The 128767-nt window shown below is 43.3% G+C and overlaps 15 protein-coding genes and 1 non-coding gene across 19 annotated transcripts in view; 8 read left to right on the top strand and 8 right to left on the bottom strand.

Annotated features, from left to right (window-relative positions):
• Nucleotides 1-10298: 10298 nt before the first annotated feature.
• Nucleotides 10299-33913, bottom strand: fmnl1b (formin-like 1b). The gene is made up of 26 exons (XM_070926578.1): nt 33124-33913; nt 25599-25682; nt 24945-25028; nt 24208-24281; nt 23709-23792; nt 23470-23613; nt 22677-22764; nt 22196-22272; nt 21997-22090; nt 18950-19024; nt 17823-17933; nt 17595-17744; nt 17400-17501; nt 16837-17080; nt 15927-16181; nt 15714-15838; nt 15369-15571; nt 15052-15286; nt 14755-14823; nt 14188-14268; nt 13921-14050; nt 13117-13280; nt 12924-13025; nt 12689-12784; nt 12309-12423; nt 10299-10927 (listed from the first exon to the last, which is right to left on the bottom strand). The coding sequence occupies exons 1-26, from the start codon at nt 33268-33270 to the stop codon at nt 10827-10829; spliced, it is 3234 nt and encodes a 1077-aa protein (XP_070782679.1). The 5' UTR covers nt 33271-33913; the 3' UTR covers nt 10299-10826.
• A 4863-nt stretch (nt 33914-38776) lies between these two features.
• Nucleotides 38777-44781, bottom strand: ccr10 (chemokine (C-C motif) receptor 10). The gene is given in 4 exon segments (XM_070927440.1): nt 38777-39924; nt 43227-43273; nt 43275-43378; nt 44746-44781. Coding segments are annotated over 4 exon segments (1335 nt in total).
• A 6735-nt stretch (nt 44782-51516) lies between these two features.
• Nucleotides 51517-59177, top strand: LOC139303205 (receptor activity-modifying protein 1). Of its 2 annotated transcripts, none has more exons than XM_070926941.1 (5): nt 51517-51663; nt 51924-52016; nt 52637-52747; nt 53045-53189; nt 56730-59177. In XM_070926941.1, exons 1-5 carry the CDS (start codon nt 51564-51566, stop codon nt 56974-56976), a joined length of 696 nt encoding a protein of 231 aa, XP_070783042.1. In that variant the 5' UTR covers nt 51517-51563; the 3' UTR covers nt 56977-59177. The 2 variants fall into 2 exon arrangements, with proteins under 2 accessions (XP_070783042.1, XP_070783040.1); XM_070926939.1 differs by having other exon boundaries at nt 51521-51702.
• Nucleotides 59178-61169: 1992 nt separating this feature from the next.
• On the top strand, nt 61170-65334 carry LOC139303759 (CD209 antigen-like protein B). The gene is made up of 6 exons (XM_070927594.1): nt 61170-61257; nt 61963-62079; nt 62572-63336; nt 63516-63667; nt 63757-63884; nt 65113-65334. The coding sequence occupies exons 1-6, from the start codon at nt 61170-61172 to the stop codon at nt 65279-65281; spliced, it is 1419 nt and encodes a 472-aa protein (XP_070783695.1). The 3' UTR covers nt 65282-65334.
• On the bottom strand, nt 64661-64732 carry trnap-cgg (transfer RNA proline (anticodon CGG)). The gene has a single exon. It is a non-coding gene; the product is annotated as a tRNA-Pro (tRNA).
• A 466-nt stretch (nt 65335-65800) lies between the features above and the next one.
• Nucleotides 65801-69733, bottom strand: LOC139303813 (UDP-glucuronosyltransferase 2C1-like). The gene is made up of 2 exons (XM_070927666.1): nt 69615-69733; nt 65801-67629 (listed from the first exon to the last, which is right to left on the bottom strand). Exon 2 carries the CDS (start codon nt 67618-67620, stop codon nt 66016-66018), a length of 1605 nt encoding a protein of 534 aa, XP_070783767.1. The 5' UTR covers nt 67621-67629; nt 69615-69733; the 3' UTR covers nt 65801-66015.
• Nucleotides 69734-70570: 837 nt separating this feature from the next.
• LOC139303589 (endonuclease domain-containing 1 protein-like) lies at nt 70571-72753 on the top strand. The gene is made up of 2 exons (XM_070927439.1): nt 70571-70849; nt 72133-72753. Exons 1-2 carry the CDS (start codon nt 70571-70573, stop codon nt 72751-72753), a joined length of 900 nt encoding a protein of 299 aa, XP_070783540.1.
• A 682-nt stretch (nt 72754-73435) lies between these two features.
• LOC139303126 (DELTA-actitoxin-Afr1a-like) lies at nt 73436-74573 on the bottom strand. Its single transcript, XM_070926848.1, has 3 exons — nt 74416-74573; nt 74136-74256; nt 73436-74006 (listed from the first exon to the last, which is right to left on the bottom strand). Exons 2-3 carry the CDS (start codon nt 74237-74239, stop codon nt 73574-73576), a joined length of 537 nt encoding a protein of 178 aa, XP_070782949.1. The 5' UTR covers nt 74240-74256; nt 74416-74573; the 3' UTR covers nt 73436-73573.
• A 354-nt stretch (nt 74574-74927) lies between these two features.
• Nucleotides 74928-76367, bottom strand: LOC139303125 (uncharacterized). Of its 2 annotated transcripts, none has more exons than XM_070926846.1 (3): nt 76217-76367; nt 75801-75938; nt 74928-75525 (listed from the first exon to the last, which is right to left on the bottom strand). In XM_070926846.1, exons 2-3 carry the CDS (start codon nt 75902-75904, stop codon nt 75096-75098), a joined length of 534 nt encoding a protein of 177 aa, XP_070782947.1. In that variant the 5' UTR covers nt 75905-75938; nt 76217-76367; the 3' UTR covers nt 74928-75095. The 2 variants fall into 2 exon arrangements, with proteins under 2 accessions (XP_070782947.1, XP_070782948.1); XM_070926847.1 differs by having other exon boundaries at nt 75801-75926; nt 76217-76306.
• A 1249-nt stretch (nt 76368-77616) lies between these two features.
• plaub (plasminogen activator, urokinase b) lies at nt 77617-82804 on the bottom strand. 2 transcript variants are annotated; one of them, XM_070927293.1, is made up of 11 exons: nt 82708-82804; nt 82522-82627; nt 82328-82432; nt 82096-82249; nt 81500-81597; nt 81372-81413; nt 81086-81284; nt 80845-80996; nt 80624-80764; nt 79775-79923; nt 77617-79684 (listed from the first exon to the last, which is right to left on the bottom strand). In XM_070927293.1, exons 1-11 carry the CDS (start codon nt 82798-82800, stop codon nt 79490-79492), a joined length of 1434 nt encoding a protein of 477 aa, XP_070783394.1. In that variant the 5' UTR covers nt 82801-82804; the 3' UTR covers nt 77617-79489. The 2 variants fall into 2 exon arrangements, with proteins under 2 accessions (XP_070783394.1, XP_070783395.1); XM_070927294.1 differs by having other exon boundaries at nt 81086-81278.
• A 1657-nt stretch (nt 82805-84461) lies between these two features.
• Nucleotides 84462-96541, top strand: hid1b (HID1 domain containing b). Its single transcript, XM_070926956.1, has 19 exons — nt 84462-84552; nt 85828-85977; nt 86598-86775; nt 88778-88887; nt 90894-91000; nt 91290-91406; nt 92098-92314; nt 92432-92488; nt 92572-92712; nt 93204-93294; nt 93427-93578; nt 93910-93988; nt 94108-94272; nt 94356-94577; nt 94826-94971; nt 95049-95132; nt 95217-95308; nt 95674-95832; nt 96011-96541. Exons 1-19 carry the CDS (start codon nt 84487-84489, stop codon nt 96072-96074), a joined length of 2397 nt encoding a protein of 798 aa, XP_070783057.1. The 5' UTR covers nt 84462-84486; the 3' UTR covers nt 96075-96541.
• A 357-nt stretch (nt 96542-96898) lies between these two features.
• LOC139303505 (proton channel OTOP3-like) lies at nt 96899-100466 on the bottom strand. Its single transcript, XM_070927346.1, has 7 exons — nt 100075-100466; nt 99850-99986; nt 98976-99034; nt 98717-98871; nt 97943-98628; nt 97689-97853; nt 96899-97598 (listed from the first exon to the last, which is right to left on the bottom strand). The coding sequence occupies exons 1-7, from the start codon at nt 100421-100423 to the stop codon at nt 97428-97430; spliced, it is 1722 nt and encodes a 573-aa protein (XP_070783447.1). The 5' UTR covers nt 100424-100466; the 3' UTR covers nt 96899-97427.
• Nucleotides 100467-103404: 2938 nt separating this feature from the next.
• On the top strand, nt 103405-110191 carry ush1gb (Usher syndrome 1Gb (autosomal recessive)). The gene is made up of 4 exons (XM_070927250.1): nt 103405-103568; nt 107653-108100; nt 108605-109428; nt 109926-110191. The coding sequence occupies exons 1-3, from the start codon at nt 103405-103407 to the stop codon at nt 109424-109426; spliced, it is 1434 nt and encodes a 477-aa protein (XP_070783351.1). The 3' UTR covers nt 109427-109428; nt 109926-110191.
• Nucleotides 110192-111615: 1424 nt separating this feature from the next.
• fads6 (fatty acid desaturase 6) lies at nt 111616-117941 on the top strand. The gene is made up of 6 exons (XM_070927574.1): nt 111616-111877; nt 113731-113897; nt 114850-115030; nt 115229-115416; nt 116945-117124; nt 117667-117941. Exons 1-6 carry the CDS (start codon nt 111616-111618, stop codon nt 117814-117816), a joined length of 1128 nt encoding a protein of 375 aa, XP_070783675.1. The 3' UTR covers nt 117817-117941.
• A 2542-nt stretch (nt 117942-120483) lies between these two features.
• trim16 (tripartite motif containing 16) lies at nt 120484-126983 on the top strand. The gene is made up of 6 exons (XM_070926918.1): nt 120484-121214; nt 124046-124141; nt 124525-124758; nt 124871-125042; nt 125344-125439; nt 126072-126983. Exons 1-6 carry the CDS (start codon nt 120513-120515, stop codon nt 126680-126682), a joined length of 1911 nt encoding a protein of 636 aa, XP_070783019.1. The 5' UTR covers nt 120484-120512; the 3' UTR covers nt 126683-126983.
• Nucleotides 126984-128659: 1676 nt separating this feature from the next.
• tvp23b (trans-golgi network vesicle protein 23 homolog B (S. cerevisiae)) overlaps nt 128660-128767 on the top strand; it is a 2394-nt gene continuing 2286 nt past the window's right edge. Inside the window, exon 1 of the mRNA XM_070926977.1 lies at nt 128660-128730. The gene's annotated coding sequence lies outside the window, so the exon portion shown is untranslated. The remainder of the gene's footprint in view (nt 128731-128767) is intronic.

Raw genomic sequence — 128767 nt, 5'->3', positions numbered from 1 at the left:
CTGACCAGCCAACTGATTGTAAACATCCATCTCATTTACAGGCGGTTGTCGTGACAACGAGCTAAAAGGCCCTGAAACACTCCATGTGGCTGTGAGTTTATTTCTAAAAGTGAGCCCTTTCACATCTCACCTCGTCATTTGATCCATTGTTAATATAGAACTGTTGATTAGAAAGCAGACGAATCTGCGAGCTCCGTCTGGCCAATCACCAAGATGGTAAACAACCAAGATGGCTGCCGCTGATGTGGAACGTTCTGAATCTAGCTAGTTAGCGTAGCAGCCTACCGCTACGTCACACGTTTCGTTGCTCTGATTGGTTGCAGCGTTCAGAGGCAGGGTTAGGGTTAGATGTCAGGCTAACTGATTAATGAATCTGGGTACCTGGAACCGGATCCAAAGTTGAATCTGCTATCGGATCCCAACATCTGATAGAAACTATGACCAAAGCTACAAAACTAGGACTCAAGTTATGTTTATCCTCAACTTTTCTTGAGGCTTTTCTCTGTATTTATGTTTCAAGGACTCGTTCAAGCTCCGTCCGTCATGTGAAGACGCACTCGGCTCTCTTTAGACTCACATTCCCTCTGTGGCGCTCTACAGGCTACATGCCCAGCGCTGTAAAGTCATTAATCTTCCTGAACGTAACTCGTTTGTCCTCTCAACCCTTCTGCCTCGCTGAACGTTTGGATGGACAAACCGTCTCCGGCCGTGTGCGGCCCCCAGACGAGTCGGCGGTGGGAAAGTCTTTCATTAGCACAGGCGAGGGGGGGGGCCGAGGGGTGGACCGGGTGGGGGGGGCCAGGGGGGTGGACCAGGGGGACGGCCATGTTTGGGTAGTTTCTCTAGTTGGTTTGTTTATTCGTCCTCAGAGACTCGAGCTGTTTAAAGATCAGATCAGACAGAAGAAATGTTTTCTTACCAACACAGAGAGCCGGGGCTAATAAAGAGCTGCGGTCAGAGACGCTCCTCCTCCTCCTCCTCCTCCTCCTCCTCATTCTCCTCTCCTTGTCCTCTTCTTCCTCTTCCTCCTCCTCCTTCTCCTCCTCCTCCTCATTCTCCTCTCCTTGTCCTCTCTTCCTCACCTCCTCTCCTCCTCCTCATTATTCTCCTCTCCTTGTCCTCCTCCTCCTCCTCCTCTTCCTCTCATTCTCCTCTCCTCCTCATTCTCCTCTCCTTCTCCTCTCCCCTTCTCATTTATCCTTGTCTCGTATCCTCTCCTTCTTTCCTTGCTCATCTCTTCTTCCCTCCTTCTATCCTCATCTTCCCTCTCCTTGTCTCCTCTCCCTCCTCTCTTCTTCTCTCCTCTTTCCTTGTCTCCTCCTCTCAGACTCATTGTTTCCTCTCCTTGTCTCCTCCCTCCTCTCCCCTCTTCACTCTGCTGTCTCCTCCCTCCTCTCCTCCCGTATACTTCCTCCCCCCTCCCTGCGTCACACGGAGGAGACGAAGAGGAGCTGAATGAGGACACATTTTCTGACAGCAGAGCAGCATTTCTGCCTGTTTGCAGCTCAGCGACAGCGTCTTCCTCTCGTCTCCCCACGAGCACGAGGACCGTCACGCCGCTGCACCAAAACCCGACGTCCCCGGTGGCCAATCAGGAGGCAGAGTGGGGTGGGGTGGGGGGGCGTAAACCTTAAACCTCGTAGTATTTCAGACACACAGATGAAACATTGAACAAAGACTTGAATACATTTGTCTGTTTGTAAATTTAGATTTTTGTCTTTTTTTCTTTTCCCCCTCCCTTTCACTGCTTCTTGTTTTTGACTTTTCTTCTTCTTTTGTTTTTTTGCTCTTCACTCGTCCCTCTCTGCTTTCTTTTTTTGGGGCAGTGCTGAGATTTCTGTCACTGACTGCTTCTTCTTCTTCTTCTTGTGCTCCAGCAGAAACACTGCTCATCCCTCTGGCCAATCATCATCAGTTTCCCTTCACTGCTTTCACTCATCCTTTTGGTCTGTGAGACAGTCTGTCTGTCTGTCTGTCGGTCTGTCTTCCCTTCCTGTCTCTCGCTCTTGCTTTGCTTTCTTCATTCTCTGTCTGCTTCTCAGGTCTCAGCTGGACTAAATACGTGAGGAGCGAGTACTCGGATCATTCTGGTTTTGGACTCGATCCTAGTTCAGACCTTGAAGGCGTGAGATTTGAACAATGTTTGTGACTATCAGCTAGACGTCACCCAATGATCCCGTCACAACACGCCGATAATCTACTTTACATTAGGTACAGATTTATACATGCACCCCTCTGGACCTGCAGTATGAAGCGGTGTCTTATCCATCGTCTACCACATCTAACCATCCAGCACAATATCTGTGTCCCAGTTTCATACCACAGTTCTGAGTCTGAAGAGAGACAAAATACCAGTACGGAAGAATTAAAGGTACTACTAAAGATTTACTACTGCACTTCCTTGAAGTTGGGGGACTTCAAGAGACAGATTAAATAAGACAAAACTGGAGCGTCTTGAGACATCCTGACTCCAAACATGCTGCATCCTACATTTCCCATAATGCAACTTGACAGCATATTTTTATTATATAAAAATATGGGGGGGGGGGGGGCGAGAAAGCTCAGGAAGCTCTTGACAAACAAAAAAAGGACCAAATCTTTTGAATTCAGTTGTCAGCGGCACGACGTCACAGTTTGATGAAGGCAAACATGTTACACGTCATGTACACAGTTAGTTAGTATACTTCATACTGACTGTGTACACGTCATGTACACAGTCAGTATGAAGTATACTAACAGTGTACATGACGTGTACACCGTCAGTATGAAGTATGAAATTGGGACACAGCCGGTATTTTGCTTTCAGTTCTTGTGCAGCGTGTTTTCAGAGTTGAACCCCTCCAAGATTTCTTTGTTATGAACATTAAATTAAAGCCTGGATGTAACACAGTTGGAAGGTTTAAACCGTCAAGTGTGAAGAGTTGAGATGAAATGTTTCAGGGGTGAAATATTAAACTGCGTCTGAAATGACAAGTTAAATAATCCTGCACACAGAATCTGTGCTGTTTGACATTCTGCTGGAGGGAATTATTAATCTCATACTGTGAGCGTGTGTTCACGCCACCGGCAGAAATTAAATTACAAACAGATGTTTCAGTATTTAGTTAATACATTTATGGAATGTATTAGTAGACTCAGAAATAGCATTAAAAGCTCGCACGAGAATAGAAAAAAACGCGATTAAAGTATAACCTAAATCACTACACAGATATATTGTATGTATATTAAATGACCATTTAGTTTTTGTTTTGAAGAAATCGCTTTATTAACATGTAAAAAAGAAAAGTATCATCTATGTTTTATATAATCAAGCTTTTTTTGTATTTTTATACTTGAAGAGGATTCATAAGCATGACACATTTATTCTGTACATTATTATTTTTCTGTGTTAGAGATTTTTTATTCCCCCCCCCCCCCCCCTGCTAACCATGATCACACTTCGTTGTGGGAGAGTGGGAGGTACTCCAGGTGGTTGTGATGGAGCAAACAGTATATAGTACCACCACATTTATAAAAAGCACACATCCTCCTTCCTCTGAAACGATCACCTCACTAATAGGACGCCCCATTTTGTAGCTGTTCTCCTCTATTATAACCAACAAACTACAGTTTAAACTCTATTGATGGTTTCTTGATGAATGTGTGAGTGTTCAAAACCATTTGTGGATGTTCAGAAATGTATATAAACCCCGATGATATATTACAAAATTGATTTTATGTGGAATTTTTTTTAGACGGGAAGAAAAAAAAAAATCCAAAATGGCATGCATACTGTAAACATTCCTGCAAACCTGCACGCTGGGTCAACAGAGGTCTCATTTTCTTGTCAATAATTCTGTGTATACTTGTGAGTGTATGATAGAGTAAACAAATTGTACAGTAACATAGATTTTTGTATTATGTTCAAAATGGGTCGGTAAAGCCCCTTTTACTGTCGGAATAAAGAAAAAAAGGATTATTATAACTACCGAGAAAGGTATTTGAATGATATCGTATATCAGCTAAATCCTGTCCCTCCAGTCTGAGAGTGATGCTTGCTGTGTCGGGTAAGTGTTGTTTGTGAATCGTGAAGAAGAATGATAATCTACTACAGAGTCAGTATAACTAAAGACCACCTTAACAGTGCAAAAACAACACGCAACTTTTTGTGTATGGAAAGTAAAAGTTGCTGCTTCGTGTGAGAAAAATCAACCAAACAACAAAAAAAAAAAAAAGGTTGCTGCTTTTGTACGTTCCTGTTGTGTTTTTGTGACAATAAAGGTGACCCTCTTATACACGACGGCTGTAAGTGTGAATCTGTGAACGGTCTGAAGTGACTCATCGAACAAATGTCTTTGTTGTGAATCCATAGCTTTGTCGGTTCGTCTATAAAACGTCAAAAAAGTGGTGAAATCACAGTATTGTTGAGTGTTTCATTTGGGCTTCATGCAGAAACATTCCTGATCCTAAACCTCCACATTAAAACGCTGTTGACGGTATTGAATTGACTCGAACGGATCAGTGGAATTCAACATGGTGACCAACAGCAAACAGTCTTGACAGCGCTGACGTTTGAGGGAATGGAAATGTTGGAAGCTAACGTAGCTAATTAGCCGTGTTTTACCAAACCAGCTCTGTCGGAGCAGAAACTGCTCCACTAAAGAGGTTTGGAGGCAGTTATGAGACAAACCGCAGACGAGAGAATATATTTCACTGTAACTGCTGAATTTTGTAAGACGTCTCGCCAAAATATTCATGCCAATAAAACCTAAACAAGACTGAGAGTCTTCAGCCTTGCTAGCGGTTCTGTAGGCGCAGCGACGCTTTGAGCTAAATGAGCTACATTATGTCATGCTAACACACAAACATGCTCACAATGATGATGCTAACACGCTGATGTTCAGCAGGTGTAATGTTTATCATGTTCACCATCTTAGTTTAGTGCATCGCTTTTAATCATGTTGACTTTGAAGACGTCCCCCTCGGACGAATAAATGTCACAGATCAGTTTAAACCGACCAAATATGTGCTCAATTAGACGTGAGCGCTGGTGTGACGAGGTCGGGCAGCGCTCATTTAGATTAGATGGAAGTTTAATGAGTCCTGAGGAGAAGCCGAGTTGTCGCATTAGCAGAGAGGAACAGGAGAAAGATAATAATCAAGAGTGAGGCGCGAGATAGAGTAGTTATTAGAAATGAGCCGACGTAGGTTTCGGTTTACAGGTTATGTCAACGTGTTCTTCGCTACAGACGGAGACGGATTAAAAGAAAAATAGGAATAAATGAGTGAAGGAAACGCAGAAGTATGAAAGTGATGTGAGTGATTTGCTGTGACCTTCAGTCTGGAAATGATCTGCCGAGAAGCTCAAGCACCGTTGAAAGGAATAATTCGACATCTTGGGAAACACTGTTGTTGGCTCGCTGTGTGAAAGTTAGATGAGAAGATTTGTAGTCATGTCAGGTCTCATGTTTCTGGCCACTTGATGGATTCAAATCCAATGTTCACTCTCACTGTTTATTTTTTCACTTCATCATATTTTAAATTTCTCCGCCGACTCCTGAGAAAAGTGTCTGTCTCTTTCTTCACCAGCTGGACGGGTTTAGAAACAGTTCTGCAGTGTGTCCATGTTATCTGTGCTGCAGTATTTGTACTCTGCGTGCTACAGAGAAGTCTTCTAATAATAATGTACACCTTTTAATATATTGATGTAGTTATTCTTTTAATATCTGGGTGGTTCCCAACCTGTGGGTCGGGGCCTCCACGAGGGGTCACAAGTTAAACCTGATTAACAGGAAAGTTTCAGCTTCACAAAATAATCAGAATTTCCTCTGAACTTTTGACTAAATGTCCGAATATGATTAATAAGCAGATGGAACAACTTTTACTGAGTCTTCATGTGCTGATAATTCAGACGGAGCAGCTTTAAAGTTGTTTGGTGCTTCCTGTTTTCCCCTCGAGGCCTGGAAGTGAGACTGTAACAGCTCCGCCCTCGTGCTCTCGCTCCTCCACCTCCTGCTCTTTTTTTCCCCTCCCAACATTCAGACTGTACACATGTTACTTCTCCTTCGTCACCTATTCAGAGAAAATGAGACCGAGGCGTCACTACGGCAACAGCAGCCGGAGTCTCGTTCAAACAAGACGACGGACTGTAAGTACAGATTAAACACTCTGACCTGAATCTGCTGCTTCACTCGCTGTCGGCAGCAAAACTCATTTAGTCTTTTAACATATTTTACGTTTTAAAAAGTTGCATTTTGTCCTCTGTGTTATTTTTATTGACCAGAACGTTTTCGTCTCTTGAATTTTAATGTTTTTCCTGGAATGTGAAAACGTGTCCAGGCGGCAGTCGGATGCTCTTTAGTTCAGTTCACAAACTTCCTAAACCGGAAAAGCAACACGACATGAAGATGTAACGTGTGACGGCCACACCCGTTTGTATGGAGCCTCGAGTGTGCCGCCGGAATAAATACAGACTGACAGTAACCAATTAAAATATATGAATAAATTGATAAAATCTCTCTAGGTTAATTATTTAAATTAACATTAAAAAACATAATATAATAATATAAATACAAATATAGAATTTACATGTTCATTTTTTTCTAATTCTCCAAATTAAAGGTTTTTTTCGATTTGACTTGTGTATTTATCTAATTTAATACACTCAACATGTAACAAGGAAGAACTTCTGTTGAACCAAGTTTTAAATGTTTACTGCGCACACGTTTAAATGAAATGGAAACTATATACAATATTAAAGCTGGACACATTAATATGAGACATGAGGTAATGCAACAACTAAAAGTTAAATTTAAAAGCCTTTTTTAAATTCCTTTTGCGACTTCTTTACTTTTTTTCTTTTTAATTTTAAAATGGAATCATACAGCAAATTAAATTACATTTTATTTGTATTAAAGCGCCTAAAGTCAATGTTTTTTATATGAACAATGGATCACATGTCTACTTGACGAATCCATGGGGACAAATCACTCGACTCTACAGAGCGTTTTAGTGTCTTTCAGCTCAATTTTTTTGATTTACAACAACATTACTGTTTTGGTTCACTCTCTCAGCTCTCATCCGCACTGTGGCCAGCTGGTTTTTTTTTTGGAAAAAGCTTTAAAAACTCACTAGCTAGCACACATGTTGCTCCGTAACTGTTAGATGTGTTAATAAGCAACTGTTTGTCCACCATATCAACTTAAAAAGTGATGATATGTTCATGTTGTGGTCAAAAAAATCAGTTATTGCAAGTTTATTAATCTCTTAAATGTGAATTAAAGTAATACACGAAACTATTTTTTAAATTGTTGAAGCCTGTGAATATTTCAGTGGCTCTCTTCAGCCTCCGTAGCTTTGATGCTGTTGGGTTAAACGTTTTTTTTCTGTGTACATTTCTTTGTGTGTTGCATTTATTTTAGATATCAGATGAATCTTATTATTTTCTGTTTTTCTTACGCAGGCAGGAAAGTGAGAACGTCAGCTCTTCTGGTTTTGGTTTTGTTGGATTTATGGATCTGAAACTACGTCCTGAACATCCAGTAGACGACTTCGCCTCAGTATCAGGTGGATTACTGTGACAGAAAACCACAAAAATGGAGAACTTGTTTGACTTTGAAGGAGGCTCCGCGGACTACAGAGTATTTACGCCTTCAACTGACCTGAAAGAGGAACTCATCACGAGTTTGACGTCTTTCATTGAGCTCTACGGTGAACGCAGAGACCGTCTTCAGAGGAGTTCAGAGAGCTTCGTGCTGACGGCTGCTCGACTTCATGAAATGCACGAGGACGTTTCTGAGAGTAAGACGGTCCGAGGTCTGTCCTCTATGTTCGGAGGACTTCTTGGTGCAGCTTGTGGGGGCGTTACCGGTGGAGTAGGTGGGGCGTTTGGGGCAGTTAGTGCTGCAACTTGCGCCAGGCTTTGCGGTGAAATCAACGCAGTCGGTGCAACTGTCGGCTTTGTTGGCAGCGTGTTGGGTGGTGTGGTTGGGGGGGTGTTCGGTGGTGCTGTTGGAGGTACAGTCGGCGCCGAAGGAACTGGTAGTCCAGTTTACGCTGCAGTCAGAGACGCGACGTGGTTCACCATCGGCTTTGCAACCGGCGGTGCAATCGGTGGTATTTTTGGGGGGGCAGTCGGTGCAGCAGGCGGCACAGTTGGTGGTGCTTTCGGTGCGTTGTACGGGACGAGGTTTGCAGTTTGTTTGGTTGGACGCAAAGATTCAAAAGAACAGAAAACAAAATCAAAGAAGGTGAACGTGATGCAGAAGACCGGAGATTTCAGAGAAACCATCAAACTGCTGGTGGAGAAGCTGAAAACCATCAAAGCCATCAGTGACAAAATGGCCTCCAGTGCGTTTGTGCGCCGCGTAGCTGGACAAACCGCCAAGACGCTGGCCTCCGTGACCGCGATGGAGAGAACGATCAGTGACTCTCAGAGGGCCACAGATCTGAAACAGCTCGTTTCCAGCGTTGAAGAAGCAGCGAGACAAAGCAAGACGATCACTGAGGAGCTGGAGACCACGAGAGCAGACGTGGAACAACTTCTGGTTTCACTGAGGAAACCAAACGTTTGAGCTTTACTGAAACTATGAAGACCTTCTGAACTGATAATAACTCAGAACTAAGTTCAATAATGGCTTCCAAAGGTAACAAAATCCACCTGCCAAACACCTGAACCAGAACCAGGCTAGCTGTTTCCCTTTGTTTCCACTCTTTATGCTAAGCTAAGCTAAGCGGCTGCTGCCTGTAGCTTCATATTGAGCGTACAGACATGAGAGCGGTGTTGATCCTCTCGTCTAACTCTCAGAAAGAAAGCGAATAACTGTTTTCCCCGAAATTCTTCTAATGAAATGCTGTAAAACATAAAGTCATAAATCCGCAGTAATCGTTTAACTACGTGGACGTTAATGAGGATATTTGACTGGCAGTAACTTTATTAATCCAGTAGATTTATTAACTACTTTCAGCGTTAAATGGATAATTTGAACCCACGCTGTGAATTCTTTATTCACACAGAAACTCTGACGGTCTTTAATGTTTTATCATTTCCTTCATGATGTGAAATGAAAGTCATTTTAGTGTCTTCGACTTCCTGAAATTCACTGGAAATGTCCTCCTTCACATTCGTTGTTCTGATTAACTGGGAGTTTTATAGTTTGTCTTGTTTAATTTAATATTCTGCTGTTTTGTGTTCTTACTTCTCATTATGATATATTTAACATAAAATATATAAATATAAAATGGCCTTATTTAATTGGGTTGATTATTGTATTGTATGACTTTTTCTCGTGTTTTATTGAGGTGTGTTGCTACGGAAGCCTGAAGTGGCCAAGATATTCTGTCGCCTCAAGATCACAAGTATCTTATTATCTCGGGATGATTACGAATAATGGCGGGATGAATATCTTGACGAAACAAAAGTCCAATTTAACTCATCGTGAATTCATCTGCAGATTATTTGTTTTGGAAATAGTGAAAAAATTCTCATTATAATACGGATTTAAATGTCTTTGTTTTGTCCAAAACCCCAAAAAATGATCAGTCAACTATAATTAAATCACTGAAACAATCAGATTATTGAAACATTATTGAAGATTAATTTCTGAAATAAATGTAGAGTGTTAATGTTAATCCATTTAATGTTCAGATTATTAGTAATAACTTCAGTTTTCTACATTAGCTGAGAAAGTATTGAGTCAGAGTAAAGGGCCTCATGAGAGCAGCAGCTTTCTGTCTTTTCTTGTTTTTAATTTTAATGATCTTGATGGATTAAAGATCTGCAGAGGTCAAAGGTCAAAACACACTCCTGCCTGAAGTTACTCTAAACTCCCTGAAAGAGGAGAAGATTTAATTTGTTTGGTAATTAAATGTTTTAATCACCAAACAAAATCTACATTGTACAGATATTATATATATTATTTTAGACACTTCTCAAGTAGGGGGGCCACTTTTAGAAAGAAAAATCGGACTTTAAGAAGTCTGAGAAACATTTTAAGGTTGTAAGAAAAGTCGAATTATTATGGAATAAAGTTTGTGAGAGAAAAACGTTTCTATATTATAAAAATAAAGCGTGTAAACCCAAATCTGAATATTAATATAATTATAATACAGTACAATATTAATGACACGTCCGGAAGAAATTTGGTGTTGACCTCTGACCTTCAGAATAAAAGGAGTGTGTTATTCATACACATTTATACGTTTATGAAAAGCACAGTATATATAAATACATGTACATGCTAACATGCTAAACTACGATGGTGAGCATGTTAGCATGCTGATGTTAGCGTTTAGCTGTTCACACAGGACAGTAAATCCAGAACGGTATAAAACGCTTTATTTGTTGAAATGCAGAAGCAAAGTAGAAGTTCCTCATTCTTACACTTCAGTATTAAAAATAATTTAAATATATTACAAATCTTCAGCCTGGATTTTCGAGAGCTACTAGAAGGCAGAGAGACGGACGGCGGCCATTAATATTCCATTCAAACTAAAACCAATTAAAAAATCATGTCTGGAGCATTTTTTAAGAAAACTATCAAAATGATTCATGAGCCGTCCGTCCGTCCCAGATCAGATCAGCTGAAGGGCTCATTCTTCCATGTAACTGTATTAACATCAAGTGCAGCTAATATTCTCTTTGACGTTTGATTATTCAAATCACAGAACGGTTACGCTTCATTCAGAGAGGTGCCTCGCTGTCACAGAAAGACTTTGTGTTGAATATTCTTCATCTTGGAAACATGCGTTGTTCACCTCGTCATCCTGAGACAGTGAGGTCGTCGTCACGGCGAGTTCAGGGTCTGATCTTTTGTGCTTTTATTGCGTTAGGTCTGGTCTGTAGCGTTTCAGAGGGAGATGTCTGAGGACACGTGGAGCTGTTGTCCCGGTTTCCACTTGGCGCTGCGTCGGCCGCCGTCTGTCCGTCTGTACGGCTGATTCCTTAAATCTGAGGCGGAGGACAAACGACAAACACACTGAGACGAGACTGGTGGATAAGATTCAGATCACAACATCTAAACGGCACATCAACGCGCTTCTGTTGTCATGTGAACCCCATCCAACGCCTTTGGGATGAAGTGGATCGCAGCCTCAGAGACAGACCCGATCACCCAACATCAGTGTCGGACCTCACTGACAAACGGCTGTCCACATACTTTTGGTAGCGACGGAGACGGTTTAACCTCCTGAAACTGGAACCGGCTAATGTTGTCTGTCAGCCGGGCGGAGTTAAAGTTTACAGTGCATGTTATTAAGTAAAAAGTAAAAAAAGGCCTAAAGCTCAGCTAATAAAATAAATTATGACACACTACATGAGAGTAAATTAGCTTCTTTTGATCATAAAAAGCATCAGTGTTGGTGGCGATAACGTCTCTTCCCAAAACTAATAAACAAATCCAAACCTGAACTGTGTCCAATCAGAAAAAAGCTCAGAGTACTTTGCTGTTTAGTTTGAAGGACTTGTTGTTGTTGTTGTTGTTGTTTCAAAATTAGTGAATCACATCAGCTCCTTTAAAAGAAGCAGACGGTTTCAAATGAGCCGGAAAAACGCAGACGTCTCTGGAGGAAACTCACAAACACAGAAAACAGCATCTAAAATAATCTTTCAGGGACAGACAGAGGCTTCGCGTTCACATCGGCAGACTGATCTCAGAGCAGTCTGTTGCCTGCATGCATGTAGCCGTCCTGTGGAGTCTCTGACCCGAGCAGCTGGCGTTTTTGCTTACAGAACATTTAAATCAGAATATTGTGTTTATGGATCATGTTTCAGCCTGTAATGTGACATCGACACGAATGTTAAATGTGCTTTTGAACACGTTAGAGGAGCGCTGCAGAGGAACAGCTGTTCGTGGAAGAGAAACAGACCCAGAGAGCAGCGAGGGATGTTAAGAAGTCGCCTCGTCGCTGAAGACGGAGTCGCAGAAGAGACGAGAGGAGCGTCTGGCAGAACGAGCCGTGAAGGGCACGGACTTTAGAGCTGAAGAGAGGGGGGGGGGGGGAGGAGGGACAAACAAGAGACAGACAGAGACAGACAGAGAGAGAGAAGGACACATGAACAAAGAACAGGAAGAAGAGGAAATCAGAGATGAAGGCGAATCTTTTTCATATGGAGATGGTAGTCTGGATGTGGTTAGCCTAGCTTAGCATAAGCCCGGCTCTGTCCAAAGTGAAACAGTACAGCTCACCGATTAACGTGTTGTGTCTTGTTTGTTTGAAATGTGAGCGTTTGTGTGTTAATTCCTTCTGTTCCTTTAAGTCAACTGACGGAGACGATACCGTGTCTCGCAGCTTACGGTCTAACAGTGTCTCCGTCTCTGGCTGTGGTGTACCTGTGATGATGTCCTCGATGGCTCCGTCCTTCCCCTCCCTCACCAGAGGAGACACCTGCCTCTTCTTCAGCTCTGCTATCAGATCCATCTGTGGCAGTTTGGACGTCATAGAGACCTGAAACATCAGAACGTGTCTGAATCTGGACACCCTCCATCCTCCGACAGGCTGTAAACAAACCGAGCTCAGCCAACATGATTTGCTGGCTGTAATATTATTACTCAAACTGTCTGTTGTGCTTTTATCTTTAATATCATTAATGTCCGTTTGTTGTGTTCGACTTTCTGACGGCTCAGCGTCGTTTAACACGCAGCGGCTGGTGTGAATTAATGCAGACGTATTTGTATTTGAATACGTAGCAGCCTGTACTTGGTGTAGTTACCTTGCTCCCGGTGACTTCAGCTTTAGGTGGAGCTGTCGGAGCTTCACAGTTGGGGACGTGTTGTTTCTTCCTCTGCTCGTTCTCCCGCTCAGCTTGCTGTCAGAGAGAGAGTTTTAATGGTTTCCACATCTGAAGGTCTGACTGACTGGGCTGTAAGTAAGAGCTGTTCTTCATCATCAGTGAAGCAGCTTCACTTCATTAAATCCAGGGATCAGGAAGAGGAACGTTATCTGACCTTGTACGCCTTGATGAACCTGACAAAGACGGGGAAGAACATGGAGGGCGGAGTGGTTTTAGAGTTCTCTCCGAAGTACTCCACAGCGGAGTCGTACGCGTCCTGGAAGAAAAGAAACCATGTGGAGTCAGAAAGTATCCTGATGTGTAAATACAGAAGAGTTGAGGTTTATTTCGGGGTAATTGCAGCCGACCTGGGCAGTTTTCCCATCAGCCATCAGCGAGTGCAGCAGCTCGGTGTTGCTGCTGAGGAACGTCTGCAGCACCGGATTGTCTTTTTCTACGGAGAACTCCCTCCTGGTGGCCTCCATGCCTCTCTCCAGAGCCCGCACGTCCTGCAGGATGCTGTCCAGAGAAACTACAGGAGAGCTCAGTGTCACTTCAATTTAAAACCTTCCTGCTCAGGACTTAAAATACAGTCGTTTTTGTTTCGCTTCACGGTTGAAATATTTAACCTGACTGCGGGTTAGTTTATGTTTTTGTTGGTCTGATCCGTTTATGTTTGTTTCCTTTTTGTTAAAGAGAAAGAAACAGTACAGGAACTACTTTTCATGGATTACGTTTCCGTCACAGTTCTTTCACTTTTGGGTGAATGAAACCTTTTCGCCTCCTGCTCACGGCTGCCGGCTCGGCCTCTTCACACCGACGCGACAGTCATTTGATTATAAGGTATTAAAGCTGGTGTCGGGGTGAGAAGGACCGATAACCTGCACAGAGACGCAGTCGTGAATAAAGTGATCTTCCTCTTTAACATTCTGCACAGGAGGGACTGAATTTAATTCAGATCCAACTGGAAACACATTTAGTTAAAATCAAGTCCAGGGCAGAAATATATTTCTTAGGTTTGACGATCAGATCAGACAACGAACACATCTGTAAAAAACAGATGTAGAAGAACTACAAAAACTACAACAAATCATTTTGCAAATGTTTCCTTTTGTTTTGGTTTGAATGATTTCAGTAAAATCTGTCATATGATCTGTCTCTCTCGTGTTTACCCAGCGCCGCCTTGTCCAGGAAGTGCAGCTCCGTGTAGAAGCACCGGACCTCCGGGTATCTCTCCTGGATGATGCTGACGATGAAGTGCAGCAACGTCTGCCGGCGGTCTGTAGATTTAGTGTCCAGCAGCTTGAGACAGTGAGAAAACATTTAAAAACAAGAAATGAGACTGAAAGTCGTCAGTTGTTGAAAACATTCCTGGGTTGCACAGAAACACACGGAGCTGTTTTCAGTTTGCAGTGTTTTCAAGTTGAATTTTTACTCACCAGATCTAAACTCTGCAGGCGGAAGCCGTACGCTGCCCCGCGTTTGCTGCTGTTCATGTAGTTTCCAAAAGCTAAGATGACCTTTACACCAGAAACACAGTCAGTGTCAGACAGTCACATTATTGTTTATTAAGCAGCAGAGTTGTTGTTTGCACATAGAAGAGCGCAGCTGACTGTCAGAACAGAACTTCTCACATTAAACATCATATTTCAAATTCAGAACTTTTTCTCTACAAAGTGCAACTAAAAAGTTCCTCCTTTCAAGTATTTTCTAATTATTTAACCAGAAAAGGTCCCTGAAAAGGACAACAAGCCTTTTCTCTTCATTAAATGTTTTACAGCCAACGATACGACGTTTTATGAGACAATATGTTTTAGAGCGTCTTTCCCTACGTGAGGAAAAACGACTGATATCATTTATTTATTGTGAACTTTCACTTTCATTGACTTTAAATGTTGATAAAATAATGTTTTAAATGTGCAGAGAGCAAAGATCATACGTGACAAACATCAGCTGCTGTTCTTCTTCTTCACTTCGTTAAATAAATAAAACGGTTCTTCACTGACCTCGAGGATTTTCTTCAGCTTGCTGGAGGATTTGATGGACATCGAGGCGGCGATGAGGGCGTTCAGCTGCTGTCAGAGAGACCGAGTCACTCCCGTTATTATTAGTTTCTCAGCCAAATACACGAACTCAGATCTAAGACGTATGAGACCAGCAGATTACAGCAGCCTCGTCTGTTTACATGCAGCAGCCATCACAACCTGATCGCACCCCCGCCGCTCGATATAATAAGTACTAATCTGTTATCACGGGACTGTCAGTTCAGGTTTTATAACCCCCCCCCCTCATCGTGAACTCACAGGCTGTATTAGCTGGACGCTCTCGGGGAAGTTGCCCATGAAGGTGAGAGTGCTGATTCGCTGCGAGAGCCGCGGGATCTTGCTGAAGCGCACCATGAAGCGGTCCTCCTCGCTGAGCTCGTCCAGGGGCCTGCCCTCGCACTCGTAGTTGTGGATGAGCTTCATTTCGTACTCCGTGGGGATGAAACGCTCCAGGAGCTCGAGGAAGTCCAGGCTCAGGGCTCTCTGGTTGTACCTGAGGGGACGGCGGTGATTTAAAGCTCTTTTTTAAAATCATTATTTTACTGTCGCCTTGTTAAGATGGTTTTCGTACGTACGTCTCAATCGCGCAGCAGATGTCAGAGGCAGCCATGCCCTCCTTGCGCAGGGTGATGGCCAGGTTTTTGGCCCTGTTGGGCTCCATTAGAGACACTTTGCTGGGGGTCTTGTGGGCCAGTTTCCTCTTGAGGGTCCCCAGCTCTACAGGGGTGGACTGGGCCTTGGTCTTGAACTGCTCCTCAAAAGCCGCCATGTTGAGCTCCTAAGAAAACGTCCAGTGAGGAAACAGAAGTGGTTCATGTTGGTATATAAAATACATCAATAAATGTGGAGAAAACCGAATGGATGAACGAGAGGTTTGAAGTGGAAACAGAGACGCAGAGAGTCGGAGGAAGCGCTCAGACCTCTAAGACGAGCTCGTCGTCCAGCTCGTTGAAGATGGTTCCTGACACCTGGTTGGATTTGAGCGCCTGCCAGTTCAACAGCGGCATGCGGTATTTGGTTTGAATGGGCTTCTTTTTTTTACAACCTGGAAAAAAGGAAGAAGACGTTTATCTTCTGAAAGAGAAAATCATTTATTGTTTATTGGCTCACATTAAAGAACCAAAGAGCCTCACCTGCTCCGACTGCGGACTCACCTGAGTTCCCTTCGGTCACACCTCCAGGAGGCAGCGGGGGCGGTGGAGCCGCCGGTGGTGGTGGAGGAGGAGGGGGGGTTCTAGCTGAGCCTGGAGGTGGAGGAGGAGGAGGAGGTGGTGGAGGAGGAGGAGCTGGGACTGTAGCCGGCTGCAGAGGACCCTCAGAGAGGTGAGGCTGAGGGTCTGAGGAGGGGACGGCCTCGTGGTCGTTACCTGAACCTGCTTCGTCTTCAGCTGCTTGAGGAACAACAACAGTGTTATTTTAGAGTCATAAAACCTGGAGAGGACTGCTGACGTTACTCCTACTGCGAGAGAATAAGAGAATATTTATTCATCATTCTCACATTATTGGAAACTTTGTTCTTCGTTTGTGTTGAATTGTGCGCGTACGTGTCGTCACCACTATCCACCAAATGCTAGTCATCGTCTGTCTATGGACTCAGTATGAATCACTGAATTAAGTCTGTGCGGGTTGAGTTAGATTGACACCTTCAACTAATTTAATATTCATCTCATGTTGAAGTCGCTAAATGTTGAGAGAGCAGACTGCAGATCAGAGGCTCTAAACTAACGTGTACAATTCATTATTAAATCTGGTCTTCTGCTTTATTCCTGTCTTTTATTTTACAGCAATTATTACATTTTCTAGCTGGAAAATCAGAGCAGAAAGATCGTCTCACTGGGCACCAAAAAAGTCCCTTTCTAGACCGAAACCAAAGCTTCAGCAGAAGTGAAACACTCATCTCACCTGCGAAGAGGAAGTTATTTCAAGACCTTAAGTGGCGTGACTCGTCTCAGCCCGCAGCGGAGACGAGGAGCTGCTCGGCTTCATGCTGAATATATTTATATTGTTAAAAGTGACCCTCCGCTCAGTAAGACCGGCTCTGACCTGTCTGAGTCACGTGCCGGACGACGGGCAGCACCTGAACGTCCAGGTGTCCGGAGGAGGAGCGCTCCATTCGGACCAGCCCCTGCTCCACCAGAGCCTGGACTTTGACCTCCAGCTCCCTCAGGGCCTGGGTGGACCGGTCCTTGTCTCTCTCCCTCTCTCTCTCCCTCTCACGTTCAAGCTCTCTCTCTCGTTCTCGCTGCTGCAGAAGAGTCACCTGGGAGCAGGATTCACGAAGGCTCTCCTACGACACGCAAACATCCAGCGTTTCATTCTATGTGTACCAACAAGAACATCAAAGCTGCATTCGCTTTATTTGAAGGTAAAGCTGGAACACCTGAACTGTTAATAATCTGTGTGAGAGGCAACTACATCTAAACAACATCTAAAAGATAACCATTCATATTCCAGTGTCTGAATATTCTTAAAGAGCACGTTCATTGCTCTTTGAAAGGATGTGCTTGAATATTATCATTATATCAGCGGCTTAAAATGGTCTTAAACCCGCTGGCCGGAGCGATGACAGTAAATAATGAGATAATGAACAGAATGCTGTCCTCTACCTTCAGGAGCTCCACTTCTTTTGTGGTCTGAATGAGCTTCTTCTCCAGCTCTGAGGCTTTCTCCATCGCCTCCCTCTCGCTCTCCTGAAGCCTGGAGCTCAACTGTGACGGCAAAGCATTCGTTTATACCTCGTTATATATATTATCTTCACTGTCTTCATGTGAGACAATACATGTCGCATGTACAGCATGTACCTGCGAGTTGTGCTCCTGCAGCTCCTCCATGTGTTCCAGCAGAGCGGTCTTGGTCTCGGCGTCCTCCAGCAGAGCTCCCACATCGAACACGTTGTCCAGGTAGGCCTGAATCTGCACCAGCAGCCTGTCGCTCTCCGTGAACTTCAGCTTCTGCACTCAAACAAAAAGCACCGTGTTGTTAGTTCACCTGCAGGATAAATCAAAAGCCTCTCTCCATCTGCGACTTGCCTCCAGGTAGTCGTCCAGCCCGTGGTGAGTGAACTCGTACTGCAGGTAGACCCTGAAGTTCATGTTCTCCACTGAGTGGACCACGATGTTGATGAACTGCATGCTGGCCACCTGGTGGGCAGACAGAGGAAACGCCTTATTTACTGCAACTATTAATCAATTAGTCAAAGGACAGAAACTTGGTGCAGCCTGACGTCCCCGTCGCCTTCTGTTGTAGCTGCACGTTTAAGCTGCATTCACTTTTATTGTTTGGGTCGACTGAACAGCTCAAAACAACAAGCTGGAAAATCAAGGCTGATTAAATTAAGTCACCATTAAGTTCTCTGCAGGTTTCTTATGATCATAATCAGCTTTTCCGGACTGAACACACGTGTGCTTACAGCTGTGATCTCCAGGGCTGAAGATAATTTAGCTGAAGCAAACTGCCGTACAAACATTACAAATATTCAGCCGAGTGCCGTCATGTGCACTCTGCCCATTTTACATAATTGCACACAATGTGTTTAATTAATAGGAAGACTGACATTTTGTTAATAGCTCCGTCTGAGAGCTTTCTATTATAAGACTAATGAATCCTGTTCTTTCTTTCACAGGAGGCCAGAACTGAAATGTGTTTTTAACAATAGAACTAATTCTTCCCAGACAAGAATCAAGCGTAGGTGTAAAATATGTAAATGAGAGAGATATCATCAAACCTGGCGCCTACATTACCCACAATGCAACTTAACCACCAACAGTTCAGTCTGAGAGTCAGGTGTGTTGTGCTAGTGGCGGCTAATGGGCTAATGCAGCTACAGATCTCAGGTCAGCTCTCTTCTCTCTAACGCCACACCAACAGACTGCTTTCAGTTTCAGACTTGTAGTCTTCTTCAGATGTTACTGGTGACCAGTACTCCCAGTGTCAGATGACCAGTATCAAGTGGAGCACGCTGTAGGTTTCTCTTTGTTTAGTGTTACTTCACATGAAGCCAGAGTTCATTCAAAATGTGAATAAGAATGTAGGTCACTGATCAGTCACTACGTATAATATAAGACATAGATTTTGTTTATACTTCCTGAATAAAATACTACTTCTACTACTAAAATACTACGACTACATGCTCTCATTGTTTCAGTCACTGCTTTACCATGAAGTCGATGTTGCTGTCTTCGTTGCGGAAATACTCCATGAGCTTCTCAAATCGACTTTTCTCTGCACACACCTGAAAAGAAACATTTCAAACGGAGTGAGGAGTGAAACCACATCGCAGCAGGCGCAGAGAAACTACAGGTGATCGGATATCGTTGTTGAAGTCCTTTGAGACAAGCTTCTGATGATGAACTAGATAAATAAACTGCATTATGCTTCCTCCTTGTGTACACACATGGGGGCAGTGTGCACACACAGAAATGCAATCTATCTATCTAGACTTTGTGAGTGTAAACGATGAGTTCTTCAGCTCATTCAACAGCCCCGTATACGACAGAGAGGATCGTGGGGATTCTGCGGTTGTGAGTATAGCTTCCGGTTCAGGCCGGTTCAGGGACAAACAGACAGAAATAGTCTTAATAGAGTCTTAATAAAGCCGGGGCTGCCTTCGCACTGTGCAGGATCATTTCTATGTTACACACAGTCACATGATCAAGGCTTCAGTGTGTCCCTCCACAGCGCAGAGAAAAAGTGGCTAAATATTAATTGAGTTTTCTTAACTCAAAGCTCAGCATATTCCCTGCCTCGTCCATTAGCTGTACTCTGACCGTGTTTGACTCTGCCCCCCCCCCCCTTTTTGCCCACTCATGTCCGCTAAATAATGCAGCACGCCAACCTGACAGCCTGCACAACCCAAAACAAAGCCCACGTTCTGCTACTGAGGGACACATGAGCCAGCTGCTGGCTCAGCGCCCGCCTGCCTCTACTTCCCCACCAATCCACCGCCCTCTCCATCTTTCTCCGCCTGCCTCCCTCTGGCTCCCGCCCACACACACACACACACACACACACACATCGGCGTTGCTGCGCTGCCAAAACAAGTGCCACTCACTGTGATACTCAAGTCACCGCTGAGGAAACTGATGCCGCACGAATCAACCAGGCGAGGTGACGGCTGATGTTGTCCCCTGATGTGCTCTTCTTCTTCTTTCTTTATTCAACGATAAGTCTGGCGATATTCTGTATTTTTCTTGTTGTCAACAAACAAACCCACGAAAAGACCAACAAGTATCATCTGTGTGTATCACAGCCTGATACGTCTCCGTCCTCTGAGCCGTAGAGCTCCATCGTTGTTAAAAACTGTTAAAAACACACCAGTGAGCCGCACTGTGTTACTGGGAGACATGTTCCTTCATCACCATGAACACACACACACACACACTGTAGTTTATTAAGACTCAGTCTCACACACACACACACACACCGTCCTGCTGCCCCAAATACTCACTACAGCACCACATGTGGATTAATCCGCTGCAGAAAATAGTCCCCAGCAAATGCACTATTTCCTCCTGTTTGAGGAACGTTTGATAAAAACTACGATGCCTGGCTTTAAAATTAAAATATATCTTTGTGAGGTGTCTTTAAAGATTTACGTCTTCACCAGCAGACGCAGTAGGAAGGTCAGAAAGTATCGAGAGACGGATTAACATGGCATTTGTTGACAATCAGAAAAATAAAGAACAATAACTGTCATGTTTTATTATCTGGGGCCTGAATATAGGTACCAGATAATAAAAGGCAGGATGTAAGTGAAGTAGCTGAACTCTCTGTTTGTGTTTGTGTTTGTGTTTGTCGATGATGTAAATATTGTGCAGAAGCTCGTGTGGATCCTAATAGATGAAGTTACAACACGTAACAACAGGTGTTACTAAACATAACACAGCGAGCCGGCGTGAACAATACGAAGAGCAGCTGTCAGCCACCGTTAATCTCATCATCTGCACCTGTGACGCGTCAACACGTCCTCCATCAAGAGTCTCATTAAAGACAAACAAGGAAGTTTTCCAGAGTAGAAGCAAAGTTTGTGTTCAGCACATTAAATCTATTTTACCCCCCCCCCCCCGGATTAATCCACAATCTGAGAACCGTCCGACGAGATCCGACTCTCACACTTAAATTCAAATAATGAGTGAAGTAAAGCGGGCTTCAGTAAAGACCATTATAGCGGCCGTTCAGTCTAATTAAACTGTTGTTTTAAGTGTTTCTGAAATTGGAAGCTGGCAGATCTGGATCCATCGTTAACCGAGCCCCTGTTGCAGGGCAGCTTTCTAACATCCCTGACTTGTCCTAATAATAGAGGCTCCTGGTTCAGGTTGATACTCCTCTCAGTCGCCTTGTTGTTGCAGCAGTTGCTGCTTTCTGAGGCAAAGATGAGAGACGGCCAAGGAGAGGTCAGAGGCGACTCCACAAGTGTTCCACATATTTACGCCTCTTCAGTCAGTTTCCTCTGGCTGAGGGACAACTGGGCAGAGCAGCTGCTGGGGGGGGGGGGTCCCCTTAACCTGCTTTTCATTGCATTAAAGGGTTACTGGTATGCGGGTGCTGTAACACAAATACCACTTCTATGTTAAGAGCAGTTTAAAATACTGCGTGAATGTGGGCTGAGCCGTCCCTGCTGATGTTTGTAATGTAGGTCACCCCGACAGAAGCATGAAGGAACTGCAGCCGCTAGAATCAAGATGGCAAACCGCTCAGCACCAGAACCGATCGGACTAATTGATCCCTCCTGATTAGAGTCCCTTTTGTCATCTTTCTTTCCTGATTTAGATCAGAAATGTCGCCAATTTGTGACGTTTATTTGACGAATGGCATCAGTCATGTGATAACTAATTTGTGAACACCAATCCTTCGCGTGGAGTCGTGTTTGTGTCACCGGATGAACGTGAGTCCGACGTTCGCGCTCTTTAGCCGCTAAATGCTCCGCTGCGTTCAGCTGCAGATTCAAATCCGCACGTCGACAACAAATATTGATAATAGTTGCTGGAACGTTTTCACCGCTGCTTGTGTTTAGACAGGAAATAACATTTAAGAACTGAAAAGGTTCTGAAGAAAAACAGTAAAGTATCCAGATAAGTCGGGCTTTGGTATCGAGACAGACACTCTGAGGCTGCTGTCATGTCTGATGAAGTCAATCAGAGACGTTCTAATTAATGTCAATACCCCCCTCTCACCCCCCCCCAGATGTAGTTCAAGTCTAAAGACCTCTTTGAAGTTGTCGAAGGCGGACAGGATGATGTCGTGGCCTCCTCTCACCAAACACACGGCCGCCAGCAGCTCCAGCACCAGAGCTTTGGTCCTGAGGAGCACAAGTTTACGCACATTTATTCCCTCGTACGTGTTTTATATCAGTTAGGTGCATCGCGTCTGTCGTCACGGCGACAGAGTTACATCACACACATACCTCGGGTTTCTGTTGTTCAGGCTGAGTGTGATCTCGTTGACACAGCAGGGATGCTTCATCACCAGGTTGAACCCGGACTGACAACACACACACACACACACACACACACACACACACACACACACAAAATAAAATCACGTATCGTTATCATAGTTATGAGATGAGTCAATATTTAGGCTACTTTAATTTGGACTAATATATTAATCATGATGAAGAATTTGTGTCTCATAATTTTGACATAGAAAGTCACATTTCTTACTTAATAATTACGACTTAATATCTCTTAAGTATGACTCACTTTTGACTAAGAACGTTACATTTTTGACTCAATATCTCTTAATTTTGATTAAGAAAGTCATAACTGTGAATTTGTATCTCATCATCTTGACTGTGAGTATGTTATTGTCCCAGTTTCCCATCATTTTGACTCTCATTAGTATTTTTTCAGTCCTCATCCGGACGAGTCGGAGGTTTTAAATACCTGGTAGTTCATGATGGCGCGGAGGCACATGATGCAGAGGTGAACGTCGTCCGTCTGGCTCACGGCTCGAGAGCTCCTCAGGGCTTTCCTGTGTTGGAGAGAGTTGAATCTGCAGGTGAGAGACGCTGCAGTCACGGCTTTGTTGTGTTTATGTGCATCATGAAGCAACGCGGCGGCTGCAGAGGTGATGTGTGTGTGTGTGTGTGTGTGTGTGTGTGTGTGTGACATCTTCTCAGAGTTCATGTGTGTCAGAACTTGTTAAATTAAAGACGTTAAAATATCGTCTGACTGTTAAAACACTTCTGCAATACAATAAACCTGCAGAAACACGACAACGTCAGCACCTTTTATTATCTAATTATAATTTATTAATCAATTCACAAAAGGTTAACAAATATTCTCATGTACTCACCTCTGAAGATTATATAAATAAATATTCCTGTATTGTATTTTTACAACTTTAAGGCAGAAATAAAGATAAATTCAGAGGTTATTAATAACCTCCTCTGGTTGTGTGTGTGTGTGTGTGTGTGTAGTAGTGTACATACAAGTATACAGTATGTGTACATGTAGGAACATATATGTCAGAGTGCAGTAGATTATGGTTTACATGGATTAACGTCTGTCCTGCTGCATGTGGACACTCACATGTTCCTTCACTCATCTCTTATTAATGAGTCACCGTACTAATATTTATTAATATGGACTTCAGGGATTCATGTGTCTGAGGATTTATCAACATATGTTCAGTATGTGCCGACGACGTCGACAGCCCCCCCCCCGCCCCCCGTACCTGACCGTGAAGGCCTTGCTGGCCTTCGAGGCGCTGTGAGTCGGGGAGTTGCTGGCGCTCCTGCTCAGATCTTCCACCGACTTGTCCGTGGCCTTGCCTCTGTCTGCGGGCAGCGTGCCGTTGTCCAAAGCGTCCACGTCATGCCTGCGAGTCACACCAGCAGAGGTTACTGTGCAGCCTGAGCTCTGGTTTGATTCAGTGCGTGAAGTTAAGACTCGGTGTTTCAAGCGGACACCTACGTGACGGCACCGTGGGCAAAGGACAGGTAGTCCACGAGAACGTCTAAGCCTTGGTTCTCCTCGTTGAGGAACTCCTCAGCCCAGCTGCAAGGGGGACACATAAAGGGACGTGAGGTGGACATCATGGACACAATCACTGAACGTGTTGAATTAAACACACGCGTATATTTACGTGACCTTCATTTAGAAACTAAAGTGTGTTTTCAAACACACAAATCTTCTTGTCTCCAACATCACCTGAGTTTGTTTTATTGCAGAAGCAAAACCGAGTTTTAAATTGTATTTATTGAATACACATGTAGATCAACAGCTTAATAATGAAAATAATCTCCTTCAGAGTTATAATGTAGAATTTTTATTAGATTTTAAGCTTTTGCCAGAATTTATTGGCTCAGCTTTAATTCTTGTGATATAATCAGCGTCTTCCCTTCAACAACAGTTTGAACTCCACCAAGCCTTTTTGTTTTTTCCTCCACGTGGGATTTGGAGCGAGACTCACCCAATGTAATTGGTCCTCAGGGAAATCTCCAGCTCTCTCAGGATCTGAGTGGATTCCTGGACACGTCTCTTAAACTGACAAAACACACGCAGGGAAGTGCGAAGGTCACTAAGTGCTTAATTATTCAGAAAATGTAAAAGACGCCGGGGTTTTTGATTTGTAGCGACAAATACTGTGTGATAAAAAAGCACAATGATGTCACAGACGTCCTCCATGAAATCACATTGATAACAGGAAGAAACGAAGGGAAAATAAAGTCTCGGCAAACCTTCTGTCCAGGATGTAAATTCACATTTTCACTGCTGCAGTTTTTTGATGATACAAGAGGGCGACTGATGTCTGAAAGGAGGAATGATCCAATTCTGACAGACTACAGTTTAAATACCTGAATCATTCATGTATTTATGTTTGGATGTTTTGCTCTGATGGACGGACGGGTCTGCTAAAGGAACAATGATCAACCAGTTGGGCACATGATGTTTATCTTCATGACCTCCTCTTTACTACAGCGACGAATGCAAACAGGCTTCAGTAACTCTCTAACTTCATCTCCTGCACATAATCTGAGAAACGCTGTAATCCACTACTTCAAGTCTCGGCCACAAAGAGAATTTTATCAGCTACATTTTTCAGGAAATACGGTGATAAAAGGCTTTATTTTGAAATCTTTTTTTCAGGCCGAACAGAAACTGAACTTGAAACCGAGACGCGGGGACGTGAGCGTGCTGCTGTTGTACCTTTCGACTGACTCCTCCGTGATCCAGATAACTCTTCAGCTTCTCCAAATAAGCCGATGGTGGATTCTTCACTTGAAACCGCTCCTGATGATGCAGAGAAACACACACACACACACAGACCTCTAATTATATTTGATTGCTGTGCTGCAGTGAGGGGAAGGGGGGCCCAGAGGGCAGAGCTCAGCCGGGGGTTTCACACAGGCAGTTTGATTACACAGCGTCTCTTATGCAAATGGGTTTGATCTCAAGAAGTTTCCAGAAATGACTCTGCTGTGATGCAGCAGTTATATTCACTCACAGTCGCACACAAACCTGCTGATTAAAGAATCCATGTTGTCAGTTGTTGAAAGTGAAATCTTTTGGCTGTGAAATCATCACGAGCGAGGCGCCGTGTGATGGTGACAGGTGTCCTCCGTCCTCCCTGTGGTTACTACGGTGATGTACAACATTAATGAGCTTCCTCGTGTGTGCGTGTTGGTGAGGATTGAGGAGTTGTCTCATGTTTGATATTCACATTGCGTCAGAGTATTGATCGGCCTACACTGCTTACACGTCCGCAGCCCATAAAACACGTGCCATCGATTGGCTTATTTCTGCAGTATCGGCAGAGTTGATGGAAAACATGATAAAAAAAAATCTCGAGAGCGGACTCACCTGGTCACAGATCAGGTCCCACTTCTTCTCGCTGTCATACTGACTGAGGATCTTCACCTTGTCTGGAGGAAGATTCATCGTGTTCTGCAAACAGAAAGAAGAGAAAACAGGAAAGTGTTTTAAGGGTGAGCCTCAAGACTATATATGTTAAAGTGATTTTCAAACGTTTTGTAATATTTTCTATTAGTGAAAGGAATAAAAAAGGGTCTTTAACCCTCTGAGAAGGCTCGATGGCGTCTTGTTAGCAGAGGTATTGAAAATGATCACATGTATCGTATGTAAATTGAATATTGTGGACATTTGCAAGTACGTTTTTTTAGTTGTGGATGTTTGTTTGGGGGCCAGAAAGCTAACGGGGGCTGCAGTTTAAAGCTCTTGTTGTGTCTCAGGCTGCTGTCAGCTGCTGCGCCATGGAGAGACAATGATTACTGAGTACACGCAAAGGACGACTGATTAATGCTCAGACAGGAAAACCAAAACGTACAACGTGAGTATTTCCCTTTTGGGTACTGATTGTTCCTGAAGTCCAGGACCTACAGTTAGTGTGTCCCTGATCTGTACCAGAGGAAGCAGCCTGACCCGTACTCTCTTCCTCACTATGGAGCACGGCTCCAGTGTGAATGACACTGAGTCACTCTGTGAGTCATCGCTGGTCATTATCAGCGGTGTGTTACTGTCTGTTGTTACTGTCTGTTGTCACAACACAATAACAAGTGTGCTGCTAATGCTGTCGCTCCTCACTTTGCTGCGATGCTACGCACCCTCCTCATCTCTTATCTCTTCCTCCTTTTGGTCCGCCCTCACACCTCCTGCTCTCCTTGAAGCGTCCAGCCGTGGTTCCTTAGAGCTCAGAGATAAGCCCCCGGCTGAACCACATCACCAGCTTTTATGTTTGAGTTTTGTTCTTTTATAGCATGAAATACTTATGCAGCAGTAGAGTATCTATAGCTTTCACATGGCTGTTTTTAAAGTAGGAAAACACCTCAATAATTCTAAGGTTTTTGGAGGTATACAGAAACTCATTGTCTTCGCTCCTGAGGTGAAAGCCGAGGCCGCCTGAACACTAAAACACATGGAGAGCTGCTGGACGCATCATGTGTGCCACGCTGAAAAACAGGAGCACAGCAAAACCCAACTAGCACATTAAATCAATGGTGTTGTGCGGCTGGATGTGAATCTGATAAATCAGACCTGATGAATGGAGCCGGAGGGTCAATACGTGCTGGTTTTATGTGGCCTGCTGGACCACTATGAAACAGTGCAAAGTGAAAGAGTAAAACAAACCTGCTTCACTCTTTTAGAGAAAAAGTCTTTCTCTATATTTAGTCATGACTACAAAAATCTATATTAACAAACTGCAGTACTGAAATGCCGAACTGTGTTCCTCCATCACAGTTTGTCAAATATCAATATGATTATTGGCCTCAAACATCCAGTTTATCGTCTCTTATCTGTCACTAATGATCAAATCTGTCGCCTCACTTGATCCGGTTGCAAACACGTGACCTGACTCTCACGTGTAGTCTCAGCGATCCAGATCAGATTCTAGTGATTAAATGTAGAGACGCTCGTGTGCAACTGCAAACATACAACAACAACAACAACAACAGAGACTTCAACACATCACACACAGACGCACAAACAAACAGGCAACAACAAGGTTTAACTGTGGAACTGTAAATGTGGAGCTTTGACCTCCAAAGTGAAACCTTCTGTCCAGAAATGTATAATCTGTGTCTTCATTAGTCCCACTACTGCCACATAAGAGATTTACCTTTCTGGTTTTTGTGCGTCAGCTGGTTTATTTGTCTGTAAAACAGTGTTTATTTCAGGTTTGTCTTAACACTTTAACACTTTGAGATATGTTTAGATTCCTCAGTGGAAAACCAAATAGGGAATGTATGTGTATATTAAACGATGGAGCCATGATGGAAATAATAAATAATAAAACAGCAGGTGTGTTTGTGTTTCTATGAATAAACATGATGTGTAAATGTGTTGTGTTTCTACAGATGGCCGTACATACATACATACATTTTGTAGGGGGACTATTTTCAGCTGCGGATTAATCCACATTTGGTGCTCTAGTGAGTATGACGTATGTGAGATTGAGTCCAAATAAACTACAGTGGTCTTTCACGGGATTTGCTGGTGAAAAGGAAAAATACAGAATATCTCCAGACAATCCAACAATAGCCAAAGGACAGTGTGTTGAGAGCCCGGCTGGTATTCTGCACAGTTGTTGGCAGCAAGAAGAAAAAAGTCTTAAAGGTTAAAATCTTGTCTAATTTATGTCAAAAACACAGCACGACAGCTTGTCCAAACAAGAACATTGCTGCGTGTGTTGCACTGAATGTTTTTTGCATGAACAACTGCACAAACAGAGCAGCTGAGCACGTCAACATGCGACCAGATAATCAGCAGGGAGCCGTCGCCGTGACAATAACGTAAAAAACAAGGTGTGAGGGAACAGTTTCAAGTGTTCATCTCTAGCTTGCTGGTGGCTGCGTCTCCTTCGTGGATCATTTTAAACACTGCGTTGACGTGTTAAGTGTGAAAGCATGTGGCCGTTCTTGTCGCACTCTCTCCATGACAACCTGCACAATAATTGCCTCAGTGTTTTCTGGGCTTACAAATCCCTCCAACGCTGCTGATTTAAAGTGGCATTTAAAAGCAGAATGAGCGACCTTTACGCCTGCCATTAACATATATGCTTAGTGACTGGACGGTAATCAGACCTGCGGTTGATTCCAACAACACGGCGTAGATGCGATGCATCTCTAATCTGTGTAAAACAACACAGGAATCAGAGGAAGGCGGTGTGTTCGGAATCAGCCGACAGAAGTGGGACATTTCTGTGTCGCTGAATGATGCATGGTGATGCATTCCTGAATTCCTAAACGTGCTGACTATCCCAAAAACACGGATCAATGGAATTATCATGTTCACAGAAACAAGCTGCGTTTGCAGCAGCGGCTGAATAATTACTGCGTGATCCGTGTTCTCCTTCCTTTCCCTGTTTCTCTCGTCGTACACGAGGCTGCGTCATGTAATCACATCAAAACATGTAAGCACATTTCCCAATCAATACACTCATTTGACAGGAAGTAGTTGTCACTTTGATTATGATTCCCCACCATCGCTGAATTTTTTTTAGTAATTTTGTTGTTTCCGATGCTCATAAAAGTGCATTCATCGCCATTCATTTTGTACTGATACTGTACGGGGAGAAGGACTTTTGGGCCAGCGTGCATCACGTGTTCTGCAGTTCTGACTGTAGCCACTACACCAACGTCGCCACGCAGCCCAGCGCCGGTCCTGGAGGCTCGTTTCCCATCATGCGAAAGGTGTCGGATGGGGTTGAGGTCAGGGTTCTGTGCAGGTCAGTCAAGTCCACACCTAACCGGGAAAACCATTTCACACAGCACAAGCCCCCGGGCTAAGAAAGCTTTCACGCTGGCACAATCCAATAACTTTAGCCGGGGGCTTGCTGGCCCTGCTCCAGAGCAGCGTTAGACCCGAGTTTGTGAGGTCATCCCATGAAAATCGACTAAACACGGCGCTAAAGTTGCCAGTGTGGAAAGGGGCTAAATTAGCCCAGGGCTAGTCTTAGCTCAGGGGGCAGGGGTGTCCACATACTTTTGGCCATACCGATGTGTGTGGTCGGCTACAATAGAACAAGAATCTGTATACAAGAGACACATTTCTTTATGTGGTGTAAATGTAATCCTTAACGTCAGGGTTCGGCTTTTAAACTATTCTATGAATTCAGACGCGGTTAACTGTCAGTTTGACAACTTCTTAACCTGCTACAAGTGCAGAACTGCAAACAAGGGAGTTTGTTTTTTTCTTTCTGCGTCTCAGTCTGTAAATACAGTACACAAATCCACACATGTACATTTACCATTCCACCCACTGCCGCATTCCCTGTTGGGAAATATGCAAAGTGTTATGTAAAACACTGAGGGAAAAGTGCGCCACGTACATTTGGAAGCGACTGAAGCAGATTTCTGTTGCTTTGATATCGATTCTTTCAGTTTGAACACACTGCAGTGGCATCAGACAGCATCACAATATGAATAAAGCATCAATAATAGCAGCTCACAAAGAAACCCACTGGTTTATAACACACAATACACTGCACACTCTCATGCAAATATAATGGCTGTCTGCCATTATCCTCCACCCAGGGAAGTCTGACACTTTCTCTCCCTCTTGTCCCTTTGAGCCTCTGCAGAATGAGACCAGTGACAGTTTTGCAGCCTCCCTCACTTTTACCTCTTCAGACAGGCAGGCAGCCCGCAGCCTGCAGCCCGCAGCCTGCAGCCCGCAGCCCGCAGCCTGCAGCCTGCAGGTTTGTATGCAGACAGAGTATCTTCTCCACTTAGCACAGGACATTTGCTATGCAGACTCAGCAGAAGATAGGAGGAGTGTTGGTGGGAGATGATCTATATTTGGTGGGATACAGTGGTGATGTAGCAAAAAGCGCGCTGTTAGCACCAAGGGAGTGTGTTCAGCGCAGGGTGGGGTGGAGAATTTATTTCAGCTGCAGCATTCAGTTAAACTGCTGCAGAGTGACGCCTGGTTTTTTTGTTTGTTTTTTTGCACATGAAAGACGGCATGTAGCTGCACATTCATACAAACACACACACACGACTGCAGCTACACACATGCAAAGGGAGAAAAGCCTGCAAGCTGCTGGCACTTTAATTTATTGCAGTGGACATCCCACAACCCGACTACATCCTACACACACACACACACACACACACACACACAAATCATTGCACTGCAACACAGATGGAATCTACTCTGTGGCCAGTAAGGATATGCTATGTCAATACGAACATAATATGCAAACACCGTCCTACATGCAAAACAAGAGAGCAGAGTAGAAGCTTTATCTGTGTTAGAGGCGAGAGATAAAGACAAAAGACAACACAACAAACATGTTGACACAAACAGTATAAATACTGTAGATACATTCAGAATTCAAAGGCTGTATTTTGCTAGTACACTATGTGGCTGTACTTGTTGGCCTGGGTCTGTTACTGCTGCAACATGCAGTTATATTTTACACACTTCTTCCATCTTTGTGGCAACAGTTTGACGATGGCGATGACGATGCTCCTGTGCACAAAGCAGCTCTTTAAAGAACTGGTTTTCCCAGTCTGGTGTGGAAGAACTCGACCTCAACCTCATCCAACACACTTTGAGGATCACAGACTGTGAGCCAGACCCGGTCACCCAGCACCAGTGTCGGACCTCACTGATGCTCTTGTGACTGAATGGGAGCAAATCCCCGCAGCTGGTTCAACATCTGGTGGAAACCAGAAGACGTGTTAGAGCAGCCGATGCGTGGCTTTGGGAGATAAAACTTGTGCGTTATTGTAACACTGAAAACTAAAAGTCTCACACTTGGACATGAATGTCTTCCAGTTCTGTAGCCAGAAGTAACAAAACACCAAGGTCATGTCCTCATGTCCACATGTCCGCATGTCCGCATGGCTGCTGCGACTTTGGGAGTTTTAATGACCTGAGAAGGAGTTTTTTTTAAAAGACCATTTCTGTTATTTCTTGGACTGTGGGCCATATTTCACATGTAAAGTGTCCAGAGGCCACGTTTGTCTGCTGTCTGTTTGACTTTATCATGTGACCACTTGTCATTTCTTACATTTCAGAGGTGAAATGCTTCCCACGTGTTTTTTCTTTAAGCCAGGTTGAACGATAAATTCTACAATCCCTTCCCCTACTTGTTAAACCCCGATATAATTCCCATCACCTTTTAAGTTGAATTGATTTGACTGTAATCTTAGGAATCAAGTTTTTTATTACGGCTAAAAACATTCGATTCACAGATTTAATGAGCTGATCTTTAGTCCAAATATCAAAGACATCCGCTGACATGTTGCGGAGACATCCTTTTGACAGAGAAGAATCCATTAGCTCTTCAGCAGAGATGATTAGAGCTTCGGTTCTGCCCTAACAGGGAGTGTTTTCTGCTCCCACGCATTGATCGAACTGCCTCGGTGGAAGGGAACAGCATTTATCAGGGCTTTAATTGATTACCGTTCACCTTCAGGAGGGGAAGAAGGAGGCTGTTTCTGCGAGTATGCTGGCCTGTTTGCTTATGTTTCCTGGTATCAAACCACAGATCAGCTCGACGTGATGTCACATATCATCACGCAGCTCGGAGACTGAAGGACTGAAGGAATGCCGTTCGTCACACAGCGAGTCGTCCGGCCACATGTTGAGCATAGCTGCGTTGTCAGACTCACATTTGTCTCTGCCTTGTTTTTTTCAGGACCGTCACCTCGTAGGTATGAGCTCAGTTTGTCACTGGCCATGTTGTTGTGAAGGAAGTAATGAGGAGAAAATCTAGTTATCGTCGAGGAACGCTGGTCGAAGGATTCACTTTGTCATTGTGGTTTTGAGTCAGAGTCATGCGGAAAACCTGAAGCCCCCCCTTAAAAACAAAAGCCAGCAAGAGCGATTCACAACAAAACGTTTATAGTATTAGTACCTAAAGTGTGTCGAGACGAACGAGGCAGCCAACAGTGGCGTCTGATTGGAGAACAATCATTCATATCATTATCGCTTTCGGACCGGAGGAACTTTTTCATAGTTCTACGAACAACTGGAGGAGAACGATTGTAATTTTTAGAACGCGGTTTTGAGGAGGTACTCCCTCCCAGCACAAGAGGAACCCTGAGTGACTTATGTGAACAGTGATTGGTCGAACACATGAGCTAATGCAGCACCAGCAACCGCCATTTTTAAAAACGTTAAAACGTTAACCGCGTAAACGACGGCTCGTAACGGTAGCCGTAAAAACATGGAACAAAACAAATGGGCCGACAGTTGTAGCTGTAGCTGTTGTTGTTGTCGTGACGTTGCTATAACAACCGCTGACCGGTTTACATCACTCCAGTGTTCATATTGGCCGCACGAAAGCGAACTGGGGGGAAAAAAAGCCCTTGAAGGTTTGTAGTTTTTGGGGGAGTCTGCTGTAACATTAGGATTACTCTTGATCGGGACTAACAGGCACAAACCAAACCAAGTTCACCCAAAGTGTGTGTCGTCAGGGTCGTCCACATACTTTTGGCCATTTAGTGTTTAACTCTTTCTAACATTTCACCTTCTCTGAAAACCTAAAGAGCGGCTCTTTATGAACGAGCTGCTCTACTCTAAATGTGAAGCTGTGACGATGAAGTTTAGTCTCACCTTTTATTAAATTGTAAACAGATCTGAACCCCCCCCCCCCCCCCCACACACACAATCATTCATCCTCCAGCAGACCATGCAGTGAGCCTAATGCTGCAGTAAGCTCCAGTATAAAGGACCTCTTATGTATCTTTCCACAGAGGCATTGTGTACCTGGTACTGTGATAAGCTCGTCCTGAGGACGTGCACATTTCCAACATATTACAAATTCTTTGTTTCTTTGTGCAGTGGGCCTTGTGCTCTTTTCTTCTATGTGAAAGTTGACGTGCACCCAGATCTGCTGCACAAAGTCACAACTCACCAGGACTGCACTGAAGCGTTGCTCCAATTCTTCTTCAGGTGGCATCGGGAGTTTCAGTTTCTGGGGGCCGGTGGAGCCTGGAGGGCCCGACACCGCCTTGCCCTCCTTCCCCTGGGGTACCTCCATGCTTCCTGCCGCATTTCCCATGATTGTATATCCGATAGAGCCAAGAAATACAAAAAAAAACCCTGCTTGCTAAAATCCGCCTCAGCTAAAAACAGTGCTAAAAGGTTAATAATTGAAAAAGTGTTTTGTATCTAGTTATTCAAAGTTAAGTGTGCAGCTCTGTGAGGCACTGGCCTGTGACCTTTCGTTATTTCCATGACCCCAGTCTGTTGATTCATGGTGAAGAAGCACTCATTACTCGTCCATACTCTCAAACAAGGAGAAAGCAGCGGGATGAAATCCACCCCTGCCTCTGAACGAGATCCTGATGCATTATGAAACCCTAGAAAGAGGGAAGGGGATATCCTGAGAGTGACAGACAGAGTGACAGCTGAACGAGTGAAAGAGAAAAGGGGAGGAGATTGAGTTCAGAGCCCGACGAGGCTGCAGCAAGAACAAAAATTAAAGACAGGAGCGTTAACAAACAAAAAAGGTATCACTTCTGGGATTCCCTCTGCACAGGTGAGGAGAAAACTCTGGAGGAAACTACTCCAAAAGCTGCAGCGCTCTCGGGTAATTAGACTTAGTTTGGCTTGCAGGTAGTCTATGGAAGCCCTCCATCTGCTGCCGGACGCTGGGAGTCTCTGGGCCTTTGATCTCCATATCCAGAGGAAAAAGAGGAAAAGAGGGAAAGGCAGAGATCCAGCAGGCAGCCACTCTGTCTATCCGAAACAGGGACAGAGAGAGAGAGCGAGAGCGAGAGAGAGGCATTAGCTCTAACAGCAGACAGCACAGAGCGATCTGAGCTCTCTGGGTCCTAAAGCCTCCATGTACAACAAGGCACGTGTCATTAGTAACCTACAGAAAGCTGAAGAGTCAAACATCCGACACAACAAACTGAGACAGACGCTACTTCGGGAATTTTAAAGGTTAAGTTTATGATTTCCATATTTTTCTTATTGTCAACAAATCCCAAAACCAAAAGACCAAAACCAGCGATGAATTGATCCTAATAACAAGTTTATAATGTCATCCAGAAACTATCAAAAACACATCGGTGAGCCACACTGTGTCACTGGGTGACCTGTTCCCTCATCACCATGAACACAAACACTGTAGTTTATTCTGAAATAGGCCGTAAGTACTCACTAGAGCACCAAATGTGTATTAATCCACTGAAAATAGCCCCAACAAAAGCACCATTTACTCCTGTTTGAGTAACTTTTGTCCAGTGTCCAGCTTTTTTAGTAAATTACTGAGACTTTTTAAAAAATCTAATTTTTTTTAGAGATTTATACCTCTGTAGGAGCCAATGGTCTTAGAGCAGAGAGCCACAGATGGAGTAGGAAGGCGGAAAATATTGATTATTTTTGTGTTTTTTCGTGGGATTTGTAGACAATAAGGAAAATAAAGAATAATGCCCAAGTCATTCCATAATACTGTGATATGAAGAGTGTGTAGAAATAAGTGGAAATATCCTGCAGCGAGTTTATTATCATTCAAATGGCAGAAAATAGGTGTCATTCAGAGACATTCCCATGGTTGTGTCTTTCCTACTTGTTAACATATGGATTATAATGTTAACATGCTTTATCTTCCATTTCGACGCTGCCTCCTGACACAACGAGGTGAGGTCAGCTCCTTCACCTGCAGTTAGACGTTCCTCTCTGCGTAGATGACTGTAGACCATAATTCAAGTCTGTTTTTAAACCGAGACTGAAGACTTATCTTGTTGGAAAAGCACTGTTGTAAATAAGGAAAGTAATGAAATCCATTTATTGTGTGGTGTTGTACATGCTGCCTCGCTGTCATGACTTACTGGGACACTTGAACAGAAGCTAGATGTCGTTAATGTTATTATTAGTTCCTCCGGTGCTTTTCCTACGATGACAAGTCAAAATATCTGCTGTGAAAAAGGCCTCTTGTATTTATGTGCCATCATGTTATTATTATCTGACATAAAGTGCAGGACATGAGTTTTCATTTAAATACATGATGAAGAGCATCCAGTTGGAGCTCCACACTGTGAATGAAAGCAGCAGCAGGTGTAACACACTCGGTAAAAGGTAACAAACAGCCAAAAGCTGGCGGCTCAGAGAACCAGATCCCTCTGTGATCAAAGCCTCATTCATACGAACATGTTGCGTCATCAGAAACGCTCATAACACCCCGCGTCCTAACAAACCTCAGTTGTAATGCGGCTGCTAAAGAGGATCACGCCCTTAATCAGAATCATAAGTTGTGCAGCGGCGATGACATAACTTGTTACTCAGAGAGGGCCGAAGGACTCAGTTAGTCAGCAAAGTGTTGGCTACAGAGAGCGTCACAGGAAGGTGGAAGCTGCTGCTAATAAATAATGAGTGTCACACTGATACCTGTGTGTCTGGCCACACCTGGTCAGCAGCACACAGGACATAATGAAGCGTGACACATTCAGAGGAGGAACCTGGTTCACTGGGTTTACAGTAAGTTAGAATTTAGCTGAACTCGATGAGGAGTTCTGCGTCGAGAAGTTTTTAACAGGAACTAAACATCATCCTCTTTTCTGAGTTTGTGACGGAGGCGTGTACGATGTGAAACTGGTGTGAAAGTCATAGAGGGATCCTTCAAAAACTACAGCACACGACCACAAGAAGGTGCTGGACGCAAAACGCCACATTTAATATCTACAATCATGAAGACCTTTATATCAGAGGCCTTTTCATAGTGTCCACATACAATAATTACAAAAACTAAAAGGCCTGAAGAAGTGCTGAATCGATAAGTCAATTAATCAATGAGTCGATCAACAGAAAACTAACCAGCAACTTTTCACCATTATTACCATGTTCCAGGGTTACTTCTTTTCTTATGTGATATTAAACTGAATATCTTAAGATTGTTGCTCACACAAAACGTCACCTTGGACCTTTTTTTCACTACTTTCTGACGTTATTTGGACATAAAAAATCATCAATTACTAAAGAAAATAATTAGCAGATGAATTGATAATGCCCTATCTAGTGTACTTATCCCGATAACAAGTTTTCACTTAATTAATTTACATACATACATTCAGGATAGTACTGTCACTGTGAAAGAGAGTATACGTGGACTCTGTATCTGGTAATGAAGATTTCATTAGAGATGTGCAGCTTTGCAGTCAAACCACACTGTATTACGGTTTCTGTCGGCTTCACAGAGTCGTGTCCTGTTTTAAGGACGGACTCTGCATCAGGCTGACATCTAGTGGTCACAACATCACATTACGGCAGAGAGCTCTGCACTGTTTCCTGCCACAGCCACTCATGAGGTGAGGCGATGAAGTGGACTCAATAAGAGCACCGTTTACAAAATGCTTTGACTTTCATTTTGATATATTAAGATCGTAAAGGTAGAAAGGGTTGTTTTCTCCTCTTGGTTAAATCATTCGTCTCTCTCTACAATCAAAATGTCCGCGTGCTGTGTTATTTTACTGTTTACAGTTTGCACCAATCAATCTGAAAATCGCCATCACAAAAACTCTGTGGTGATCAATGAGCCATGGAGATGAACGATATGGAGATACATGTGATTAACGGACACATCTGCCACGAGTGAAGGCCGCAGACTTACTCAGAGTGTCTGTGGTGGAAAGAGACGCCTCAGCAGCTCGGTGCGTCGGCACATTCAGATGTGACATTCACACATTAAAGCCTCAAGAGTCTAACAGCGTCCGGTAGACAGCCGATTTTGACCGACATGGATCCACACGTGCTGCACACAGCAGTCCTATTACAGCCCGATCTGACATCAAGCACAACATAGAGATGAGAAAAGAAAAGCTTTTATTAAGACGAGCAAACGGCTGGTTTACAGCTTCTGTGCAAAACGTAGCATGTTGCCTCCACAGAATTTGATGATTGTGATAGAAGTGAGTGTGAGTGTGCGTGTATGAAAGTTTGGTCACCACTACTTCCACTAATCTAAATGCAAATCTTCAAAGAGGAGATACATTAAAAAAATGCTTTGGGGAAACATTTTAAATATACCTGCTTGTATCTCATGTTTGAATGATTTTGCTGTGGTGGGTGGAAAGATGAGTCTTTAAGTTATTACATGCATCAAAGTTTAATTGTACAAACAAGTGAAAACAATACAATGAACTATTAAACAACAAAGACAAATCAACAAGTCTCACTATATAATAATACAAATCTCCACCTTAATTATTATAGTCTAATGAAAATATGCACCGTGACACAAAAATGTGGTTTTTGAGGTCAGGGTTTGGGTTCAGTTAGAAATAACATCAGGTTAGGTTTGAGGTTAGAATTTAAATAGGGTTCATAGAAACTACAGAGATACAGCAAATATCCACGGGACACCAATGTTGCTTATAACCTGACAGTATCGACGCTGGACAAACAAAGCTATCTCCAAAAATATAAACAGTAAAAACATTTGTACAGATTAACCTGGACGTGAGTGGACGCAAGGTAAGATTCAGGAAACTACTGTTCTCAGAGCAGCTGAACATCTAGTTTAGTTCAGTCAAACTTTATCCGAGTCTAGTGGCGCTCCTCAACTCTGAACCGCAGCCTGCAACCAAAAGGCTTTAATATGACTGTAGAAAGTCTCCTGAACATTGTGTGAAAGCATTTAATAGCATTTCAGTTCCTTGAAATACAAATATGGTGGTGCTGGCTTTGGGTTATGAAATTAGGGTTACGAAAATCTGTGACTCTGATCATCTGCTTTTAGTCACCTGATGGCTGAAAAACAACTCTGGACCAAACAAACAAAGTGTGACCAAACGCTGTCTTTGAGACTATTTTAGGCCACAATGCCAATGTGATTAATGACGACTCGAGCTGGCCATCAAACCTCAAGACTTTTGAGTAACAAGTGAAATGTGGCAACGGCAGCGTGCATTTAAAACCGCATTTATGACCGCAACTAAGCGCCAATGATTATCACCAACTTCAAAACATTAATATAAATATAAAATGCAGTAACTACATATTTGTTAAAAAGTTCAGCAGTTAAGACGTTTGGACATTTATTTTACCATAATAAAAGAAAATACCAAAGAAATGTATACCTTTTGGATAGACAGCTAAAGCAAAAGAGCTATATGTCTATTTAAAGCTAGCTGGTGAGATAGCCATGGCTAAACTTTGCTAAAGCTAAATTGACGCTACCTGTCTGGAATTAAAAAATATACATTCTGACAACCTACATCTTGATAATTTAGTTGGTTATCCCACATAAATAAGGCAGTAGTTAATCCGATCATCATGTGGAGAAGAAGTAACACCAGCTAAACTAGTCCTGCTACAAGTTAACTAGCTTAGCTTAGCAGAGCAGAAGCAACTGCCATCTCAGCCTCTGACTCTGGATGAATTCATATGATTTGCATACAGTCATTTAAAAGAGAGCTATATAGTTAGGGACTGTAGTCATTTAGCCCTCACTATAAATATATAATTAGGGGACCTGGCTTAACAAATTAATAATATGGACACATAACATAACAGCGGCATTTTAAAAGATAATTAAAAAGCGAGTCTATAAGCCATGTGTAAGTTTATAACTTGGTTCCCGGAAACTGAAATTTGGTGGGAGGCGCTGTCTCGTTGGTGGAGTAACTGCGTTCGGGGGATGTTGGCGAGCAAGCTGAGAGCACAGTGAGAGCAGGTGAAGAGGAGGAGATGGAGCTGACTGTCTGTGGCAGCAGCTGGAGGCCACACGAGCAGCCCGAATCACGGACCAGCTTCAACACGTCGTTACGGAAGCGTACGCCGACCAGGGCGTAGAGGATAGGGTTGAGGCAACAGCGGGTGTACGCCAAAGTGCAGGTGATGTACTCAAACAGAAGGCTGCAGAACTGCCCCGCCATTTTACGTGACAGCACCACAGTGTACGGCAGCTGGAAGACCAGAAAAACCAGCACCAGAGCCACCATCAGCTTCAAGGTACGCTGCCGATGCCACTGCTTCCCCCGGCGATGTGCGTGTCCTTCCGACAGCACTTGAGCAATCAAAGAGTAGCACGTCAGCATAACGAAGAAAGACACGCAGAAGACAGCAATGATCGCTCCATTGGTGGCCATTTTGACTCTTCCGCTGTTTAGCATGCCGCAGAACGCATCCCTGCCAGACCCCGACACCCCAGAGAAGAGGATTTCAGGCAGACTGAGGAGCACCGCAACAACCCACACACCTACGGCAGCTACCTTCCCGCCTGTTATTATCTGACTGCGCCGCCTGAGCATCTCTTGGGCTCGTGCCACCACCATGTAGCGGTCAACGCTGATGCAGGCCAGCAGCAGAAGCCCACTATATGTGTTGATGGCGTAGCATGCACGCGTGGCCTTGCAGAGGGGAACGGAGAGGATCCAGCCCTGGTGAGTGTCGACGACCTGTAACGGGAGCGTGAGGAGCAGGAGAAGGTCAGCCAGCGCCAGGTGGAGCAGGAAGACGTCGGTCATGGAGCGCAGCCGGAGGCGGCGGTACAGAGCAAAGGTGGCAATGACCAGGGAATTCCCCACCACGCCCAGCAGGAAGATCAGGCAGAAAACACAAGTTTGGAAAACTTTGATGGTGAGCTCCTGCTCACCAGCCTCACACCAGTCAGACTGGTCGTAATCACTCATATTCCAGGACGAGTCGTTTGAATAGTCAAAGCCCGCCTCATAATCAAAGTAGCCGCTGTCGTTGTCATGGATAGCCATTGCTGGTGGGGAGAAAATTAAGACTAGTAAGTCATTTATCTTGCAGTGAGAAGGATGATAAAATAAATCTCTTCCATGACTAATTTTTGTATTTTTTTCTATTTCTATGTCAACATCAAAAGGCAAATGTTAAAATTGTATGAAACATTTGAAGTTTATAGAACAATGTTTGAACCGTGGAATATTAATTTTTGACCAAATATCTGCAAAACTAAAAGCATTCCCATATTTTGTGTTCAGTGCTAATTACCAAATGTTAGTATGCTGACACAACTAGAAGGGTGCACATAGGAAAGTCCTGTATCCTGTAATTTGCTTCTTACAGCTGATGAAATGTTTCAGTGAGAATGTCGTCCAGTTGTTCTCTAATCATTCGTAGCGGGTGGCATCTGAACTGCCACTTAACACCACTTAATTCTGCACAATAAAAACCTTCTGTAACATGTTTGTGATGAAAATCATGAGTCATTCCGGGCGTCTGCAGAAGTCCACAGAGACCAGCTTGCGTGAGGACTAATTATTGTTCACAAACATGTAGCGTTCTCAGGCTGGGTTGATTTTTGAGCAGAATACTGTACTTCACACCAAGAAATCAGGAAACACTACCTCCTCCACAGTCAGGGTATAAATGAGAGACCTGCAGCCATGCTCTTCAGTTTGAGTAAGCAGCTGTGATATTTTAGTCATTTTGCTCCGGGTTGCGTGACACTGGCATCAGATCGTTGGCACAGGGGAAATCGTGGGTAGCTTGAAGGTCTGCAGATCAGTCAGAGTCGCGTGCTAACAGCCTTTATAGGCAGTTTCAACAAGCACCTTCTATCATTTCATCTCTTGCTATGTGGCTCTGTTACTGCTGAGGCTACTCACAACATTAAATTGAGCTGTTTTCTTTAAATATCTTTTCTTTCTAACTTCATTATTTGATGGTGGAGACAGACATTAAGGAGTTTCCCTTTAAGGTAAGAGGAACAACAGTAAAGAGGACAACATTTTGTAAACAATCTTGTGAACAGAACAGCGCTCGGTGTCCGAGAGGTTTATCGGATGTTTCTTTATTTTCTTTTAGTCAGGAATTACTTTTAAGCTGTAAACCTGTACGCCTGTTTCCAAAATGTAATGTATGTATGTATGTTTGTTTCCTGGTCACAGAAAGGGTGGTTTGCAGTTAAATGTAGACTTTGTAATTTTACACACATTTCCCGTACAGTTGAAAAGCATAAACAAATTAACAAGAATATTTGTTGATATATTGTTCAAGCAGCTGAAGGGAAAAGGAAATGTCTCCTTACAGAGAATAAAAATTCATGGGAGGCCAGTTTTGATTCATCTTAATAATTATTTAGCAATTTTCAACTCCTTTCTTGATTTCAGTGGCCGGGTTTTCCCCTCTTTGTTTCAGCTGCAGTTTGCATAATATACTCTCAGATACAGATAGCGTCACTCTCTTTATTAATCTCTCAAATTTTGCATTTGATACCTAAGACCATAAAAACCTCTTCTGCAAGCTGAAATCTCGAAGCTTAGATGACGATGTTTTACTGTGAATCAATATAGGAGCGCCACTAGGCTCAATTCTTGGTCCACTATTATTTACAATATATATAAACATTATTCCTGTGTATTTTAATGTCCCTTATTTTGCAGATGACAACATGTTATGTATGCTACTACTCTTACTCAGGCTGTGACTCATCAGTCTCCTTCAATGCTTCCCAGATATCTCTTCTCAACCATATGTGCGTCTACATACAAAAAGACAAAATATGTGGTATCACATATAGCTTCATCTCTGACTATCCCGAAATTCAAATTTTGACTCTACCGTCTCCACTCAAGCTGTTAAACCAAGTCTATCATTAACACTTTTATTACTAATTATTTACTAATTGTATACAACAAGCTATATTATCAAACTACCTCACAATCGCTCTCCCATTTAAATGTTACAGTTACGCTGGATATTCTTCCTTCTTTCTGTATGTACTTCTGTAGGGATTCAGGTATTATTCACCTTTCAAATTAAATTAAGTTTTTAAATCCTAATTATTAGATGTCTTTTAGAAGATGTCTTGTTAATTTGGGCAGCAGACAGCTCGAGTAATACAATGTCATGAAAACCTTTTCTGGTGCTAAGATCGCGAGGCAGCAGCCATCTTTGGACTAAACGTTCTTTGGTGGCTGTTAAGACCCCCCCCCCCCCCCCCGCAACTATTTGTCTTTGTCCCAAGATATTTCTTAAACCTTTAGATCAAAGTCTCTCTTCTAACCTCCGAGCACAGACGGGTTGTTTCTTTTTATTCTTGTGTGAATGTTGGCTGTTTGACTTTGTATTTGTTTCTTATGCTGCCTGCCTAATGTTATGCTAAATATTAAGGATTTTAAGATTGCAAATATTTTCTTTGTTATCATGTCTTTATTTCAATGAGATCTGATCTGCCTGGTCAAATAAATATTTTAGCTTTTTCACAGTATGAGCTCAACTGTAAATACATAAGTCCTCCAACTTTCCCTTATTTCTTTCCCTTTATTAACAACAGACTAGTGCAAATTACAATCACAATATGAGGAAACACTAACTCCTTGTTGGTTGAAAGTGAGATCATCTATAGCAACTCCGTATGTTGTTGTATAGTTTGAGTAGGCAGCAGTTACATATTTCAGTCACTTTTCACCGCTGTGTGAGACACTGGTGGTGGGTTGTTGGCATGCGGGAACCCATGAGCATGTTTAACAGCATCACATGGCAGCACAGGCAGTTTCATTTCTCCTTTCACTGTAGCTGCTGGCCTAAATGACAATATATATATAGTTTTTCTTTTAACCCACATGGCTTTTTTCCAGGGGAGACTGAAACACAGTAAATCAGCTCCCTTTGACAGCGACCAGGAAAACAGATGTGTGGAAATTTGAGATGTATTATAAATTTACAGTTGTTAACTTGGTAGTATAACTGGAAAAAAAGGACATGAGTTTGACAATTTAACAAACTTTTGTGCGAAAAGTATTCTAGTATAAATTATAAATCATATGACTATGAGTCATATGTGGGCTATGATTTGTGATGAACCACAACCACACTGCAAGACAGTTCACCTTTAATAATGGAATATCAGTGAGTGACGTTATAAAATAAACAGAATACGTGCAATTGCATTTGTATGTGAAATTGTTACATGTAAGATTACCTGAATTTTTGTATTTATCGCAGAATATATATTTCTAATTGCTGAATATGAGTCTATCAGTCTTTTTTAAAATCTTAATTTCTTTTCAAATCTGCCCGGATTTAATGAAGTTACCTTACCCAAGCTGTTTGAGGTGTTAAGCATGTCCCAAGTCCTCCTCCTGTGTACACTCTTGAGAAGCTGGCACTCTTAAAAACAAGCCTGCGGGCTAAACCTGAACCACCTCCAGCCAATGAAACCAGTTCTGTGTTTTGCTGACCTTGCCATACCCCTGTGCTGGTTGTTTTTACCATCAGGAGGCACTGAAGGATGTGAGCAGAAGAAACGTGAAGCCTTTGAAGTGCTGTCAAATTGTCAAATCGAGACCGACTGTGGATTTATGATCTGACTTCTGTATTAAATCTGAACAACAAAAGTTTCATTTAAGTTACCAGTCGACAGATGTTTCAACCGCACTGCATGTGTCTGTCACTGTATCTGCACATTGTGCTTTGTAATTATAATCTGCATTAAGTACATGTAGGTTTTAAAACTCATTGACAATATCCAAAATATGTCCTGATAAGAGGAGACAAAATTCAGTTAAATGCAGAAAACATGTTCACAGCATCAGGCTGTAGGTTCAACACATCTGGGTGGGACTGCTGACTGGTACCAAAACCAGTTCACAACCCTTCCTGACCTCTTTTGAGGTTGTGATTGTTTGTCAAGTCAAGCAGCCACATAAGTGTCTAACTGATCAAGTCAAACTCCAGAGCATCGGTTCTCAAACCTCCCTGAGGGGGGGGGCACAGCCATTGCTGGGGGGGGGGGCACACATGACCAAAGAGCCTTTTTTACCGATTAATCTCCATCAAATAATTTGTTTTTTGGTGTCTAAAATGTCAGAAGATAGCAAAACAATGCCCATTACAGCTTCCCAGAGTCCAAGGTGACGTCTTCAAATGTCTTGTTTTGTCTGGCCAAAAGTCCAAAACCCGACGACGATAAAGTGAAACTCCTCATACCAATTAAAACATTCACAGTTAAAAGTACGCAGCAAATAGATTTGTTTAGCAGTTTGTTTTGCAGTAAAGTGCATGATACAGGAAACAAGTCTTCCTCAGGTCAGAGTTGATATGAAGAACTTAAAGATGTTGACACATCTCTAGCAAAGCCTTATAAATGACAATGTAAGTATGCTGATGCCTTCTAGATGTCAGTGATGACCTCTGACCTTTTCATATAACTCACATTGGTGAGTTCGGTAGCTGTCTTAAGTAATGAATCCAGTGAAACGGTGGTAAACGGCAGCCAGTGGTTTTAAGAGTAGTAGCAGAATTCCTTCGAGCTCTGTGAAATTCAGTCTTTTTGGAGTTTAGAACAAGCTTTGTTGAGGTTGTGGGGGGGCTGGAGCCAATCCCAGCTGACATTGGGTGAGAGGTCGCCAGTCACTCAGAGCTTACACATAGAGACAGGCAAACATTCACAGTCACATTCACATTCACACCTACGGGTCAATTTAGAAATTGAATGTTCTTGAAGACATTATTTCAATTGAATTATATTTCCCAATATCGTTAATGGTTGATTAAAATTAAAGTGGGTTGGGATTAGGGATGGGTATCATTAAGGTTTTAACAGTACTACTACTCTTACCGATGCTGCTTCTCGATCTGGTACTTCAATGGTCATCGGTTCTTTTTGTTATGAAATCACCCGTATTTATAGCTAAACGACCAGCAGGCCGATGGTGATATATATTTGGCATTAATTGACGGGACAGCAGAGAGACGGGAAAGACAGGGGGGAGGATGACATGCAGCAAAGAGCCCGGGCCGCTGCGTTAAGGACTCAGCCTTGATACGTGGTACCGCTCTACTCTGTGACTCGTTAAACCGCGTTTGTATAATTTAGTTAACTCCTGTGGGCTCTAGGCTGCGAGCATACCAACATAACTGAGGTACCTGAGGTACCTGAGGTGGACGGGGAAACGAGAGGTGAACTACGAGCTACTTTCTAAAGGCTGCTCGTGTTTCCGCCCTCACATGCAAAAGACTTGTTGCACTTGTGGCAACGAGCATTGTCAGCATCGACTCGTGTAACCTTTAAAACACTTTTAAACGCTTAGTTCTCCGCCGTTGTCACTAAGAGCAGGGTCTCTCTCTCTCTCTCTCTCTCTCTCTCAGACGAATGTCTTAATCTTATTGCAAATTAGAAACAGAGATGCTGAGATAAAAGGTGCACGATAACGTTATGTAGCCCAAATAAATAGGAAATATATTTTCTTAATTTCTCCAATACCGACAGCAGATCTGATAACGTCGGAGCTTATCAACACTACAGTCTTTAATAATTCAGCCCCCAGTTTCGGTACCCAACCCTTGCCGGGATATGAAATTTTTTCTGCTTTCCGTCTGTGCTTGTGTGCGTGGGCGGTGAAAGCGCTTTGAATTTGCCTGATTAACCCCGCTGCACTAATTCACCCTGCAAACATGTCGTCTAATCACTGCAGAGATGTTCACTATGAGCGTCAAACCGCAATGTTTGCTTCAGACGTTGGCACCTGACCATGAAAAAAAGAAAAAAGAAAGGTAGAGTCGGTCGGAGTGAAGTGTTTTTGCTTGTGGGAACTGTTCAGCTGTCGACAATCCTTCATCCACACTGTGGTTTTCTTCACCTGTGATTTCTACCCTTCTTGCTTGTTTGTGAGCACGGTTCTCATTAACTGATGTGAAACTGATGTGACCTACTGCTCAACCTGTGAACACAATATTCAGCTCGAGGAGTGATTGGCTCCTCGGCATGACGGCCACGTTCACCGCCCCGCTCACATCGAGCTTCTCTTATTACTTAGAACTGTTTTGTTTTTGAAAATCAAACAAATTTTTTTTTTTTTTTTTTTACAAATAACCGTTCCCTTAAGCATCACACTTTATGACCTCCAATAATTAATAATAGTAATTACTAATTACACCATTTTACTTTTATTGACATTAAGATTATCCATCCCTAGTAGGTCAACACAATTAATTTATCAAAGCTTTATAGATGGGTAATATGCCATTAACAGGAACAACTTTTGGATTATAATAAGCCACCAGGTCTGCAGTTATAGATGTCAGTAAGTTATTGACAGTCATTAGATTAGATTAGATTTTTACGCAGATGATACTCAGATCTACCTGTCAACCTGCTAAACTGCCTTCATGACCAAGTGGATAGGTCAAGATAGTGCAAACACCATAATATCAAACAGTCTGGGTCAACATTGCAGAAATCCTGGAGTCATTTTTGATCAAACCCTCACTCTTGACAAACATGTTAAATCAGTGGTTCAATCCTGCTTTCATCACCTTCGACACATTTCTGGGATCAGACCATTTCTCTGTGGAAACTGTCATCCACGCCTGTATAACTTTTAACTTACAACTCAAAACGTTTTGTTTTTACTGTAAAGCACTTTGTAACTGTATTTTGAAAGAAAGGTGCTATATAAATAAACTTAATTATTATTATTGATTAGGGTTCTCATAAGTAATTTATAAAGATACAAAAATGTTTACTAACCATTAACAAGGCCATTAGTACTAATAAACCCATTAGAAACTGGCAATGACATTTCAATTCACTATGAGATAGTATGCCCAAAAATCTAAACATTTTAAGCTAAGCACAAAAAGTATTCAAACTGCCAAAATAAATTATTTTAAATATGTGTGTACAAAAAACTTTTTTTTTGATTAACCAATTAAATATTTGGCCAATAAAATATCATAAAATAGCAAAAACAGCCAATATATTCAATTTAGTTTCACATTAGAGAAAGAAAAGCAGCAAATCCTCATAAATGGGATGGTGGAACTTTAGAATTTTGATTCTCAAAATCGCTGCCGATTATTTTTCTGTTGATCGACTTATCGGCTGAATGTTTCAGCTCTAGCTGAAAGGTATTCGTATTAAAACATATGTTGTAACTTTTTAATTCACCTGTACAGAGCTGAGCATAAATGACTTCACTGGAATCTACTTTAAGTTCTGCTTTTAGTCTTTAAAGCATTAAACGGTTCGACGCGGCAGAACATTTCCCACAGACTCCAGTCAGAGCTCACGGGTCATCAGGTGGTGGTTTTCTATCGTACCGAGAAGAAGATCCAGATCTGTCTGTCACAACTGTGTTCAGACTCAAAACAGAAAAACTATTTTCAAAAGTTTAAAGATGAGTTACTTTGTGTGTATGTGAGATGGCTGCAGGGTTCATCCTTTCTTTTTGTTTGTCATGTTTTTCTCATTTTGTTGCCGTTTGTATTTCCTCGTATTTTATTTATTGTATATTCTTCTGTCCATGTTACTTGTTGCTTTATGTACTAATGAATTTAGCCATAAATTCAGTGGCTTCAGGTACAATCTTATATTATATATAATGTCAACTTTTATGATGCTTATAATGTTCAGTATTGTTGTCATAAAGGTGTTAATTAAATCATATGTAGTCACAGTTAGTGATGGTGTTGTACTACTATAAAATATTGACGGGTGTTTCTAATGTTTTGTCCTTTCCATTTCGATACATGAAGGAGGCAGAATATTAGAATCACGTCTGAATATAATGCAGTCCAGTCCACTATGACCTCATCACAAACATATAACTGAATTTACACATTTCCTGCAGTCACCAAAAACTGAACTTTATAAAGTTCCTGAAGGTAGAATTTATGGCAGAGCTATTGTAGTGAATTACATTAGACTGTACAGGTGTACATAATGAAGTGGCAGTAGAGTGTAACCTCTAATATATATGAAATATCCTTTAAAAATATTGCTTCAGATAACGTATCCAGAATTGCATACTGTGCCATCGCATCACATCATACCTTTGCTGTTACTATAAAGAGCAGGTTTAGCTGAACTCTTTTTAATTTTTGGGGGGTATTTTGTTTTTTTGATTTACCACCGTAATGTACTGTAATGTGAAACCATCAAAGCTGTTTAAATAAAACAGAAAATGTTTAATGTTAAGTTTAACTATTAAATTATGTCCTGCATATTACGGAAATAAAATTAAAGAAAAACAGTTTAACAGATTCCAAGTCTGAAGAACTGAATAAAAATCAGTCACCGGCTGATGTTTAGAGCAATTTAGATAAAATGGATAGTTATAAATAAATTATTTTTATTTTATTTCTGCAATTTTTCTTCATGACACCTGCTTCAGTGCGCTGGTGGTGAGAGGTGAGACAGTACGTTTTACAATCTGCATTCTTCATTAGAAAGCTTCTTACTGTTACTACGACTGTGAAACCCTGAAACAAGACAAGCTGATGGTGTAAAGACAGCCCACCCCCCCCCCCCCCCCACACACACCCTTCACACCTTCAGCTTGTCTTGTTTCTGGTAGTGGTTTCAGTAGAGATGGTAAGAAAATAAAATTAGTTTCAGATCAAGTGGTGACAACAACACAATGAAAGATACTAATGACCAGCTGCGCATTTTAACCACTGGAGGGCGAATTGAAACCAGTTTCAGATCATTTCTCCAGCACAACTCAAACATCGTTGTTTTAGGCTGCAGCGCTTCATTACATATTAATTATTCATGTATAACTCAATACGTGTTGGCGTGTGGAGCTGCTCTGTATTATAATGTTTGTGGGCTAAACCATTAGAGGTGCTGTGAGGAAGTGTGAAATACTGGCTGAGTAATTGATAGGGATGTTTTTAATACTGAAGCTGATACGATAGAAGTCTCAGTACTGATGCCTAAACCTTACTTTAAAGAAATATAAACCCTTTATTTCATGCGTTTTCAAGTGTTGTATAAACACAAGTAGCTGTACAAATACGGTGCCTAAATAAAATTGGCAAACAACAATTTATTAAGAATAAGCACACAAGATTATGACTCTGATGAGGCATTTAATGGCTTCAGTGCTACGAACACATTGAGTACTGAGGCTCGATACTATCACAGAATGGTGCTGTGATTATATGCAATTTATATTCAGAGACAATCCATTTTCCTTTCTATCGCAGTCTCAAATGCTTACTGTCTATTTAGACAAGGTGTTTTTCTCAGTGTGGTGTGATGTGTTGTTGTTGTTTTAGTAACTTCACCCGAGTCTTATGAGTCATTCTGTCTGCAGTCTGTCTCTGACAGGACCAGAGGAGGACAATGTGTTTTTAAGGTGTTAGTTGATAAAACTGGAAATGTGATTTACTGGATTCAGTGACACGTCTAACACATTTGATGTTGCATCGTCAAAGTCTATCAATATACACAGATTATAGCACTAATAAAGGAGACCTTCATTCACAGAACTGTGTTTGTCCTGATTTCTTAAACGATGTTTTACACCGTAAAATACATAAAATACAAATTACACAATATTTACAGCTAGTACAAACAAACAAAAATCAATGTACAGTTTTACAATTATGGGATATCAAGGTCTAACTTGTACAGAAATGCAAAACTGAAAAAGCAAGTGACTGGAAGATATTTTAGTTTCATTAAAAAGTCTGCCACACATGTTGTCCTACAGTCTACTTTATCTCTGTCAGTGTCGTGTCGCTACACATCCTTGATTTGCTTTTCTGAATTCCAAAAATGTCCCTAAACGTCTTTCAACATGCAGAAAACCCCTGAATGCCAGAACAGTTTCCTGTCTCCGCGAGCTGAAGTGCAGACAGAAGCCATTAGAAAAAGCTCTGACATCCTGCACACTGAAAAGCACAAAGCACAGGAAGTTGTTGCTTTTTACACTTCGTAGTTGGTGTGTCACACACATATTCCTGTATTTAAACATACTTTTATATCACATTTTTATCACATAAATGGAACGTTTTTGCGCAACATACATGGCGCTTGTTGGCCGTTTCAGCAGGTATTTTTTGGTCTGTATCATTATTGCTGCCATATGCACCTTTGCAAACACATTAGGGCTGCTTCTGTGAGCCAACTGATATTGTTTATGTGTTTTGGAAGGTTTGCCTATCTTTCATGCGGCACCAGCTTCCTGATTCCAGCCCTGTCTCTGTCCGGGCAGCCACCTTCCCTGCCGCTACATGAAGGAGGAAATCCCTTAAGAGCGTTTTCACCCCTACTACTGAGGAAGAGCAGGAAACTGTAAAACATTACCACCAACATCATGACGGCAGCCCCACTCCAATTAGGAGATATGTCACTGTGGTATTTTGTATTATCATGTGTTTATGTCAGTGGGCCCACAGGAGTAAGTGAGGACATACCAGCACTTCCCCTCATTTACTCCTGACAGATGGAATCATCTGTAACTGATAAGCATGGAGTTGTACTTTATATGAAAGTGGTCTAACTCTTATACTCTAACTCTTTATTCTGTAGTTTCCTTACTGTCAACAAATCACAGGAAAAGAACAAAACCAACGAGGTTTCATGTTTAAAAAGGCTCAGTAATTTCACAGCTGCTCACTGTGGGTTTTATCAGACAAACAGGAGGAAACATGGGATTTGCTGACTATAACACAGATACCTTGTCCTTATCCTGGCATTCCCAGAAGTCGATTCCCTGGGTATTCATCATATCTTTAACATCTTACCATAAAAACAACTTTCTTTTGATATCTTGACAAATTAAGAGACAAGTCATCATTAAACAGCGTGCCTGGCAGACATCGGCGATGTAAACATCTGATAATACATCAGTCACCTGACTGCAGAAGACACTCAAGAAACGTATGGATATCTTTACCAATAGGTTTTAAATCTTTAAAGCTGTATTAATCAATATTGTTATATTGTTATTGTTATATACGACTGGAGAAATGACTGAGTCCAGTGAAAGGTTTGGCTTGTAGTGATGAGCCTGACTCTACAGTTCCCCTCAGCTCTTCAGAGCTTCATACTGTCTTTCAGCTCATTATTTTGATTTTACAGCCGTGTATCTGTGACATTTCATACTGTGGTCATTTGTGATCATCCCTATATAGAGTTAAAGAAATATTGCTCCTTACTTTCTTCCAAATAATAGCCGTCAACGTTTATGTGTCTCGTGATGGTTGCTGCTGGGAGGCCGGACTAAAAGGAACGCGCTTCTTACAAATGAACCGGTTAGTTACCGGTTAATGGGATGTTGGGCTATTGAGTATTGTTGAATTTATATGTGGGGTTCCACCGCGGCTGTCGGACTGAAAAGTATTTCTGTGATACACTAACACAAATTGATAAGTCGTCATTTAAAAAGGTCTAAAAAGTAAAATTATAGCAGGTAACGTGTTAGTAGAGCCGTCAGTTTGTATTTATTCCTCCGGTTTTATTTGAAAACTCCACAGGGTACCTTTAACTATTAGATTATCTCCCCTTCATCTGCTGTTCCTCCTCTTCTATCACCGGAACATAAATACACTCTCTCTCACACACACACACAGTCAGCAGTGCTCAGATAAAGAGGGCTGGGCTTGTTCTGTAACCCACTCGGCTCTCAGACCCTGAGCTCCATAATGGCACCTCAGGTCACCGACCGGCCTCGGAGGTTACTGCTGGCCCCCCCGTCGCTCTCCACCATGATCCTGTACCTGCTCTTCACTGTTCTCATCCTCGGTGTGTATCCGACTCACACACACACGTTTCATTTTACAGGCGAGTTTTAAGTTAATGAGGTTTTACTCTGTTAGTATTTCCTGTTTTTTGGGGTTGGCTGCACGTTTCCACGGGTGTCCATTGTTTTCCATGTGTGTGGGATCGATGAAGGAAAAAGGTGGAGGGTATTTTAGTTTCAGAAGCAGCAAACAAAAGGCTGTTGTGAGAATTTTTTTAAGATGTGCTGGAATTGTTAATGTTAAATTATTCTGTGTCCACAGGTATTGTGGAATCACAAACAGCCAACATGCCAGAAGAAGAGTGGAGCAAAGTTGACGGGAACCAAACATTCAGCGAGTATATCAATGAAAACAGTAAGACTTTTGGTTTTTCATTTCTTGCGTATGAGAAGCAACTTATGATCACTTTCACTGTCAATCAATCTCCTGATTATTTTCTCGATTAACCATTTAATCTATAAAATGTCCACCAGTTTGCCTGAGCCCACGCTGACATCTTTAAATTGCTTCTTCTGTTTAACCAATAATCCAAAATATTCAATCTATCGTCACTGAAAAGTAAGAAAACAAGCAATCAATTTCAATCGATCGAGTTTATTTGTCACTTGTAATCATATATAAGGTACAATCACAGTGAGATGTAATAAACCTTCACGTATGAAACCAGAACAGAAGCTGGAACCAGTGACTTTGCGTAAAGAAATGACTTATTAAAATTGACAGTAAATTTTCTGTCAATCGATCAGTCCATCAGATCATCAGTTTACTGTATCATTTATGACAAAGACAAGCAGAACGTCTTCACATTTAGTGCGCTTGAAAAATTACAAACATGTTTAAGCTCTACATATTCAAATCACTGTGACTGGTATTAATGTAAGAGTTTGACACGACAGAAGTGTTGATAAGATGCAGTCATTGCGCGCAACACGGAGAACATCGCTCAAATAAAATCCATAATTCTTTGCCCGCAGGTACAATGAAACCAGGCAACGTGACATTCAGTTTCTACAGAGACGTGAAGAGTCACATAGAGGAGGAACTGCAGAGCAACCAAACACGTCCTGTTATCACAGAGGACAACGGTGAGTTTTTCTACTTATTCTGCATGAGGAGAGGAAATTCCCATCCTTATCAGTGCCTATAAATTTCCTCTACTTCAGTAACTGCTTACTAAACAGACAAAACACTATCAAGCTATGTGGTAAGGTATCAGCAATCTAGTTTCACTTTTACATACAAGCCAAGATAGCGAAACATGCACTGCAGGGCGACTGAAAGAGTCCCACTGAATTTAGTGGTATAATCTTGTGTGTTGTTTGATACCTGCGTGTCCCTGTTAGCTCATGTATATCAGAAGTATTTGTGTCCATACTTTGCAGAGAATTTTCAGGACCAGTTCCCAGCCAGACATTGCCAACAGGACGTGCTGGTAAACTACAGTCACGGCCTTTGTGGTGACGATTTTCACAAGAAAATGCTGTCTATCAGCCCAGGAAACTGGTGTGTCCTGGAAAATATCATCAGGTAAAGCAATCTACAGAACTAGGTGGTTATTTTCATCTTTTTATACTTACTTTTTTTACACTATTATTTGTTTTCTGTATCTCTACTTTTGAATAATTCTTGAATGAATCAAACAATGTGTTTCTGTATGAGGTAAAATCTTGGAAGTTGCTCAATCACTATGTTATTTTACAAATAACTAACAAAAAATATTGATAGCTTTTTGATTAGAGGTTAAGAGGTGAATCTGGGTCATTTGTACCACAGGGACCAGACTGGGGCCAGTTAATGAACCCTGAAACTAAACACTCACCATGTCAGACATGTCATCTAGTAAAAAGTAGGTTAATGTGTCATTTTATCGTTGCGTTGGAACAGAACAAGCTGCATAACATTCAGTTAGTAAACTTAATGACAGGATGATATATATAGGATGTCTGACTCATACACACCTTAATGCAAATGGGGTTAGTCAGCAGATTTATGGGTTAGCGGTGCAACAATTAGTCAATTAATCGATCAACAGAAAATTAATTGGCCACTATTTTAATCAATTCATCATTTTTCAAGCAAAAATGCCAAACATTCCCTGGTTTCAGCTTCTCAAATGTGATGATTTTCTGCTTTTCTTTGTCATATATGATATCGTGAAATAAATATCTTTGGGTTTTGGACTCAAAACAAAACAATTTAGATGCCACTTAAAGTTTCTGACATTTTATGGACAAAATTGTTAATAATTTAATCGAGAAAATCATCGACAGATTAAGCGATAACATAAATAATCGTTAGTTGCAGCCATATTATGTTCAAATCAAATATCATGGATGCATGACTCACACATGTTTCCTATATTACTGATCCGTACTGAATACTAGAAAGGCAGAACACTAAAAAACTGTCACAGATTTAAATGTTTATGTTAATACCACACACCGACTTACAGAGGCTTAACTACATGCAACAGCCTGCAGCGCCAACCAGTGGTGGAAGAAGTACTCAGATCTTTTACTCAAGTAAAAGTAGCAATACCACAGTGCAGAAATACTTTGGTATAAGTAAAAGTCATGCATTTACTTAAGTAAAACTACAAAAGTATTATAGCATCAAAACATACATAAAGTACCATTTTGGTAGAATAGTCCATTTCAGTCATTTAAAATAATATTATGTATTTGTTGTTTATATCATTATTCATCTTACCCTGGAAAGTAACTCAAGTTATCAGTAGTGGAGTAAAAAGTATAATATGTGTACTTAAGAATAGTACTTACAGTAGTCTAGTTGCAACACAAGCAAATAACATGAGTGAAAAAAGGTGCTCAGGTTCTTCACAAATCACACACATCAGCAGGACATGACTTCATGACTAACTAATAAATGCAAAATTGGAGAAACTCTTAATTATCCAAAGCCCTACAACGATCAAACTAATAATGACAGCAGCAGAAACTAAAACACAACACCAACAAGAGCACAGCAAGAAGTTAAATGACCGTTAAACACAGCGGGACATTTAACCATCAGGAGACACACAGAGGTTGTATTTCACTCACGTTATTTGACGCCGAAGCCCACTTTCCTTTTCTGTCATGAAGGCCAAGTGGTCAAAATCCATGATGTGACATGATATCCCGCTACACTTGTTGTTGTTGTTTGTTTGTTGACAGAATCCCTCCATCTCTGCTAGCTAGCTGTCGTTAGCGACGCAGTGAAACTAGCTAACAACTCTCCCGGTTGTTTCATCAAACTTAATGCAGCTAACTGCCTCTTCTCTGTCGCGAGGCTGTGGCGGGACTGGCTTGCACAATTCACAATTCACTTCGTAGTTTCTTCTTCCAGATGTCTGTCCGTTCATAGTTCAGCATCTGACTGTTTGATATTATATTTTGACCAACTTCACCTGGTTTTCCTTCAAGTTGACTGACATGATGGCTTCGGCTATAAGACTGCAATACCACCTTTTGACCACTGAGAGCCGCCGTTACAACACAGAGGGGCGCTGTTTCACTCATTCGAGGAAATGTAATGGAAAGAGCAAAAGATGGATGCAACAACGAAATAATTATAATACTAGCAATGATAAAATATACTACTACTACCAATAATAATAATAATAATAATAATAATAATAGCTTTATATGTATGACACAAAGTTAACAATTGTATTCTTATTTTATTCACAGAAATACAATAAGAGAACAAAAAAGTTTGGCTACGTATGAACAACAATAAGGACATATAATAAATCCAAAAAATAGATCAAATAAAATAACACATGTGAAACTCACATTTAAAGTGAGAACATAGAAATGTTCCTCCCTCATCAGATTAATGTGAAAACATAAAGAACCTCAAACACAAGTCAAGTAACAATAAGGAAAGCACATTTCTTTTTATTACAGTGACACTAGTGGCTTTGTTGGATGGCAAGGGAGACCTGGCGGTTTATTTTAGGGGGGCCACAAGGGGTCCAGGCTTGTTGCCACCCTTGGGCCACTGGCAGCATGGTCGGAGACAGGATGCGAACCACAGTCTCCTGTGTTTTTCAGACACTTAGTACACCCAGCTATCTACCCTGACAACATCACACTACTTCCACCTTCGCTTCTTAGAGAGAAATACTCACTAGAGTACCAAATATGGATTAATCCACAGCTCCCCCAACAACAAAATAGTCCCCAACAAATGCAGTTTTTACTGATGAGTAATGTGCTGTGTTGTTTTAGGAAATAACCTTTTTAAAAAATGAAATTTTAAAGTAGGAACCAATGGGCTTGAGACTGAGAGCCACAGACAGAGTAGGGAAGTCAGAAAGTGTTGAGAGACGGACTAACATATTGTTTTTCACGAGATGTGTTTTACAATAGGAAAATATAGAATAATACCAGCCTCACCTTTTAGCAACAGAACACTGTAAATAAAATCTGAGTAAGTGTGAAGGTCCATCATCATCAAGACTGGGTGTGTGCCTCTCCCACTGCAGAGTAAACGCTGTTTATGTTCAAACAGGAAGTAGTTTGACCTCAAAGGTCTCAGTTTTAGTTACAGGTAGATTTGCCACACTTTCAGAGTGCTTCTTGGTCCAACTGAAGAGTTTCATTTTAAAAGTGATGCATCCAGTTTCACAAGAACGATGTCTTATAAAATTAGATGACTTCATAGTAAAATGTAAACTATCTGTAAACTAAGTCCCTTAAAACTCAGCTTCTATATAGCTTTTTTTACATCTAATTTTATATGCGGCGCCATGAAGCTTTGATTCTTTGACCAGGTTCATATTTTTTGTGCTTCTCTGGTTTTTACAGTGAAAAATGATCCCCACAATTTCCCAGTGCTCAAGGTGACGTCTTTATATTGCTTGTTTTGACCCAAAGATATTAAATCTGCAATGTCATAAAACAGAGAAAAAGCCGCAAATCCTCACATTATACAAGCCGGACCTGATCATGTTTGACACTTTCTGCTTGATAAATGATAATAACTATTAATTGATTACCGAAGTAGAAGAATAATGGACCTATCATGTGTGCATCATTGATTTATTCGTTTCTGTTACAGACCGTACAACGACTTGACGTTATGCTTGGAGTGGATCTCTAATTTAGTCGGCTGCTATTACCCGAACCCCGACATTCAAGACTTCTTCCTGCACATCCACTCTTCCTACTTCCAGAGCTGTTCTAAGGAGGAGCTTCTGCTTGTGGATGCACCTCACGGGGTGGTGATCGCCCTCACCGTCATCCCTGTGAGCCTCATCCCCGTACTGGTTTACCTGGTGGTTTGGAAAAGTAAGGTCCCAGAATGAATCGTGTTACACCAGCACCATCATGCTGCAATAAACTCACAGTACATATATGAGAATATGCTCCAGAAACTGCTGTATATGGACTGTGTAACTACTGTCAAGTTTTGTGTTTCAGTGAATATGTATTAAAGGTGTAATTCAGTGAAGAGTTAGATGTGAAGATTGATACCAGCCTCATATCTGTATGTTAGATATGAATCTAAAGCCAGCTGTGCATTAGCTTAGCTTAGCATATAGCCTGGCTCTATCGGAGGGCAACAAAATCAGCACCTCTAAAGCTCACTCATTAACACGTTACATCTTTGCAGACCAATTGCATACGAGGTAAGCCAAGCCCACGTGACGCTACTCAGCCAATCAAATCTGTGCACTCCAGGCGCTAAACACTGCGACTCTGAATCCAGACAGACGAGAGAGGTGAGAGACGATAAGACGAGTGAGCGACACAGGGAGAGAGACTGTGAAGTCAACATGTGAAACAGTTAACAGAGAAAAAGGGAAACTCAAGCTGCTGCTACACCTTATTTTGGTTTTCTAAAATTAAGCACTTTATTTTAAGATGCACAATTTTTCAAAAGCTATTTTATTGCAGCCCTTCTTTTAGTTAATGAGAGAAGAACATTATACATATCTACAGTATTATATATCTGTACAGTTCAATGTTAAGTGACAATAAATATTGTCAAAATGTTTTTGAATTGTACCTTTTTAATTTGATTTGACAGTCAGTTGTTGATCACATGCAGACGCTGATACAACCGCTTCAATATATATCACACTAAATCACAACGCAGGTTAGACATTAGGATGACCTTTGCTCGAGGACATTTTCTCTTTGAATTTTAGTTGAATACCCCTGATCTAGGAAGTCACTCCGCCCCACCCGAGCTAAGCTTAGCATGACTGTAGCTTCATATTTAACAGACAGATATGAGAGTGGTATCAACCTTCTCATCTAACTCTGCCAGAAAGCGAAAGTATTCGGTATGACGGCGACATATTTTCCTTGGCTACAGCACAGTAGCTATTGCAGCATGAATAAGAAAGTAATGACATAAATCTTGAGAAGAGACTATATTTAATATTTGGTGTCACATCTTATGGTCTTTGACCCACAGACATCAGCAGATACTTGAGTTTTTAAAATTTTCACCAGCTCAAATCTTTTTGCTCCTTTAATGCATTATGTTCTCTGTGTTTTATTTCATATGCAACTAAAAGCACGCAAGCAGCTGCACACATGGTGAGTGCATGCACAACAAAACAAAATGCATTGAGAAATCTGTTTTCCTGGGCGAGATTTCTAAGAAAATAACACAGTCGTTCCTGGCAGTACTGTGTGTATTTGTACGCGTGTGCCATCTTTGTGACGACCAACTTGAGTTTCAGACTTTGAGATGAAGACATTTTGTCAGTCCTCACTTCCTTTAAAGGGATGTTTGGGGGTTTCGGTTTCAAGGTTAAGGTTAGTGAGTTTTGTTAGAGGTTAGAGAATGCATTATGTCAACGAGAGTCCTCACAGGTATAGAATTTACAGGCTAATCTGCTGTGATAAAGGCCCTGTGATGCTGTTGGTTCATGATGGGCTGTAAAGGATGCTGAAGATAAGAAGAGGAGGAATCATTAGCACAGAGTCTCACTAACACTATCTCTGCTCATCCTCTGTATGCACTGGAATCAGTTGTGAACACACACACACACACACACACACACACACACAGATAATTTGCATCAACCAGGTCAACTCAAAGTAAAACCATCATTTCCCTCTTCACACCTACACCACCCAATGCCACACCATCACCAGAAAGTACCATTAAAAAATGCCCGTTCTTTCTTATGTGTAACGTTGGCCAATAATTACCAGATGACCATCATGAAGGTAACATAAACAAACTGCTCACACGTGGTAAATGTTGTCTAATGCACAGTTTGTGTAATGAAAAGGGGCCATGATCTAATACGTTAGTTCAGATCTGGTTTAAAGAACGTGTTGCTCCACAGGCTGTCGAAACAACGTTAGTCTGCATTTCCTTTCTCACACATATGTTTGTTTAGAGCAGCTTCTCCCGGCAGAGAAAGAGCATTGTCCCTCTTATCTCGCAGCCTCTGTTGTTACTAGACGTCCTGCTGCGAGCAACATGTTTGGCATTTTACTGCATCACAAAAACACCATTAAATGTAATAAACATTCAACAATCTTGCCTTGTGTGTTTTTAGGTACATAGAAAATACACTACATGGCCAAAAGTATGTGGACACCCAAATGCTACGTCCATATGTGATGTTTGCAGCCTCCACTCTTTTCAGACTTTCTACCAGACGTGGAACCTGCTGCAGGGATTTGTCATGTTGAAACAGGGAAATGTGCTATAAAGTTTTAAATACCATGTTGTCTGAAACCTCAAAATGAAGCAGTGCCTTCTTGTGTATATGTCTAACGGGCGTGACCAGTTCAACCGAAAAATTATAGATTTTTTGCATTTATTTGAATAGTTTATAGAGACCTGAAAAGGTGAAAACATCCATTAATTTAAATGAATATCAGCCTGATTTTGCGTAGCAGAAACATGTTTTTTTGCTCTCCTATTCTGTTAATCATCTCGCGGCCACCTGTGGGGGTCCCGACCTAAAAACAGGTTTGTGCAGAGGTGTGTCCACATACTTTTGGCCGTATAGTGTACGTGCCACTTTAAACCAGTAACAAACAGCATTGTGCAAAAGGATACATTGCCACCTACTGGTTCAAATTAGGTAAAAGAAAATTGCTGATTATAGAAATTAATCATTTATTATTTTTTTTCTTTTTATTTATTTAAAGGCTGGTTTCTTAAAGGAACATCACAAATAAATCATTAATGTAAAGTAAGATACTCAGTGAGCTGTTTAAAAGCCAAACAGTGATATGCAGTCGTGCCATCAGTGACTATTGTTAAGTGGGAGATAAGGTCACATCAAACAGAACGGGCCATTATTAGAGGATCTCCACCTATTAGAAGTAAAGCAGCGGGGGTCAGAGGGCTATAAATGAGTTGTAGCTTCACAAAGACGACAGTCAGGACAGGACAGAGACATCAGGCTGGGGGTGACATTAACTGAGGTGAGTCATTACAGTACATGTTGGATTATCTTTTATTTATAGCAGCAGCAATATACTGCAAAAATTGTACTACAAGTATAAGAATATACAGTATAAGAGGCACAGAAAAGTTTTTGGCTAAATGTAAAAGTACTCATTTTGCAAGATGGCCCCTTTGAGAGTGTTATATTCAGTGGTGGAAGAAGTATTAGATCTTTTACTTTAGTAAGAGTGGTAATACCACGCTGTAAAAATACTCCATTACAAGAAGTTTTCATAATTTTAATAGAAGTATATATATATATATATATATATTATAAGATGGTCATATGTGTGGAAAATACATATTGTGTGTTCTGTATTTATGTAAAATCTTATCTTGATCTTTAAAGTAATGTAGCTGTTACATAAATGTAGTGGAGTAAAAGTTACAATACTTCCCTCTGAATATAGAGTGGAAATACTCAAGTACAAATACCTATTAAACCTAAGTACAACTCTTGAGTAAATGTACTTAGTTACATTCCACTAGTTATATCATTCAGCTTTATACAATATATTGTATTATGTAGGATTATTATTACAACTTTATGCAATATTTTAAAAAGTACTATATTTTATAATGAAGTGGAGTACAAGTACAAAGAAGTACTTGAGTAAGTGTGCTTTCTGTGTAAATATAAATCAAACTGAATCGTCTGTGTACATTTACAGTGTAGTACTAAATCAAAGTACTGCATAGACAGTGCTGAAGAGGTACTGTGATACTCTTGATGATACATAACAGGAAAACCACAGAAACACTTTGTTTTGTTTGTCTAGACATCAAACACACACAGATTACAAAGAAGCATGTTTGAAAGGCTTCTTCACGCTTCATCTGTCTGTCTGAAGATTTAGAACAAGCAGGCCGTTCATGTTTTCTGGTGTGTGTCGAGTTCAGACAAACCGAACCTCCTCACCTGTGATCCAAACTTGAACACAACGCATCCTTTTTGTACTCTGCAAGTTTTTGGTTCGATAGCCGTCCAATCGTCGACACCGGGAGGAAGGTTTGAAAGGCAGATCTCCTGTTGCTCCACTTCTCTGAAGGCTCCCGTACTGTGCAGGTAAAATGGTCGGACATCAGTGGCTCCCCTGGATGAATAATCCCGCCGCCGGCTCAATCTCAGTGACTTCAGCCAAGCAGGAGCAGGAACTATGTAAGTACACTTATAAACAGTATCTAAACCTTTAATAAAAGGTTTATTACACACCATAATGTAGTCGTCAGCAGATTGACGTGTTTATTAATGACTTTGTCAACAACTCTTGTAAGTGGACGCTGCTGTATAAACTGATGAGGAATGATAATAATAGTAAAACACATTATGACACATTTAAACATCATTATAGCAGTTTACAACTACATTACAGTGTGTAAATATCCTAAAAACCTTATTTTCACGTTTGTATCTATAAAATATCTGTTTCCAGCAGAAATCTATTTATTTCACAGACTTTCTAGAAATGAGCGTCGGTATCTTGAAGTAAGAGAACGTTTGGCTCATCGCTGCACAAGAATGAAGAATAATTCAACTTAAAATGGGTTGATGTGCATTCAAAACAAGCCAAGATTTTACTGCAATGGCGACATTTTATTCACTTGTTTTAAGAAAATGAGATTTTAGAAGCTCAATTACAGACAAAATTGACTTGTTAAAAGGAGATGTTTGTAGTGTATCGTCTGTAAACAGAAAAACAGATCATATAAAACCTACATCTATGTATATAATAACACTTTTCAGCAAGAATATACCAGCATATCCATAATATACATTAAACCAAACCACCCTGCCATGAATACTGCTGCTGCTGCTGCTGCTGCTAACTCTAATGCTAATGAATGTGTTTGTTGTTTGTTTCAGCTTCAGACTGCCTCAGTACCAGAAAGAAAGGCACCTGTCTCCACTTGTGTCCAGTGGTCGGCCTCTCAGCACTCTGCTTGCTGCTGCTTGTGATCTGTGTAGCACTTTCTGTCTTGTGTGAGTAAAGTTACTGATGTGTTGATGTTTGGTTTAGAAAGATGAAACGTTGAAACTGAAGTACGCTTAATTTCTTTCTTTTCGAGAGTGAGAGGAGAAGTTTGATATCACTCTCACGTCTGTGCAGAGTCCGAACGTGGTTAGCCTAGCTTAGCATAAAGACGGGAAGCAGAGGGAAACAGCTGGCCTGGCTCTGTCCAAAGTGAGAAGAACTAAATGCTCCGCTTTGTTCACCAGCTGGTCTTTTTACAGCTTTTTCTCTGAAAACAGCTGCCTGCTGGAAATGTAAGCTGGAGTCAGGAGGTGTCGTCAGGTGCATATGTTAGCTTTGGACAGAGCCAGGCTAGCTGTTTCCCCTGATTCCAGTCTTTATGCTAAGCTAGGCTAACCACGTCCTGATTCCTCTAACTGTAAAGTGTCTTTATGAAGTTATCTGTGTTACATTTAGAAGAATTCTGTGTTGTCCTTTGATTCTTCGTCTTTAACTTTCAGATAACAATGAGTCAGAGAGCAAGCCGGAGTGGAAAGGTCTCCTCTTTGACTACCAGAACATCAGCGACAGCTACCTCACTCTCACTAAAGCAAACAGCGTCCTGAAAGGAGACAATGACGTCCTGAAGGAGCACAGCGCCTGGCTGCATGAGCAGACTGAACGTCTCAACAGGACTTCAGCCGACCTGATGTCTGTTAATCTGGCTTTGAGTCTGGAAAGCTCAGAGTTAATGGAGCAAATTGTGAATCTAACTTCCACAAACTTACAACTCACACAAGAACATGAGCGGCTGGTCCAGCTCACATCGGAGCAGCAGGAGAAGCAGCTGAACACGTCTCGGACTATCAAATACCTGCTCGACTCCAACACCCAGCGAGAGGAGGAGGAGCGACGACTCTCGGAGACCAACAGCCTCCTGAGGGACGAGCTGCTTCACGTGGGCGAGAAGAATCGAGAACTTCTGGAAATCAACGACAAGTTTCAAGCGGAAATGAAAAATCTGAGCGAGACGATCGAAGCTTTGTTGAACGACGACCGCGAGAAGACGTCAAAGCGCAACATGCAGCTCCAGCAGAGAGTCACAGAGCTTCAAGAGCAAAACCAGAACCTGAGCACCGTGTTGATGAACAAGAGGCAGGAAGCTGCAGAGCGAGAGGAAAGCTGCAGAGACGAGGTGGAGCGAGCAGCGGCGGACATGCGGTCAATGAAGGAGGCTCACCGCTCCCTGGACCTCTACTGCCCAGAGGTCAATCACAAGACGAGAGGTGCACATGCAGTTTGTTCTCCAATGTTAACAGTAACTTTGATTAAATGAATTCACATTTAATAGATTTAAATCTTGTATTTGTCATCGCATATTCTCAATAAACATTTACAGAAGCAGGACGGAGTGTGTGGGATTAAATCACAGCAACCTAAATGAAACATTTTCTTTTTCCAACAGAACGAATTTGCAAAAAGTGTCCCGACAGCTGGAGACTGTTTGACACCAAGTGCTACTACTTCTCCTCCCGCATGCTGGCCTGGAGCTCCAGCAGAGCCTGGTGCCGGACACAGGGGGGCGACCTGCTCATCATCAACAGTGAACCAGAACAGGTAGAGGACAAAAAGAAGGGAACATGCGACTGTGAATTGCAGGACGATTTCCACACAGCATATGATCTGAATCATCTTTCTCCTTTCAGAGCTTTGTGTTTGGAAGCAGCCAGGCTCTGGAGCAGAGCGGCAGCAGGCTGTGGATCGGCCTGACGGACGCGGAGGAGGAGGGTGAATGGTTGTGGGTGGACGGCAGCTCGGTCACCTCAGATGTACAGTGAGTCCAAGCACAGAGACACTGTGATGATGATACTGCTGGATGAAGTGCTTCTCATGCTGACTTCACTTGACTCACTGTTTCAACTAAGTTTGACACTGCAGATTTTGTCAAAATCACCGTCAAGCTCAAGACAACATTTGTTTATGTCTAAATGTTTATATCTATGTTGTTTATTTTTCTAAGCAGTTCTTAGTGGTAACTACAGAGAATAACTGAAAGGACATGGAATTCATTGTCTATCCAGTATGTTTTTTTAACAGTATTTTTATTTCCCACTATAAAAGTGAATATTTTATTGTTATTCTTGCTGCATTAAGTACTTTGCAAAAACAAAAAACCCCTTTTTTCAAAGTACCTCAATACCTTTTTGAGCTTTGGGTCCGAAACTTGCTCAGAAAACTTTCTTCTTTCAAAAAAAACTAACGTTTGCACAAAACTAAGAATGATATATTGACTGTTAAGTAACTTGTAAAAGTAAATCACAGTTTTTAACGCGTTTATGCTCTGGTAAATTAAATGTTACGTATGCTTAATGTAGTTATGGCGACCGGTACCACAAAACTGGTTGAATAAATGGGTGATGAGAATGATGCAGTAAAGTTAAACACCTTGAAGATTTAGTGTTAAATAATTGCTCCGAGTTGTGCTAATGATCTCCACAGTCCAGAGAAGTTAGTCCACTGTGGAGACTACTACATGAGTAACTAGCAACTAGCCAAGTGAAGTTCTTGGTTATCTTCATGTACTAGTTTACAAAGCATTTCTGTGATTGAGGGCTCGTCCGGGATTTGAACCCAGGACCTCTCGCACCCGAAGCGAGAATCATACCCCTAGACCAACGAGCCAAGCACATCATGTATTCATGCACTCTCTGTTGCCATGTTATAACTCTAACAAGGTTTAACATGAAAACATGAAGATAAAACACAAGAAAGTGGTTGCCAGGACAACCTACTGGTTACACACAGTGCTGCATTGTCCGAAACATGAATCTGTTTCCCACAAAAATTAACGAGGCTGTGAAAGTGCCAAAAGACGCCATGAGTCGTCAAAGTGACTCCCTGCTGCAGGAACTCCAGGGGCTCCTCAAAGACCACGACAATGTGAAGACCAGGGGTGACCTGTGCAGGGACAGGATGACCCGCGTGGACATTTTGAAGAGAGAAACACGACCATTTGCCAGTGTGATGATTATGTAACACAGCAGCTCCCACCTCTTTTTCAGGTACTGGCTGAGCAGACCGGGGATGGGGACTGAGCCTGATGACTGGAAGCAAGACGACCCTCTAGGAGAGGACTGTGGACACATAGACACCAGTGAAAAGGCACTCAAGTCCTGGATGGATGGCTCCTGTAAGATACCTTATAGATGGATCTGTGAAAAGAATGTTTAGATCGTCTAAGAACAGTTTTATTTCTCATTTCATATTGTAAATACAGCAGTAACACAGCAATTTGAAGTTATAGTTTCTTATATATTGGGAATTATAGGACTATAACTATGATATAGTATACAATTGCTGCTATGCATTCAAACCTATAACATGGTGATAGTGTTTTTCTTTCAAAATAAAACAATATTTAGTCTTCAGAGTCCAGTTTTTCTTTGTCCTGTTTCAGGGAATCTGCCAAGTCATTTAGCTTTTCTTACTTTTTCATTTTCATGAAGTATAAAGTTAAATAGATATAACACACTGCATTGTCTTTCTTCAAGTGACAATACACAACATAAGGTTGCTGCATTCCTTTTGAAATGTTGATCCTCATAAAAACATAAAATAAGGCAGATGAGTGCATATTTCTACATCTTGTTGAATTTATCGTATTTAAAGTATCTTGAGCTTAGTTTCTGTGTGTGTGTGTGTGTGTGTGTGTGTGTTAGGATGCATCGGTTAAAGGATGACGCTGTATGGTATTACTTCATATTTTTATTATCAACAAATTCAGACCAAAACCAACAATATGTGAGTCCGTCTTTCAATACTTTCCAACTTCCCCACGCTGTCAGTGGCTCTCAGCCTCGAGCCCGTGGGTTCCTACTGAAGACGTAAACCTTTAACATGACCAAGAGTTCACCCTTTAACATGTTCATTTTAATTATTACTAATCTGATGTGAGGAGTCAGTAACTACTCCTGCTTGGGTTTTCTCCTCCTGCACAGTGCAAAGCAAATGAATTTGATTGATAGCACTACAACGGCTGTCAGCGCCAACAGGACTGCTAACAAAGAGCACATAACATCCACAGAATAATAGGCGTACCAGGGCATCTTATAAGACTCAGTGCGTAGATGTGAAGCTCCTTTGTGCCTCATAACAAACTCAATCCAGTAAACGGCCGTGTCCAGAGGATGCATTGGTTTATCCCGATGGAGAGCAGAGAGACGCTTCATGTTATTACTGTAGGAGGGATTGTGAAGCACTTCCTGTATTGCTTCCAGAAAGTTCTGGTGAGTAAGTTTGGACGCATCCACCACCTTAGCGGCTCCTCGCGCCTCCAATCTCAAAACATTCTCAAACTGGTCAAACAGAAGGGGTATGCCTACTATCGGCACTCCATGGTAGATGGACTCATAGATCCCGTTAGTACCACCATGAGCCACAAAGGCTTTAATCTTCGGGTGACCCAAGAGGTCATTCTGGGGCATCCATTTTACTAGTCGAGTGTTGTTGCCCAGATTGTTGGGGGGCTCACCAGCGTGCCTCCATATGACCTTTTGAGGAATTTGAGCAAAGGCAGCAGCGATTTCCGAAGTGATTTCTAGAGGTAGGCCTTTGACCAGGGTACCAAGAGACATCAGGATGAATCCATGCTCGCCTGAACTTTGAACAAACTCCTCCAACTCTGACGATAAAGGCTCAGAAGGTTTACACTGAAAACCACCAATGTAGGCAATGTTTGGCATGGTGGGTCTGGGGAATTCAAAGACAAAGTCCACCCTCATGAGCCAGATGTCTGCTCCTTGTAGAAGGTGATAGAAATGCACATCTGGACCAAAGTACCTGTCTACCAGTCTATCATAGTGAGGGCATACTATAAACTTGTCAATGCATATGTTGAGGGCATAGTGCAACGTGTTCTTGACCCTTTCCCAAAAGGTCATCTTATCCGACACGGCGTATCCTGAAGTTGGAACATAGGATGATGGAGATGGAGCCACCACAAAATGCCCTTCTCCGCTGGTGATCCATCTCACGTTAAAAACAGTTGGCAGCTTAAGTTCATGAGCCACCAGAACTCCCACAGGCAATCCCGGATCCAGAAGAACCACGTCAAACTGAGTGTCACGAATACTCTTCAATAGAGTCTTGTTCTCAAATATTTCTACCCCCAACAGGCTGGCCTGTTTGTGAATGTTCGACAGTGCACCGAGCATTTCCCAGTAGAAGGTAACAAAGGCCATGAGAGATGGCCCCTCTTTCTGAATTGCCAGCATCTTCACCAGGAAGGTTACAAAGAAATCCTGCTCCTCTATGTCGATGGCTTCTGGCAAGGTGACAGTGATGGTGCGGTAATGTGGTGCTATCTCCTTGACGTACCAACTAGTGGCTGTGCGGACCACAGTGACCTCATGGCCCTTGGCGTGGAGGCTCTGGATCAGCAGGTTCATGTTGACCCAGTGGCTGCCATCCACCGGGAACACCAGAATCTTTCCGCCCTGGACACCGGGACTTGTCAGGAGGGACACACTCACCACCAGAAGCAGAAGTGAAACTCCTGAGATGCTCCCCATGGATGAACTCTGAGAAAAAACAAACAAACATACGAGTTTAATGTGAGCACTGAAGTCGTGACTGTATTTGTTGGGGAATTTGTGGGTGCATTTTTTCATTGAGTTGAGCTGCTTGACCGGTTGCATTTGCAGTTACTTTACAAATTAAGATGATATTAAGATGATAAAAATATATACAAGCAAACATTTCATGGTTCCAGCTTCCAAAATGTGAGGATTTACTGCTTTTCCTCATAATTGTTTGAATTATCCCTTCTTCCTACCCCCCTACTTCCGGCGCCACCGTCTTCGAACTCGGCCCTCAATTTGATCTCAACTACACACCTGTAACCCAAGTTTCATGACTGCATCTTGCACAGTTGTGACGCTATCACGTTGACTAAATCTGTCCAAGGTGAAAACAACACCAGCCTCACGCTGTCGCGGCTGGTAATAACAGTCACAGGGGACGCTTCGCATTTGCTTAATACTTTAAGCACATTCCTGATTATTACACACTTTTAGTTCAGTAACATTTTCAATGCAGGGCTTTTACTTGTAATGGAGTATTTTAACAGTGTGGTATTAGTATTTTTACTCAAGTAAAGGATCTGAATACTCCCTCCATAACTGTTCTTATTATTAATTCTAAAAATGTATTTCTGGGTTTTTATGCCTCTAAAACCCCATTTTCCAGGTGGTTTTAGCAAATCCTTGACCTGTGGGTAGGGTTTACAGATGAAACCAGAAGAAATGAATATAAGGACACCAAAAGTGCCTGAAATGTTGCTTTAACAGATCAAAGTCCAGCGGACTGACAAATAACTAACAGACTAAAAACACTGAGCAGACATGCAGTTTCCTTTCTGCATGACTATTGTTGAGAAAGTTAAGAGAGGACTCTAACTCCTCAGTAAGGAAAGTAGCTATTGGCTGTCCTAAAAGTCGCTGGATGACGTCATCGCCGAATTTGCATGTAATAGTAATGGAAGCTGTAGGAGAGAGGAGGGACAAAAAGTGAGTAAAAAACACCCTGAATATGTTTAGAACTACAGATGAACTTTCTTCTGTTGATTTTTTTTTATTTTTTATTTTTATATCATTTTGCCATTGAAATAGGACATCACTTCTCAAAACAACTCAATGAATAGACCCACATCACATAAATCAATTTTGTCCTGTATTGTTAAATGTTAGAATATCAAATTTAATCAAAAGACTGTTATGTGGGTTGGAACCGCTCTACGTCCAACCCCCCTCCCCCCCTTATCTGGGCTTGGGACCAGCAAAGTGACCCAAAAGAGGGCGGTTTGTTTTCTTAAGTTTGGTTTAGTTTCTAACCTTATGCTCCACTTAGGAGCCTCCAACAAGTCACAGTAAAACATGAACCTTTCTTGCCATAACTATAACATTTTTAACATTTTCTTTTAACGGTTTTATCTTGACAACATTAACAATCTAAATGGACCGAAAAGAGACAACAGAAAAAAACTGTCAATGGCAATGTGAGACAATGATGGTAACTAGTCTGGCCCTAACTCATTTACATCCCGCTCCGTCAGCCAGGGCGGGGTCAGCGGAGTGGTGGGGGTCTCCTCTCTGCTGCGGGGAGGCCGCCGTGAGACTGACCGCCTGTGAGTGCTCTGGGACGGGGGAGGGGCTCACGGCAGCACCCGCTGCTCGCTGAGGACAGTATCTGCAGAACGATACGTGCTTTCACGTCAGAGTCTCCAAAACACCAGAAAAGTCTCCAATAACACCAGAAAAGTCTCCAACAACACCAGAAAAAGTCGCTAGATTTGTCGATAGTAGCTTTTGACTAAAAAAGTCGCCAAGAGGATTTGGAAAGTCGCCAGATTTAGCGAGAACAACACTGATCTAACAGCAGGCTCTCTTGCCTACAGATCAGCCACTTCCAATAATAATAAAGTTAGTGTCAACAAAGACAGAGTGACTTCTTTTCTGCCATCGGTTGTTATTGTCTTCTAGAAAAAGGAAAACGTTTTGTAACTTACCTTAAATCCCTGAAACAGTGGAGAAATGTACTTTGAGCCGTCTCTGGACAAGAGAAGCAGCTTTATGAGCAGGAATCCAAACTCCAAACCGATTAAAGTGTTATGCAATGAACAGGGTTGACGAAATGGACTTCAGATGTATGTCTGTCATTTGAAGGGGAGGAGAGGAAGGAAAAGCCCTCTGTGGGCTGCATACACACTCACAGAGGAGGACAACAGGACGTGCATTCACACACACACACACACTCACTCACACACACTCACACACACACACACACACACACACAGTACAGCAACACAACATTTTAACAAATGTTTTTGGTTTTCTCTGCAAAACCTTGTCCAGCAGAGAGACGTTTCAACACCTCGGAGCACTTCCTGTTTTTAAAAATCTGAACACGTTCAGTCCATTAAAGAAATGATTTGGTATTTCTGGGCCCTTTGGAGCAGCACCAGCCTGAGGTCGGACCTCTCAGTTCAGGTGCAGACCAAAACGCCTCTGGACACAGCTGGATAGACCTGCAACCAATCAGAGCATTGAGACGTGCGACGCGGCGCTGAGCTGCGATGTTGTAGAGAAACACGGAGAAAACATGTCGTCCAGTTCGTTTAATACTGACTCGAGGGTTTAGCAGAACTTTACACATCTTGGTCTGGGGTCCCATATTAGATAAACGGTTGTGATTGGCCCAAAGCCGCATTTTATTACTTCTGAACTGAACTTTTCATCTGGAACAGGAAGTCTTGGGAAGATTTGCTGAAGTGCAACAAACTATTTCAGTGTTTTTCTTTCTTCCAAAAAGAAACAGCTAAGTGAAACGTACGTGGAAAGTGCTTCTGCTTTCACCAAGAGGTCATGTGTTCACGAAAAGGGAACAGCTCTCAATTAGGTCATGCTTCGCTGCATTTCACCGAGAGTCTGTGTGAAGGCATGAAACCAACTGTCCATGATCAAAATGTCACATTACTGCGCTCTGGCTGTCGTCCTGGCCTTCACTGGAGGATGCTGCCTGTGTGCAGCCGATGTCGGGGATTTCGCTCCATGCCTGCAGGTCTTCTACAAGTCTTGGCCCCCTAAAGGTCTGGCGGGGACCCCGATCTGCCAACGTTACTACAACCAGTACCACTTTGCCACGTTGTACAGTCGACCACGGCGCTCTCCGTGGTTCTCAGCCTATCTGTACACCGTACCAAAAGGAAAGAGACCCAGCTCATCCTGGAAGTTTGAGCCACAGGTGAGAACATATAGAAAATAATCTGTTGTCTGAGTCATTTAAAGTAAAAACAGGCCAAAGAAGCTCTACGTTTAGGTTTACAGCTTTGTGATTTGAAGTGATGCACTGATACGAGACTTCCTTCTCTTTCTTTCCTGAATATTGAATTTGACTCGATTTGTATTTACTGGTGTTCCAGCTTAGCATCAGTTATGTAATGTGTTTTCAGTAAATAACGAAAAAATGAGGAAATGAGCCCCAGCAAAGGAGAACTGTCTCATCTGTCGTTCATGGTCTGTCAGCTCTCCATGCTGCAGAGAATACCGTATAACAATACGTCTATATGTGATTATAAGAACAGCTGAATAGCTATGAAGCCTGGCTGGCAGTCTGAGTCCCAGAGGCGTTGGATGGGGTTGAGGTCAGGACTCTGTGCAGGCCAGTAAACCCAACCAGGAAAACCATTTCCTTATGGACCTGGCTTTGTTTGAAACAGGAAGCGCTCTACTGACTAAAATGAAATTGTCAGCTGCAGCAGTAGGTTTTCCCTGAGGAGGTCATGTTTTCAATTTCGTTTCTAGGAATGGAAGGATTTTAATCACCTCATGCAAATTACACACAAAGTGGTTTCTGGTACTTTTTGTGCTCAACGTCAACTGTTGGTGAAAAATAAATGCAGATATTAAAGGCTTTGAAACTGCCTTTAAACCTCCTTGTAGGGAGATAAAACGTATGTCGGTTCAACTGATAAACGTTTGTACTTCTATTGATGACTAGTTAGAAACGGGTTATGTTGCACTGGGGTGATTAGGACTCATGACTCAGCTCGAGGTTTTGTCACAACTGAAATATCGTGACATCTATTGGATGGATTGGCATGACATTTGTTCAGACATTCATGGTCCCCAGAGGAGGAATCACAACAACTTTGGTGATCATCTGTTTTATCATCTAGCGCCATCATCAGGTCAAAGTTTTAATGTGTCCAATACTTGATACCAAATACCTGCAAAACTAATGGCATTCCCATCAGCCTCAGCTGTACTTTGTCTGTAGTGCTAATTGGTACATGTTAGCATGCTAACACGCTAAACTAAGATGGTGAACATGATATTGTCATTGTGAGCATGTTAGCATGCTGATGTTAGCGTACAGAGAGCTGTTAGCATGGCTGTAGACTTTTAGGGGTGTAAAAGCAGCTTCCTTCAGTGAGTCAGTCTCCCTCTGAATTACACAGTGAAACATCAGACATGAAGTCAACTTTAAAACTACATCACTTTTCCCTTCCACCCTCCAATAAACAGTTAGCCTACCCAGGAGCTGGCGGCAACATGATCCCCTTCCCTCCGGGCCCTCTGGACCAGAACGTGGTGGAAAGCCAGGCGGTGGAGCTGGACTACATTAATTCCACCTATTCTCGCGGCCACTTGAACCCCAGCCTTCACCACAAGCGCCACGAGGACCGCTCCGCCACCTTCACACTCACTAATGTGGTTCCTCAGAAGGCAGGCTCCAATGATGGGCCCTGGGAAACCCTGGAGCAGACTGTCAACAAAACCTTAGGGTCCTACTGTCTCGGAGAGGCTTACATAGTGACCGGTATCATCCCTTACCAGAGCGGCGAGCACTGGCTGAAGAATCATCGCGTGGCTGTGCCTGAGTACATCTGGTCCGCCTACTGCTGCCCAAACTACAACCACAGTCTTCCAGAAGAGCTGAAGGACGCATTTCCCACATACGCTGCTGTCGGCCGCAACGACTGCAACAGCACCGAGGAGATTGTGCCTGTTAGCAGGACGGCTAAGAAACAGTTCATGGGATACGATGTGAGACAAATGCCACTGGAAACACTCGAGATGTATCTGAAGGACAGGTTCAGTACTGTTGTCAGTGTTTTCTATGAGCAGTGCTCCGGATCTCAGTGATCCTGCACACACACACACACACACACACACACACACACACACACACACACACACACAGATTACATCATTACAATATTTTTGAATGAGTGTTAATGCTCATTTCATTTAATTCAGACTAAATATCAGTATAAAATCTTTTCAACAAGTCCTCCAAACAAAATGACAAAAAGCTTCATTTGTCAGTGCTTCCAAAGCTATTACAAAAATGATTCATATAATTTGCCGCCGCTATGGATAAGGTTTAACTTCAAACTAGTCCTTGAAGCATTTTAACAGACATTTGATGCTGTGGTATAACTCGTCCAGACGTCACTGTACTACTATAAGATTGGCCACTAGGTGGTGACGTTGTGCAATACATGTAGAAGGTGAAAAGCTGTTTCAGCGGCAGCTCCTGTTGACGACACTGCACCTGAAGTTTGTTCGTTATTCAAAGAAACACCCCGACCTCATTTTCTTGGAAATCAATGTGTCTTTTTGTTATTCACTAAATAATGTCAATGATCTTTTACTTTATTTTATTACCTATTTTCTCATCATAATAGTTGGCGGTGGCTTTCTGAACATGAACATGAATCTAATAAGCAGAAATTGTATTTGTGCTTTAAATCAAGAACAAATACCAGATGATGGATTGCAGAGATGACAACTTTCTTTCGTAATGATCACTAAGACACAAGTGTTGTCGTATCAGACTCATCATGGATTTATTGCATGCACAGATGGTACAGTAGCACGAGTGTACAAAGGGCTAAACATATGTAACACTACACACTGGTGTGTCGAAACTGGATTGTTTTGACAAAAATGAATCATCAGCTTAATGAGTGAAGACCTTTTCCCACACCTCCACCTTCATAATGGCCCGGCCCATAGGGGACATGGTGGCCATGAGGTCCAGGTTCTTGCCCTCAAACGAGAGGCCGCAGCCTTTGGCCTCCTCCCGCACGAAGCCCTTCTGCTCTTTGTTGTAATACATCTCTTTGTACAGACTCTCGTCGCACTCTTTGTCCAGTTCGTAGATCCCCAAGGCCAACCAGTTCTTGTACATGTTGTTGTCGTAGGGCACGGAGAACATTATAGCTATTTTCTCCGTAGCGCAGTTTTTTTGCTTCTCAAAGAGGTCGTAGGTCAGGACGCCCACTGCGCCGGAGGCTGCGGCGCTGGCCTTGGAGAAGTTGCACACCTCGGTTTTCAGCGGGCGCACGGTGGGCTGTGGCGGGCTGTGGCAGTTGCCATTCTCCAGGTAAACCCTGTTTTGAAAGGCAAAAACAAAAAAGGAATAAATGTAAGTGCAAAACTAGATAATGAAAGGGAAGAAGGAAATGAACATGCACTCTACTCTCAACAATGTAATCTTGTCTTTCAAGCCTCGCACTCACTTGGGGTCAACTAGGCAGTAGTTGTTGGTGATGTTGGTGATCTCAATGGTGACATTTCTTCGGCTTTTGAGGTTAGCTGCCAAAGCCTCTGCTGATTCACTCATGTTGCTGCTCGTAAAGGCTGCGACAGAGAACGAGAGGTGTACACTGCAAATCTCTATTACAATACAGTGGACCGGTTTCATATAGAAACTAAAATATATACAGTGCTAAATCCTTCTACATCACAATCCACTAAATAATATCTGTCAGTATACCTCCGAATAAAGCACAGGCTTACCTGTCCAGATCACAGGTGTGTTGCTCGCTCAGGTAAGACCAGATTGGAAACACTGGGTTCACTCTTTAGATCCTGCTGGAGAATGTGTGACATCTAAATCCCCACCCAAAACTATCTCCACCCACAGCACACACCTTCGCCGCTCACCGTCTCAATCTTTTTGTCCCATCTTCGCCTCAGGAATGAACACAGAGGCGTGAAGACAGGGTGCAGCCCACAGTAACAGCATCACTGTTGTCATAATGCTGGAAGCCTGTTTGTTCAGCTTTCTGTAACCGTGTCTCAAACCGCACCGTCTCTCTGCGCGCCACGCCTTTTGTCTCTGGGTCTGTGATTTTGTGTTTACCGTCTGAATGTGGGGACGAACATGCAACGCCTCTGCTTATCATGCGGTTTGACCCCACAGTGAAGCATGATTCATGCTACGTGTACTTTTCATTTTGTTACTGCACTAACGTCTGTGATCATGTGTGATGATACAAATTAAAGATGACGACACAAGGGACAACAAATCCATTATATTGTTTTTTTATTCATTTAAAGCACCCATACATGACATGAATGACACTTGTATGTAGGTGTTCAGGAATATCTGCATCAACTGTGTTCTTACAATTTGTTCCACACCAATGAACTCATGTGGCGTTGAGCGTTTTATTCTCACAGCATCACAAACAGACTCATTTGCCCATCTTGTCGTACAACTCCAGTTTGACAATAGCCCTGCCCTCATCAGACATGCAGGCCCTCACGTCCAGCATCCTCCCCCTGTACTTCACCCCTGAGCCGTCGGCCTCGTGGCGCACAAAGTTGGTGAAATCCTTCCCCTTGTACATGTGGTCGTACAGCTTTTCGTCGCAGGCTCGCGTGTGCTCAAAGATGCCCACCCCCAGCCAGTTCTTGTAGAAGTTGTAGTCGAAGGGCACTGAGAACATGACGGCCATCAACTCGTTGCAGTGGCGGTTGCGCATGTCGAACAGCTCGTAGGTCAGGACGCCTACCGCTCCTGAAGCCGTGTGGTCATCCTTGGTGAAGGAGCACACCTCGGTCTTGGTGGTGCGCAAGGTCGGCTGTGGAGGGCTGTAGACGAAGCCGCTTTCCATGTACACCCTGGAGGGTAGAAGAGGGTACGTGCAGTGATGAATGGTGGAAGAAGTACTTTACTTAAGTTAAAATACTCACACCACTATGTAGAAATGCTCCACAACAAGTAAAAGTCCTGCATTCAAAATTCTACAGTATTATAAGCTAAATGTACTTCAAGTTTAAAAAATAAAAGTAGTGGTTTTTATTAGTTCATACACAAAAGAGGAGATCAGTTCACCATCAAGCAAAGCAGCTTTGCATTTGAGTAGAAGGCCTCAGTGTCTGACAGCGGCTCTTACTTTGGATTCACGAGGCAGTAGGCGGAGCTGACGTTGGTGATCTCTATGACACAGTTGCGGTTGGTGGTGAGGGTGACGGCGTGGGCCTCTGCAGTCTCAGTCATGTCGACGGCTGCTGGACGAAGGCTAACAAGAGAGCTGTGAACAGTTTGTCATCATTAAAATGGCTTTTATAGTTTAAACTGCCCTGAAGGTTCTTCATTAAACAGCATCAGGTGGAATAATTCGTCTTGCTGACAGGTGGGCCGACATGTTATGTGTCTTCTTCCCATGCAAACAGTCACTGTACTGACTCAAACTAAAGAGCTAAAGGCATCTCTACAGACCATTATTACTGCTAATATTACCACGAGACATTTGTTTTTCAAAACAATTCCAGCTTCGGTGCATAATTATATCAAAGTAAATGTACTCACTCTGCTTTATGTCACACACACAGGATGGCAGAAAGTCCTCTGAAAACAGGTTGGAGTTTGGTTTGGAGACGAGTAGGAAGTCACACCCTCTCAGGCTGTCACACCTCACACAGTCTGAGCGTGCAGTAGGTGTGTCCGCACCACCGCACATGTACTGTCACTTATGTGTGGTCGTTTTTACACGTTTAAGTCTATAGCCACAGTGAACCGGGGGGAAAGAGACGTTAAGTGACGCGTCAAATGTGAATTAAACGACTCAGTACTGATGGTCACTTTGGTGGAAAAGTACTCCGCGCACAGGCGTTCAGTAGATTAGCCAGGTGAAATACCTGAATGTCCGGTAAGATTCACTGAGTAAAGAGTCACACATCTGATGGTGGTGACTCATTTTAGATGAAGCCTCCCCAACTGGTTCATCTGAAAGAACACGTCATGGCAGTTGGCAATAAATGATGCATTTCTTACATGCACTGTCAGTCTTTTCAATGCAGACATGTGTTAGTGCACTGCATTACATCGCATGCGCCAGAAGTTGATGAATGAGCTCGACTTGATGCAACAGAGCTTCTCATTGTTTTTAACCTGCTTTCTGTGTGTGGAACTTGTCCCAGCATGCACTGAATGGACGGGAGGAGTAGCATTTCACAAAGTCACCGGACCGTCAAAGGGACATTCAGACAGTCAGACAGTCACAGTCAAATACTCGTGGTTAGATTACTGAACGGGCCAATCAGGCGCAGGCCTGATTCACCTGCAAAATGTTTCTGAAAGAGACGCAAAACCACCACAAAGAGACAAGAAATGACTGTAAAGAGACAAAGAGTGACACAATCATCTCACCCCCCTATCTTGTGAACGTTTGGAGGGGCCCGACCCCTTGGTTGGGAACCCCTGGACGAGACTACCTGAAGTAGATAAAACAAGTTCCACCTGGACCAGCTACAACAGTCAAGGCTACAAACTCACTGACACGTCCATATAAACAAAGTAATGTCCTTTATGGTAATGTTTATATTACTTTACTCCTGTACTTGTACTGCAGGAGGATTCTGAATGCAGTACTTTGACATTGTTGTATTGTTACTGTGAAACGCTGTCACGTGTCTGGGAGTGAGGCTCTCTTGCAGACCAGAGACACAGTTCAGTAACGTTGCAGTGCAACAGCAAAGTTGAACCTTCCTTCCTCTTGTAGTCGTCCAGCCGGTTGAACAACACAGTTACACTTGTTGTTTGTTTTCATCACGTCTGCGAATCAGAACAAAAGCAACAATATCTAATCAATGTTTCTGTCAAAAGTACATTTCATAACAGAGAGCCATGTTTAAAATGTTCACTCTATCAAGCCCAAAGCTGAACCCCGTCTTCTACAAACTGTGTATATACGACTAATTTACAACAATACTGAACGCATTTCCTTTATTTTACTACTGTGCAATACAATATCTGCAAAGCCTTAAAATATGTGTACATTTAGAACATAATCATGTGAATAGCCGAAGCCTCTGTCTCATTTTCCTCATTATGTTTCATGAACTCTGGTATATCGTCACTGCCCTTCTTTCATTTGTACATTAGCACCATCTTGTGGTCAAATCAAAACAGGCAGCAACACAAAGACATTTAACCGTCTACTTGAGTACGGTACTCGAGTAAAAGTACTCAGTTACTTTCCACTTTCTCTTGTTTCCTATTTGCCTGATATTTTTGATTTAACCACAAGATGGTGCTGCAATGGTAAAAATCAAAGAGTGAGTCGATTGTTGACTGAAAGTGTATGTGAAGTGTTTGTCAGCCATTACTTCTGTTTGGGCTTTGGTTCAGCATAATGTGTGAATTCAAAGAGCGAGTCCGTCTTTTTCTCTTTGTGTTGGCCGACTGTCCTGATTACATCATTTAAATCATTTAGTTATTTAGCCCAGTATCAGCATGTAATCAGCAAAAGTTACTTAAAGTATGAAAAGTTGCAGTAAAATGTTCCCCGTCAGTGTTTCTGTTCTCATATTCATATTTCTGCTGCATTAATGTGTCTGTTGACTTTATAAACTGTTGGCTGGTTTAATCTGCAGCGATGCATCTTATTCTAAAAGAACTTTTCATGAGCTCAGAAAAACATCGATGTGGTCTTTGGAGAAAACAACATATATAACACATGCAAAATATAAACATCAGAAATCCAGTAACAAATTCAGTAGATCTTAACAAACAAAACGCCTATGAGCCTAAATTATATATTTATCAAACTAAAATCCATATTTGGACAATAAAACATGACAGAAAACAACAAGATTTTACTGAAGAGTGATGATGATTCAGAGGTTGTGTAGTAGGAAGCACATGAATAAAGATGTCTCTGCCAAAAGCTTTGTGAAGAAAATCTACAAAAATATAAAAATAAATCTGAAAATAAAACAGCTGTAGTACCAAATTACCACAGAACAACAGTAAAAGTACGACACAGCAGAGACAAAGACACATTATTGGAATTAAGCCTGAAAAATAGATTAAAGGACCATAACAGTGCTTTTCAAAGTTTTACCTATTTAACTACAAATCCTGTACATTTGATATTATGTCCGATCACTTTTTTACACGTAAGAGTCTGCAAACCGAGTTTCATTTTATACTGAAATCAATGGAAATCAATGGCTTCCTGAAATGTTAGGAAAAATATGTCCAAATCTAAAACACAGCAGCTGTGAAAGGTCTTTAGTCCCTGACGCTCAGCCCGCTGCTCCACACGCAAATACATATTTCCATTTTTAAAAAAGGCTCGTTCGCTCCCTCAAACAGCAGTTTTAACAAACCAACAGGAGGTGCATTTGTTCTATTCTCAGTTTATTCTGGCTCAAAGATAAACGTCTCTTTTGTCCAATACTTTGATTTATCACTAAATACCTGCGAAGCTAACGACGTCAGCCCGAGCTGCACCGCTCATGAACACATTTTAACGTGCTAACACGCTAAACTAAGAGGGTGCACATGGTAAACCAGATACCCGCTACACATCAGCATGTTAGCATTGTCACTGTAAACATTTTAGCATGCTGATATTAGCATCTAGCTCAAGACAGCGCTGTGTCTACGTACGGCCTCACAGAGCTGCCGGCACGGCTGCAGACTCTGAAGTCCTGTTGTCAGGTTTTAGATACTCAATTAATACTTATTAGTAGGATCAATTCATGGTTGGTTTTGGTCTTTTTCGTGGGATTTGTTCATAAAAATGAGAAAAATGTAAAACACTGGCAGCTGCATCGTCTAACAGTTCACGTCGGGTCACTTCTGAGGGAACATGGAGCCAGCAGTGATGGACGGCAGCCCCGTCTTCTCTCCTATCCATTGGTTGTAATTGGTCACTCTGGTGTAAACGCCGGGTCGAAACTCCTTGGCGCAGCCGTCGCCCCAGCTGATCACTCCAAACTGGAAGAGCCTGCCGTCGAGCTCACACACCAGAGGCCCTCCGGAGTCTCCCTGCGGAAGAGGGACGAGCAGCATTAAAGGAAGTCAACAAGCCCATCTGTGGAAGCAAACCCTGATCCAGTCTGGACTTGTTGAGAATACCTCGCAGGCGTCCTGGCTCCAGTCCGGGCGACCGGCACAAAACATGTTATCGGTGATCAGGTTTTCGTAATAGTCCTCGCGTCGACACACATCGTCAGCCAGAAGGTTCACCTGAGCCTCTCTGAGATACTGAGACTTGTACCACAAACCTGGAAGAAGAAACGCCGTTAAAACCTGACAAATAGTGTGCAGATTATTATGGGCTGTAAGAGACACATAATAAGAGGTAGAGAGGAACTAATCACATCCACTTCAGGGCAGTTTTAAGGTGCAGGTGCTCCACTACATCCATCTGACGGTTGGAGTTACATATAATATCACTGTGGAACTTATTATTCACTCTGAGCTTTCTTTACTCCGTCCATCTCCGTCTCTTCTTCACTTCATTATCTCCTCTTTCCTCTTTTGTTTCCTTTCTCCTTTCCTCCCTTTTCTTTTTCTTTCCTTCTTCATTTTATTCTTGTTTCCTTCTTTCTTCTCTTATTTTTCACTCCAGTTTTTTTATGTATTCCCTTCTTTCCTTCATCAACTGATCAGAAACTGCAGATACAACTCTTTCCATGTTTTTCACACTTGTTTATCTTTTCTAGTAAAACTCCTCACACACAGAAGTACTTTACGTGGCCGAATGTATTGTTTACTATAGTGTGAAATGGTGAATGGTGAGAAAAAGGAAAGGAACTGGACAACTTTAATGTACTTTGGGCTCCTTAGTTCCACTTCAGAGAAATCTTTAATGCCACAACAGTGAGTTTCCAACTTTGTGGCAACAACTTGGGGAAGACCCTCTGCGTGGGTTTATAGTGTGTGTGCCAGACAGGACACAAGTACTCAGAGCTCTTCACTCACCGTGTTTCTCTTTCCCATATCCAGCGATCTCACAGGTGACACCGGGCTGGAGGCTCTGCAGAGGCGGCGGCAGGCAGACCGGCTTCACCGAGTCGCTCTCCTCGGCACACCTCCCGTGTCTGGCCTTCAGCTTCAGCAGGGCTGCAGAACAACGATCAAGGAATCACTGCTTTGATTACGCGACATCGTCAGTACTGAAGCATCTACAGACGCGTTCATACCGATGTCATTGTTGAAGTTCCCCTCACTGTTGTCAAACCCCGCGTGGAGGATGACCTCCTCCACCCTGAATGTTTGCTCCACGGTCGGGTCGCTCTCATTCAGAGCATTTTTCCCCAAAGTGACGGAGAAGCGGCGCTCTTTAGTGTTGGAGCTGAAACACAAATTCACAAACAACCTGCTGTCACGTCCATTTCCCAGCAGCTGCTGTAGTTACAGTAAGTGACCTCACTTCCTTCCTACCCGTCAGGGAAGCAGTGGGCAGCTGTGAGGACCCAGCAGGCTGAGATCAGACTTCCCCCGCAGCGGAAAACCTTCTCCTTGGATCTGCTGCGCCAAAATATGGCAGCGACCCACGGGTGGGATTCCACAGTGGCAACTGTTCCACCCACGATCTTCATCTGCCTTCTTCTGGTGCGCTGGCCACATGTCAGCTCTGCAGCTGGGGCAGGAACCCAAGTTCAAAACAGTGGAGCACGAAAAAGCATGAAAATGGGATACAGAGAGTTCAGCGAGGCAGTGAACTCACCTGGCTCCGGCTCAGTGGGGGCAGGCGAAGGCGGGGCTGGAACTACAAGACCAGAGAGCTTTTAACACGGACGAAACACGAGCACTCTTACGTTTTCTCGGAAGGCCGTGAAGAGAAAAAGCACTTACATGAACCGGAGCTACAACGTGGAATACCACAATACTCCCACACCAGCTGCTGGTTCTTCCGTACGTAACACCACGGCCGCCGTCTGAAGAGGAGATTTCTGTTGGAAAAACACATCAAATCCATCAAAGTGTGCAACATGTGACGCTCAGGTTTTTCTTTGAGAGGACTCTTTGGATCGGAAATGAAACAATAAGAAACTAAAAGTGATGGATTTTAGCTTTCAACACAGTTTCTCAATCAACTTCTGAACACAGAATATTTTACCAAATTTCAAATTTCAAATCTCGTTGCATATTTAGTGATGAACGTGATGTTGTAGAGAGTGTTTTGGCTTGTTTACACCCGTACTTGGTGAACAGTTCAGGACTTGTTGGCTGTGTGTGTCCTACGCAGTCCGTCTGATGTGGATTTAAACACTTTCAAGTAAAAGCTGAGAGGAAACTTTAACTTCAGTACCAGACGATGGTGTGAGCAAAGTGAGCCCAGCCTGGTGCTTTACTGCGTTTTGTCGTACTGCTACTCAAAGTAAAGGGCCACAACAAACCTGTCTGAATACTTATACTGTGTGTATACTGTTGGTGTCACGGCAGCCTACCTGCAGTAGTTGTGCCTCCCTGAGTTGACGTCTGAAGACATGTAGCGCTGCCTGGTGTCTGAATCCCACTCCTCACATGTTCGTCCACTCTCAGATTTAGACACTGTGCCTCTGTAGTAGAGTCCTACGCCCTCGTAGCACTGACCCCTCTTCACTGCAGGAACAGGGAGCGCATTCGGATTAAAAACGTGAAAAAGAGGAATGCAAATTGGTTTGCAGTCAAGCTCCTTACCTGTTTCACAGAGGCTGCCCTCAAAACCGTCAGCACACAAACAGAACATGTGTTCAGCAGAAGTCAGGGAGGGGACGGAGGTGCCCCCATTGAGACAGACCCCACCTGCATGACAAGCGAAGGGATGGACGTCATGCTGCAACAATAATAATACAACAGCACCAGAGAGCTTTGACGGATGTAGAGTTTCTCACCTGAACTTTCAAAGGAGGAGGAGAAGGACGATGAAGAGGACAAAGAGGAGGAAGAGGAGGAAGAGAGAACAGAGAAGATCTGCCCCCTCTTTTCTCTCAATAAGCCCTAAAAGCACAAAACGTCTGATAAAATCTCATGAAGATAAATGCAACATTTCAGAACAAGTCAGATAAAACTGTCCTCACTGCTTCAGTTGCCGCCAGAGTGAACATCAAAACAGCAAAGCTCTTCATCGTCATCATGTCGCCTCTCCGCACAGACTGAAATCCAGACGGCATGAGGGGGCCTGCAGAGAGCTGTATGGGAACCTCCTCTGGGTTTATGCTGTTTTGTTTGCTGCGTGCAGGCAGGACGGGGACCTGTGATTGGCTGAGGAGCTCTTCGACAGGCCGGCCCACTTGATTTGGTGTGAAGAAATAGCTGGCGAGTGGATGAGAAAGCCTTTGTTAATCCACGTCATTAAATACATTCCCAGGAAGCATCCAGCTGTTTACATGGTGAATCTAACAGAATCTGGATTGAAATGAATCTGGACGAAGAATGAAATAAAACATGTTTATGACTGCAGTATGTTGGTTTCCACACCCTGAAGGTCTCACCAGTGACACTGCCATTGTGTAACTGCTGTACTAATAATGACCACATGAAGAAGAAGTGGTTTCAGTCCTTTACGGGCATCTCTGTAAGATGTGTTATTTACCACGGATACTAAATGTGGACGTTGCAAACAAAAACAGTTTGGAAATAAAAAAGAATATGTTGAGAGGAAAAGTAGAGCAGTGAGCCACAAAGAGATGCAAAGTCTTTCTAGTTTCACATAAATACTAACACAGTTGTTGTGTTAGTTTCAGCCAGTTTGTTTATTGTGTCACCGTGACGATGCTGACGTAATAGAGTTGTATATGAACTGAATATAAACAGGGATGATGGTTGAACTTCTGAGTCCAGCAAAAACCAAAACAATGCCAGAGAGTGAGGAAAAAACAATGTAGTTAATTCTCATTTTTCTTTTCATTACAGAAGTTCATGGCCATATTTTCTTTGATCGGCAGTTTGCTGTGTCACTTAACACCAACTTTCAATTAGACAATCTTTGTTTTTCTTTGAAACTTGACTAAACACAATACAGTTTACCTTAAATATAAAACCAACCAAAATGATAATTAACGACTTAAATCTGAAGTATGTTCAGAGAACAGTGTCACATTTATCCTGATTGTACCTGAAGTCTCATGATGGGTCCGTTCACTGTGTCCTTTAATTCTGAGAGATCACAATAAAACTTCCATCTTTTTAACTATTTATACTCTGGATGATACAGGTGATGATGATGATGATGATGAAGAGTCTCAGTCTTCACACCTGCGTCTGAATCACTGTCTGTTATGTAAATGAAGGCAGTTTTATCCAATGAATAATGTGAATGAAAGCAAATATGTACATTAGGATCCCGGAAGTCGTCGAGTTTGGATCCTGCTTGGTTTATGCTACCTTTAAGGGCCGTCGGAATTTTCACACCTCTTGAGCAGACATAGAAACATGACAGAAACAGATTCTATTTAACGCAAATACGGTGTGTAACATTAGTATAGCTCATTCTTGTGGAATCAACATAATTTAAATCACTATCTTTAAAAAAAAAAAGCCTTTTTATTAATATTTATCCAACCTTTTATTTTCCCATCTCCAATATGTTTTATTTGTTTGAGTTCGTTTTGTTTTTTCTTATTTTGCTTTCCAGTGTTTTGTTTTATAGTGTTAGTTTTAGTTATCATCTCAAAAACACAACAGCAGCAGACATGTTTGACATACATTCGCCTGAGAATGGCGTTTCCGAGCGGCTCCTGAAGGCAGCAGGAGCGCAGAGCGGCTGTCAGCGGTGATGAAGGAGATTATCCTCCTCCTCCCCGGCCACTCGGTGTTAACGCGGACCCACACGGGCAGGAGGTGGTTTGTGGCACGAAATGGGAAACGCAGACACGAAACTTCACTTCAGGAAGGCGGTGATTCAGCTCACGACCAGAACTCAGGTGGGTTCTTCAGAATAAGAGAGGGAGGCACGCAGAGAGCGCCGGTGCGGGGCTTCACTTCAGACTGCGGGGATGAAGTTGGAGTGGCAGATGGCAGCCTGAACTGAAGCCCCGGTGACACAGAGTGGAGAGAAAAAACAAGGAACCCGCTGCATTCACGTTATAATGAGGATTTCAAGGCAAAACTCCGATATATCATCTGAAATATGATGTTTACTTTGATATTTGTGCTGTTTCAGACCCCCCCGCCCCCCCCCCCCCCGGCCTCGGGATGGTCTGAGTCTTCCACACTTCTTGTGTATTTAGTGAAACGATGCTTAAATAACTTGAACATGTAACAGGGGACCACATGTTGAACATGATCAGTTTTCTTCCAGGCAGCAGGCTGTGTTTCCCCGACAGGTGCATTTAAGGTGGAACTAACTAGATGCAGTTGAGTCAGCCTGCAGCCTCTTTCAGTATTGTAGGTTACAGCTGCAACAATTAGTCCATTATTAGACAATTAATTAATTAATCGAGAAAATGATTGGCAGATTAATTGATAATGAATCTTAGTTGCTGCCAAAAAATGACAAATATTTGATGGTTTCAGCTTTTCAGATATGAGAACGTGCAGCTTTTCTTGTCTGATACAGTAAACTGAATATCTTTGGGTTTCTATTATAATGTGTACAATATGTACAATTTTCTGATGTTTTAAATACCAAACAAGGTATTGATTTAATCAAGAAAATAGTCAACAAACCATTGATCATGATAATAATCATGTTTATTGGAGCAACCTTAAGAAGGTTTCCAAGCAGATATGAAGACAAAGACCTACAAAAAGACACAGCTGATGGTTCCAGGATTTAATAATAATCATCTTTCTTCACAAAAAGTAAAAGTAGCAATAAAACAATGTGAAAATACTCCATTACAAGTAAAAGTCCTTTAAAATCCTACTTAAGTAAATCAGAATCATTTTCAGCAAAATGTTCTTAAAGCATGAAAAGTAAAAGTAGTCATTCTGCAGTAAAATGTCCCCTGTGACTGATATATTATTATTAAGTGCATTATTAGATCGTTAATACTGATGCATCAATGTGTAAAACAATATTCTATTTTTATAAATTCTGTTTATTTAGCAGCTGAGTTATGAAAACTATATTCAAGGTCATGATCCCAGACTCTGCACACACACACACACACACACACACACACACACACACACACACACACACACACACACACACACACACAGTGACGTGTTGGTGTGTGTGTCCTCTCCTGCAGCCTGTTGAAGCCACAGACGATGTCTTCTGGGATCAGTTCTGGACGGACTCCTCCACCACCGTCCAGGACGTCTTCGCTCTGGTGCCGGCGGCAGAGATCCGAGCTGTCAGAGAGGAGTCTCCGTCAAACCTGGCAACCCTCTGCTACAAGGTATCCTGCATTTACAGCTGGGGGGGGGCGGGGTCAGAGTCGAAGGAATGCTGCTGTTTGTTGTTCCCACACTTCACGTGTTACACACATGCGTGTTTGTAAAGGTCAGAGGTTATTTGAGTAAAGCAGGAGACACAGAGAGACACAGAGAGACATGAGATCCTACATTTCTTGCAACAAGAAAAAGATTTGTATTTGAGATAAAGCAGCTTTAAATACCGGTTGAGTCAGTGCTGCAAAATGTGTCCGTGGCATCGAGTGTGGAACACAGTCAGACGTCAGAGTCGTAATCATCTCGACTGATTGTTTGATCGGAGAGTTCCTGGTTTCAGCCAGTCTGTTAATGAACATGTAGACGTCTAGTATACAGCATCATGTACTGTATCCTCTGTTTCAGCTAATAACTAAACTCCGTGCTTCTTACAGCTGCACCGGTCCATCATTTCCAAAGTGATATATTGTGTTTGTTATGTTTGCTGGGTTGGAGACCTGCTCAAGGTTGTACAGGACTGCATTTCTGCATTAGGTTGAACACAGAATCTTTCTTGAAAATAAATGTGGAATTAAAACACCTGACTTTTAAAGCATCTGAAAGTCTTCTTCGTGTGCTTTTGTCTCAGGCTGTGGAGAGGCTGGTCCAGGGTGCAGACTTCGGCTGCCCCTCAGAGAAAGACCGTCAGATAGTCCTGAACTGCACCCGCCTGCTCACCCGCATCCTGCCGTACATCTTCGAGGACGCCGACTGGAGAGGCTTCTTCTGGTCCACCGTGCCCGGAGCCGGCAGAGCGGGGGTAAGAGGCCGGCTCGTCCTCCAGAAACTCTGCAGAGGTCTTACAGCTCACGTCCCGTCTGTCTGTGAAGTCTTCAGGCTGTAAACTGCTTCAGTGGTCGCAGTCGTGGACGTTCTGTTCATTAACGATGGTGAAAGAGAATCTGATGCTGCTGTAACAGGAAAGGAATGCATCGAGGAAGCTGTGTGTGTGTGTGTGTGTGTGTGTGTGTGTGTGTGTGTGTGTGTGTGTGTGTGTGTGTGTGTGTGTGTGTGTGTGTGTGTGTGTGTGTGTGTGTGTGTTCCCATATTATTTGTTGTGTGTATGAAAAGACCTGAAAGCTTTGCCTCTTTAATCTCTTTCTCCTCCAGGTCTTATTATCTAAATGACTGTTTTAACTCTTTTATTGACGGGAAGTTATTCACTGGCGGTAACTGGCAGAGCTATTACGGCTATAATGTGAAAACAGTGGCTAATTAGCTTCACGTGTTGACACGGCCTTTGGCAAAGAAAAAAACAGAAAAAGAATCCTTTGTTTTTCACATTTTAAAGGACCAGTTCACCCAGTTCTTCCCAGAGTTATACAATCTGGGATGTTTGACAGTAAGACGAGTCAACCTGCTCACAATGCTAATGTTTAGCAGGTATAATGTTTAGTTTAGAATATTAGCATGCCTCAGAGGATCTTCAAAGTCGGCAGGATTCGTCCTCAAAGATATTTTAATGAGGACTGAAGTGGAGAAACCTGCAAATGTTTCATGAAAGAAAGATGCTTTCGACACTTCTGTTAGAGCTCCAGGTTTCACGCAGTAACAACTCTCTAATTCGATTAATCTCCAGACCGTTGCAAATAAAACCAAAACTTGCAATTTGAGTGAGCTTGATCCTTGAAAAAGAATACCAAGATACTTTCTGTATCTGTGGTGGGATTTATTGGTCAGAGGTCGACGTGTGTTTGAGTCTGTCAGCAGCCTCTCAGCTCTGCAGGCATCAGAGGATTTGAGGCCCTTTGAGACTCCCGGTTGTAATAATCTGCACCAGTTAGAAGTGGTGGTTTTGTCCGGTTCTCAGAGCAGGATCTGGACTGTAAGATGAGACTGTTGCCCCCCCCCCCCCCCCCCCCCACCTCCTGACGGCAGCTGATTCTCTGGTTTACCCACGGTCCAAACACTGCCCATATTGTACCCCCCCCCTCCTCCTGGCCAGCGGTTGAATTAGGGAGGGATTGAATGTCCCTTAATTAAAGTGTGGGACTGAGCTAAAGACGCTAACAGGTTGTTTGTAGTTGAATGAATTCAGTTTGTGGTTCTGCAGTGAAATGAAACTGTTTAGACTTGAAACTGAATAACTGATGTTTTTGTCGGGTAAACAAAACAACAGAAACACTGCTAATGAATTTGTTTGTTTGTTTATCTGCTGCTGCTTTGAAGTGCAGTGTTCACGTTATTCCGTCCACCTCACTCGAGTAGGCCTATTTCAGTTTTGGGAGATTTCTGGAATGAAAATATTTTTTTCTTCTTTTTTCTTCAACTAATCTGAAAGCATAAAAATCACCATCGTCATCCATTTAGTAGCTGCTCTGGAGCTTTCGATCATATCGCATGATCTTCATCAGAGTATGGAGTTTTTTTAGCCAACGTGGACGAGAAGTCGTAAAAATGGACGTTTGAACATCTACGATTCAAAGACGACTGGGCAAACTGCTGATGAAGATCATGTGATGTGATTAAAAGGTCCAGGACAAGCTACTAAATGGACCCTGTGGTGAGATCGTTTTCACCAGACAGCAGAACCTTTACTGCGGATACTTTAGTGCAATTTACTGTACTACTTCTACTTGTTTTACTTGTTATGGAGTAATTTTAGAAGTTGCCATGGCAACTTGAATGTGAGTGAGTTACTTTCTGGATTCCCATGATGCACCACAAATCTCAAAGATCATCATATTCATAATTCAGTGTGAATCGCGCCAAAACCACAAATGTGATGTCTCCTAACTCGTCTCTTTGTCCTGCAGTGTTTGGACGAAGATGGCGATGATGACGAAGCGCGGCCGCTGGCTGAATCTCTGCTGCTGGCCATCGCTGACCTGCTCTTCTGTCCGGATTTCACCGCTCAGAGCCACAAGAGGAGCAGCCCGGTGAGTCCGCCACGCCTCTACATCCAGCCTCAGTGCAGCTGGAGACCGACACCTGCCAACATCTCATATCTGAGCTGGATCCTGGATGTGGTTAGCCTAGCTTAGCATAAAGACTGGAAGCAGGGGGAAACAGCTAGCCTGGCTCTGTCCAAAGTGAAAAAGTACAGCTACCAACACCTTGAAAGCTTACTAATTAAGTTGATGCCCGACTTATTACTTGCTGAACAACAGTGACAGGCACAAAAACCTAGAAAGGTCTCCAGGTTTCAAATACCATCAAATAAAAGGTTATAATCTACAAAACGTCCTGGCGTGAATAAACCCAAACATCTCTGCTCTCACTGGCCACGTGTTCAGTACCATCCGCAGGATTCGTCCAAGAAGTACTCTTTAACTTTAACTTGGCTGTTCCCACCCGCCATTAAGTCTTTATGCTAAGCTAGGCTAACCACAAACAGACATGAGAGTGATATCAAGCTTCCCATCTAGTTTTGAACTAGTCCTTTCCACATAAGAAGAAAAGCAGAGTTTGCTTTATTTTGGCCCTTTAGCTCCAGCAGTGTCAACACTGCTGCTCCTGTGGCTCCCTGTTGTTCAGCCCCGTGGCGGCTCCAGTTAGCGCCGTTATCTCCTTCACACAACCTTCTCCGGCAGCAGCTGGAGTTAATGAGTTACTCCACACAAGGCGGAGAGAGGGAGGTGCGGCCATGTTTGTCAACTGGGCTGACAGGAACAGGGTGGACACGTCTTAACTGCGCTGAGCAAACAGCTGTGGGACTGAGAGCATGAGAGGTGACAGAAAGTGGCTGACCTGCAGGTCCCAACCCCCCCCTCCCTCCCCCCACCATGATCAGACCACTCCTCGCACCTCACGGCCGCCCACAGGAAATGTTAAAGTCAGCGGAGCGTGCGTGAAAGGAGGTGGAAAATGACCAGCGGCTGTCGTTTGTTCCCACCTGCTGCTGTGACCTGAAACACACAGCAACATGTTGGCAGGAAAGTTTAATCTTTCTCTATAATATTAAACATTTATGGCTAAATAAGCAAGAATCAAAGTCAAAGTGTGGGGAAAAGCATCCGTACTGCAGGTATTATTTATTAAGAGCTTGACACTCCTAAACTCCGCTAATCTGCTTCATCAAGACTGTCTGTGTGTCCGTGTAGGATGTAGTAGGATGTAGTAGGAAATCAGTTGAGAAAATAGGTTTTTAGGTTCTTTAATGGCATTTAAATGAGCTAAAGGAGCTAATATGCTCATTGAGAAGCTGCTGAAACGACAGATGCTTGTAGACATAAGAAGTTTCAGTTCCTGGACCCGCGGTTTACAACTTGTGACAAAGAGTTACAAATAGAGACTCACCAGTTTGAACACCAGTGAGCTCCAGTGTGGCACGGTGCCCTTTGCTGTCAGTGAACCTCTGACGAACGATGGTGGCACCTCGTCAGATCTATTCCTAACGCTGTAGTTGTCTGTGTTGAAGTGTCACATACAGATATTATCGGCTTAGTCCTCTTGTCGAATCAGTGGGTGTGAACACCCCCTCTGCTCTGTGGAGACCTTCAGCTGGGAGGGTGGCAGCAGGCAGATATTAATGTGTCTGCAGGCTCATAATTTACTTTTGTTTTCTATTTTTTTTTTTTAGTCGTCCGGCTGATTTACCTTCAATAAAATGCATCAGCTGCTTTCTACCGTTTTGACTGCAAACAGAACGTTCAGTGGCCTCTCCCCTCCAGAAAGGCTAACTTCACATTTTGTTGTTGTTTCGACTATTGACTGTTTCATCATTGATTATTATGGTTTTGATTAATTGTTTAGTCTTTAAAATGTTAGAAAACAGTAAACAATGCCCCACAGCCCAACGTGACGCCTTCAAATGTCCAAAAATATTCAATTTATGATTAAGATGCTTGAACCAGAGACGTTTGTCCTGGTGGTTGACTGAGGACAGCATGAACCACAAACGTTTGTCCTCTACATCTTTTTATAGTCCTCGTCTCTGCTGCAGGACACAGCCGAGGACATTCGATCCATAGACAGCTGTGAGTACATCTGGGAGGCCGGGGTGGGCTTCGCTCAGTCCCCTCCTCTAAACTACATCCATGACCGCAACAGGTAAGACTGCAGCATCAGTGAAAGCTTTTCTGTCAGTAAGGTATCTTGTACATGTAGGAGGAAGAGGAAGGCGCACCACCTAAACAGATGTTCAATATTTTGACTTTTTTGCAAACTTTCATGTATTTCTTTTCACATTAAATGTAATTGGATGAGCCTGAAAAAAGTTACTGCATACTTTTTCTTATACCTTGTGGTGTAGTGTCACTTTGTATCTTGGACACAATTAAAATAATCCCGTCTCGGTCCGTCTGTAAACTCTTTCTGCCCCGTCTACTTGTTTGTTCAGGACTGAGCTGCTGAAGCTGCTCCTCACCTGTTTCTCTGAAGCCATGTACCTTCCTCCGTCCTCTGAAAGGAAAAACCTCAATCCCTGGGTCTCCTTCTTCTGCTCCACAGAAAACAGGTAACACACACACACACACACACACACACACACACACACACACACACACACACACACACACACACACACACACAGGTGCACAGGGATGTAGGTCATCTGTATTATTAAAGCACTGACAGTAAAAACGTCTTTACTGTAGTTTATAGATACCTGAGAGAACGTTGTATTTGTATCTTTACTACAAAGCAGATGTATAGAAGTTATTCTCTTGTCTTTGACTGACGATTATTAACTGTAAATTTAAACATTGAGTTTGGCAGTCAGCCCTGAGTAGCGTCTGCAGGCTGCATAGAGCCCCAGAACCCTTCACCGATAAGATAAGGAAGCCTGTGTGTAACCTGAGAGACGAACTCGGGGCAAACAACGTCCACGAAGCACTCGACGCGACGCTGCTCTTTAATCTGAGCTCAGGTTAATAACTGAAGGCGACTCAGACGAGTGTTTCAGCATCTAGACAGTAATATAAATTAGATTAGATTACTGAAAAGCCCCCAGTGGAAATGTGCGTCACCCTCTGCTGTGCATTAACCTACATGGTGGACCATGAAGGCCCCTCTGAAGAGCCCGTCACTGGTGCTCCTCTGAACACATGGAAGGCTCTGATAGCCCACCACGCGTGACCCCCCCCAGTGCAGATCTTCCGCTCCGTACAGCTGACTGACCTCCACCTGCCTTGCACTGTTTCACCCAGACACGCCCTGCCTCTGTTCACCTCCCTGCTCAACGTGGTCTGTGCCTACGACCCCGTGGGGTACGGCATCCCGTACAACCACCTGCTGTTCTCCGACCACCGGGAGCAGCTGGTGGAGCAGGCGGTCCAGATCCTTATCGTCACCCTGGAGCACGAGGCTGGGTCGGACGCCAGCGCCGCCCTCCAGGTCCTGGACACCTCGGCGTCCCCCTTAGATGTGGAGGAGCAGGAGGTAAGAGGGAGACCAATGAATGGAGGAGTTTGTTCTTTTTAATTCTAATAAAAACACTTTGATTGATTTATAATTTAAAACCATCTCTCGTCTTTTTTCCAGTCAGCTGGACCTGAAAACCTCTTTGTGAATTATCTCTCCAGGATACACAGAGAGGAGGTCTGTGAAGTACCGCCAACCCTTCAGCATTGAATAGGACGATAGTGTAGGACGTTAAAGTGTGTATTCTCTCTGTTCGTCAGGACTTAAGCTTCATCCTGAAAGGTCTGGCACGGCTGCTCAACAATCCTCTGGTCCAGACTTACCTGCCTCGTTCCACCAAGAAGATCCAGTTCCACCAGGAGCTGCTGATCCTCTTCTGGAAGTTCTGTGACTTCAACAAGGTGCGGAGATCGTTTTCTGTCGATGTGGTGTCAGTGCGAGTCCAGTCTTGTCTCTTTAATTGAGCCGTGACTTTTAACCTCATCCAAACAAACATCAGTGGGATTTTGAACGAGGTTTTCTTACTTCTGGAACAGAACACATTCACTTCGGCTCTGCTGGTGTTAGCATTTAGCTCAAACCACCGTACGGCCTCACGGAGCCGCTAGCATGAATCTCTGAAATCACTGGCTTTATAAAATGCAGAGCATTGCATTGTGGGATTGTTAGCAGAAAGCGGTGTACATGACATGGACTCCTGCACACATTTCACAGTCAGAATTCAGACACTCAGACGGTGAATAAAGTGCGTCATATAGTATAAACACGGCTTTGTTTCAGGGAATTCAAACATCACATCATGTTTGGAATCTGAAAACTCAAACTAATCCTTCTGCAGTTCTTTATGTGATGAAATTGATCAGAAGAGTTGAAGCTTGTTTGTGTGTTTTAGAAATTCCTGTTCTTCGTGCTGAAGAGCAGCGACGTGCTGGACGTGCTGGTTCCCATCCTCTTCAACCTGAACGAAGCCCGAGCAGATCAGTGTGAGTCATCCCTCTCATCTGTGTGTGTGTGAAAGATTAAATACAGGAGTGTTTGTGTATGCTCAGTAAGATGAGTGTTAACTTGCACGGGTCGTTGTTGAAAGTCTGTTTTTTGTTTGTGTGCATGTGCAGCTCTCGTGGGCCTCATGCACATCGGCGTGTTCATCCTCCTGCTGCTGAGCGGAGAGAGAAACTTTGGTGTTCGTCTCAACAAGCCGTTCGCTCTTCGCGTCCCGATGGACGTTCCCGTTTTCACAGGAACCCACGCCGACCTGCTTATTGTGGTGAGAGGCGGCGAAACGACAGAGAGCTCTCAGTCTCGGTCTTTTAACTATTTAAAGTGTTTCTTCACAGGTTTGTGACACATTTACAGTGTGATGCAGTTAACTTTTATTTAAACTGCTTTGATCCAGAGTGAAACATCCACGAGGATTGCTAAGAGATGTTGTTGAAGCCCAATCGCTTTGTCGATCTTCTGACTTCCAAATTTCCCTTTCATATTCTTTCTTAAAAAGCCTGAAAGCACGAGTGGTATTCTGATGTTTTAATATTTCCTGTCAGTATTTTCCCTCCGTTGTGTTTTCTTTAATATTCACTTTTCTTTTTCGTGTTCAGATCTTCCACAAAATCATCACCAGCGGACACCAGCGCCTCCAGCCTCTGTTTGACTGCCTGCTCACTATAATAGTGAACAGTGAGTATCACAGATGAAATGTTGCTCCCTGCTGGCCAAACAGGAGAACTGCAGGGTGTCTTAAAGCCCCTCCGTTTCAGCTGTGACATTTTGGCTTTTTGTGCTTTGACCCTCCACAGTTTCACCTTACCTGAAGAGCCTGTCCATGGTGGCGGCCAACAAGCTGCTCCACCTCCTGGAGGCCTTCTCCACACCATGGTTCCTCTTCTCCTTGCCCCAGAACCACCACCTGGTCTTCTTCCTGCTGGAGGTCTTCAACAACATCATCCAGTATCAGTTTGATGGTGAGAACATAGATGTGACCAGACCCCAGAGCTGGACATCATTATGGTACCGGTCTCTTCCAACTAGTGAATCTCCCTCACAGGTAACTGCAACCTGGTGTACTCCATCATCCGGAAGCGTAACGTTTTCCACCAGTTGGCCAACCTGCCGTCCGACACGGCGTCTATCCAGAGGGCCCTGCAGAAGAAGAAAAAGTCTGGGATCTCCAGGACCAACTCTATAGAGACGGGGTCCATGGAGGGCTCCAGACCTGCTGTACCCGCTGAACCTGGCACACTCAAAGCCAGCTTAGAGGCCACGCCAGGTATGAAGTTAGATTTACTGCAAACTTTAGTAAATATCCAAGGAATATGTACTCCATCAGAAATCTCTGGAGTACTAAATCCTCAACCCCCCTGTAGCAGAAACAGATGTTGTCCACACACTGAATACTATACGTAAGCCGTAAAAGCATCATCTAAACGTCTCAGCAAAAAGTCGATGGCTGTAAAACAAAAACACCTACAGCCTACAGGGGGGGTGAAGATTCTGATCCTCTTTTGCGTCTTTCAGGAATTGATAAGATCACAGAGAAGTCCCAGGTGAGTGAGGATGGCACCATGGTTGCTGTGCCACATTTAGACTCTCCACAAAGTGCTGACAGTGGTGCCGTAGCTGGAGCCAGCGACACAGAGTCCAACTCGGAGAGAGACCACGAGGTACACCAGGTGTTTTTTAGGGGGGGTGGGGTTGTGTTTTCTTTGTGCAGTTAAAGTGACTTGTTTTGTGTTGTCAGGTGTATCGCACAGAGTCAGAAGCAGCGAGGAGTCGGTTGACGAGTGTGTCATCGTCAGCAGCCTGGAGCGCTGATCCAGACTGGGTGAGTAGCAGTCTTTTCCTCTCCTGGTCTCTGGTGGCTTCTGTGGTGAATCAGCAGCTCATCATGCTACCTGTGCCTTCTCAGGTGTTGTCATGGAAGGTGAAGCTTCCTCTACAGACCATCATGCGGCTGTTACAAGTGCTGGTCCCTCAGGTGGAGAAGATTTGCATCGACAAGTAAGAAATTACAGGAATTCTATGACTTTCTTCTTTCTTTGTTATGTGGTAAGAGGTGCTGTGTATTCCAAACATCACAGTTTCCTTTCTTGCATTGTGAGTTGATGAAGGTGGCACTCTGCCTCTTCAGTCATGGTGGCTCTTGCTGCTCAAACTAACAACTCTTAGTAACAGTAAAGCCAAAACAAGGAGCTGAAAGAGGCTAAAATGCTCCGTTCAGCTCAGAGAAACTGCAAAATCGGTCATAAATCTCTACGATCAACCTCTTTCACCTCACACGGCCATCTGAGCCACTGGTAATATAGAAACATTGATTAGTGCAGCTTGAACCGTTCAGATGAGGTCGTCCTTGTTGTCGTCCTCAGGGGTTTGACGGACGAGTCAGAAATCCTCAAGTTCCTTCAGCACGGCACGCTCGTCGGCCTCCTGCCCGTCCCCCATCCCATCCTCATCAGGAAGTACCAAGCCAACGCCGGCACGGCCATGTGGTTCCGCACCTACATGTGGGGGGTCATCTACTTACGGTAAACAAACTGAATGTGAGCCTGTGTGTAATTTATTTTACATGTCATGAGATAAAAACTGAAACTGACCACAAAGCAGCCTGACTCCGGTCGAGTCGCGTGTGTTAAGCTTTCGGATGTCACGGCTGGAAGTTTTTAACAATGACTCGTGTTTCCTCTCTGGCTCTTGTTGCCGTAGCAACGTGGATCCTCCAATCTGGTACGACACGGACATACGGCTCTTTGAGATCCAGAGGATTTAGAGCAGCCGTCGAAGACCTGCCGGTTGACCGTCCTCACAGCTGAACTGTGATCAGTGGAACAGTTCGCATCCTTTCTTCGCAGTGATGATGTTCTACTTCTTTCTTCCTGACAACTTTCAGGGTTTCGACAAAAGGAAGAATGTCTAAATGTGTCAAAACATTAGTTACTGCAGTTCACGGATGCAGTGGAAGCAATGGTCATTAAATCTGACATAATCATGAGACATTTATTGAATATTAATTTATTCACGACGCCAAAAAGATCATTAGTGACAATAATTAGTGAGTTTAAGTGACAAAGGGACATTTTGTGATGTATTTTTGAGTTTTAGGAGGACGCTGACTGGAGCCTTTCACATTGTGCTGAAAGGGAACTAAACGTGGTCTGATGAGGGTCTGAAACCCTGACCTGTGACATGTGAATATGATGTTTAATATCCTGCCAGAATTAAAAACTGATGAGATCGGTTTGAGCTCAGAGGAAGTTATTTCATGTCAACACTTTCCTGAAACACACCATGTGGCCAAAAGTACGTGGACACCTAAACATCACGCTGATATGTGATTTTTGAACATTTCAACAACATGGACGTTACAGTATTGACTAAAGGTTTGAATCATTTAAGTCCTTTAATCATGACACCCCTTGAAGGACCCGTAGGTCACGTGATGGCACCACAGCCAGTTCCATTCACTAATGAGGATCATGAGGTGTGGCTGAAAGCTCCATAGAAAACTAGTAAGTGTATGTTTTGAGTTTAGCGTCACACAGACCCTGAGTCAAGATTGTTAAGGCATTTTTAAAAATATTTTATTTGCTACCAACTTAAAAAAAACAAAATCTTTATGGAGTCATTTTTTCAAATTCAGCTTTAATTTTTCATCATCTTTTGGTTGAAGGGCTGCTGCTGCCGTCCCTGCTGGACCTGAAATCAATGAAATTTAGCATTTTGCAACTGAGATAACTGTTTCTTTATGGAGCTGCTTTGTGCACGGAGACGTCGTCGTGTTGAAACAGCAAAGAGACAAAAACAAAACACCAGATTAGTCAACTTTGTCCTGTGTTTGTGTGTGTGTGTGCTTCCTTTTACTTTCAATGTTGGAGCTATATGACTTTGGTTTAGCACCACAAACAAAAACACTAGGAGGGCGCAGCCTTTCAAAGATCTAACAAACTGTTGCCACAAAGTTGGAGGAACTCTACTCTCAAATATGATTGTATGCTGGACCATTAATATTATTTTGAATTGGAACTAAAGGGCCCAAACCATCAAAGCAGCCTCAGACCAAATTATACATAAACATGAACATATTAAACCACGTAATGTATAAATGTGTATCATCACTTCGGCGTCATGCAGAGATGAGCAGCTCCATCAAAGCTCCCACCGAGTGCATCCTGTAGAAAACGCTGAGCGGCTGACCCAAGTTCACCAGAACAAACCACGCAGAGAAGCCGAAGAACTGTTTCCCCAGGCCGTTCTCGAACTGGGGGTGGACTCCAAACGCAGGGATGACCCACAGCTGCAGGAAGAGGGGACATGGTGGATTTCATAAAGGCAGAAACAATAAAGGGACGTGTTCTTCTTTTTGAATGTGCTATCATGATGTTACCATAACATTAGACAGGATGAGGAAAGCACAGATTTCTTTTATCGCTCTTTTGGTCCAGGCCTGTTTCCCATCATGCTCTTGAACAGCAGCTGACGAGTTCCCCTCCAGCAGAGAAATATCCGTCTTCCTCTCCTCTTGTGTTGGCGCAGCAACCTTCTTCTTGGGCTGTGGGACAGTTGATCATTCAGACAAAAGCTTTGAATGACTGCAGGTTTACAAAACATGCACATGAAATGCAGGTCCAGCGTGTTCACCTTGAATATGCCGCTCCACTGCTTCTCTTTCCTCTTGGCGAGGAGGTTCGGGTGCCTGTGGAGGCCCTCGATGATGAAGATGTTCTGGAGGATGAGCTCCAGCAGGCTGAGGAGGGAGTAGGACAGGTCGAGGTCCCCCAGAGCCCCGCCGGTCCCCACGGCCAGGGCCGCCACCAGGGAGAAGTAGGACAGGGCGAGTTGGCCCAGAGCGGCCGCCACCAGGAGGATCACATCCAGGCTGCGAGTGGGGTTGTGCCCCCCTTCGCTCGCCCTCCTCTCCAGCCTGTGGACCAGCATCCCCGCCAGGGAGCAGAGAGACATGACGGGCATGACGGCTAAATGGTAGCCGTAAAATATGAGGAAGGCGGCGAGGCGAAGCTGCTGCTGGCTCACCCAAACCTGATAGAGGATGAAGACGGTCACTCCTGCTACGAGGACCAGGGCGCCAAACACCAGGCCGAAGATGACTCCACCTTGGTAGACAATACTCAGGGTCAGCTTCTGAGTGACGTGGTGGTGGTGGCCTGGACTCATCCTGCGACCCACGTTCTTCCACATCACGTAGATCATGCAGCCTGCCATCAGGTAGTACTCCATGTTGAAGGGGTACAGGATTTCGAAGCCTTTCCTGAAGGCGAGGCAGGCTGCGCTCCCACTGCACTGACACAAGGTCAGGTTGGAAATTCCTGGAAGCAGACACGGAGGAAAATACTTTTTACTGATGTATAAGTACAAGGCGGGGGCGTATGATTATACACACTTTACATGAAGTACCTGCTGAATCCGAGTCGTCTGCCTCAGAGGAGTTTGTGTTGCTGAAGTGGAGTCTGTCCTCTCTCTCTAACTCGATCTCCTCGTGGACGGTGTCCTCGGTCACTGCGTTCAGCCACAGCAGCAGGTCTGCTGAGAGGATCAGCATCAGACCAGACCTGCACCAGATGTAGACCCATTCAAATATGAAGGAGAAGACACAACACACACTTTGTGATTCTTTACTATGAAGTAATGAATATGTAGAAAATGTGAGACGCACCTGGTGATTATCTTGTGTTTGTGAACGCAGTCTTTGGAGTGAGCCCACAGTAAATATGTCTGCAAGAGACAAACAATAAGGAAACTCCTGAACGAGCCTTGAGGACGAAACAGCAAGAAAGTAAAGACTGATGTCTTTTTAATTAATGCAGTCTCATAGTGCTGCGCTTAACTTTTAATACGACTCGTCTCCCGGCTCTCACATTAATAACTAAGAGGTCTGATAATTTAAGGTTCATTTAAGCGGTCTGAACCTTAGTTTTGCACATTTTTATAGAAATTTGAGGCATTAAATTTAACAATTTGTTAGATTTAAGATCATTAGATCACAAGATGACACCTAAACTACTGGTGAAGGCCATAAGATGCAGCTGAAAACTGGCGGAGGTGAGTTAAGATTATATTGTTACACAGATCCTGGGTTTAGTTTGAGGGCTGATTGTAGATTATGGGGTTATTAAGGAATTTTAAAGATTTTTAAGTGGTTGATTGTTTGCTAACGATCAGGTTTGGAATTAATTTACCACCTAAAAAACTTTTTCCTGCACAAATTTAGCTCTAATTCTTTTGAAGTGATTCAAAAGATGCTCGTCATATGCTTATGATCTTTCTCTATTTGTGCAGCTGTTTTAGCATTTAGCATTAGCCAGTCATTGCAGTTTATGGTCGAAGTGGCTGCTGTTAAAAGTTATATAAAGTCATTTAAACTCACTTTAAACAAGATATTACACACTTCGGATTTTCCCTGCTGCACTGAGATATCTTATGTCTATGTCTATCTACTTCTTTCTGTTTTATTTCTTTTGTTTCAGCATCTTTTGGAGAGAGAAGCGGCAGCCGGACGTTTCTCTCTAGCAGGATGTGAATATCTTTACCTGCAGCAGGAGGAAAGGAGCCTCGATGAATGGAGAGAGCACTTTAGCCGCAGGCTTACACTCCCTCAAACTGATCAAATAACCAACCCTGCAGATGAACAGCAGCAGACTGAACGCAGCGAAGAGGATGAGGACCACTGGACCAGAGAGACGAGAGAAACTTCATTACACCATCCAACACAAATATCATCTTACATCTGTTAATGTTAATTCACAGGAGCTCACAGGTGACAGTGATCCCCCCGGCGTGGTGGTCTTTATGTGGGCAGATGCCGGGCTGTTTCCTGGCCCACAGCAGGTACCACATCATCCAAACCAGACTGACCCCCATCAGCAGCAGCATGAACACCTGGGGCTCCTGGTGCTTCAGGTCCTTGGGGTTGAAAGCCTGTCCGGCCACCAGCGCCGCTCCCAGCAGCACCACATTCAGACCCAGCAGACCGGAGATCAGACGCCTCCCACTGGGAACCCAAACCAGCACCGGATCCAGCTCTTGGTCTGAGCTCTTAACTGGTTCATCGCTGGGGGGACTCCAGGAGGAATCCAGCTCTGTGACTCCAGGATCTGAATTCATATTCACCTGTCTTAGTCCGTCTTTCAAAAACACTCTTCAGCTCCTTTTCCTCCTCCTTCTTTTTCTCTTCTCCATTCAGTTTCCAGGGTTTTTCCTCATCACTCGCACTTCAGTTAAAATCCCGCAGTTCGACATGTGAAGGCACGCGTCTGAAAGGAGCTCGTGACCCTGTTGACCCGCCCTCCCGCGCTGCTGTAGGTGTGGTCACAATCCAGCGCATTATTAACGACACACCTTTAACAGGAAACAGGTATCTGTTTACTTTTCACGTTGAGCTTTTGTTTGAGTCACTTGAACAAAGTTCGCTTCTTGGCCCCAAATGAACTGAACAGGATGCCAAAGGAAAAACTCGGCCTGGATCACTGACGGATTTGCAGCAAACAAACGTCAGTTTCAACACTGGTGTTTCTTCATCAGAGTCAAAATGGAAGAAGACACGAAGCACACAACATGTACGGTCATCAGGTGCTCAACTGTCGTTGGATAATAATGGTTGATAATGGATCGCAGGGTGGGAGTCGCTGTACAGCCACTCAGACACATCTTAAAGTTACAAAGATAAAAGTACACAGAGTACAAGTACTGCATCCGTCAAGTGTAGAGGAAACACGACAAAACACCTGAGCAGAAACCTGCAGCCCAGTTAAAGGCAGCAGTTTTACTTTGAAAGGGTTTATCAGCTGGGTCCGGGGCCATGTCCAGTCACTGTTTGCGTACAGTCTCCACCAGGAACTGACTTATAAATGTAACCTCACTCTTATCGCTGTGGCGCGTCAAGTAGCAGCTAATAGTTCAATCAGGACTGATAACCTGCTGTTACTGATAGTGTTTAGTTTCAGTCTCTAAATTAAAGGATCGGGTGGTTTTACATGTTTCAGCCTGTTCAAAACAAATATAGTGGACTTTACATCACAGCTGTGCCTCAAACACGTTAAGGTATCTATTGTTTCAGGCAGCCATTGATTTTCACTCATTTCCATAACTCTGTATGATCCACACCAGTGGTCAAAGTTACATTATCTGTGTCACTGATGCAGTGCAATGTTAAAACTTGCAAACACCCCCTTTAAGTTGAGCTGTGAAGTGTGTGGAAGTTAAGTTTTCGCCCATTTACAACAAATAACATCTCCTGGTGCAAACCACGCAGCTGGGTTTTATTCTGTTGCACGCATCCATTGGTTTTCACTTATTTCTATATGGTTTCATGTTGGTTTTGGACTCTATTCTATTCTGTGCAGCTTATTCAGTTCTGGTGTATTCTTTCCTGTTGTACTTTATTTTCTTCTCTCCAGTGGTCCTCTGCTGTCCTCTACTGTCCTCTGCTGTCCTCACAGACCTCTGCTGTCCTCTACTGTCCTCTGCTGTCCTCACAGACCTCTGCTGTCCTCACAGACCTCTACTGTCCTCTGCTGTCCTCACAGACCTCTGCTGTCCTCTGCTGTCCTCACAGACCTCTGCTGTCCTCTACTGTCCTCACAGACCTCTGCTGTCCTCTACTGTCCTCTGCTGTCCTCACAGACCTCTGCTGTCCTCTACTGTCCTCACAGACCTCTGCTGTCCTCTACTGTCCTCTGCTGTCCTCACAGACCTCTGCTGTCCTCTACTGTCCTCTGCTGTCCTCACAGACCTCTGCTGTCCTCACAGACCTCTACTGTCCTCTGCTGTCCTCTACTGTCCTCTGCTGTCCTCACAGACCTCTACTGTCCTCTGCTGTCCTCACAGTCCTCTGCTGTCCTCACAGACCACTGCTGTCCTCTGCTGTCCTCACAGACCTCTGCTGTCCTCTGCTGTCCTCACAGACCTCTACTGTCCTCTGCTGTCCTCACAGACCTCTGCTGTCCTCTGCTGTCCTCACAGACCTCTGCTGTCCTCTACTGTCCTCACAGACCTCTGCTGTCCTCTACTGTCCTCTGCTGTCCTCACAGACCTCTGCTGTCCTCTGCTGTCCTCACAGACCTCTGCTGTCCTCACAGACCTCTACTGTCCTCTGCTGTCCTCTACTGTCCTCTGCTGTCCTCACAGACCTCTGCTGTCCTCTGCTGTCCTCTGCTGTCCTCACAGACCTCTGCTGTCCTCTACTGTCCTCTGCTGTCCTCACAGACCTCTACTGTCCTCTGCTGTCCTCTACTGTCCTCTGCTGTCCTCACAGACCTCTGCTGTCCTCTGCTGTCCTCACAGACCTCTACTGTCCTCTGCTGTCCTCACAGACCTCTTCTGTCCTCTGCTGTCCTCTGCTGTCCTCACAGACCTCTGCTGTCCTCTGCTGTCCTCTGCTGTCCTCACAGTCCTCTGCTGTCCTCTGCTGTCCTCACAGACCTCTACTGTCCTCTGCTGTCCTCACAGACCTCTTCTGTCCTCTGCTGTCCTCTGCTGTCCTCACAGACCTCTGCTGTCCTCTGCTGTCCTCTACTGTCCTCTACTGTCCTCACAGACCTCTGCTGTCCTCTGCTGTCCTCACAGTCCTCTGCTGTCCTCACAGACCTCTACTGTCCTCTACTGTCCTCTGCTGTCCTCTACTGTCCTCTACTGTCCTCACAGACCTCTGCTGTCCTCTGCTGTCCTCTACTGTCCTCTGCTGTCCTCACAGACCTCTGCTGTCCTCTACTGCCCTCTGCTGTCCTCTACTGTCCTCTGCTGTCCTCTACTGTCCTCACAGACCTCTGCTGTCCTCTACTGCCCTCTGCTGTCCTCTACTGTCCTCACAGACCTCTGCTCTGTTATGTTCTATTGTTTTTACGAGGTTTGGATTATGTATTTAAAAGGGGGCGGGGCTCTTAGCTCATAACCCCGCCCCTGCCTGACAACCAGCACGCCTCGTGTTCGTCTCCTAGCGACCAGCCTGTCAGCCTGCCCTGTGCCTCTGCAGGCCGTCCGCCCGTCGGGACACGCCGCGTCCCGGACTGAAAGTTGCCTAAATAACGAGGCAGACCCTCCAGATCCTCCATGGAACCGAACTCAGAGTGAGCCTGCAGGGCGCCGCCATGAACGACCGGTACCACCGGGCGGCCCGGGACGGCTACCTGGACGTGCTGAAGGAGGCCACACGGAAGGAGCTGAACGCACCGGACGAGGACGGGATGACACCGACCTTATGGGCCGCTTACCACGGCAACCTGGAGGCGCTCCGGCTCATCGTGGGGAGAGGGTGAGTCCAGGGACTCGGGGGGAGACTTCAGCGTGTTTTATTCTATTATTTCGTTTATTTCTTGAAGTGAAAGTTCACTGGAAACAAGTGAATTCTTCTTATTTCCAGCAAAAACTTTGAATATGAAACTATAAACAAAGTGAAACATAAGGCACGCTGATATGATGACGTCAGAGCTGACCATTCTGTGAAGAGATAAAAAAGGTAAAATATAAAACTTTAGTTAATATTGAATCTCTCATCACCAATGGAAACTCTAAAGAGCTTCACAAATCTAAATATTATTGTTGTGTATACTGCATATATATATATATATATATATATATATATATATATATATATATATATATATTAGAACTGTACCCCCCTGATCTGACCTGAATATAGAAGCATTGCGCCTCATATGTTCCCATCTCTAATCTAATCAGTGCAGCTGGAGATGGAGGGCTCCACATTTTAACAGCCTAATTACAGAGAAAGGTCACTTGCAGCAGGACCCCCCCCCCCCCTAATGTGCAACCACCAACTCTTTATAAGGAGGAGAACGAGTGTGTGCTGATGTATCTGAAGAACTTCACATTTAATCTCAAGTGGCTCAGGATAATCCATTACATAGCAGATACAGGTATGATCTGATTAGAAGCCATTTTCATACCGATCAGTTACCTGAAGGGCACGAGGTCTATGCAGGAGCTGAGGATGAACGATATGATCTGTGCACACACATTCAGAGAGGTTTTGCTGCGTATTTGTAAGAGAAAACTGAGGTCATTATAAAAGGCTTCAGGAGTAAGTCTATATTGTGGGGAGATAAGTCTTTTGTTGAAGGTTCAGGCGACAGACAAAGCAGCAGTGTAATATTTACTGCAGCAGACCGCCGTATGTCACGCGGCCAGTGGCAGGTTTATAAGGCGAGCGGTGAAGTGGAGGGCAGTTGAGTTTGATGCTGGGGAGTGACTGCAGACACAGGAAAGGTCACGGTGATGGATAGGACATCTTCCTCCAACAACGGTCCCTGGAGGATGCAGTGCAGAGCGGATATAAAGCAAAGAAAGACGACTAAAGCTGAGCTGCAGGTCAGAGTTCACAGCAAAAGGTAAATGACGAGAGAAGAGAAGCTTCTAGATGCATTTCACAGAAAACACTGTCCTTTCTCTCACTTTATATGCGTTTTTTCTTTATTTTTAATTATTAGTGCTGCAAATATTTTCCTACAAAATCATGTATCTATTTAAGTAACTTCTCAAGCAGCTGAAGTTGTAGTCATGTAAGAAACTTTGTGTAAAAATTGGAAAAGACTGTGATTCAATTAGCAAACGTAACAACTTTAGGCACTTGCAAGGCTGGATTACCAACCTGGAAAAGTAAGCAACTGTCCCAGAGCCCCAGACCCCCAGACCCCCAGGGGCCCCGAATTTGTGCCACTAAGGCACAATATGACTTAAACAGGTCCTTCATTGTTGCCTACTTTTAATGCCCTGTCTTGTAGAGGGGCAGTCTCTATGTCTCATTAATCTCTGTTGTCTTAAAATGAATGTATTTATTTACAATACGGGTTCCAGCAAACAGACCCCCCCCCCCCCACACACACACAACTCTCTGTCCATCTTCAGTTATACCCAAGAAACAAGGTCACCGATGGAGGTGTGTGCGTCTCCTCATAGTTATCCAGTCTACACTACGCAACATCTCCAGCCTGCGTCAAGAAACACGTCTTCTAACCCGTCTGATCAGAGACGTCAGGACATCTTCTCTTGCTGACAAAGGAAAGGAAAGGACAGCGTCAACCATGACGCTGCAGAAACATGTGAACTATTTCTGTATAACATAAAATATTAGATATAAGCAAATATAAATAAGCAACAAAGTTTAACAGTCAACCTTCAGCTAATCTGCTTCATCAGGACTGTGTAGTGTGCAGGCATCAGATCTGATTGACAGTAAGCAAACAAGCCTTCAACTGTCTTCAAATGTTCTAATTCCTGATGTGACATAAACTTTTTTAACTGGCCCCCCCGGCCTGCCCACTTCAAACCAGTCAGAAGAGCACAAAGAAAAAAAAAAGAAACTGAGGGAACTTTGGCAGAAAACGGTGTGTGTTCGTGCAGGATGCATCACTCAGGAAGCTGCTGACTTTTCAGGGCTTTAAGGTCTTAATTATTTCTGTTAATATTGTGCTCACGTGGTACATGATTCTTAATAAAGTTGTGTTTAATCAAATTACCGCAACAATACCAGGAGTCTGCGGCCATGCTAGCAGCTCTGTGGGGCTGCACAGTGGTTCTAAATGCTAACATTGGCATGCTAACATGCTACCAATGACAATGACACAACATGCTGATGTTTAGCAGTTTAATGTTTACCATGTTCGCCGTCTTACTTTAGCATGTTAGCATTATAACATTTGCTAATTAGCTCATTAGACATTTAGTCATAAACCAACATACTGGACAAATTAAACATTTGACCTGATGATGGCGCTAGAGGGAGAGTCAGGGGATCACCAGAGTCAGTACACCTCATCCTCTGGCCATCGAAAATCTCTGTACAAACTTTCATGGCAACTCATGCAGATAATTGATGAAGTATTTCAGTCTGGATGGTATTTACTGGCAAATAATGAAGCTTAATGTGCAGTCTGCTGCGTGTTCTGTTCTGGATGGGGGGGGGGCGGCTCAACAAGCTCATTTTTGTTAGAGGTCGGGGGGCAAACCCAGCCGTACACGTTGCTCGTAAACAGGTGTGTGTCTGCTGTATCATCTCTGAGTCAGAGCTCCTGGCAGAGCTGCAGACGGTCAAGTTACTATTCGAGACAGTTCGGTGTGATTCCTCCGTCGTGCTTCTACACTGGTACATTTCTTTGGAATGTGATCTGCCTGATTGCCCTTTCAGCTGGCATGGAAAGATATGAGGGCAAAATACGACGCTCTGAACATAAAAATAAACCACTGATGCCAGACAGGAACTGAAATCAGGGTTCATCCTGATAAAGGTAGTGACCCTGCGGTGTGTGGTAACAGTGTCTCTGGGTGTCTGCAAAAAAAAGACTCTTGGTGTGTGGGATGAATAATGCAAAGCCACCTCTGTCATGTTTAACCTGCAGCGTTTCAATTATTGATCAGGGCTCATCATCCACGGATCCATGTGGATGGAGAGAAAACAGGAAGAGGAGGGGCTTAGAAGTGAATTCAGTTCAATACAAACATAGTTCACCTTTATATGCAAACTGTACTGTGCACTGATACAGAGTCAACATGCTACATGTGTGTCAGTGAACTGTAATCCATTTGTAACCAGAAGCCAAAGTCCAGTGTGTGTTGTTGGTGTTTGACCTGCTATTGCTTGCACAGCATTATGGGTAGTATTCCACTGATATCACTGATATCATATTGCCATGATGTGCTAGCCCTCTGCTAATATTACTGCCATTTGACAAGGGTGGAAAAAGACTGCAAGCTCACTCACAATGTACTGTTTAATCATGAGAACAAACAACAAATTTAGACTGTAAAAGGTGAAAAATGTCCAGTGATGTCTTCTTATTATCACAACCAAAGAGCATTAAGTGAAAATACTGTAGCTGAGTTTTGCTACGATGCATAAAAAATAATTAGATGTCAGCATTACATTACCCAACTCAAGTAATAACATGCTATAATTCACCTAAGAGTCTTTTTCACTGTACAGGAGATAAACTGACATAGTTGCAGGTCATGTGACTCATCTTACTTCCTACGTTTAGTCTGCAGTGTAAGGGGATCAGCAAAGTTTCTCAGTGAACCTGGGTTAAGTCTGCACCATGCCACATCTCTGAAAGGAATACATTTATACTAAACCTATACTAAATTTGAGGTAAGAATATGAATTAGTCTATTAGAAGTCTGCACGTTGATTACCATAGCAACCTGAAATAAATGGGAACCAATGGCTGCCTAAAAGACTTTGGAAAATGACTATTAGTAATGCTTACATAATTTTTAATAAATAAGCTGAAACATGCTAAATTGTTCTTTGAGATTAGTAACAGAAATCACAGAAATGTTGAGATCCAACATGGCTTCTTGTCTCCCCCCCCGTCTTCCAGAGGTGACCCGGACAAGTGCGACATCTGGGGGAACACGCCGCTCCACCTGGCAGCTGCCAACGGCCACCACAACTGCCTGTCCTTCCTGGTGGCTTTCGGTGCCAACGTGTGGTGTCTGGACAATGACTACCACACACCGCTGGACATGGCCGCCACCAAGGGACACATGGACTGCGTTCGCTACCTGGACTCCATCGCTGCCAAGCAGATCACCCTCAACCCGAAGCTGGTCGGCAAACTCAAGGACCGGGCCTTCCGCGCCGCAGAGCGTCGGATCAAAGACTGCGCAAAGCTCCAGAGGAAGCACCGTGAACGTATGGAGAGGAGGTTCATGAAGGAGTCAGCGGCTTTAGACAACTTGGATGCTATTAGCTTTTCTAGCTACACCAGCGGCAGCACACTGAGGAGCAAGTTCAACACTGTCACCTCCAACATGCCATACTCGCAGGTGGTTGCTCTTTGACTTTGTCTTAAAGTGGAATAAATAGATCCTGCCCCACTTCCTGGTTAGCTACTGTTCTATTAGCACATGTTTCTTTCAACACTCTTTCTGAAAAACTGAGATGTGATGAAAAAGATAATTATTTTCCTGTAAAGTAGAAACACCATAGATCCTTTTATTCAATTTCTGTCCACATCCAAGTATCAGGACTCTTCCCTATCCGAGCACCGAGCGTCAGAACCTTGTCATAGCTGTAGTTGTTGAATGCTAATGAAATCAATATCTTTGTGAAAATAATGAGGTGCTCACATTTTACTGTCTGGTACGGTCGTAGATGCTATTTATCTAGAATATGAATATGAATCTTTTTATGAAGACAAACGAAAGAAATCTTCTATGAGAGAAGACGTTGCCTGCCGATGGCTTGTGGAACAGAGACCAGCTTGAAAAGGTATTTGAGTTGTTTAAAGTTAAAATTTAAGGTGATTAACGTCTATACTTTCCTCTCAGGCCACCCTGCATTCCACAGCCAAGGGCAAGGCCAAGATACAGAAGAAGATGGAGAAGAAGAAGCAGGTTGATGGAACGTTCAAGATCTACGAGGACGGGAGAAAAAGTGTGCGCTCGTTGTCTGGCCTGCAGCTTGGCAATGACGTCATGTTCCTCAAACAGGGCACATACGCCAACCCTAAGGAGCGGTCACGCCTCAACATCCGTGACATGTTTCCCCGCGACAACGATGACGATGCCGACACCGTCTCCCGTGCCATGAGCGACCCGGGCCTCCATGAAGCTGCATATTCGGAGATCAGTGCAGACTCCGGACGTGACTCCCTGTTCACCCGACCCGGGCTCGGCACCATGGTGTTCAGGAGGAACTACATGAGTGGAGGCATGTTTGGTATCGGGGCCCGAGATGAAGGGAGCGTAGCAGGGAGTGAACCTTTGGGCCGGGCACCTAATGTTCGTCTACGAGGACGTCTGCCTCAACGCTCACCCAGCTTTGATGAAGACAGTATCGGCAGCGCCTTGAGCCTGCAAGAAAGAAACCTTCAGGAGTTGCCCTGGGAGGAGACTGACGTTGGGTTGGATCAGGACTTGGAGCCAGAGAACAGTCCTCTGGAGACCTTCCTGGCCTCTCAAAGCCTCAGTGAGTTCATGCAGATCTTCAGGAGGGAGAAGATCGACCTGCAGGCTCTGCTGCTTTGTTCAGATCAGGACCTCACCAGCATTCACATCCCTTTGGGCCCCAGGAAGAAACTTCTGGATGCCTGCAAGAGACGTTTGGAAACCCTAGATGAACCAGAGGCCATTGAAGACACTGAGCTTTGAAGGTCAGTATGGAGTAACGGAGTACTCTCTAAACCTTTGTCGTCACACATACGCCACTGTTTCTGCATGCATCAGAGTATTGTGTAGATGAGATTTACTGGGAACGACCTGTGAGACCATGAATAGGTGTGGATGGCCTAGCTACACCTAAAAGAGAAGGTAAAACTGCAGGACACCTTGAACTGCAAACATGTAAATTGTTTTTAGTGACCAGAGAAAAGTCTTTGCATAGCTCCACCCAATTTCAACCTGAAAAGAATTCTTATCAGCCAGAATAGCTGAACACCTGTGCAGGTGTGCAACAGAGCCTTTTACATATGAAGCGCCACAAGACCGGACAGCTTTTTTACCGGCTAAATGGCACCATCTAGTGGCGACTTGTGATATAACGAGATGAGATTTTGGAGCTTTGGAGGCCTAGAAGCCATTTTAGTAGCATTAATGTTGATATCTAATTATACATACATTTTATACGTTATTTGTTTCTCTTTATTTACAGGATATTTATTTACAGTGAAGATGCATACATGATGCTGGCTCCATGTGCTGTTAATATGACAATACAGTCAGTGGAGGCAACACGGCATCTGACTGAAACTTGGAAAAGAAGTTAAGCTCTGCCACATATACGAACACACGGACACACAGTCTGTGTTGTGTTTGTATACATTCTCTTCCAGTGAACTTTATCCCGACTGTTACTGTAACACCTGTTATCTTTGCATAATTTATTAATTCATGTATCAATGAATGATTTATGTATTAGTGAATGTACCTGTTCCTTTGAATATATTGTTCATTATGTCTTCATTGTACAGTTTTCTTACTTTAAACATGTTATTTTACTCTATGGCACATACACAATGGTGACTTACTATGTAGGGGGTTATTTATGAATGAAAATAGCCACACACTGACCGTTGCTCTGCAAACGCTGTTGCAATAGTAAAAACAATGGCGTGGTACTGTGAGCTTATGTGAGTGTGTGCTAGATAACGCTGTTATCTCAGGTTGCTCTGGGGCATATTTGGTTTCACTGAATGTGTGTCTGTGTGTGCACTGGAGAGTATGACTGTGCATGAATGTACATTTTATGTTGGTAAAAATCTGTTTTTATATCTCAACATGTACCCACAACCATAATTACCTTTTATTAAAACAAAGTGAAAATATTATTGTTTTGTGCGCTAATATATTTTGATATGTCCAACCCGTGTTTACTGAATGTGGTCATGTGTCATGCTCTGGCACTGACGGACGATTAGTGCTTGTACAAATAAACACAACGAGCTCAAGGCTGTGGGAGGATGTAATCAGAGCTGTCCGACAGCCTGGCGTTGCTACGTTTCCTTGCCTGCAGTACCTGCTGTCCTGGAGAGTAAAAAATACACGCACTGTATCTTTTAAAGTGCGCACTGCAGTCAGCATGGCCTCCAGCCCAGAACACTGGCCCGTCTCCAGACGAAAAGCAGCACTGACATTAGATATGTGCACGCAACTCACATACACTCACACCTGCGCCAGCACATAAACACACCCCAACTATTAGGGCACATTCCTGCACACCAGCATCTTGTCTTTTTCATGCTGAACCTTTCCCCCAGTGAAGAAACAACTGAACAGCCACTGTTAATCCACTCCTCAGCCCTCCTTTCTCCCTCTCTTTTCCCAGGACATTTGCCAAGGTTACAGAGATGGGAGGGGAAGGGAGGGAAGCTGACACAAAGAAACACGAGGGGGTGAGCGACATGCAGAATGCATGAGACACCAGAGAGGAGGCAGAAGTCGACTCTGAGCAGAGCAGCTGTAGTTTTGTGTGGCTTCCAGTGTGAGGATTTTTGGATCCATCACGTCACAGGGCAGCCTTACATCTTCGGGTCGTGGGACAATAAATTCCCACTGCTGCTGGATCGCATCAGGAGTCAGCTGACGGGGGGAAAAAAAGAAAGGAAACGGTGTGAGAGAGATGAGAAGGGGGTAGAAGAGGAGGGTCCACAAGGCTCTTGAAGCAGCAGGAAGGGGGCTGGGCTTTGCTGACAATGCTTCTCGCCAGTAAGGACTTTCGCAATGCTTAACTTTGACCTGTGGACTTTGCGCTCAGGGTGCAGCGTGTCGCCAGCGTTTAGCACTGGCTGCTTGTAAGAGGCCACAAACCGCACGGTGACTTGGTCTTGAGGAGAGGAGCTGACATGCAGAATGTACTGGAGGAGTGGAGGGAAGGACGGGATGAGAGGATGGGGGAGATGTTAACCAAGAGGAAGGGGGATCCAGAGTGCAGCAGTGAAGTGGTGAAGAAGAATGGAGGGACAGGTGGGGTAGAGGTGGAGAAGGAGTCTCTGATGATGGAGCTGACGAGGCTGGTGCAGAAGATGGTGAAAGAGAGCAGCTGGTGGGAGAGGAGGGGGATCGATTGCAGCATCCTGGCAGCAGCATTCCTCTGTTTGCCACCAGGTAAGACTCTGTGGAAACTTCACACAGCTGCTGGGATCATGGGCTGCTTTTCTTTCATGGTTAAAAAGTCCTAAATGTTGTTAGTAAAGAGGGGATGACAAGTTCTCACAGGAACTACAAATGTCTAATACACTACATGTTGCACCTTTAAGTTATTGTTTATGTCTTTGAGTTGTTTTATGGTGTGAACTAGTTACTGTGACGGAAGACAGAAACTATAAACTGTCCCAAAAAAGTGACAAAATCGCCCAAAACAGAGCACAAGGCGACGTCACTAGGGCTCACTAACAATTATATGACTATAATTCATTCTTCTGATTACAAATAAAAGTAAATAAATGACTCGACTAATGATTTCAGCCCTAATCGTCTCATAAATTAATTCATGTTATCTGAAGCGTAATCACGCTCCATCAAGCTTACAAACACACTCACAACACACTGCTGTCATAACTGGTTTACATACTGGTGGTATCCCATGGCTCCCCTGTATCTGGGTCACTGGTGGTCAGCTACTCACCTCAATTAGGACCAGCGTCTATTGTGGCTCATGTCACTCGCTCATTGGAGCTGACAGCTTTTAGCAGCAGGACACCTGCTTCAAGCATGTAGACGTGGCTCCTCTTAACACACATTATTACCGCGTTCACTCTGTTATAACCTGAGTTTTCCTCAAATTGATCCAGTTAATCCCTGACTGTACTACAAGGGTGAAGAAACACTCAGTTCTGGATTGAATCTAGTCCACAGCGGGGCTGAGGAGGCATCTGTCATCGTGTATCACCGAGCTTGTGACTTATCGCCTCGAAATAGGCCGCTTTGAAACAGGAGGTGCAGAATATTAGCACTGTTTTATTGGGTTAGGAAGGAATCATGTCCCTTAAACCACCCGGAGAAGCCTCACTGGCTGGCGGGAGGTTAGTATAAATATTTTAATGTTTGTGAATGTTGGATTGGATGATCAGAACTGAATATAAGACAAAGCAATAAAGAATTTAAAATGGAACTTTCTGCATTGAAACCTACAGATGAATGTAAACAGAGACAGTTCACAGTGGTGTAATCGTGTGTGATGAAACGGTGTCAGACACAAAGCAGCACAGTCGCCTCCAGTTAAGGATGAAGTTTCATTCTCTCACCTGATCTTCCTGCCTGTCATGGCTGAAAGTCACACCGCTGCTGCTGCAGATAACTCAAACAGGCAGTTCTAGAAAATGAATCCCAAAGCAACAGTCAAAATCTCCACTTGTCCAACACTTTAGTTCATTAACTGGTAACTTTACACATCCAGCAGACACAGAGCAACAGAGCAATGCGTTAGCATTTCTGGCTACCTGATTAATGTCATTCTAATGACTCCAGCTAGTCGCTAACTGTGTCTGCTGTAAAGCTGCAAAAGAAGGCGCTGAAAGATGCTCTGTGGAGCTGAGGGAAGAGAGCCAGAGCTAACTTTCACTTCATACAAAGTAATTTGATCCATTGCTAATGTAAAAATATTGATTATAGCAGCTTTATTTTGCATGTAACCTTGTCCTAAAATGTCCCATGTACAAAAGACAAACTCTTTCAGTGCCACCGTCATCTCAAACCTTTATTATATTATTGTTTTGTCTCACTAGTATCAAGGATCTAAGAACAAATACGTTGTGTCTGTTGTTCACTATCCAGTATCTTTGTTTTCTGGTGTGTAATGATCATTGTAGCCTCATGGGGCCGCTGGCGTAGACTTTTAATCTTGCTGAACTGTTGAAAAGTAAATGTGTGTAAGTATATCTGTATGCATATCCTGTGTGTCCTGTTGCCCAAGTCAAATGTTTGGGTTTAGCTTGAAGTCGTCGTGCTCTGTCTTGCAGCCTTCCTGCTGCTGAGCTCCTCTCAGATCCTGTGGTTTTCAGCGGGCATGCTGCTGATGGGTGTGGCTCACGCTGTCATCACCATCAAAGGGACACATCTGGCCAGCCACGGGGCGCTGAGCGAGTCGCAGGCCTGGGGAAAGTTCTGGGCCGTCTTCTTCATCGAGGTGAGATGTTCAGAAATAAACCGGATCATTAAACTCCGGAGGCAAGGCTTATTTTTTGAGTTGCTTATTATTCTCTCAAGTAGCTCTGAGCTTAAACATACTGTTGAGGTGCCCTTGAGCAAGGCACTGACAGGAATAAACACTGATTCCACTCTCATGTTTGTAGGCTAAAGATGAAGCTACAGCTAACAGTTAGCCCTGCACAGAAGTGTAAAAGTGAGACGTTGGGGTGCTCTGTGGGTTATGAGCCGGACTATTTCTTGGCTCTGCTGGTTGCCTGGCAACCGCTCAGCGATGACAAGAATCCAGGAAGTCACTGCCCCATCCAAGAAAATAGTCCGGGTCAAGAAACATAACCCCTCGTAAAACCACAACTTGATAATGAGCTTCAGAGGTGCTGGTAGGCGGGTTTTCTTCCAGGCCTTATGCTAAGCTAACTGGCTGTAGCTTCATATTTACCGTACAGACGTGAGAGTGAACTCTCAGCAAGAAAGCAAATAAGCGTAGATGCCGAAGAATGTCCTCTCCCAGCTGTTTCAGTGAAGCTGCTCTGAGGTCAGTTGTACACGTCTACGGTTGTTACAGAGCTGCAGGTGTGACTGAGTGTGACACTGTGAATATGAAGCGAGGTGAGGCCTCGTGCTCTGTGTAAATAAAGCCGAGAGGAACTCGCGTGTGAGCCTAGAAACAGTCACGTTCACGAGCGTGAATGATGGATGTGTGTAACTCTGTGTTCAATAATCAGTTCAGTCAACTTCTGAACCTGTGAATTCACATGTAGATGTTTGCTCAGTGGCTCTTTAAGTGAACCTCGTCTGCTTATCGAAGCAAACGGAAAAGAACATATAATAAAACTAGTCAATCGATACCAATAAAGATGTTTCCTGCTTGATCATTTTCATTGATCGTTGTCCGTAAACATGCCCATCTGTCTTCCTGTTCATCCACTCAGATTTGTGGCTCATTCTCAGCGCGAGCCGGCGTTCAGGGCCACATTAAGATGCACCACGCTCATACTAACGTCATCGGACTCGGGGACTCCAGCGTGTGGAAGGTCCCCTTCCTGCCTCGCACTGTCTACCTGTTCGTAGCCCCCCTGGCCGTGCCCATCATCACCCCCCTGGTTGCGCTCGGTAAGAGGACAGAGGAAGGACAGGCGGTTTATGACTTTACCCAAATATTTCGACATTAAATGTGATTATCAGCATAAAGTTGAGATGGCTTTCTTACCTTCTGATCCTGTTCGTGTGCCCGTGTTACCTCGCCTCTCTCACTGAGGCGTGAGTTTATTCTCACACATGTGATGGTTTCTGATTCTCTGGTTTTTACAGCTCACCTCAAAGGACACTCCTTGGCTCACGTCGTTAGGACCGTCCTGATGGTAACACTGGGCCTGTACTCACAGTACTGGCTGCTGATCCACGTCTCCGGGTTCCTGTCACCTCACAGCGCTTTGCTCTGTATGCTTGCATGCAGAGCGATGTTCAGCATGCCGTATATCCACGTCAACATTTTCCAGGTGAGAAATACCTGCGGCAGGCCTGCTGGGCTGTACAGGTCCAGGACATGTTCTCAGAGAGTCTGCAGCCACGCAAGCAGCTCTGTGTCAGCATGCTAACATGCTGATGTTTAGCAGGTATAATGATTAAAGTGTTTGTTTAGCGTGTTAGCATGCTAACTAGCACTAAACACAAGGTGCAGCTGAGTTTTACAGATGTTTGGTCTTAAACCAACGGAGAGGACAAATTAACATTTTGACCTGCTGGTGGCGCTAGACAAACAGTCAGTAGGATTCATCCTCCAGGGACCATGAATGTCTGAACATAAATTCATGGCAATCCATCCAGTAGTTGTTGAGATATTTCAGTTTGGTTTGAGGTATTTCATGATTGTTTAAAAACAGGACATCATCTTGAGAACAGTCTCCCCACAAAGTGTGGTGTGTTCTCCTCTCACAGATTTGGTTCCTGCCAAATGATCATGAGCACCTCTTGTTACGCGGCCTTCTGAGAAACTCTTGTTCAATGCCGCCTTGTGCTCTCACAGATCAGACCGGTCGGGGAACTAAAGGGATAAAAAGGAACAATTCATGCGTGCATTTTCCCAGATGGACTCTCAGTCCTGCAGGTCATTGTGCATTGTTCTGATCAAAGTGTGTGAAGGTGGATTAGAAAACACTGGTTCTTGATGTGAAGTCAGGGGTCTAACAGGGGGAAATGTTTGTTCTCTGTGGGGGGTCAGGCTGAAAACCTGTCCCCCCCTGTATCCTGGTGCTGTTTTTGGCCATTTGGCCGTCCTATCTGTTTTCCCCTGAACGCAGCGTTCCCTTGTACTTCCAGCCGAAGATAACCTTTGGTTTGGTTGTGTCTCTGGTGTCTCCTTTGAAAACATTGTGCACTAAAACTCTTCTCATTTCCTTTTTACGTGAGAAAACATGTTTTACACATTAACGCAGTATAGAAAACATTCACTGCAGTATATACTCTTCATTTTGTATTCATGTTGTGGGGGCAGTGTTCTTGTTGTTTTGGTCCATTGATGTCCAAACAAATATTGACATTCGAGGAATTGAGCTAGTTATTGATTTACCAATCAAACAGAACAAGCAGCTACCCTGTGGCCCCAGGCTACTTAAAGGTGTTTCTTGACAAGAACAAAAACAAGCTCATTTTTCTGAGTATCTTGTTGTGCAGCTTTCATACTTTTACTGAAGTGTGTTTTTAAATGCAGGACTTTAACTTGTAGTGGAGTATTTTCACAGTGTGGTATTAGTACTTTTACTTCAGCAAAGGATCTGAATACTTCTTCCACCACTGTTTATACTTGAGATTGAAAGTTCCTTCTTGACTTTGCAAACACAAAACAGTCTCACCACCAGGTCCACTAGCTATTCTGGGGCTTTCACACAATGTGACAACTCCATCTGCTGTGGAAGATCATGTGATACGACTGAAAGCTCCAGAACAGCTGCGAAATGGACCTCGTGGTCAACAGATTACATCCTGTATGTAACCTCTGTGACATTTAACCACTCTTGTGTAAAACAGCACATTGGCCTCCACATGTTCTCGCCGACCCGCCGACCAAAGAGGATCTACCAGATGACCCACGGAGTCCTGAACCTGCCGCGGAACCCCCTGCTGGACTGGGTGTTTGGACACTCGCTTATCAACTGCCACGTGGAGCACCATCTCTTCCCCTTCCTGTCTGATAACATGTGTTTGAAGGTGGGAAACGATTAAAAATCATTAAGTGTTATCCCTTTTAACCTGTGTGACGCTCACTGTGGCTCTGCTGGACTGTTCGGATTGAAAGGGAGATTTATTTATGAAAGGTTAAAGAGTTCAGAGGTGGGAACAAACAGGAAGTCACTTAATTGTCCACTACAACCATTACTTTGAAGTTACAGAGTAATCATGAGGAAATAACTTTTTTTTTTTACTCTTTTTAGCTGGAAACTTTCATTACAAAGCGGGATGAGGAGTTTGACAGACTTTAACATTTACCAGACATGGAGGGTCTAAATGCAAATTGCATCATGGGAAATGTCTGATTCAGTGTTTTTGGAGTTTGAATCATACTGAGGACTAAAAGAGTAGCCCTTTAAAATATGTAAAATACACACAGTAGATTCAATTTAAGACCACTATACTATCTGGAGAGCACATCTTTGTATGGATGTCCATTTACTGTCGACAGTTCAGTGGTTTGACTTGTTGTCTGTCATTGTTTACGCCTCTAAACTGATCCTGGGTCTGTCTTCCTCCAGGTGAAGCCCGTTGTGTCCAAGTATCTGACTGAAAAGCAGCTCCCATACCAGGAGGACAGCTACCTCTCCCGCCTGCAGCTTTTCTTCCACAAGTACCAGGAACTGATGGTGTTTGCCCCCCCGATCACAGAGCTGGTGGGAGTGCAGTGATGAAGAGGCAGCGAAGGAGAAGAACTGTTCAGACTAAAGACTGCTGCCGCTCAAAAGCACAAGCTTCAGTGTTTAAGCGCATTTCTGCTGATGCGTCACAACCTCCACAGTCCAGGTTTGAATAGTCTCTAACATACGGAACAGGTTTTTAATCAATAACACACTGACACTTAAAGATGTACGTAGTTTGATTTTAGGAGTTGATTAACATCACAACCTCATGACTGATTAACTGAATGAATATATCCTGCACTTTTAGAGGTGACTTAATAAAAAGCACAAAGTAAGCGCTCAACCAAAAGCTGACTGGTTTAATGGGTGCTGACCTGGGGTCTGTCTCATGAAGCAAATTCAACTTAGTGAGGCTCTGTCTTTGAGGTATCTGCTGGTCCTGGATAACACAAAGACTCACACAGATGCCACCGCCTCCTATAACTCTGGATTTAACAGTAAAATGCAACATCAAGAGATTCGGAGGATCATATTTTATGAGATAAGAAGAAATCGATGATTCAAATTGGGAAATTAACTCACTTGAGAAGCAAAAAAATAAAGATGAACGAAGGTAAAAGTAACAGAAACTAAGCACAACTGTAGAATATAAATAAACAGCAATAGAAAAAGAATGCAGGAACCAAAAGTGTTATAAATTACTGTAAATCTACAGACTCTGATGGGCTTTAATACACTTTCTTTTGTACAATAAGTATAATTTATTGGCATTTTTCAGAATGCAATTTTACAGAGCTAAAAATCAAAATGTTGTGCTTCAGGACATGTTGAAAATGTGTTTTTTTCATGGTTACTCAACCTTTAAAGGAACAGCTCAGATTTGTTTCTCCCTGCTGCTGCTCTTCCTGTTAAGCTAAGCTAAGCTCCTCACCTCCTGGAACTCTTCCTCTAACACTGTGGATGTGGATCTGCTGTGGATGTCGAGGGCAGGAACACTGATCTGCTCTGTGAGACAGGCCCTTGTTTCCATAGTGACAGATGGTGGCGCTGTTGATTGGCTGTGTCCTCGTCTCAAAGGCACCTCCTCGACTGCACTGTAGTAACAGTACATAAGGACACCGAGGTGTCTCAGTGTGTGTGTGTGTGTTTTTTGTTAATAATTAAATTGTCATGAATTGTTTTATTGCCTTTATTGACACATTATATTCAGTATCCAAACGTCTGTGCTGCCTATATTAAGTTGTGACATTCTTGATTAAATATAATATTGTGGACTTATACACATGAAATTAAACTATCCATCATTTCTTTAAAACATAGAGATAGTTGTAACTCAAACTGTGGATTTAAATGAAAGTAGTAGTATTGATAGATTTCTGCCACTAGGGGGCAGCAGAACAAACAACATTGACACATTATCACATCATTAAGTTAGAAAATGACTTAACTGTTTCACATTTATTTGAAACTTTTGTTGTGTAGCGATGTACTTATGATATTAAATTATTAGATATTTACACCTCCAGCAGACACGGACTAAAGTTAGCATCCGTTTGGAGTTGTGTTTCTGGACACGTGAGAAATACCAGTATCATATTTGGTTTGTGTCCAGTGGAGCTGCTCGGTGGCAACAGGTCAGCTTGTGGTTGTAAGGCAGCGTTCATGTATCTGATGAATACAGATCCAATATTCACTCTCTGTTTAGTTCAGGTTTGGTCTCCACCAGCTGCTGAGAAAAATGTCAGGCTCTTTAGCTGCTAAATGCTCCACTGTGTTCAGCAGCTCTTCTCAAACTGTGTCAGTCTGCCGTCTGCTGCTGGACAGGTTAGTTCGCAGTGGGTTTATCTGAGTTTGTGCACTGAAACAGTAAAGTTTTGGGCCGTAAATCCAAGAACAACAAGCAAAAAGACATTAAAAAGCTCTGTAGAGCTGAGAGGAACCTTTGCAGAATAAAATCACAGAAAATTTAAAAAGATTTTTAAAAGAAGAACAATGAGACAGACGAGGTCAAATCCATGTCTCCGATTGGCTGAACACACATGTGACTAATCACATGACCACATGAGAGCAGCTCTAAATGTTCCTACACTTCACTGTGAGTCACGTTTTTACTCACACTTTGCTCTTCAGAATAATAATAATTATACTATTTCTCAGATAACCACAGGCTCCGGTCACTTGGTGGCAGCGTCTGCCCTCGTGTTGCTCTGTGAGCTTGCTGATTCAGTCAATATGTTTGCATTTTCACTGGGTTTTCCACTCGCACTGTGGAGCAGCAGTCATGTTCACATGACAAAAGTCCGCAGCAAAGGTGTCTTCAGTTTTATCAAGACGGTTCGATGACGATACAACAGAGCAACAATGAGTCGGTCAGCGGGGTAAGATCAAACATCTGTCCACAATCAGTCTGTGTTCAAACACAGAGCATGTGGGAGCAACTGTACACCTCTCTGGTCTGTTCCTCGTTGCAGTGTGGGCTCCACCCTGTGGTTTCTTTTTCCTTCAGGGAGGGGGAGGGCAGTGATTGTGTGAGGGGGTGTATCACTGTTTGCTGGCGCGCCTGGTTGCATGTGAGTGCTGAAGGGGCGGATAACATTTAGACTGAAACTATGGGGCTTGACTGACATCCTCTAGGTGTGGCTTTCCAGGCTCTTCAGTGTGATCAGGGAACTACCGGCTGACAAAAGTGGCTGAGCCAGTTCCTTTCAGAGAGCAGAAGAGAGTGGAAGTGAATCCAGACTGACATGGCAGACACTGTCGCTCCCGTCTCCAAACAGCAGCTGTGTGGAGTCTGCTCAGGTGCACTGAGCGGAGACAGGCCGGCAGCCTGCGCTCACTCAGTCTGCGGATCCTGTCTCGGGGACGAAAGTAAAGGATCTCCCAAGTGTGCTCAGAGCCCCAACAAGCCTGAACCTGCTGACGGTCCCAAACTGAACGGCAAGGAGGCTGAAGCTCCTGTGATCAACAGCAAAGAGGAGCAAAGTCAGGACTCCAAGACAGCAGAGGAGATCAAAATCCAGGAGGACCTGAAGGAGTCTGAGGACCCCAAGAAGCCCGAGGAGGAGAACAAAGAGGCAGAACCACAGACTGATACAGAGGTGACAAATGGAGCAGAAGAGGAGGTGAAGGAGGAACCTCTGGGCCCCGACGATGTGGTGTGTGACTCCTGTATCGAGAGCCCCTGCAGGGCCCTCAAGTCCTGCCTCACCTGTCTGGTGTCCTACTGCGAGGCCCACCTCCGGCCTCACCTGGAGAACCCAAAGTTTCAGAACCATCGGCTGGTGGAGCCGCTCAGGGACATCGAGAGGAGGACCTGCGAGAGCCACAAGTGGCCCCTGGAGCTCTTCTGCTGCGCTGACGACTGCTGCGTCTGTCAGGACTGTGTGACGGAGGACCACAGGGGCCACAACACCGTCCCTGTGGTGGAGGCTCGCAGACGGATAGAGGTGAGTGTTCCCCCGATACTTTTCTTATATTCTGTATTATTTTACTTTCATTAGTTCACCGTTGATCTACGATACAACTAATTGATTCATCGATTCAAAACTAAATTATTCAAAAACAATTCTGATGATCAATTAATCATTGAAGCCAGTGGTTCCTAACCTCTTTGGCTTTGGACCCCTTAAAATGAAGCAATGCCTCATCACAGCTTTTAGACAGATTTGTCCTCTTTGAAGGATTAAAAGTATCCAGTATTTAACAAGAAAGACTGATTTGTATTTTGTACCTTCAATTATCTGGTTGGGAAGACATTTGTCAAGCAAACTGTCAAACATTCACTGGTTCCAGACCCTTATGTCACTATAAATAAAATGTTTTGGACTGTTGGTTGGACAAAACAAGCAAGTTCAACATTTTGAATGAAATTATTCTTATATATATATATAATCCTAATAATCTGTAGCTAGTTGCAGCAGTTTTTGTCCACAACATTCTCAAATTGCACCAAGTCTCCTCTGTGGTCCTGTTATCTGACATCTAGCCTTGCTGAGTGTTTACTTTTGTTATTTATTTTTCGACGTGGCAAAGGTAGGAGTCCAGACACATGAGGACTAAAATCGTTCTTAGTTCAGAATAATCCTTAAATCAATATATATATAGTAATGTCTGACTGAGCGGCTGTGACGGATGTAACCTTCAGCTCCAGTGGAGAAGGAACGAACTGTGTCCTCAAAATGCCTCACAGCTGTTCTCACATGTCCTACAGTGCAGCTCTGATCGCTTCAAATCCAATTAGGACAGTAATTCTGACTTAATATCCACTGTAAAGGTTATCAAATCATGGGCTCACCCTGCATGATTAACAACATAGTTTAGCTTTTCCAGCAGCCTGGAAACTCAATACTCAGATCTATTTCGCCCCTCTGACGCAGAGAAAGCTCAAGCTTCAGCTAAACTCTCATTTGTCTTTCTTTTTTGACAGTTCGTGACCCTCCGGTTCAAGCAGTCCAGATTCCTGCTGAGATCTGTAGCTTTTAGCCTACACCTGTTATTTGCAGAGTGTGTTGTTGTAAAACCTCAAACTGCTTCATTAGAGCTGTAAAGCAAACAGTGTCGGGAGGCCTGTAGTGTCAGTAAAGCCATTTGAGAATGTAGGTGAAAATAACACAAACGCTACTCGCATACTTCATGATCACAGTCGCTGTTCAATTCACTGACCTGCAGAACCTGTTTGTCTGTCATCTCCAATTGTGTATGAAGAGAAAGCGAGAAGGGAAATAATAAATACTAAAGTTTAAATGAAAAGAGATTCTTTTGAAGAGGAAATCAACTCTCAAACACTTCCCTTTACAAGAGGCGTATTTCCACAGGACAGACACCAACAGTAAGAACAACATGGAAGACAATGGAGTGAAATAACTTCCTGTCCAGAGTTCATGTTCCACATTAGTACACTGAATCCTCATTTTAGAGACTTCATGACGTAACTCACACCTCTGTTTAGCTTGATGTCTCACCTCAGTGAATGCCTCTCATGCATTAGCATTACATTCAAGTCACAGAGCTAAGCGTCATGACAATGTTTGAAAAACTCTGAAGGTCATTGAACAACACTTACCTCCGTTCTGAAGGTATTTCCAGAATCCCTGAAGTCTCTTCAAACCATCTGGATTAAACACATTTCTTCCACAGCACGTTAAAACATTTGTTTGGTACGGCGACTAAAATGTGACACTAATACACGAGTACATACACTGTGGCTCGCATACACCGTGGTAGTTAATCTCTATCAGATACTTCCATCACAGTGCCAAACATTGGATTTACCTGTTTAGCATTTGTTAGCTGCCACTTGTCAGCACAGAGCTCTGCTTCTGCTTTGGCCTCAGGTGTCACCACAAATCATTCAGAGCTTGATTGATTAAAAGGACAAATGTGACAGATGAAGAACATGTCAAAGCCAAGTGTGTGATCTGTTGAGGCAGAGACAGATTATAAAAAGGTTATGATCACAGAGTGCCAACCTGGCTCTGTGCCTTTGAAAATATGTATATAAACAGGTTTTCAGGACAGACTTGTGCTTCTTCAATATGAATTTATTGAGGTAGGAAGTCAAATTTCAGGAAGAAGACTTTTCCAAAAGCTCACAAATGTACATTTTTCTAACCCGCGACAATGAAACAAAGAAGGTTTTAGTGAAGTCAGTATCGATTTTATGTTAAATACATCAGAAGATCATCTGCAAATAAGTTAATTTCTACCTGCATGAACATGTTCCTGACACCACTGCAACTGCATCCTTGTTGTCTTCCATGTAGGATAGACATGTGTATGTGCAGGACACAATAAATAACTAACGCTGGTAACTTTTGGATCTTGTCTGAACATTTCTGCAGGCGGTTTTATTGATATAAAGAGGAGTTGGGTGAGAGGGCACCCCTCTCCAAATGACCCTCAGATAATACCTTTTAGCCTTATAGGATCTTTCTATGATAATTCTACAAATTTAAGGTTGATAAACATTTTATTAGCCTTGACTCCCAAGTCTGAGTTCCCCTCAGGGTCTAAAAGAAGAATACCAGCTTCAGCTCTGGAGTCGCCTGGACCTGCCTGAGGAATTCAGACTTGAATTCAGCCAATGCCCCCCCCGCCCCACAGAGTAGAGGAAATTAGGAAACAGCACAGTTTTCCTGAAGAAACAGCCTAAATGTTTACATCCGCCAAATACATCCTCTTTTCATCTGTGAGGATCTTGCATATTTTCGGCATGACAGCAGGGTCGTGGTTTCTGCGAGGAGGCGTGCTGAGTTCTGTTCTGGTCTTGTGTTCACAGAGGGAACTCAGTGAGAAGCAGACTGAGATGGTGAAGACGGTGACGGCAGCAGAGAACGCCATCAACAAACTTCAGCTCAACACAGTCTCTATTGAGGTAAACACCCCACATGACTAATGAGCTCACTGTGTGTGTGTCACATGCATGTCACAATACTTGATTAAATATAAGTTGGCTGCGACTATTTCTGGCTCGAGAACCCAGCAGCCGTGTAAGCCCCGAGGTATTGGAGCCACCCAAACCGGACAGGTTTCCCTGAGGTGTAGGAGGGCAAATCCATGTTTTTATGGGGCTGACAGAAGTGGTGAGGTAACGAAGCATTCCTCAATGAGCTTGCAGTTGTGTAATTATCACGTGACCCGATGGATTCCTTACCTGTTATCTGTCAGAGCCCTTGAGATGCATCACTTCCTCTCTCAGAATGTAAAGAATGCTCCGTCCATACAATGCGATCTGGAACTAAAGGCACTTTTCCACAGCATTCGGTGACCGAGGTACGAGCGGTGATTGAGAGCCAGTTCGAGGAGCTGCAGGCGTTGGTGGAGAGGGCGAAGCGGGAGGTGACGGAGATCCTGGAGGGCGAGGAGAAGCAGGCGCTGAGGCAGGCCGAGGGCATCCGGGTTCACCTGGAGCAGAGGTGCGTGGAGCTGAAGAAGACCCAGGCGCAGATGGAGAAGCTCTCGAAAAACAAAAATGATGTGGATTTCTTACAGGTGACACCCCCAGGATCAAGTCCAACATACAGTGTCACAGTTTGTTTTTCCTTATTGCCTCAAGGCTGCAACAATCCTCATGCTCTTATCCCTGAATGTGTTTGTTCTGCAGGAGTATTCAGAGTGGAAGAAAGAAGCCACTGATATCTCTCTGCCTGGGGTCTACATCGGCCTGATGGACCGTCTGAATTCCTTCAGCCGTGTGATCGTTGACTCCACGCAGGAGATGTGTGCCATGCTTTTGTCTTCATACATAGAGAAAGTTAAAGAGACATGCAAGAATGGTAAGAAAAAATAGCACAAATGAAGCTGTTGGGGAAATCACACATTACAGATAGTTGTCTGTGTGGGCATGCCCTCACATGTGAAGAATGTACGCAGCGGTGCACCCAAACATGCCTACAAACCACCTGTGTGCTTCATGAGTCACCTCTTTTGTGTGTCACATACAGAAGCTGACAGACAGAAAATACTTGTTTCCCTGTGGTCCATTTGTTTTTCTCCCAGCTGAAGTCAAATTTTATGCAAACTAATCTAAACTGCGACGTGTCATCAGAGACTGAAATATATTTTCTTCTGTTACAGACAAAATGGGAATAAAGACAACAGTTCATGAAATTGTTGCAGCAAAACAGAACATGTCGATACCAGATCCAGTGAGGCATGCCGACTTCCTCAAGTGTAAGTGTTTTCTGTATTTGAATATGGGCCATTGGGCTGAGATACTGCAGTCATAGCTGTAGTCAGGATTTTAGAAATGCTGAAGAAACTGTCGAGACCTCAAGTCCTCAAGCCTGGACTACTAAACAGGCTCTGGATCAGATAAATCAGGTGTACGACTTCCTGAATATAGAAAGGAAAGCGTAGGTGAGGGCTGGCGGTAGGAACTAGGAAAGAGATATCAACCCTCCATGTATCCATCCATTTTCTGTAAATGTTTATCCTGTTCAAACACGCAGTGGGCTGAAGCCAGAGGCAATGGACAAGTCTATCACAATCTGAACTCTAAAGCTGCATTGTTTTTGCCTGGTTTCCTTAGAAATGCAGTTCATACGTGCCCCCCTTTGCAATGACTCAATGCCCCCCAGTTTGATCTTAATAGATTGATGGTTTTTGTACTCATCTCGTAAAAATATATCAGAACTGTAAACGTGCAGTGACTTTAGTCTAGCAACCCTAAATCCCCATAGAGTGCTATAAAAAAACAAAAACAATATGGAGGATGTGACCTCAGTGGTGTTTGCAGTCCTGACTGTTGTCTTGTGTAACACTTACAACATCAGTAAACCAACATTTTCACAATCCTCTCCCAGACGCCGCCAATGTGAGTTTCGACGCTGACACGGCTCACAAGTTCCTGCGCCTGACGGAAGAAAACAGGAAGGTGACTAACACCACACCCTGGCAGCATCCTTATCCTGATGTACCTGAGCGCTTCGAGAACTGGCGCCAAGTTCTGGCAACAGAGAGCTTCTACCTGGGGCGACACTACTTTGAGGCAGACATCAGCGGCGAGGGCACACACATCGGTCTGACCTACAAGAGCATCGACCGCAAGGGCAACGAGAGCAACAGCTGCATCACAGGAAACAACTTCTCCTGGTGTCTTCAGTGGAACGGCCGCACCTTCTCCACCTGGCACAGCGACGTGGAAACTCCTCTTAATGTGGAGAAGTTCACTCGTATCGGGGTTTATGTGGACTACACGCGGGGCTTCCTGGCTTTCTACGGTGTGGATGACACCATGACGCTCATCCACAAGTACAAAGCCGAGTTCCTGGAGCCTCTTTACCCGGCCTTCTGGTTGTCCAAGAAGGAGAACATCGTGGCCTTGGTGGCACCCGGGGAGCCATTACGGCTCAAAAGCCCCTCTCCTCCCACCTCACCTACAAACGGAGCTGTTGTTTCAAAAACGGCAGCATAGCAATGATCACAAGTCAACAGTATGAGACTACTGATGTATAACAAGTTTGTCTCTCAACAACAGACTTATTATCTGAAACTTTAAGGAGCACATATGGAAAGTCTGGCCATATTAAACCTGTTTACAGCAGCCTCTTTTTGTAAAAGTAAGATGATAAATTGTGAATGTTTTCTCATGTAGATTTGGGCTCAAGTCATATTTATACTCCTGTGTACATTTGGGACTACTGTTACTTTTCATCACACTGTGAATTCAGAAGTGTCCTATATTTTCTGTATGCAAATAAAAATCTGTATCTTCATCTGCAAGTAAAATGTCGGTTATTGTTCCCAGTTTAAGCTCTCCCACTAAATCAACAGACTCGCTTACATACTTTGTGGGATAATTTGGACTTCTCTTTTTATGGATTTCTTTGGAAATTATCTTATGGATAAATGGGAAATCCACAAAAATTGGATGGATAAACTGGGAAGTAAATGTGGCTGTTGGACGACACATCAGAAAATAAAATAAATGGTTGAAATAATCCAATAAACTCGTCCTGAGCAGAATCTCACTGAAATGTCTCTATTGATATATGAGATGTTGTATTCACAGCTTACCAAGGCCCAGAACACATCAGAATCACATCCATATGTAGTAAATTCATTGTCATTGGCCAGTGTATACACCAGAAAGAAACAAAAACACATACAAAGACAGTAAAATACAATAATATCAAGTAGTGTAAGTGTAAGATTCTAGTTCTAGTGCAGTCTCACACATAACGATGTGCTGTGTGAACAAATTAATGTGGAAACTTCATTCCTCTCATTAAGTCCCTTCATGCTTCAAAATAACGCTAAAATCAAGTCCAGATGTTTTCCCACTATGTTTTATTTTGAAAATGTTCCCCTCTGAAACTATCCACCCTGTCTTCTGATGGAGTTCATGCATCACAAGTTACAGAACTTGGTAGTACATCAATAAACCTGCAGAATTATAAAATACTGATGCGAATCAATACAACAATATAAATATATAACGTCTGAGAGGTATTATGTAATCAGTACAAAATGTAAACACTCCTTAAACTCATTAAATGAAAATGGAACCACTGCAATGACGTAACAATATACGTGGCACGTTTTGGTCACCTGACCAGCGTGTACAGTGACGTGTATTCCAACTAGTATGTAACCAGGAAGAGCCTGACCAAATTTCAACATGCTAGCAGAAGTAAGTGACAATTACAATGAATGTTCCTCTTTTATGTGCTGGCTAGAACATATCAACAGCTAATGTAGCTTCATCTGATACAGATGAGAACGACGGAAAAGTTTGTTGGTCAACACAAAGTATATTTCAGCTGAGCTGAACATCTGTCCTGCTAATGTTGCTAAGTAGAAAGCTAGCACTAGGTTTAGTAGCTATTTACATTTATACACAGCCGACGTTAACTTAAATTCGCCCTAACGTGTCCAAAACCACGCGGCAGTAGAGTTTACACAACACGTTTATTTTTGGCTTTTATATGTGTATTTTAACTTACGCTACTAGCCGGCTAACGTTAGCAGTTGTGTTTCAGTGTTGGCTAACGTTAGCTGAAGCTAGCTAACTTACGTTTCCTCTTTACCCCATCATTGTAAACATCAAACCAAAGTATAAGCTCTCAAATTAAATCAACGGCAACACTCCCGCCGAGGAACGTGAGGACGCCGTGGTGTATGTTTATCAGTCATGTTAAATTTAAACAAGCAAATGTTTTAAAATGGCTTAGCATTGAACAGTTAGCACCCTATAAGTTAGCTATAACTGACCAAAGTTTCGCTCTTAGATAAATAAAATGACACTTGTGAACTCTTACAAAGATTTTATTTTACATATGACCCATGACTAGGTTAGTCCACATGGAAACACAGATGAGGCTTTAGTTGAGATGCTGTGTGCTGAGTCTCAGAGGGTTTAGCCTCTTCCTTATTGATCCCTCAGGATACCAATGATGAAGACGTGTCTCTGTTTGATGCGGAGGAGGATGCAGGGAAAAGGTCAAAGAAGACTAATATTAAGTAAGTTGACAGGACTGATTACTTTAACTGTCTCTCA

The sequence above is a fragment of the Enoplosus armatus genome, chromosome 20, assembly GCF_043641665.1.
Source record: "Enoplosus armatus isolate fEnoArm2 chromosome 20, fEnoArm2.hap1, whole genome shotgun sequence".
Lineage (NCBI taxonomy): Eukaryota > Metazoa > Chordata > Actinopteri > Centrarchiformes > Enoplosidae > Enoplosus > Enoplosus armatus.
This window is presented reverse-complemented; position numbering and strand designations above follow the sequence as displayed.

What these genes read in the sequence shown, in the direction of transcription:
- LOC139303589 (XM_070927439.1), top strand. Translation starts at nt 70,571, where the DNA reads ATGTCACATTACTGCGCTCTGGCTGTCGTCCTGGCCTTCACTGGAGGA. An exon ending in CCTGGAAGTTTGAGCCACAG is followed by an intron (nt 70,850 to 72,132) that starts GTGAGAACATAT and finishes TCCAATAAACAG; the next exon opens with TTAGCCTACCCAGGAGCTGG.
- LOC139303205 (XM_070926939.1), top strand. Translation starts at nt 51,564, where the DNA reads ATGGCACCTCAGGTCACCGACCGGCCTCGGAGGTTACTGCTGGCCCCC. An exon ending in ACACACGTTTCATTTTACAG is followed by an intron (nt 51,703 to 51,923) that starts GCGAGTTTTAAG and finishes CTGTGTCCACAG; the next exon opens with GTATTGTGGAATCACAAACA. An exon ending in GTCCTGGAAAATATCATCAG is followed by an intron (nt 53,190 to 56,729) that starts GTAAAGCAATCT and finishes TTTCTGTTACAG; the next exon opens with ACCGTACAACGACTTGACGT.
- ush1gb (XM_070927250.1), top strand. Translation starts at nt 103,405, where the DNA reads ATGAACGACCGGTACCACCGGGCGGCCCGGGACGGCTACCTGGACGTG. An exon ending in CGGCTCATCGTGGGGAGAGG is followed by an intron (nt 103,569 to 107,652) that starts GTGAGTCCAGGG and finishes CCCGTCTTCCAG; the next exon opens with AGGTGACCCGGACAAGTGCG. An exon ending in CCAACATGCCATACTCGCAG is followed by an intron (nt 108,101 to 108,604) that starts GTGGTTGCTCTT and finishes CTTTCCTCTCAG; the next exon opens with GCCACCCTGCATTCCACAGC.
- trim16 (XM_070926918.1), top strand. Translation starts at nt 120,513, where the DNA reads ATGGCAGACACTGTCGCTCCCGTCTCCAAACAGCAGCTGTGTGGAGTC. An exon ending in TCAACACAGTCTCTATTGAG is followed by an intron (nt 124,142 to 124,524) that starts GTAAACACCCCA and finishes ACTTTTCCACAG; the next exon opens with CATTCGGTGACCGAGGTACG. An exon ending in ATGATGTGGATTTCTTACAG is followed by an intron (nt 124,759 to 124,870) that starts GTGACACCCCCA and finishes TTTGTTCTGCAG; the next exon opens with GAGTATTCAGAGTGGAAGAA.
- plaub (XM_070927293.1), bottom strand. Translation starts at nt 82,800, where the DNA reads ATGCCGTCTGGATTTCAGTCTGTGCGGAGAGGCGACATGATGACGATG. An exon ending in ACGTTGTAGCTCCGGTTCAT is followed by an intron (nt 81,414 to 81,499) that starts GTAAGTGCTTTT and finishes CTGGTCTTGTAG; the next exon opens with TTCCAGCCCCGCCTTCGCCT. An exon ending in GCCCACTGCTTCCCTGACGG is followed by an intron (nt 80,997 to 81,085) that starts GTAGGAAGGAAG and finishes TTTGTGTTTCAG; the next exon opens with CTCCAACACTAAAGAGCGCC.
- LOC139303505 (XM_070927346.1), bottom strand. Translation starts at nt 100,423, where the DNA reads ATGAATTCAGATCCTGGAGTCACAGAGCTGGATTCCTCCTGGAGTCCC. An exon ending in AGTGGAGCGGCATATTCAAG is followed by an intron (nt 97,854 to 97,942) that starts GTGAACACGCTG and finishes ACTGTCCCACAG; the next exon opens with CCCAAGAAGAAGGTTGCTGC. An exon ending in TCATCCTGTCTAATGTTATG is followed by an intron (nt 97,599 to 97,688) that starts GTAACATCATGA and finishes CTCTTCCTGCAG; the next exon opens with CTGTGGGTCATCCCTGCGTT.
- fmnl1b (XM_070926578.1), bottom strand. Translation starts at nt 33,270, where the DNA reads ATGGGAAATGCGGCAGGAAGCATGGAGGTACCCCAGGGGAAGGAGGGC. An exon ending in GGCTGGACGACTACCTGGAG is followed by an intron (nt 17,745 to 17,822) that starts GCAAGTCGCAGA and finishes GTTTGAGTGCAG; the next exon opens with AAGCTGAAGTTCACGGAGAG. An exon ending in CCGGCACGTGACTCAGACAG is followed by an intron (nt 16,182 to 16,836) that starts GTCAGAGCCGGT and finishes TTCCTCAAGCAG; the next exon opens with CTGAAGACGAAGCAGGTTCA.
- hid1b (XM_070926956.1), top strand. Translation starts at nt 84,487, where the DNA reads ATGGGAAACGCAGACACGAAACTTCACTTCAGGAAGGCGGTGATTCAG. An exon ending in AGTTCTGTGACTTCAACAAG is followed by an intron (nt 92,713 to 93,203) that starts GTGCGGAGATCG and finishes TGTGTGTTTTAG; the next exon opens with AAATTCCTGTTCTTCGTGCT. An exon ending in CAGCTTAGAGGCCACGCCAG is followed by an intron (nt 94,578 to 94,825) that starts GTATGAAGTTAG and finishes TGCGTCTTTCAG; the next exon opens with GAATTGATAAGATCACAGAG.
- LOC139303759 (XM_070927594.1), top strand. Translation starts at nt 61,170, where the DNA reads ATGGTCGGACATCAGTGGCTCCCCTGGATGAATAATCCCGCCGCCGGC. An exon ending in GGTCAATCACAAGACGAGAG is followed by an intron (nt 63,337 to 63,515) that starts GTGCACATGCAG and finishes TTTTTCCAACAG; the next exon opens with AACGAATTTGCAAAAAGTGT. An exon ending in TCAACAGTGAACCAGAACAG is followed by an intron (nt 63,668 to 63,756) that starts GTAGAGGACAAA and finishes TTCTCCTTTCAG; the next exon opens with AGCTTTGTGTTTGGAAGCAG.
- fads6 (XM_070927574.1), top strand. Translation starts at nt 111,616, where the DNA reads ATGCAGAATGTACTGGAGGAGTGGAGGGAAGGACGGGATGAGAGGATG. An exon ending in GGGCCGTCTTCTTCATCGAG is followed by an intron (nt 113,898 to 114,849) that starts GTGAGATGTTCA and finishes TCATCCACTCAG; the next exon opens with ATTTGTGGCTCATTCTCAGC. An exon ending in CTGATAACATGTGTTTGAAG is followed by an intron (nt 117,125 to 117,666) that starts GTGGGAAACGAT and finishes GTCTTCCTCCAG; the next exon opens with GTGAAGCCCGTTGTGTCCAA.
- LOC139303126 (XM_070926848.1), bottom strand. Translation starts at nt 74,239, where the DNA reads ATGAGTGAATCAGCAGAGGCTTTGGCAGCTAACCTCAAAAGCCGAAGA. An exon ending in TACTGCCTAGTTGACCCCAA is followed by an intron (nt 74,007 to 74,135) that starts GTGAGTGCGAGG and finishes CTTTCAAAACAG; the next exon opens with GGTTTACCTGGAGAATGGCA.
- LOC139303125 (XM_070926846.1), bottom strand. Translation starts at nt 75,904, where the DNA reads ATGACTGAGACTGCAGAGGCCCACGCCGTCACCCTCACCACCAACCGC. An exon ending in TACTGCCTCGTGAATCCAAA is followed by an intron (nt 75,526 to 75,800) that starts GTAAGAGCCGCT and finishes TCTACCCTCCAG; the next exon opens with GGTGTACATGGAAAGCGGCT.
- LOC139303813 (XM_070927666.1), bottom strand. Translation starts at nt 67,620, where the DNA reads ATGGGGAGCATCTCAGGAGTTTCACTTCTGCTTCTGGTGGTGAGTGTG.